The 142556-nt window shown below is 48.8% G+C and overlaps 2 protein-coding genes, 2 long non-coding RNA genes and 1 pseudogene across 7 annotated transcripts; 2 read left to right on the top strand and 3 right to left on the bottom strand.

The window, feature by feature from the left end:
* Positions 1-280: 280 nt before the first annotated feature.
* Positions 281-30390, bottom strand: LOC129023226 (uncharacterized). Of its 2 annotated transcripts, none has more exons than XR_008496723.2 (3): positions 30189-30390; positions 5508-5600; positions 281-1322 (listed from the first exon to the last, which is right to left on the bottom strand). It is a non-coding gene; the product is annotated as an uncharacterized LOC129023226 (long non-coding RNA). The 2 variants fall into 2 exon arrangements; XR_008496722.2 differs by lacking the exon at positions 30189-30390 and adding an exon at positions 19377-19552.
* On the top strand, positions 29652-51457 carry NUP50 (nucleoporin 50). Of its 2 annotated transcripts, none has more exons than XM_054469796.2 (8): positions 29652-30905; positions 34715-34793; positions 38150-38233; positions 42445-42631; positions 44777-45439; positions 47831-47912; positions 49918-50036; positions 50976-51457. In XM_054469796.2, exons 2-8 carry the CDS (start codon positions 34725-34727, stop codon positions 51176-51178), a joined length of 1407 nt encoding a protein of 468 aa, XP_054325771.2. In that variant the 5' UTR covers positions 29652-30905; positions 34715-34724; the 3' UTR covers positions 51179-51457. The 2 variants fall into 2 exon arrangements, with proteins under 2 accessions (XP_054325771.2, XP_054325772.2); XM_054469797.2 differs by lacking the exon at positions 29652-30905 and adding an exon at positions 31176-31328 and having other exon boundaries at positions 50976-51346.
* Positions 51023-54867, bottom strand: LOC134739306 (uncharacterized). Its single transcript, XR_010125931.1, has 2 exons — positions 52985-54867; positions 51023-52780 (listed from the first exon to the last, which is right to left on the bottom strand). It is a non-coding gene; the product is annotated as an uncharacterized LOC134739306 (long non-coding RNA).
* Positions 54868-62506: 7639 nt separating this feature from the next.
* Positions 62507-107376, bottom strand: KIAA0930 (KIAA0930 ortholog). Of its 2 annotated transcripts, none has more exons than XM_054469801.2 (10): positions 106980-107376; positions 78310-78461; positions 72511-72630; positions 72348-72425; positions 71913-72014; positions 70542-70682; positions 69700-69894; positions 66573-66735; positions 64476-64634; positions 62507-63893 (listed from the first exon to the last, which is right to left on the bottom strand). In XM_054469801.2, the coding sequence occupies exons 1-10, from the start codon at positions 107185-107187 to the stop codon at positions 63853-63855; spliced, it is 1359 nt and encodes a 452-aa protein (XP_054325776.1). In that variant the 5' UTR covers positions 107188-107376; the 3' UTR covers positions 62507-63852. The 2 variants fall into 2 exon arrangements, with proteins under 2 accessions (XP_054325776.1, XP_054325778.2); XM_054469803.2 differs by lacking the exon at positions 106980-107376 and adding an exon at positions 78619-78994.
* Positions 107377-134855: 27479 nt separating this feature from the next.
* LOC134739284 (small ribosomal subunit protein eS10-like) lies at positions 134856-135400 on the top strand (annotated as a pseudogene).
* The last annotated feature ends 7156 nt before the right edge of the window (positions 135401-142556 follow it).

The raw sequence follows: 142556 nt of genomic DNA on the forward strand, positions 1-142556 counted from the left end.
GGCGGATCACATGAGATCAGGAGTTCGAGACCAGCCTGGCCAATATAGTGAAACCCCGTCTCTACTAAAAATACAGAAATTAGCCGGGCACAGTGGTGGGCACCTGTAATCCCAGCTACTCAGGAGGCTGAGGCAGGAGAATCGTTTGAACCCAGCAGGCGGAGGTTGCAGTGAGCTGAGATTGCACCACTGCACTCCAGCCTGGGTGACAGAGCAAGACTCTGTCTCCAAATAAATAAATACATAAATAAAGTAATAAAGTAATTCAGGCAGAATTTTAAAATAAAGGCTTCTCCATTTTTTTCTGAGCAAGGAAAAAGAAGGAAATAAATCAGTATTTGCTGGGGGTATACAAAATGCCCAGAACTGCGCTAGCCCCACCTTCTGTCTCAGTGGTGTGTGATCTTCCCAGCAACGCTTAGACAGAGAGAGCAGTGTCCTCGTTTCACAGATGGGGAAATAATAAGGGCTCAGGAAGGTGACATACCTCTAATAAAACTGGAATCTGAGCTGAGCTTGGTCTGACTTTTACAAGTGCATTGGACTTTTTCCACTCTAGGAAAACTTCCTCAGCTCTAACTTCCAGGTAGACTCGGGTTAATAAATGTCATGTCACAGAAAGTTCTAGCAAAGCCCATGACTTCACAAAGCAGATGGTTTGATATGAGCTTAATGTTTTTGTCTAGAATTATTCTTCATGAATGTAGGAAAGGCAAAGACAGCCCTTCACCTTCTGGTAAAACACAGGCCTCAATTTTTCCTGCTCCCTCCATCTTAACCTCTTCATTGAGGAAAAAATAATGCTAAGTGACTCTTGTCCAACATGAGTTTAGTGGTCAAAGGCAGAGTAGAAATTACTTAGATGAGGCTCATAGTTAACACTATACTCATGATAACAGCCATATTATTCAGGATAAAGTCCAGGCAGCTAAAACAGAGAGACTCTAAAAGACAGTGACTCACAGAAAGTCCTTATCATATAACAGTCCCAAGGTCCAGGACAGTGAGAGGGCTCATGATGTCACTCAAGGACCCAGGCCCTTTCCACCTTGTTGCTCTGCCAGACTGCAGAGCACTATCTTCTCCCCATGGTCAAAGCTGGGTGGGAGGACATTCACATTCCAGCTTGTGAGAAGAGGAAAGAGCACCGCTGCAGGACCAGGTCTCATCTTCCATGCCCAGGGCTCATCTTCCATGCTGGGGACGACCTAGAAGTTGCACCATCATCACTGGACACGTTCTGCGCTTGGCCACAAGGCCACACTAGCAACAAAGCAGACAAGAAGTGTAATCTCTCCCTGAGCCCAATGGCAATTCTGTTCCTGTGGAAGAAGGGGAGACCAGATTTTAGTGTCCAACTATTAATTGCAACTTCTGCCACAATAACAACCATAGTTTACGTCTGTACTTTGCTTTACAGTTAATCAAATACTTTCATACCCTCCAAGCCACCTAATCTAACAACAAACCTTTGAGTAGGCAACGTTTCTCTCATGTTATACATGAGAAAACAGTACCAAACGCATTAAGGAAATAGGGTAAGGCATAGGTTGGAGTTTTAAATGCTCAGTGGGAATGAACCCCCTGTGGTGACTAAATATTGGTAGAACCCAAAAGAAAAGCTTGTTCAATTTGTTCCAGACAATATTTATTAAGCAAGTACTAAGAACCGAGGAACTGAGAAAACAGAATGACAAGACAGGGTCCTTGCCCCTAAAGATTGCACAACAGTTGAGGAGAGCAAAACAGTGCTTGTAGTATATAGGCATGCCTTGGAGATATTGTGAGCATTGCAGGTTCAGTTCTAGAATAAAGCGAGTATCTCGATAAAGCAAGTCACACAAACTGTTTGGTTTCCCAGTACATGTAAAATTTATGTTTACACTATACAGTAGTCTATTAAGTGTGCAATAGCATTATGTCTAAAACAATGTACATACTTTAAGATTAGATTTTTTTTGTTTGTTTGAGACAGAGTCTCACTCTGTCGCCCAGGCTAGAGTGCAATGGCCTGGTCTCGGCTCACTGCAACCTCCGCCTCCCGGGTTCAAGCGATTCTCCTGCCTCAGCCTCCCAAGTAGCTGGGATTACAGGTGCCCATCACCATGCCTGGCTATTTTTTTGTATTTTTAGTAGAGATGGGGTTTCTCCATGTTGGCCAGGCTGGTCTCAAACTCCTGACCTCAAGTAATCCACCTGCCTCGGCCTCCCAAAGTGCTGGGATTACAGGCATGAGCCACCATGCCTGGCCAACAATATTCATTTGTATCTCTTCCTCCTGCATTGCTTAGCATGTGGGAAGTTTGCAAAAATGCTTGCTGAACCAAACTGAATATTGTATTTTAAAATTTGCCCACGTGTTGTCATGATGTAGATACATTGTAGACTTTGTTATTGTTCAAATGTTATCTTATTTGATAAATACAAATACAAAGGGTTTGGCTGAGAACTTGAGCTCTGGTATCAGGTAGGCCTGGGTCTGAGCCTCAGATTCTCCACTAACTAACTGTGGCACAATGTAATCTCTCTAAAAAGCAATATAATTAGATTTGCATGCTCAGGTAAGATAAATGCCCACCTGGAATTCCCTGCCCAGCTATATGTCAATAAAAGAACAAGGGAGAGAAGAGTTTGTTTTTCTTAATAGGACTAAAAGAATACCACTGTAAAGATTCTCATTGAAAGAAATTCTATAGTATTTATTTCAGAAAGAAAACATTTAAAAGAGAAAAAATGTAGGAAACAATGGTGAACAATAATGGGTAACTACGTAGGCAAATCTAAATAAGTATTGACTGTATAAAAACAACAGCAAATTGTAACTAATTTGAATATAAAAATGAGTTGGAAGTAAAATAATGAATAATAATAACATAATTCTTACTCTGAGCAGGGCAACAGGGGAAAAATGACATATAAGACATAAAATGATATATTGAGTCCAAACAGGTGTTTGGATTATAGCATTTTAAACTCTTGGCATTATCCAAGACTACAGTAGAGACATTGATTAATTTCAGATAAGTCAAAAATGAATGTTAAATATGCAAATTTTAAGAACTTCTACCAGTGGGATGGGGTAGTTGAGAAGTGGGTATAATGAAAACTCAGTCAAAACAGAAAACAAGAAGAGTCCTTTTTAATCAAATAAAAAAATAACAAACATGAAAATTAGAAAGTACAATGTTAGACAGTATCTATAGTCACAATGATAGCAAACAAAGTTTCCACCACAAAACACAGAATCACAGAGGAGACATAGACAAGAACAATTAATCTATATAATACTAAAAGAAACACACCCAAAGCTGAAGCATCTAGAAAGATTGAAACTGAAGGAAGCAGTGGGTAGGGGGAGAAATAGGTTTAGCTAGTTCTATTTTACCAGAAAAATATGAACCAAAAGAAAGCTTGTATAGTTATTTTATTCTCAGAAAAAAATGGAAAGACAGAAAGTATTATCAGAAATAAGAGGCTATAATAAAAGGAACATTTCCCCACAAAAGTATAAAAATTCTGAACCTGTTTTCAACTTAACAACATAATCTCAAAACATAAACCAAAAATGGACAGAATTACAAGGAGAAATTTGCAAATCCACAACAAAGTCGAAGAACGTATCATTTTCCCAAGAACATTTACAAAAATTGGTCACATACTAAGCTATAATGTCAAACTCAACAAATACCAAAAATTGATATAATAAAAACCAGTTTCTCAAATCCAATTTAATAAAAATAGAAATCATTAACAGAAAATAAGTCCAACATGTCCATACGACTGGAAAGTTAAAAAATAAACTCCAATATAACTCATGGGTCAAAGAAAAACTCAGCAACTATCATTTAGGATGAAATAATATTTTTGAATATCCCCTCAGTGGTGCCACTCTACCCACTCCTGATCAATGCTGTTAGACAACACACACAAACACACATTCACACACACACTCACACACACACACACACACACATGCACACACACATTCACAGACACACACACACACAAACACACATTCACAGACACTCTCACACACATTCACACACACACACACTCACACACATTCACACACACACACATTCACAGACACACACACACACAAACACACATTCACAGACACTATACTGGGAATAGAGAAACAAAATTGTCATTATCTGCAGAAGACTCCAACAAAAAAAAAAAAAAGAAAGAAAGAAGATCAAAGACAAGGCATAGGAAGAAAATAATTTAATTAGGCTGCAGGATATAAGATGAATATACAAAAATCAATTGTATGCCTACACGCCCACAACAAATGGCTGAAAACTGTCATTTTTAAAGAACTACAAAGTATTTAAGGTACCTGGGAATGCATCAAACAAAAGATGTATAAAATCTTTGTGTTGAAAATTATAACACTTCTTGAATAACATAAATGGATGAGAAAACCTCGCATTTAGAGGAGAATTCTCTCAAAACTAATATTAAATATTAAGTGCAGTTTCACACAAAATCTTAACAGGGTTTTTTTGAAGAACTTGTAAACTGATTCCAAAATGTATATGAAAGAGCAAAAAGTCAAGTACAACTAAGAACATTTTAAACAATGTGAGACTTCCTTTGCCAGTTATCAAAACTTACTATGAAGCTATTAAATTTAAGATATTGATACTGAGATAAATATATGGTGAATGAGAATAGAGAGCACTGGGGAGGAATGGGAGTCGATTTTTTAAGGGATACAAAATTACAACTAGCAACTAGACAGGAGGAAGAAGTTCTAGAGTTCTATGTCAGTGTAGCATAACTGTAGTTAACAATAAGATATTACATAGTCTCAAATAGCTAGAAGGAGAATATTGAATGTTCCCAACACAAAGAAATAATCGATGTTGGAGATAATGAATGTGCTGATAACTCTGATCATTATACATTACACATCTCAAAACATGACTCTGTGCCCCATAAATATGTACATTATATGTCAATTAAAAATTAAATTTGAAAAGAAGAGACAGTAGCACACAAACTCATGCATATATGAAAACACAATATATGATAATATGTGATAGCTGTTATTACAAAAGGAAAAGGATTTAATAAATGGGGCTCCACACAGTTGGTTTTCTATATGAAAAAAATTGAATTGCTTCCTAATACTATTCACAAAAATAAATAATAGGTGGATTAAAGACCTAAAAGCAAAACTTGAAATCAAAGGAAACAGAAAGACAAGAAAAATAGCAAAACTTGAAATAGAAGAATACAACGAAAACAGAATATTCTTATGCTCTCAAGCATAAGAAAGGCTGAACAGGCAAAACACATCAACTATAAGAGAAAGGTTGGTAAGTTTGAGTATATAAAAAAAATGAAAATTTTGTTACAACCAAAGTCACTGTTGCTGGGATAAAAGTCAGCCTATAGAGCAGGAGACATTCACAATACATATAACTGACTAAGGATTCATTTCCAAAACATATAAAGAATGTCTATAAGGAATAAAGGCCAGGCGTGGTGGCTCATACCTGTAATCCTAGCGCTTTGGGAGGCCCAGACTGGAGAACTGCTTGTGGCCAGGAATTCGAGACCAACCTGGCCAACATAGTGAGACCTCGTCTCTATTAAAAAAAAAAAAATCTTTAAAAAAATTGTACATACATACCATATATACGATATATATCATATATGTATATATAATATATGATGTTATATAATTATATACCATATAACTAATACATAATATATGTATATATAATAATCCATATATGTCTATATAATAAGGACCAAAAACTCCAGTAGAAAAATTGGGGAAAATATAAATAAGCATTTGACAGAAGAAGGAACAAAAGACCAAGAAAATCAACCTCCTTGGTAATCAAGGAAATGCAAATGAAAATGATGAGGTTCTCTTTTATACCTAGGAGAAAGGAAAAACTTAAATTGAACACAATCAAGTTTCCAGGGAGGCTGGGCAGCACAGTGGCTCACGCCTGTAACCCCAGCACTTTGGGAGGCTGAGGTGGGCAGATCACTTGAGGTCAGGAGTTCGAGACCAGCCTGGACAACATGGTGAAACCTTGTCTCTACTAAAAAATAAAAATATTCGCTGGGTGTGGTGGCATGCACCTGTAATCCCAGCTACTCGGGAGGCTGAGGCGGGAGAATCGCTTGAACCCAGCAGGCGGAGGTTGCAGTGAGCCGAGAATGCACCACTGCACTTTAGCCTGGGCGACAGAGCCAGACTCTGTCTCAAAAAAAAAAAAAAAAAAAAAGTTTGGGAGGAAATGTGGAGTAACAAACCCTCGCACATACTGACAGGGTCATACAAACACTTGGGGTAACCATTTGGACAGAGTTGGTAGATGAAGATGCTGGTACCACATAACCAAGCAACTCTACTGTAGGTATATACCCAAACACTTCCGCAAGGATATACACGTACAAGAAAACACGCGCTGCAACATTAGCAGTGATGGCAAAGATTTAAAAATAGATAAACTGTGTTGCACTTATTTGATGGACCACGATTCATAGCTGTGATGAGGAGTGCCTGGCATATCAAGTACTATATAAGTGTTTGATGACATCATCATTGTCATTGTCATCATCAGCATAAATAAACCTCAAGAGCTCAAGTTCAGTGTGAAAAAAAAAAACAACAGAAAGTTGTGCAGGGTGTGTTATTACTGGTATAAAGTTTATGTAGTTTAAAATCATTTTGCCAATGCTGTAAGGCATACTTACGGATAGCCACATGTGTAATAATATAAACTACGAAAACCTGCCTGGGAATAAAAATCATGAAACTCGGGATGACGTTCATCGGTGAGGGCAAAGGAGGGAAATGAAGTCAGGGAGTGCAGAAAGGGCTCCATTTGTATTTGCAGTTTTATTTCTAAAGCTGGATAGATGGTATGTGGAAACTCCTTACCTTACTCCCCATGTGTCATTTATTTTCTTTTTTTTTTTGCAGGCAGGATCTTGCTTTGTCATCCAGGCTGGAGTGCAGTGGCACAATCTCAGCTCTCCGCAGCCTCGACCTTCCCAGACTCAGGTGATCCTTCCACCCTGGCCTCCCAAGTAGCTGGGACTACAGGCGTGTGCCACCATACCCAGCTAATTTTTGTATTTTTGTTTTTTGTAGAGGTTTATGTTGCCCAGGTTGGTCTCGAATTCCTGGGCTCAAAAGATCTGCCTGCCTCAGCCTCCCAAAATGCAGGGATTACAGGGGAAAGCCACCACGCTCAGCCCTCCATGTCTTTATGTACTCAATATTTCATATTTTAAAAAAAAGTCTGGTAATGCCATGTGCCAGTGAGGATTTTCAGAAAAAGAAACTCATACTGCTGCTGGGAATATAAATTGGAATAGCCATTTTGGGAGCGAAGTTTGAATGTCTGTCCTGCGACCCAGCAATCCGACTTACAGAAGTCTATGCTAGAGAGGTCTCCTGCATGTGGCACAAAGACATTGATAAGGATGGTTAACCAACCACTGTTTATAAAAACAAATAGAAACAATTGTTTCTAAATGTCCATCAATAACAGCTGACATTTAGTAAGTGCTTGCCACACACCAGTGGTTGTATGGGGGGATGAACACATAGAAATGAAACGGATAAGCAGATTAGCCTACTACTACTATTAAAACAATAAAGAGGACCTGAATATATCAAATATGATAAACCTCCAAAAATGTGTTAAAATGGTGAAAAACAGGTACACGCAGTATAAATTTTAAAATCATAAAATGGTATCAAATAATGCCACTCAAAAAAACATAGAGGGCCAGGTGCTGTGGCTCACGCCTGTAATCCTAGCACTTTGGGAGGCTGAGGCAGGTGGATCACTGGAGGTCAGTCATTTGAGACCAGCCTGGCCAACATGGTGAAACCCCGTCTCTACTAAAAATACAAAAATTCGCCGGGCTTGGTAGCAGCTACCTATAATCCCAGCTACTTGGGAGGCTGAAGCACAAGAATCCCTTGAACCCAGGAGGCAGAAGTTGCAGTGAGCCGAGATTGCACCACTGCACTCCAGGCTGGGTGACAGAGCGAGACTCTGTCTCAAACAAACAAACAAACAAATAAATAAATAAATAAATGGGGGAAGAAGTTTTGAGAGTCTCTGACCTATGAGGCTGCAAGCATCCTGGGGTATACATTTACTTGACAGCAGTTACCTCTGAGGAAGGAAGGAGAAGAGGAGAGAGAGGGCTGTACACTGCAATGTTATGTTTCTTAAAAAAAAAAAAAAAATCTGGGCCGGGTGCAGTGGCTGATACCTGTGATCCTACCACTTTGGGAGCCCCAGGAGTTCCTGAGGTCAGGAGTTCAAGACCAGCCTGGGCAACATGGCGAAACCTGTCTCTACTAAAAATACAAAAATGACCTGGGTGTGGTGGTGGGCACCTGTCATCCCGGCTACTTGGGAATCTGAGGCAGGAGAATTGCTTGAAACTGGGAGGCAGAGGTTGCAGTGAGCTGAGATTGCACCACTGCACTTCAGCCTGGGTGGCAGAGCAAGACTTCGTCTCAAAAATAAAAAATAAAAAATAAAAAACCTGAAGCAAATATGGTAAAATATTAACATTTGTTCAATCTGAATGATGAATACACAGGTGCATTAAATTCTTTCGTATTTTTCTACATGCTTGAGATATTTTATGTCTGATTTAAAGAAAAAAGAAATGTCACCTCCTTTGAGAATGTAAAAAAAGAAAAAAGAATGAAAACCCCCCAACTCTAAATCGTTCTTTGATTCAAAGGGAATCAAGTTGCTCATCTCCAGTAATGACAGGCAAGCTAGGACTGACCCAACCACTGAAAACATCTAAAAATCTGGATTAAACAAAAATCCTATCAGTATTCTATGTGTTAGAAGCAAGTCACAGATCCTGGAGTTACACAGGGCATGAGTAACAGGGGACAGGAATCAGAGCAACCATTGTAGCTGGCTGTCCCCACACAACCGCTAAGAACATTGAGACTAAAAAGAAGCTTTACCCAGAGAGGTAGGGAGAGTGTCTCAGAGCACAAGCCATTTGTGCAATGAGGATGTTTTCTAATACACTGGACTTGTGGTCCTGTTCCATGGCCCTCAGGCCAGAATGACAGAGATCAGAACCCAGGACCCACCTGTCTGGGTGGGTATCACATGGAAGATGCTGCCCATATTGGTCTGGGGCAGCAGGACAAATACAAAAATACAAACCAGATTTTCACACACACACACACACACACACACGCTACTGGGAATGCAGCAGGACAAACACAAAACTACAAACCAGATTTTCACACACACACACACACACACGCGCGCTACTGGGAATGCAGGGGGGAAGCCTTGAGACTAAGGAATGAAACTGAAGCTCAAAAAAGAAAATAAGCAGCCTTTGGGAGAATATGGCCACGGGCCAGCCCTCAGGTGGACTGGCATCCAGGGCACTTGTAGCATTTTTGGGCCAAGGACTCCTGAAACTTTAACTTGGCTAGAGTTATCACCAGATGGTGCCCCTAAGAGTCTAGCAGAAGAAGAGACGGGAAGGTCCTTCCCAGGCCTCAGGGAACCCACACAAATAATTCCTCCAGGGTAACGGCAAAACGCCAAAGATATTAGGCACTTAAAAGAATATGATAACATGCCGGGTGTGGTGCCTCACACCTGTAATCCCAGCACTTTGGGAGGCTAAAGTGGGCAAATCACGAGGTCAGGAGTTTTAGACCAGCCTGGCCAACATGGTGAAACCCCGTCTCCACTAAAAAATGGAAAAATTAGCTGGGCGTGGTGGCGGGCGCCTATAATCCTAGCTACTCAGGAGGCTGAGGCAGGAGAATCGTTTGAACCTGGGAGGCAGGGGTTGTAGTGAGCCGAGATCGCGCCATTGCACACCAGCCTGGGTGACAGGGCGAGACTTTGTCTCAAAAAAAAAAGGGACTATGACAACATGAAGAAAGGCCAAGAAAAACCACAAATAAGAGAAATAGAGCTGCACAGGCTTTAGAAACTGGAATTATCAAGCCTACTTTTAAAAATAATTATAAGCTGGGCATGGTGGCTCACGCCTGTAATCCTGACACTTTGGGAGGCCAAGGCTGGCGGCATGCTTGAGCTTGGGAGTTCAAGACCAGCCTAAATGACATGGCAAGACCCTGTCTCAGTATTTTTGAAAATTAGCTGGGTGTGGTGTAGTCCCAGCAACTTGGGAGGCTAAACTGGGAAGACTGTATGAGCCCAGGAGGTTGAGGCTGCAGTGAGCCATGTTCATGCCACCGCAGTCCATCCTGGGCAACAGAGCAAGAACCCTATCTCAAATAAATAAATAAATAAAAACAATTATGCTTACCATGTTAAATGAAACAAATGACAAACTTAAAAATATTTTCAGGGAGCATGAAACTAAAATGTGAAAAAAACAGATTTGAAAAAGAGCCAAACAGCATTCCTAAAAATGAAAAATAGGATATCTCAAATTTCAAATTCTATGGACTATTAGTGGCAGACTGGACACAGCCAAGGAGAGAATTAATGAACTGAAAGTCAATGCAGAAGAAATTATCCAGAATGCAGGTTGGAGAAGATAGAAAATACTGAGGAAAGGGTAAGAGATGTGTGGGACACAGTAAGGAGGTCTAACGTATTTGCTCAAAGTCCCGGAAAGAGAGAAGTGGGAAAACCAAGCAGAGGAAACAACAGAAGAGATAACGCTGTGAGTTTCACCAATCTGACCACTTATCCACAGATTTGAGAGCCCAGTACATCTCAAACAAGATAAATAAAAAGAAACTGTCATCTAACATATCATAGTGAAATTGCAAAAAAAAAAAATCAAATAAAAAAGTTGTAAAACTGTGTATGGAGGGGATGCCCTTCAAAGAAGCATTGACTGCTTTTCCATAGATTGATTTTCCACAGCAGTGAGAGAAATCAGAAGACAGTGTAAGAAAGCATCTCAAAGAAAATAACTGCCAAGAAAATTTTCAAGAATTAAAATAAGAATAGTTTCAACAAACAAAATTGAGAGTCTGTATCAGTAGATCCTCACTGAATGCAATACTACAAATTGTGCTTCAGGCATTAGAAAAGAGTTCCCAGTTAGAAGTTCTAAGATGAAAAACAGAAGTAATAAATGTGTGGGCAACTATAAATAAACATTGATCATATAAAGAATAATCATGTCTACTAAGGTTATAAAAAATGATAATACCAGACAATAGTAACATACGATTAAGAGATGATATAAGGAATAGTAGGTAGAATTTTAACAGGTAGAGATGACAGAGAGAAACATTCTGAGTAGAAACAGAAGTTTGAACAAAGAAATAGTGGTAACAACAACATAGAGAATAAGCAGTCCAGTCTGACTGAAACAGGGCAAATGAAAAGAACCTGGTGAGCAGCGCTGTATTAGGAAGGATGTGAGGACTTGGTCTTTAATGACTTGTGCATCTGGGGCTCATGGGGTAATTGCAGACTCTTGGTTAATGTCACAGGACTCCCAAAGTCTTAGAAAACAGAGATAAAACTAATGTGGTTCCTGTCCTCAATAAGCTTTTAGAAGCACAAATGAAGGAACACCAGAGATCTTCACAGTTTATCCCTCCAACACAACTAGTAGTTCTGAAATGAACCCCTACTAACAAACAACATGTTGCAAAATTACAAAGAATACATATTTCCTTAATCTGCTTTCAAGTCCCATGGTATCTTTTTCTTAATAACAGCTTTGTTGAGATATAATTCACAAACCATAAAATTCATCCTTTAAAGTGCACAATTTAGTGGATTTTAATGCATTCACAGAACTGTGCAATCATCAACCACTATCAAGTGTTATATTTTTATCACTCCAAAGAGAAATCCATATTCATTAACAGTTGCTTCCCATTCCCCCCTCCCTGCAGCCCTTAGCAACCACTACTCTACTTCCTATCTCCATGCATTTCTGTATAATGGCTATTTCACATAAACAAAGTCATACTATATGTGGTCTTCTGTGACTGGTCTTCTGTTCTTTCACTTAGCATGTTTTCAAGGTAGATCCAAGTTGCAGGATGTATTAATGCTTCATTCTACTTATTGCAAATAATATTCCATTGTATTAACATGCCATATTTTATGTATCCACTCATTCATTTATGGATATTTTGGTATTTCTACTTTCTGGTAATTATGAATAATGCTATAAACATTTGTGTAAAAGTTTTTCTATAGGCATGTTTTCAACTTTTTTGGGTGTATACCTAGGCATGGCATTCCTGGGTGATATGATAACTCTGTTTTTTAACATTTTGAGGAGCTACCAAACTGTCTCCCAAAGTTGCTATGCCATTTTTTATTCCCCCCAACAATGTATGAGGGTTCTAATTTCTCTACATCATCAACACTTGTTGTCTGTTTTATTATATCCGTATAGTGGGTGTGAAATGATATCTCTCTGCAGTCTTGTTTTGCATTTCCCTGCTAATGAAGTTGAACATCTTTCATATGCTTATTGGCCATTTGTATATCTTCTTTAAAGAAGTGTCTATTCAGGTAGTTTGCCCATTTTTACTGGGCTTTTTGTCTTTTTTATTGTTGAGTTATACACTTTTTTTTTTTTGAAAGAGACAGGGTCTCAATTGGTCACCTAGGCTGGAGTGCAGTGGCACAATCATAGCTCATTGCAGCCCCGAACTCCTGGGCTCAAGTGATCCTCCCGCCTCAGCCTCCCAAGTAGCTGGGCTGACTTTTCATATTTTGTAGAGAGGGGGTCTCATTACGTTGTCCAGCCTGGTTTCAAACTCCCGGCCTCAAGTAATCCTCCCACCTCAGCCTCCCAAAGTGTTGGGACTAGAGGTGTGAGCCACCACTCCTGGTCCCAACATGTCCTTTATATATATCCCTTATCAGATATATGATTTGCAAATATTTTCTCTCAGTCTTTCGGTTATCTTTTCACTTTCTTGAATGGTATCTTAAGAAGTACAAAAGTTTTGAGTTTTGATGAAGTCTAATTCATTTTTTCTTTTATTGCTTGTGCTTCTAGTGTTATAAATATGTAAGAGATCATAACCTAATTCAAGGCAATGAAGATCTAGTCCTATGTTTTCTTCTAAGATGTCTATGATTCTAGCTCTTACATTTAATTGATTCATTTGAGTTAATTTTTGTATATGGTGGGGGCTCAACTTCATTGTTTCTCCTGTGGATATCCAGTTGTCCCAGCATCATTTGTTGAAAAGTCTATTCTTTCCCATTGAAATCTTGCCTTTTATTTCTTTTTCTTGTGTAATTGTCCTGGCTACAAATTCCAGTACAGTGTTGCAGAGAAGTAACAAGAGTGCCCTTCCTTGTCTTGTTCTTGATCTTAGGGTGAAAACACTCAGTATACTGTTCTTTGTGAGTTTTTCATACCTTTTATCAGGTTGACAAAATTCCCTTCTATTATTAGTTTGCTGTCTGTTTTTATCATGAAAAGCGGTTAGTTTTTTTAATCAAATGCTTTTTCTGCATCAAGATAATCATATAGTTTTTTCCCTTTATTCTATTAATGTGGTGTATGACATTGATTTTTATATGTTGAAGTACGCTTGCAATCCCAAGACAAATCTCACTTGGTCAGGGTATATACAGTCATGTGCTGCATAACAGCGTTATATATGATGGTGCTCACTTGAGATTATAATACCTTACTTTTACTGTACCTTCTCTATGTTTAAATACACAGATAATTACCGCTGTATTACAGTTGCCTGCAGTATTCAATGCAGTAACATGTACAGGTTTGTAGCCTAGGAGCATAGGCTATACCACACAGACTAGGTGTGTAATAGGCTATACCAGCTAGGTTTGTGTAAGTATACTCTATGATGTCTGCACAACAACAAAATTGCCTAATGATGCATTTCTCAGAAAGTTTCCTCCTCATAAGTGACAAATATCTGCAATTCTTTTAATATGCTGCTGAATTCGGTTTGCTAGTATTTTCTCAAGAATTTTTACATCTATGTCCATAAGGAATATTGGTGTACAGTTTTCTTGCAGTGCCTTTGTCTGGCTTTGGTATCATGGTAATGCTAGTCTCATAGAATGAGTTAGGAAGCGTTTTCTTCTCGTTTTTTGGAAGTTTGAGAAGGTTGGTATTAATTCTTTAAATGCTAGGTAGAATTCACCAGTGACACCATCTGGTCCTCAACTTTTCTTTGTTGGGAGGGTTTTGGGGTTTTTTTACATTACTAATCCAATCTCCTTACTTGTTAAAAATCTATTCAGATTTTCTAATTCTTCTCAAGTTTTGGTAATTTTATCTTTCTAGGAATTTGCCCATTTCATCTAGGTTACATAATTTGTTGGCATATAATTATTCATAATATTCCCTTATAGCCCTTCTTAATCTTAAGGGCATTTGTGATGCCCTCTCTTTCATTTCTGACTTTAGTAACTTGAGTCTTTTTTTCTTGGTCAGTCTAACTAAAAAGCTTGAAAAGAACAAAGGAGTAACTTTTCATTTTTCTCTATTCTATTTCTATTCTCTATTGCCACTAAAATCCGTGTTACTTTTTCTCTTCTGCTTGCTTTGGCTTTAGCTTGCTTTACTCCCCGCTGCCCCTCGCCATCCCCCCACCCCCTTTTTTTTTACTTTCTTAAAAGGTAAAATATTTTAGATTTGGTTATTGGCCTGAGCCCTCACTGTTTTTTTTTTTTTTTTTTTGTCTCACTCTGTGGCCCAGACTGGAGTGCAATGGTGTGACCACAGCTCATGGCAGCTTCCAACTCCTGAGCTCAAGTGATCCTCCTGCCTCAGCCTTGCAAGTCCCTGGGATTATAGGCACAAGCCATTGTGACTGAGATCTCTTATTAATATAAATTTCCTTCTAACCACTGCATTTATTGCTTCCCGTAAGTTTTGGTTTTATGTCTTCATTTTAATTCATTCCAAATATTTTCTAATTTCCCTTGTGATTTTCTTTAACTATTCATTATTTATGAGTATGCTGTTTAATTTCCATATCTGTGAATTTCTCAACTTTCCTTCTGTTAATAATCTCTCATTTAATTCCCTTGTGAGGGGAGAGCATACTTTGTATGATTTCAGTCCTTTCAACTTTATAAGGCTTGTTTTATGGCCTAATACGTGGCCTATCTTTGAAATTTTTTTTTTTTTTTTTTTTTTTTTTGAGATGGAGTCTTGCTGTCACCCGGGCTGGAGTGCAGTGGTATAATCTCAGCTCACCGCAAGCTCTGCCTCCCAGGTTCAGGCCATTCTCCTGCCTCAGCCTCCCGAGTTGCTGGGAATACAGGCGCCCGCCACCATGCCCAGCTAATTTTTTGTATTTTTAGTAGAGGCGGGGTTTCACCACGTTAGCAAGGATGGTCTGGATCTCCTGACCTCGTGATCCGCCCGCCTCAGCCTCCCAAAGTGCTGGGATTACAGGCATGAGCCACCGTGCCCGGCCTGAAAATGTTTTATGGGCATTTGTGAAGAGTATGTATTCTGATGTTCTTGGGTGAAATGTTCTCTAGGTGTCTATGAGGTCTAGTTGCTTTATAGTGTTAAGTCTTCTATTTCCTTGTTGATCATCTGCCTGGTAGTTTTATCTATTATTGAAAAGGGGGTATTGCATTTCTCCCTTTAATTGTCACTTTTTATTTCATGTATCTTGGTCTTGTTGCTTTTATGGAATTGTTGATTTTCTCAGGTCTTTATCCACCATTCCAGAAGTGCTCCTACCCCCGACATCTGATTTGGAGCTTAGAGAATGTGTAAGCTTTTCAGTTAGAATCAATCTTGTTTTATAATATCTTCTAGGTCACAATATCGAGGTTCATACACTGTACAATGATCATATTCATTTTCTCCAGAATTGTCATTTAACGGATCTTAGCATCAGTGACATGTATGAAGAGTAAGGTAAACTTGAAGATAAAAACTAATATACCAACCTTAATGCCCTCTTCATTTTTTTTGTGTAGTAATTATAGGCACCATATCTCCGATATCCTCAAACATTACATTTCTCCCAGGCTGTATATTTCACCTGAAAATCATAATCATGAAACTATACAGCTGTCAGGATTTTATCTCCACCTAGAATCTATGTAGATGCCAACTCAGTGTACCCTAATGTACTCAAGGTCTCTAAATTATTGGTAGAAATGGTCCCTGACTTACAATGAATTGACTTAAGATTTTTCAACTTTACAAGGATGCAAAAGCAGTACCCATTCAGTAGACGCCATACCTTGAGTAATTATACAACTATTCTGTGTTTCCCTTTCAGTGCAGTATTCAATAAACTGCATGAGATATTCAGCATTTTAATATAAGCTGTGTGTTAGATGATTTTGCCCAACTGTATGCCAACGTAAATGTTCTGAGCAAGTTTTAGGTAGGCTAGGCTAAGCTATGAAGTTCAGTAGGTTAGGTGTAGTAAATGCATTTTAGGTTTATAATAGTTTCAATTTATGATGAGGGACATAACCTCATTGTAAGCTGGGGAGCATCTATACATGGCCTTCTATATTAGATGTTTCACTTAGATTATTTCGGTTTCTTAACTGCACACCCGAACATTACTCATTTAAGGTTGGTTTTTTACTACAAAACAAACCTAAAATAAAATCTAAATTGGGATTTCATTAGTCTCTATGATATAGAACTTTACCCAGTAGCTTATCCTCTAGTCTGTATTTACAAAAAAGCTCTAAGTTGTTCTTTTGATGTCAAGTTTATCCAATTGTAAATACTAAAAATTTGTTTTGTATTCAGCAGTCTGTGTTTGTCAAGTGTGAGTTTTGCTGGCAAAAAATTCTGAGCCTAAAGCTCAAAACAATTATGAAAATAGTTAAGCTGAGTCAGAGACTGAGTGGCTTATTGCTATTATAAACATCCGAAATGTAGTATGTTCTTCTGGAAGATTCCAGTGAGAGTGATTGTAATATCCTTGCCTAATACAACTTGGTGCAAGGATTCTGCATATATAATTATGTAGATATATAATCCTAATTATCTTATTCCACTTGTGTTCATGGTTGTCAATATTTGATTCTACCTTTTATTCAAAATATTCTTTGTATTCAAATAGAATTATTTGCCAATAGCTCATATCAAGATAGAGACTGGTGTTCACTAACAATTGAGACTTATTTTTTTCCAAATCAGCTTACATCATGATTGACCATGTGTTACAGGCTGACCTGTGTCCTCCCAAAATTCATATATTGAAGCCCTAATCCCCAGTGTGACTTTATTTGGAGATAGAACCAATAAGGAAGTAATTAAGGTTAAATTAGATCATAAGGGTAGGGCCTTGACCACACGTGGGATTACTGTCCTTATAAGAAGAGACACCAGAGAGCCCTCTCTCCCTCCCTCTGGCCCAACCTCTGTCTTCATATATGCATTGAGGAAAGATCACGTGAGAACATAGCTAGAAGGCAGCTCTCCACAAGCCAGGAACAGAGTCCTCACTAGAAACCAACCCCGCTGGGCTTTGATCTGGAACTTCCAGCATCCAGAACTGTAAGAAAATAAATGTTTGTTGTTTAAACTACTCGGCCTGTGATACTGTATTAATAATGGCAGTCTGAGCAAACTAATACACCATGTTTGGCTCTAGAGGTACAAAAATGAATCAGACCTAAGTCCTACACTTTAGGAGCATATTGTCTAATGAGGAGAGACTTTCATGAAAATACAATGCCATAAAAAACTTCTAACTCAGCCTGGGAGCCCTGGAAGGCTCCCCAGAGCACACATTTGACTAAGGTTTTCAAAGAAGTCCAACTAGGAGAAGAAACAGCAATCCTGGCAGAGAATCCTCAGGAAGGACTCGGAGGCATTCAAAGGCAGGATGTATTCGGTGAACACTGAGAGGCCAGCGGGCATAGAAGGCGTGAGGGACTGTCAGGACAGAAGGCTGAGTAAATGGACCAGGGCAAGATGTCTATGAAGGGCCCTGAGAGCCAATATATAAGAAAACGGTTATTAAACAATGTGTTAGTACTAGGGCTGTCATAGCAAACTACCATAGACCTAGTGGCTAAATAACAGAAATTTCTTTTCTCACAGTTCTGGTGGCCAGAAGTCCAAGATCAAAGTGTCAGCAGGGTGGTTCCTTCTAAGGCCTCCCTCCTTGGCTTGCAGATGCCTCTTCACATGCTCTTTTCTGTCCACGCATCTACATCCAAATTTGCTCCTCTTAAGAAGACAGGATTCATACCGGATGAGAGCCCACCCTAATGACTTTCTTTTAATGTAATTACCTTTTTAAGGACCCTGTCTGCAAATGCCATCCCATTCTGAGGTACAGGGATTGGGACTTCAAAAGATGAATTTTGGGGGGACACAACCCAGACTCTAGCAAACAACTACCACATGCATAACACAAGTTAAGTTTAAAACATTGACCTCTAGAGAAGTGATTCCTTTTGGACAACTTTTATACTTTACCCAATGAACTCCCAGGCTTTTAAAGATTTCGTCTGCCAAACTGCATTTATTAGCTTACAACTTCATCATTTTTTAAATTTTTTTAAATCAAAGACAAAATGTCAATCAAATTTCATCAGCAGGAAACATCTAGAATGATCATACTGAGTTGAAAAAAATCCCAACCAAGAGAAAAAGCTGACATTCTAATTAAAACGTGACAACCCGTTGTGGGATAAACATGTGACCAGTGATAAACTTTCTGAAGTAGACTTCCTGAAGCGTACACACCTACAGCTGCGTCCTGTGCGTGTCTGTATTACAGCTCTCAGCATACTGTATTGAAATCCTGTTTCCATGACTGGAGCCCGTCCCACACTCTCAATTTCCTATAAATAGGGACCATGTCTCATTTTTACATCTCTAGCAGTGTCCCTGTGGTAAGCTGTAATGAAGCCATTACTACCTTTTCATAATCCCCAGAGACCAGAGGAGCCCAAAGCTGAAAAACACTGCTCGAGGATCTTAAATGTAAATGGGAAGATCACACGTATGTACATATACTCATGTGTTCACATACACACAAACTCCTACTTTAAATGCCAAGACAACGCACATGAAGAGGCCCCAGAAGAATGATACCGGTGGTGCCAGAGGATTCTGAGGAGGAGTTGATCAAAAGCTGGAGCACTCAGGGAAGACTTACTGGAGAAGGTGAGATGGGCTTTGAAAGATAAAGTAGAATTTGGATAAACAACAAAGAGGGAGAGGGCATTCCAGTGGAAAAAAAATGACATGAGAAAACTCAGGGATGGAAAGGAAACATTTCATGCTTTTCAGCAATTAAAGATTTTTTTTTTTTGAGACAGAGTCTCGCTTTATCACTCAGGCTGGCATGGCCCAGGGAAAGGCCCATTGTAGTGGGTTAAATAATGACCACCCAAAGATATCAAGTCCTAATCCCAGGAATTTGGAAATGTTACCTTATTTGAAATAGAGGTCTCTGCACATGTGACTTGATCAAGGATCTGGAGATGAGAACACACTGAATTAGCTGGGTGGGTCCTAAATGCCATCAGTGTCTTTTCAAGACAGAGGCAAAGGAAGGTAAGGAGACACGGAAAAGGTTATGCGAAGGTGGGGGCAGAGACTGGAGTTTTGCAGCCACACGCTCAGGAATGCTGGGGCAGCCACCAGAAGCTGGAAGAGGCAAGGAAACTACTACAGGGCAAAGCATAAAAAAACACCAATTTATTATTTGAATCTTATTAGTTTGGCTTTTTTTTTTTTTTTTTTTTTTTTTTTGGAGACAAAGTCTTGCTCTGTTGCCCAAGCTGGAATGCACGATCTCAGCTTGGTTTTTTTTTGGAGACAAAGTCTTGCTCTGTTGCCCAAGCTGGAAGGCACGATCTCAGCTCACTGCAACCTCCACCTCCTGGGTTCAAGTGATTCTCCTGCTTCAGCATCCCAAGTAGCTGGGATTATAGGCGCCCGCCACCACACCCAGCTAATTTTTGTATTTTTAGTAGAGATGGGGTTTCACCATGTTGGCCAGGCTGGTCTCGAACTCCTGACCTCAGGTGATCTGCCCGCCTCGGCCTCCCAAACTGCTGGGATTACAGGCTTGAGCCACCGCACTCAGCCTTTATTGTCTTGAATTTCTTAACCAGGGCATTCTCTTTCCCCAAATCAGGATACTTGGGAAAGGTAATTATTAATGTTTCTAATGTGGTATTATTTTGCTATATAAAGGTCCTGGGTTCAAATACATTTGTGAAAACATTAAATAGTTTGAACAGCTTTATGTCGTAACTTCTTGGCTCCTATGATGATGTGCTTGTGAAGCTCTAAGACTGGGGAGATACGACATCCCAAGCCTATTTAACCATGGAATACTTTTACTTCAGAGCATTTCTCAGCACTGCCATTCCATTGGCTATTTTTTGATAGATGCTGAACTGCAGCAAAGAAAGGAATCGTCTTGAAGAGATTTCACTCAGACCAGGAAGCAGCCTAATAATGAAACGTCCATGACCCACTGAACGGGACACTTCAGTAGTAACCAAAATGTTTCGTCTCTAGGTTCCTCATCTCTTTCACCTGGACAGGGATGGATTCATATGGCAAAATATTCTTTTCCAAATCCAGTTTATCTGGTTTTTATTAACAACACCTTCTTCTGATGACTTTTTTTTTTTTTTTTTGAGCAAAAGAGTCTCGCTCTATTGCCCAAGCTGGAGTCAGTGGTGCGATCATAGCTCACTGCAGCCTCCAACTCCTGGGCTCAGACAATCTTCCCACATTAGCCTCCCTAGTAGCTAGGACTACAGGCATGTGCTACCATGTGCAGCTATTTTTTTAAATTTTTGAAGAGATGGGGTTTTGCTTAGTTGCCTAAGCTGGTCTCAAACGCCTAGCCTCAAGCAATCCTGCTGCCTTGGCCTCCCAAAGGAATTATTTTCTTAAATTTGTATTTATCATTTGTTAAGCCAGATAGATTTCCCTAATCAACTGGACTTTATCTAGTGGCTACTGAGGCTGCTCTAACAAATTACCACAAACTTGGTGGCTTAAAACAAGAGAAATTTATTCTCTCACAGCTCTGGAGGCTAAAAGTTGAAAATCCAGCAGGGCCACACTCCCTCCAAAGGCTCTAGGGGAGAATCTTTCCTAGCTTCTTCCAGTGTCTGGTGACTGCACGTGTTCCTTGGCTTATGGCTGCATACCTCCATTCTCTTGCGTCTTCCCATGGCTGCCTGCCCCTCCTCCCTTAAGAACACCTGCCCCTGCATTTAGTGTCCACCCGGAAAATCCAGGATCATCTCATCTCAAGTTCCTTAATTACATCTATAAAGACCCTTTTTCCAAATAAGGTTACATTCACCAGTTGAGTGGGTTAGGATGCTGACATATCTTTTGAGGGCCACTAACTATTCAACCCACTACAACCCTGAAAGAGGTATTAGTGTCGGTCTGCCACCGAGCTCATCTCTGGGTAATTACAAAAGTTTAGACCTGCAAAGTTGAGGGACAGATCGCAGCCAGTAAACTCACCTGGTAGTACCTTTCTGCTTCACCACGCACCATCCCCATCACCTCGCTCAACCAAACAGCAGTAGAAGTCATTATTTCCATTTTACAGACAGACAAACTGAGGTTACATGAATGTGAGTAAAACCTCCAAGGGCACAGAACTAATCAGTGACAGAACTGGAATTCAGACTTGGGTCTTTATGACTGTGAAACCACACTCTCAACTCCATCTCACCGTCTTCCGCATTCCTTCTAGGACTATTCGTCTTATCTACTTCTGAGTCATACAAAACATACATCAACAGACAACAAACAATATGAGACTTTTCCAGATGTGTCAAATGTTTTATATCCTGTTTTCCCATTTCTGGTCTTAACATCCCTGGCTCCTTCAGCTTTCACTTAGATGACATGCTTGTCCCCTTCCCTTTTCAGTCACATTCTCTAAATCTGTGGCACTTAGTCTGTATGCTTCTTGAAAGAATGTTTCCCAGAGCAGACTAATTATAAACACCAATTTTTATTCAGTATTTATGTGCCAGGCTCTGTTTAAAGCATTTCAATTGTATTACTTGAATCTTCAGTAATCCCATTAGATAGGTTACTATTATTATTCTCCATTTTGGAGATGAGGAGACACAGAAGTATCTTGCTCAAAGTCACAATGCTAGGATGTGAAAGACAGTATTAAAATGCAAGCAGCCAATCTCCAGGGCCCTGCATGCTTAGCCTCTACCCTCTATGCTGCCTCTCCTTGTGCCTACTACAAGTTTGGTCTCAACTGCTGGGAGTAGAAAAAGGCCAGTTCCCTCCTTCTAAATAGTATACAATTAATGCCACCTAAGATCATATCATCGTCATATCACATATGGGCATCTGGACATTGCTAAATGTGTGCCCAGCATACCTTCCTCTTCCTTTTCAAAAGGATCTCAATTTTGTTCATGTATCTATCCTTCCCCCTCCTGAATTAGGGGATGGCAAATTAGTGGAACCATCCTCAGTGTCAGGGGTACAGCTTGACTGGCCTAAGACCTATTCTTAGCCCAGGGATGAACTCGTACTGAAGTTGACCCAAAGAGAACTGAAGGAACACTGACAATTTTCAGAGGGACTCGTACCCCGGTGTATTAGTTAGCTTGGACTGCTTTAACAAAATACCATAGACCGATGGCTTAAGCAACAGTTTATTTTCTCACAGTCCTGGAGGCTGGCAAGTCAGCTCCTGGTGGTATGCAGATGGCCAGCTTCTGGCTGTGTTTTCACATACCGTATGACATCATTTAACCTTAATTACTTTCTTACTCCAAATTCAATCACACTGGGAGTTAGGGTTTCAACATATGAATTCATGGGGGACACAATTCAGTCCATAGCATCCTGTAATGTTCTAGGACGTAAGCAAGAAGTCAGATGTGTTTGCCTTCTACTCCTCATTCTCTGAGAAGGAATCCCAGTCCCAGACTCTTGCTCTCTAATTTCACTCAATAGAAGCAATTAACTAGGCTCTGAGGCAGAGGAAGAAAGAGGACCTGGGATGAAGACTGAAAAGTCACTGATGGCTGGGGAGAGGGAAGAAAGTTTGAAAGGAGAGGCTCAGGCAAGGCAGATTCAATTCCGATAGGCAACTTAGAGAAAAATCTTGCCCCTGACCCAAGAAGCCGATGCATCTAACACTAAGACCTCTTTCCCAGTGAAAGTCTGTACTGTTCATCCTTTCAACCATTAATGGCAAACCTGGGGCAGTATGCCTTTTTAAACTGTACCCTCAATGTCAGAAATATACTGATTTCAGAAATGTCAAAGATAACTTTTTTAATCACAGAAATGGGGTATTTCCAATCCCGGCTTTAACTTGGTAAAGCCTTTCCTATTACCCTGCTATGGGCTCAGTTTTATTTCCCTCAAATTCTTATGTTGAAGACCTAACCCCCAGTACCTCAAAATGTGACTACATTTGGAGAAAGGGCCTCAGAAGTAACTAAATTAAAATGAGGCAGTTAGAAATCCAGGGACTGGTGTTTTTTGTTTGTCTGTCTTTGAGATGGAGTTTCGCTCTCGTCGCCCAGGCTGGAATGCAATGGCGCAATCTCGGCTCACTGCAACCTCTGCCTCCTGGGTTCAGGCGACTCTCCTGCCTCAGCCTTCCAAGTAGCTGGGACTACAGACGTGCACCACCATGCCCAGCTAATTTTTGTATTTTTAGTAGAGATGAGGTTTCACTGTGTTGGCCAGGCTGGTCTCGAACTCCTAACCTCAAGTGCTCTGCCTGCCTTGGCCTCCCAAAGTGTTGGGATTACAGGCGTGAGCCACTGCGCCTGGCCTTGTTTTTGAGATGGAGTCTTGCTCTGTTGCCCAGGCTGGAGTGCAGTGGTGTGATCTCAGCTCACCACAACCTTGCCCTCCCCAGGTTCAAGCAATTCTCCTGCCTTTGCCTCCTAAGTAGCTGGGACCACAGGCGCGAGCTACCACTCCTGGCTAATTTTTGTATTTTCAGCAGAGACAGGGCTTTAACATATTGGTCCAGCTGGTCTCAAACTCCTGACCTCAAGTGATCCTCCTGTCTCAACCTCCCAAAGTGTGGGGATTACAGGTGTGAGCCACCATGCCCAGCCTGACTGGCATTCGTATAAGGGATTAGAGACACAGACAAAATAGAGCGGGAAGACCATGAAGACACAGGGAGAAAGTGACCATCTAAAAGCCAAGGAGAGTCCTCAGAAGAAATTAACCCTGCTGACACCTTGATCTTGGATATCCAGACTCCAGGATGGTGAGGAAATCAATCTTTTGTTTAAACCACTCAGTCTGTGCTACATTGCTACAACAGCACAAGCAGACTAACACAGGCCCCCGTCTGAAATGGTCTCTCCCCTCCCTTCTCTCAGCTACCACTGCAACTTCATTTGGCATTTAATCAAGCACTGCTTCAATGTTATCTAGCCCACTAATATCTCACACAGTAAAACTGCTTACTACTTTTTTCCCATCCATTTTCTCTCCTGTTTCCCCAACTAGGTCCTTCACAAAGTCTATGAGTACAGGCTTTGCCTTACAAAATATACATCTTGAAATCTTTCGATGGCTCAGCCCTCCAGGCAGAAACCACCTGCTGCCAGGCCATGGGATGTGCTGGGAGCCAGCCGAAAAGGTCTGCTAAAGTCACAAACTGAGAAAAAGTATGTGAAAGAGGGTGGAGATGGACAGGAGGAAAGAAGGCTAAGTATAAGAGAGGGTCAGACACAAAGGGTAAAGCAGCAAGCAGGTCAACACAGTGAAAGCAATGACGGAGCAAGTACAGGCAGACTGAGACCTGGTTTGGTACAAATCTCAAAAGACAGGGTCTTCCAGTTGTCACTGGTAAACTCAGCTCTTTCCCCACTTTGTATTGATTGACACAGAGGACATCCAACTGCAAACAGTAACCAGGTTTTAGTCGCTGGCCAGGGAAGGAGCTCTTATTCTAAATGCCCCTTCTCCCCAAACACCAGAAGGCATGGAGTTTTTAGGACTAGGTGTGGGACAGGAGAGGAATGTTAGCATGTGCAAAGTGAGACTCTAATTGTGCACGCACAATTCATAAACATGTCTTCATACATCACATGTACACAAAATGGTGGAGACTTTCTTTTAGGAGAGGGAATTTTAGCATTATAACGACATGATAATGATCTGAAGGCAACCAGGGGTTGCCTATCCTGTTCCACTCTGCAGTCTTATCTTCCTCTGGTATCTGATAAGGGGACAAGAAGCTCTGGCACCATCCTGGGGCCATCTGGTTTCTTTAAGCAGTTGTGCCTATAAAGGGACTGAAGAAAAATAGTTAAGAAAAAGATTTTCCAGTTATTTCATCCAGCACCCTCCCCCCACCTCTCCACCTCTATAAAACCCATCCATCCTAGGAGGTCACTTAGCTCCAAGATATGAATGTTTAATCACTTCTCCTTGCACCGATTTCTCCCTCCTCGGAATGCAGAACAATGTTTGCCCCGTCATCGTTGACTGGTGATGTCTCTTGATGGTTTTATTATTTAATTGGCTAATTTTGTTCTCAGAAGAAAGATATGCTTTTATAAGCCACAGTATCTTTAAGTTTTTTTACGTACTATATATTGTTACTTTTTTGGTGACCATAAAGCCTCAAGAAAAAATAAATAACAGCATTAGAAAACTTAGCCATTAGTTTTAATCCTTCTGCACTGAAGTCTAAAATATGAAAAAATATGAAAAATACAAGTTGCGAAAGTTTCTGAGTGTCCAGCAGATTGGAGTCTCTAGGACAAAATAAGTCATGTGCTCTGCCCAAAGTCTCGAGGCAATCCAGTTGAATCCCAGTTTAATAAGTCTTTCTTACACAGCCAAATTTGTTCATATCGAAAGAGATTCGGTCTAGAATCTATGAATGGGGACAGGGAGTCCCTGACCTCTGGGCAACATTTCAAAAAGCCTACTGCAAATCATAAATCTAATTCATAATAAAACTGCTCTGGCTAAAACACAGCTCTTTGCTTTTAGCCAGAATTACAGGAACTCAGTTCAACATTAGTGGTGGTCTAGAAGCCAAAACCTCTGAATATCAGCTACACTTTTTTGTTTTTGTTCTTTTAAGCCTCAGTGGGGGTGAAAGTTATATTTTTGATCAGTTAAAAAAAAATGAAACTGAATTACCATTTCACAAATATTTTACTTATGTTGAGACAAGGTCTTGCTCTGTCGCCCAGGCTGGAGTGCAGTGGTGCAATCACAGCTCAGTACAACCTCGACCTCTCGGGGTTAAGCAATCCTCCCACGTCAGCCCTCCCAAGTAGCTCGAACTACCACGTGCCACCATGCCCAGCTAATTTTTATAGTTTTTGTAGGGATGGGGTTTTGCCATGTTGCCAAGGCTGGTCTCAAACTCCTGGGGTCAAGCGATCTGCCTACGTTGGCCTCCCAAAGTGCTGGGATTACAGGCGTGAGCCACCGTGCACGGCCTGTTTTTAAAAATTTCCCATTTTTGTTTTTTGATGAGACGAGGTCTCATTATGTTGCTCAGGCTGGTCTCCAACTCCTCGGCTCAAGCAATCCTCCTGCCTTGGTCTCCCAAAGTGTTGGGATTACAGGTGTGAGCCACTACACCTGGCCAAAATATTTTACAGTAAAATACTTTAAAACAAGAATTAGAAAAATATTAGCATTAGAAAAAAATGAAAATCTTTTGAGCTGTTAAGGGGAGAAAGCTCCAAGGAACTTAAAAACAAGTGATACTGTCTTATTTAACAGTCCATTTACTCAGCCCCATACTGTATGCTTTACCTAAGTGTTCGCATTTAATCTGTACAACAAAATGAAGGTATATAATATACCCTCAATTTACAGATGAGGAAACTGAGCTCAAAGAGTTGTTTGTCCAAGGCTGCCAAGCTGGTAAGTGATACGGCCAGGAGAGTAACTCCAAAGCCCCACTGCCGGGCAGATAACAGAACATTTCCTGTTTTCATTCCTTAACATTAGGAGCAAAGTGTAGTTCTGTAGGCTTTCTGTTGGGTGTTTTCTGGTAAATCGTAACAGGAATGACTCCAGGTCAAGCTTTAAGCCTACCTAAAATAGAGGCCAGAACACAGCTAGAATACAGCAATATTATCTTGCAATTTTCTTTACTAGGTTAAACTGAGCTTGAATGATCTGAGACATTTATGACTTGATCACTGTGGCAAAACTGATACAAAGCTGGCTCCTGGCATGGACCTGTAACAGCAGAAAGAAAGGCAGGATCACATCACCATGGACTCATTTGGAATCAGGTAAAGCAGGTAAGCTGACATGCCTAGATATTTATTTACTGAAAATGATGACAATGACCCAGCCTAACAACCATCACAGTCCTCTGGCTCTCAGGGGTTAAGCAAATTGAAACGGATTTTTGAAAGGCAGAGTATAGGAAAAAAGTGGCTAACACCTTTGGAGGAGTATTTCATAACATGAGACTTGAGATTCATTAAAAGGAAGTAACAAAATTCAATGGAGGTAGATGTCTGTGTGCAAAGTGCCTCCATTCTCCTGAGTTATAGCCAGTTTAAAGTTGTCATTTTAGCCAGCAATGAAATCCATCCAGTAAGGCACAAGTCAGCTACAGTGCTATTATATACATAAATCTTTTTTATTTGCATAAGAAAGGCATCAGTTATTTCAATGCTACAATATGTAATTAAGAAGTAAATGTGTTAATCATTTTGCTTACCCTTACAATATTGTATTACTGCAAGAATAAAAGTTCTGATTTTAACTAAGCCACAATTCAATGTTGAGTACAAGAAAGTCTACCTCCACCTAAGCTGCCTCTATCCCTGACACGGTCACAACCTAGAGATCAAGCAGCAAGTTTGTCCGAGGCATTGGAACCAGAGCAATTCCATTTTGAATAGGCAGTAGGTAAAATCAGGCAGAGACCTGTTGGCTGCATTCTTAGTAGTTACAAGATGTTTAGGGTTACAGGAACAGATTAATAATGTTAACTAAACAAACCCAGGACTTAACAGACCCAGGAAACATTTTGATGTCACTGTATCTTCTGTTAGTCCAAACTGCACCATTTTCTTTTCTTTTTTTTTTTTTTGAGACGGAGTCTCGCTCTGTCGCTCAGGCTGGAGTGCAGTGGCGCAATCTCGGCTCACTGCAAGCTCCGCCTCCCGGGTTCACGCCATTCTCCTGCCTCAGCCTCCTGAGTAGCTGGGACTACAGGCACCTGCTACCACGCCCGGCTAATTTTTTGTATTTTTAGTAGAGACGGGGTTTCACCATGTTGGCCAGGATGGTCTCGATCTCTTGACCTCGTGATCCACCCGCCTCGGTCTCACAAAATGCTGGGATTACAGGCGTGAGCCACCGCGCCCGGCCAAACTGCACCATTTTCTAAGCCCCCCGCCATTTCACAGACACTGGTCAAAGTGAAACATTCCATGGGGGTTCAGGCCGTGAGAAATTTCCTGCCCAACTGCCTGACTTTCTTACCAAACCCTGTTGGGTAAAGGCCCAATTGAAGGAACATCCCTATCAAACCTTGCTCGGCAAAGGTGCAAGGAACATCACTATCACATTCTGAGGGGACAAGGGCCAAACTGCCTGATCATAGAACGTTTTATGGATATACTGGCAAGTATATTCACATGGAGAGCCATACTGCCCATTTCCCTCCTGCCCTATAAGTACCCCAGCCTGTAAGCAGCAGTGGGCTCTGGCACTAAGCTGATCCCCCATTTCTGTAGGTTTTTGCCATATATCTGTGTTGCTGTTGAGCTGCCCTCTGTCTTTTTTTTTTTTTTTTTTTGAGACGCAGTCTCACTGTATTACCCAGGCTGGAGTGCAATGGCGTGATTTTGGCTCGCTGCAACCTCCGCCTCGCAGGTTCAAGTGATTCTCCTGCCTCAGCCTCCCAAGTAGCTGAGATTACAGGCATGTGCCACCATGCCCGGCTAATTTTTGTATTTTTAGTAGAGATGGGGTTTCACCATGTTGGTCGGGCTGGTGTTGCACTCCTGACGTCAGGTGATGCACCCGCCTCGGCCTCCCAAAGTGCTGGGATTACAGGCGTGAGCCACAGCGCCCGACCTGTGTGTCATTCTTTAACTCTCGTCTTCCCTTCAAAACCTAACAATATCTTAAGATCAAAAGCATTCTTCGTTTAGGTTTCGCTTTAAAAATAATATAGATCTTTGCCAAAGTCAGTAAACAAAGATGAACGATCCTTGGTTATGGGCCCTCGTGGTAGACCCCATGTCCCCTAAGATTTTTTTGGCTGTGTTACCTTAGATTTGAACAAGCACTTTACCTAAGGCGGGTGCCTTCCTTCTCCCGCTTTCAGGAATGCCCTGCTCTGCCATTCTTTTGCTTTCTCACTTCTCTAATACACTTGCTTTCACTTTACTCCGTGGACTCGCCCCGAATTCTTTCCTGGGCGAGATCCAAGAAGCCTCTCTCTGGGTCTGAGTGGAGACCTCTTTCCGGTAATAAACGGACTATGGAGATCCGACTTTGAAGGTGAAAACAAAAACCACCATCCAGTTTATAAGAAGGCGCTCGAGGCCGGGAACGGTGGCTCAGGCCTGTAATCCCAGCACTTTGGGAGGCTGAGGTGGGGAGGGGGGGGGAAATCACCTGAGGTCACGAGTTCGAGATCAGCCTGACCAACATGGTGAAAACCCGTCTCTACTAAAAATATAAACATTAGCCGGGCGTGGTGGCGCACGACTGTAATCCCAACTACTCGGGAGGCTGAGGCAGGAGAATCGCTTGAACCCGGGAGGCAGAGGTTGCAGTAAGCCAAGATCGTGCCACTTCACTCCAGCCTGGGCGAAAAAGTTAAACTCTCCGTCTCAAAAAAAAAAAAAAAAAAAAAAGGCGGCACTGGAAACAGCTGGGAATGTCAGGGCCAGGGATGAGGGATCGCAAGCTGCTGGTTAGAAAGGAGCTCAGAGGCTGCCTGGCCTACGGGCCAGGAGTCCTCAGCGCAGAAAGCGCAGGACTCGTTCCCCTGCTCTACAGCTGAGTGCCCAGGACGCACTAAGGGATCTCAGTGGCTGAAAAAAACAGAAGAGAAGGCACCCGACGCAAAATCTAATGTCAGCGAACGAGGGGTCCTTTAACAGGCGGCCCACACGGCCCCTCCTGGCGCCCAGACCCAGCCCCTCTGGGCCACCCCGGCCGGGTACGGCCAGCCAGGGCCACCTGCGCGCGTCCCGCGGGACGGGGCCTCCTGACGTGAAGCGACCCCAGTGGCACCTCACACGATTCCCGAGGGTCGCGGGCGGCCTCTCAGCCTTGCAGCTCCCACACGCGGAAACCGCAGGCCTCGGCCACGTCCACTGACCAACCCTCCTCGCCGGAACTCCTCGCGCATCGCCGGCCCCTCAGCGGCGACTAGCGCGCGAACAGCCTGGAAGACGCGCAGCCGGCCCCACGTGAGCCGACGCCCCAAACCGCGGCTGCTGGCGCCGGCTCCGAGATCAAGGTCGGCGCGTGCGCGCTTGCGCGAGACCGGCAGTCTCAGCCCCGCGCCGGTTTCCAGGGAGCTGGGCGCATGCGCCGCGTAAGGGGCCCGGTCGGCGGAAGGAGGTGCTACTGCCGGAAGCGCCGGCGCGCTTGCGCGTTAGCTGAACGCGGGCGTTTCTTTCCTCCCTTTTTTTCGAATTGGTTTTGGGGGTAGATTCGAGTTACAAAATGGCCGCCAGGAGCGTGTTCAGCGCGGTTCCCCCAGCGGTCTCCGGCTGAACCCGCGCTCTCGCCTCCCTGCCGAACACAGCGTGAGGAGACCCCCCGGGGACATGGTGTTTGAGTCTCTGGGCTTGCCGAGCACCAAGTCCTCTGAAGCCCGCAGCGCAGCACCGGAAGCGGCCGAGCGCGCTCAGCCCGGCGACCACCAGCCGCTCCAGACCCCTGAGCCGCTGCGCCCCGGGTTTCGCCGCACCCAAGACCCAGCGAGTGCAGCGGCGGACGCCGAGGAGGTGAGGGGCGGCGGCTGGCGCGAGAGGGGAAGGGGCTGAGGGCGGGAGCCTGGGGCTGAGAGCCCAGGGCCGGGAGGGCGGGAGCGGGCTCGGGCCTGGGAGGGGGGTGCGGGTTCAGCGCCGGGGGACGGGCCCTTGGGGAGGGGTGCGGGGCCGGGGGACCATACCCTGGGGAGGGGCTTACGGGGCTGGAGGACGGGACCCTGGGGAGTGGGGTACAGGGCTTGAGGTCGGGACCCTAGGGAGGGAGCCTGGGTCGGGCGCGCGGGCCGGGCGGGGCGCGCGGGTGGGCAGCGACGGGTGGAGGGTGGGGTGGGATGACAGCGGCGACGCAGCCCGGGCTGTTTGTGAAGCGGGGCCCGGGCCTCACCGGGCTGCGGCGTCCGACTCGAGTGAGACTCGCCCCTTGTGGCCCCGCCGGAGGTAGGGGGCTGGCAGGGCTGTTCTGGCGTGGTCTTCTCTGTTTCGTTCCTAGCGATTCCTCTCGAGCCTCCTCTCCCCCTGGCCGCCCCTCTTCTCTCTTCTTCTGGGCCCATTACCTCTCTGGCCTAGCTTCACTTTCTTACTGCGTTCCTGGGTCATTCATCACCCATTTGCTCGGTTCCATTAAGAACCAGCTTGGAGATTAGGTATTTCTGTCTCCTTAATTGGCCCGCTTGTTCTTTTCCTCCAACAAGGCACTTCACTAGTAAGTGTAGCCAAATCTGTGTTTTCGTTTTAAACTGATGTTGACAAATTGAGCTTTCCAAGGGCAGAGCTACACCAGATGCCAGAGACCACATAACTATATCAGACACAAATAATATTTTTTTCCAGTTTACCTAGACTTTCACTCTCCTACCACGTTGCTTCATACCTAGAAATCATGTCTAATTTGGTGGTTTTTTACCCACAGACGCAAACGTTTTTTAAATTCCCTTTTATTGTTTGATTGAGATTGGGTCTTGCTTTGTCACCAGGCCTGAGTGTATTGGTAGCTCACTGTAGCCTGAAGCTCCTGGGCTCAAGTGATTCTCCTGCCTCAGCCTTCCAAGTAGCTGGGACCACAGGTGTGCGCCACTACGCTTGGCTAATTTTTTATTTCTATTTATTCATCTAATCTATGTCCATCTTTATTTTTGTAGAGACCAAGTTGGTTTCTAACTTCAGGAGATCCTTCCGCTTCCCTTAAGTTCTTCGTAACAGTAGCTAGACGTAAGACTCCAGCTGCCAGGCCTTGTTCTGAATATTTTAGAGGGTTTTTTTTTCCCCCTACTTCTAGCATAAAAGTAAAATGTATTGTCTGAAGTGTCATGCTTTGAAATAAAATAGGGATTTGGTAAAATATTTGTAAAAGTCTGGTTTGTAATCCAAGTTATTCTTTTTCCATGCTACAACTTTTACGTTTTGGAGGAAAAATGGTAGTTTATAGCCTTTGCTTCTAATAAAACTTGTTTCTTTAATAATTTAAGCCCTTCCTCTGCTCTAGGCACTGTTCTAAGCCAGTCTTTGTTTATCTTAACTTTATTAATACTCCCTGTTCCACAGATGAAGAAACTGAGGCACAAAAATTAAATATAACTTGCCCAAGTTCTCACAGCTAGAAAATGGCAAAAGTGGGATGCCAGCATGTTTTAGTATTTTTTGAAATACTTTATGCGATACCCCAGCTCACTGATCTAATGACAGACAGGACGCCTGCTGTTTGAGCTAGGCACTGTTGGGGCATTTGGAGTATATCTGTAAACAAAACAAAGATCCCTGCGTTTTGGTTATATACTGATTTGGTGAGTATGTTAGGACGTAGAAGCCCCTACATTTATTTAGACTATTTTACTGTGCCACCTGTCTCTTCATTGTGGATATGAGTTAGAAGTTAAAATTTTACTATTACAGTTTTTGTGCATTCAGCTCCATCCCTTTTTTCTCCACAGCTAATTTTTTTTTTTTCTTTTCCTTTTTTTTTTTGAGACGGAGTCTCGCTCTGTCACATAGGCTGGAGTGCATTGGTGCGATCTCAGCTCACTGCAACCTCCGCCTCCTGGGTTCAAGAGATTCTCCTGCCTCAGCCTCCAGAGTAGCTGCGATTACAGGTGCCACCACCATGCCCAGCTAATTTTTTTATTTTTAGTAGAGACGGGGTTTCACCATGTTGGCCAGGCTGGTCTCAAACTCCTGACCTCAAGTGATCTGCCCACCTTGGCCTCCCAAAGTGCTGGGATTACAGGCGTGAGGCACTTCGCCGGCCCCACAGTTAATCTTAAATAGCAAACATGACCATTGGTGACTTCTTACTTCTCTGATCCTCTGGTGGAGACATTAGTTGATGAGTGGGAAAATGCCAAAAAGAATCTGTACAGAGACCTGGTTTCTGCACAGTAAAGAATTATGTCTATTCCTGTATTTGTTTTTGTTTGTATGACAAAGATTAATGGCAAAACTTAACCAAGTGTTTTTGGGTAGACATTAAAAAGAGAGTGTTCCCAGCGAATGGAAAGTGTATTTATTTCTCATACTTTATATTTTAGAATCTTGGACTTTAATATCATTTGTAATCAGAAAAATAGCACAAACTTACAAAATTTAAAAATCAGTAAAATGTATTAAAAGCTGACAGCCCCTATGTAATTACTCCACTGGCCATCAAATTGTAGAGGCCTTCGGAATGCCAGCATTTGCATTTTACTTTTAGATACTAAAGAGTGATATGTCACCTTGTATCTTAGCGACCACTTTGTAAGGTTGTAATATACTCTATGTATTACACAGTACACCAGAGTAAGGAAGCTTACTCTGGTGTATCGTGGTGTTGAGGGCAAACAAGAGTGTGGAGAGTATCACGAAGGAGTTCAGGCAGGTTTAACAAGACCTGGCAGGTCCCTAAAACTAATCAGTAAGTTCCTGGGCAAGGTGGGTAGCGGGGGAAATGGAAAGGTTTTTTGTCCAGCTGGAGAGTTAGTGAAGAAGCCAGTACAACACTCATAGCGGAGCTCTGGGTTGTGGGTTTTTTTGTTTTGTTGTTGTTGTTGTTGTTACGATATTAGGATCAGAAAACAAATTGTAAATTTTAAGGGTTGGACAGGAGCACTCTCTTTGGTTAGGCGCTGGAATCCACTGCAGAGTTCACGCTGTTCCCCAACTCCTGCCCCTTCCACTAATGCCATGGTATTGAAGAGTTAAGCCAATGATTTATTTTTGAAAGGTTATAAGTTCCCAGAATACTAACACATCCATGTTGATCATTTTGAACTTTTAATTGTCTTGGCAATATACAATTTGAGGCAGTGAAATGTTCAGTCTTGGGAACCATGTATCTCTGTCGGCTGTAGCCTAAAGAACAGTATTCATGTTGTGAAGGCGTTTCCAGCCCGTTATTCGTATTCTTACTGAAAGATACAGTTCTTTAATGGGTCATCTTTAAGAGAATTTTAAATATTAAAATTATTTTCCTTATGACAAGACTTTCAGTATATGCAGAGAATAAGTTAAGGACTTTTTGATTATATATACAGTACTTCAGATTCCAGATTTTTAAAAAATCAATTGATATTTCATTTCAATTTTTGCAAATGGAGTTGGTTTAGTGTTGTTCAGGAGTGCTGGTGTGTTCCCTAGGAATCTTCTGCCTCCTGGAAAAAGCCTTTATTGATTTGTAACACTGGGAGCCTAACAGCACCATTGTAAAGTTCTCATTAAAGCAGTTTCCAGATCCTTTTTTTTTCTGATAAAAAAGTCAGATGTTTTTATCTCACTTCATGCTAAATTTTTAAAATTCTTTATAAGAATTCATTCTTCTAGAAAAATAAACTCTTCTGTTTTCTATAACTTAGGTTCGAAAACATGGCCAAAAGAAATGCCGAGAAGGAACTGACAGATAGGAATTGGGATCAAGAAGATGAAGCTGAAGAGGTAAAAAGCAGCTTCCCTAAGAATGATTTCCTGTTTCTCCTGCCTTTTGCATTCGTTTTGGGGTTCCTCATGAAGACTTGTGACAGAACTAAAAGACCTTTCTAAGAACATCATGAATGGGAGATGACAAGAAATTATATGACCTGTACTTAGTGTAGATATTTATTAATTACATTTCTGTGACCTCTAGTGTAGAAATGTATTAATTACATTTAGATGTGCTTTTCCACTAGTGCCTGCTCCTTAAATATTCTCCTTAGTAGAAGCACTTTCCTCCTGAGTTTCGTATACTTGAAGCATTCTAAACCCGTGGTTTGCAGTAAGCCATTTTAGTCATGACTGAAGGCTGAGTTAAGTGATCTAGTCATGAACTTAGCACACTGCTCAGATGTGAAAGTAGTACACCATCACCATCTCGGTCTGCAGTACTCTGTTTCCCTAATGCTTCTTGGAGGCCTGTTTTATTTCCTTTTCCTAATGTTAGACCTGAGACCCTAACAATTGCATTTATAGGAATAGAATTGAGATTGGCCTAGTTCCTTTTCCAGCAAAATAAAAATGGTCTCCCCTGTGGAAATCTGATCATTTTTCCCTTATAAACAATAGGACTGGGCAGCATAGAGAGACCCCGGTCTCTATAAAAAATTTTATTTATTTATTTATTTTTTTTTTAATTTTTAATTTTTTTTTTTTTGAGACAGAGTCTCACTCTGTCACCCAGGCTGGAGTGCGGTGGCACAACCTCGGCTCACTGCAGCTTTTATCTCCTGGGTTCAAGTGATTCTCCTGCCTCAGCCTCCCAAGTAGCTGGGATTATAGGTGTGCACCACCACACGCAGCTAATTTTTGTATTTTTAGTAGAGACAGGGTTTCACCATGTTGGCCAGACTGGTCTCAAACTCCGGACCTCAAGTGATCCACCCGCCTCGGCCTCCTAAAGTGCTGGGATTACAGGCGCAAGCCACCGCACCCGACCCCCCCCAAAATTTTTTTAATTAGCTGAACATGGTGGCATGAGCCTGTAGTCACGGCAATTTGGGAAGCTGAGGCGGGAGGTTTGCTTGAGCCCAGGAGTTGAAGGCTGCTGTGACCTATGCTTGCACCACTGCACTCCAGCCTGAACAACAGGGTGAGACCCTGTCTAAAAAACAAAGAATAAAACACAGCTGTACTTAGAAGATGTGGGCGAAGGATTACCCAGGTGCTGAGGCAAGAGACTGAGGGCACAAACTGTTTCAGTATAATATATAAAAGTTAGAATAAGAATAGTCATAATACAAATTAGATACAGAGATGATCATGGGCATTATCAACCATTAGTATAAACATTACTAGTCATTAGCTTTTAATATTACTCTTTGTTGTGCTACTGATATAACCGAGGAATAACCGGCAGATATAGGGTCAGGTGCTGAAGGGACATTGTGAGAAGTGACCTAGAAGGCAAGAGGTGAGCCCTCTGTCACGCCCGCATAAGGGCCACTTGAGGGCTCCTTGGTCCCAGTGCCTGGGAAGGCACCCGTTACTTAGTAGACCGTGAAAGGGAGTCTCCTTTACTTGGAGGAGTCAGGGAACGCTCTGCTCCACCACCTTCTTGTGGGAGATTGGATATTGTCCAGGCCGGCCCGCAGTCATCCAGAGGCTTGAACCCCTCCCTGTGGTGGTGTGCTTCAGTGGTTATGCTCCTCATCCACATCCATGCTCCTCCCGTACTCCTGGTTCCTCTTTGAAGTTCTTAGTAGATAGCAGTAGAAGAAATAGTGAAAGTCTTAAAGTCTTTGATCTTTCTGATAAGTGCATAGAAGAAAACGCTGACATACGCCGCCTTCCGTCTCTGGCTACCTAAAAGGGAAGGGCACCCTGTCCCATGATCACGTGACTTGCTTGGCCTTATCAATCCCCTGGATGACTCATCCTCCGTACCCTGCTCCCTTGTCTTGTATGCAATAAGTATCAGCATGCCCAGCCATTCGGGGCCACTACTGGTCTCGGGTCTTGGTGGTAGTAGTCCCCCAGGCCCAGCTGTTTTCTCTTTATCTCTTTGTCTTGTGTCTTTATTTCTTACAATCTCTGTTTCTCCCTTTGGGGAGAACACCCTCAAAGCCCCGTAGGGCTGGACTCTACAGTCCTACCTTATCAGCAGTGTGTTACCCCCAGGCCAGATGACTAAGGAAATCTGTAACCAAGTTAGCCTTTCAGGTTAATAGCATAGTGCTAGGTAAAAAAAAAAAAAAAATTTAAAACTTGCAAGTGTTTCCAAGCTTATTCTTAGAAGGCCATTTTCCTTCTTTCGGAATCTTTGTGGTACTAGTACTTTTTTTCTCTACAAGTATATCTCCTCACATATGTTTAGGGAAACCAGAATCACAGGGATGTGAATGTTTTGACAGGGTCGAAACTGACTTGGTGCTTTTTAACTAAAATCTTTGGTTATGGGGGTTTTTGGTTTTTTGTTGTTGTTGGTTTAAGATCTTAACCACAGTTACATTCTGGGCTATAGTAACATCTAGATTACCATGTAACTATTTGCTTAGACATTAAAATATTCAGGAATGAAAGAACTCGCATTCAAACATATGCTAATGAAATGTATGGAAAGATTACATTTAGTTAAGTACATTTAACTTGGGGCAAGTGCAGCCAGATGGTCCCCTCTATGAGTGAAGGATCCCATTAAGTTTAATATGATCTGAAACAACTATGGGTGAGAATTTTTGCATGGGAAATATTTTATTCCGACCCTACAGGGCAAAAGAAGGGTTATAAACTAAAGCCGAAGATATTCAGCAGATTTCTGACGTGGACATCAGAAGTGTGGACATGAGTGCGCTTTGAGCGCACTGTGGAAGAGCAGTGGTTTTCCAGCAAGGTCCTAGGTGCCTCTGTGGCCTTTTGTACAGTGGGCAAGTTGGGCAGGACTCATCTTAAAAATCATGTGTATGTTATAAATAACAATATTTATTTATTTATTTATTTGAGACAGAGTCTTGCTCTGTTGCCCAGGCTGGAGTGCAGTGGCGCTATCTCGGCTCACTGCAACCTCCACCTCCCGGGTTCAAGTGATTCTCCTGCCTCAGCCTCCCGAGTGGCTGGGATTACAGGTGCCCGCCACCATGCCCAGCTAGTTTTTCATTTTTAGTAGCGACAGAGTTTCACCATGTTGGCCAGACTGGTCTCAAACTCCTGACCTTTGGCCTCCCAAAGCGCTAGTATTACAGGCGCGAGCCATTGTGCCTGGCCAAAATTTATTTTTGAGAGGCCCGGCACCGTGGCTCAGTTCTAGCTTGTTGTTGTTGAGCATTTTGTTATCTGTTTGGCTTTATCTTAACTGCTGCTTAATTTGTATTGTGTTGCAGGTGGGAACATTCTCCCTGGCCAGTGAGGAAGTCTTGAAGAATAGAGCCATAAAGAAAGCAAAGCGCAGAAATGTTGGATTCGAAGTGAGTGCCCCCTTACAGCTCTTGCTATTAAACACTCATTTGATTTCTGGGTTGCACAGCAGCCCCTCCGCTGGGAGCAATGATGTCAACAAATGCTTTCGTAAAATACTTATTCTTCGATGTAGGTCATGGGAGATAGAAAAAAATAGGAAACATAAGGTCTGGACCTTAAAGAGAGCTTATCCAGTTGAGGAAATAAGATAAATATAGACAAATTCAAGTTGAGTGACAATATGAGAAGAAAAACGAGCAAAGCAATACAGAGGTGGGCTAAGTGGCATCAGATTGGAGGAAGAAAGGAAAACACAAGGATCTTCTGAGAGTCTTGTCTGCTCCCTGGGATCGAGGCCTGGGTAGGGGGGAGCCTTTTCACTATACTAGAGGCATTTTAGGTGTGGATTTTCTTGCTAGTATAGTATATTAAAATGATTCATTCCTGTGCTAAGAAAGATGAAAGATGAGTTGTAACTCTTAAATTGAAATAATGTATTGATTATTAAGCAGTCACTCCGCATCTAAGAACTCGTCCCCAGTACATCCTCTCCCTTCAGATACATTCTAGATCCAAGAGAGTGTGGTCTTGGTGGCCTGGACATCTGGTGTTAGGCAGGAGAAGCCGCTTTGAATATCCTGGGTGGCAGCTTTGAAATAAACCTACCCTACCCCACGTTTTGCAGTGTTTAAAACATCAAGAATAGACTGTATTCTTGGGTGTCTCTAATCTGAAAATCCAAAATGCTCCAAGATCTGAAGCTTTTTGAGCACCAACATGATGCTCAAGGAAATGGTCATTGGAGGATCTCAAATGGTCAGGTTAGAGGTGCCGCGCCAGTAAGCATAACGCAGACTTCCTGGGAGCGGAAATATTTCCTTTCCTGAGCGTTCTCCTTAAGGGACATGCAAGCTTATTTCCCTTTTATTTCCAAATAAAAAGGATAGGAAAGGTATATCATTCACACTTTGAGAAGCAATGAAAAGAAATTGTTATTATAAAAATATTCATTACATTGCCAAAGTTTTGATCATGAAATTTATTAAGTTTGAAAACATGTAAGGAAGGGAGCCAGGTAGGTGGCAGTGGTGGGGAGGCAGTCAGTAAGACGTTTACAATAGCCGGTCACTCAGAGCGTGTCATAAATGGTGGTATGTGTTAATGGGAAAACAATTCCAATTATAAAAATAAAGTATTAGCAATTTTCCTAAAATATATTACTATATATACCAATATAGTGTAATTCGAGGCGGAGATACGTAATCCTACATGAAATCGATTCTCAGGGGGTTCTGGGTAGTCTTGAACGTCTTTAGAATGCCATGGCTAATGTCATAAGTGTGTGCTCTTTCTCTGCTCCATTGCATGCTTCAGACGCATGAGAGGAGCTTCATTTCCTGACGTTGTAAAAGCTCTTTCATGTAGAATTCAGGTTCACGGGTTGCACTGCCAAGAAAGGAAGTAGGTACAGAGGAAGCATATCTCAGATGCAAGCTAGAGATTAGGTCTTGTGTTTTGTAATTAATTAATTATATTTTGCTTAAAAATTGTATTTCTTATTTGACAAAAATTATATGCTTATGGTGTACAACATGGTGTTATTTTCAGGTGTATAATACATTTCTACCTGCCTGTTGTATAGTAAACCTCTTGAGCGTCAGGTGTTTTTTTTTTTTTTTTTTCTGGTCTGATTTTATGAATTGCCTTGACTGGTAACTAGGTGGTAGATGTAGGTGTTGAGATGAGTGATGTTTGATGGCTCTTTCACTGAGAAGATACATGGGGGGAGGGACAGCTTAATTAAGGAGGAAATAGTTGGTCTTGGAAGTGCTGTATTTGAAAGGCCGTTGTGCACTCAAGTGGAGTGCCCTAGAAGACCACTCGGTATACAACAGGAATTAGGGCAGGGATGGGCACAGCTCCGGGAGCTTTCGTCGTGGGGGATTGAGGCCATGGGAGTGGACGAGAGGAGGCATGCAGGCGGAGGGTCCTACGAGGAATGAGAAACAAAGCTCACTGCAGGAGCCGAGGGAAGCCATTGTGAAGGAGTGGCCGTGGCCTGTGCATCCGAAGGAAGGTCAACAGGTACAAACAGTACAGACCATAATCTACAACTTAAGCTGAAGGGACAAGGGAGGGAGAGGGCAGGAGCCCTTGGGCAACTAAGGGAAATTCAATGTAGGTGGATAATAGAAATCCACAGGTAATTTTAGCTGTAACTCTTAGCCTGAAGTTTTCATCAGAACTTGTATATTAGGACAATTAAATGTCATGTCACCCACCAGAATGCTGACATGTGGCTTTTCCTAAATAGTGGATTCAGTAGATCTGCTAAGCACTGGAGATATATTGGTGAGTAAAAAAGACCAAAATCTCCTTGCCCTATGGAAGAGAACAAATACATAGTATTAATTTTTCCTCTGTAAGTGCCGTGGGGAACAGTAAAACCAATGAGGGAAATTGAGGGATGTGGGGCTGTGTCAGTACCCATGGAGGAGCCCACATGGGTATTTTCCCTTTTTTTTTTGGAGACAGGGTCTTTGTCGCCCAGGCTGGAGTGCAGTGGCACAATCTTGACTCTCTGCAACCGCCGCCTCCTGAGCTGAAGCAATCCTCCTGCCTCAGCCTCCTGAGTAGCTGGGACTACAGGCATGCACCACCACACCCAGCTAATTTTTGCATTTTTGTAGAGATGGGGTCTCACTCTGTTGCCAAGGGTGGTCTCAAACTCCTGGGCTCAAGTGACCTGAATGTCTCGGCCTCCCAAAGTGCTGGTATTATAGGCATGAGCCACCACACCCGGCCCCTTGATGAATATCTCAATCAACTTTTACTCTCATTTTTCTGAATATCTTTTTTTTGTTTAACATGTGGTTCTTGAATTTTTGTTGTGATTCTAGAGCCAATTTACTATCAGCAATTTCTAAAATCCCTATAAAAACCAAGTGGCTTTTAAATTTGTGCAAAATCGAAGGCTCTGAAAAGCCACTTAATGGCTTTACAGTTTGTCCATGAATCATTGTTTTAAAATGACAGCTATCAGTTTGGTGTATTTGGAATTTTAAATGATGAAAAATCAAATTTAGAGCAACAGAATCTAAGCTATATTTATTATGTGCATTAAAACTCATACAAATTAAAATTTTCCATTCTTTGCCTAATTTTATTGCCATAAATATATCAGTGGTCAGTAAACATCTGAAATTCTGTAGATGAGATTGAAACTTTGGTTTTGGAAAAACATGCAGTAATATTTAGGCTAACTGGCCCATTTAGTAAATGAAGGGGTTCCAGTTTAATTTTTTTTTTTTTTTTTTTTTTTTTTTGGTGAAATCATGGTTATAATTCACTCATGTGGAAACTTAAGATTTGTGAACTGTCTCTTAGATGTTCGGTCTAAGAAGCAGATCACTTCCTATAATGTAATCACTTCTTTGAACAACAACAAAAAAGGGCTTCTAAAAATTGTGGTGAGTTTATTTAGCAAAGCACTATAAACTGAGGAACCTTTCTCCAAAAGTTCCAGGGGCAGAGAGGAGCTTTAGAATTCATAAGGAATGCCAAACATTTCCAGAGCATTTTAGGTCAGAGATGTGAGCAGGCTAGCACAAAGGGAAAAGGCCTACTAGAAAAACCTTGTTAAAACAATCGAGTTTAAGGAAGCAGTGAGGAAAAGGAGAGTAAGAAGTTGTCCCGGGTTGCTCAGCTAACAGGAACTTGTAGATTTGAGACTCGATCATCTAAGTTTTTGTAGGCTGAAAGCAGTTGCAAGCTACAGATGTTAAGAAATTAGGCAAATGGATATTTTTAGTTAACCTAACTTGATGTTTTTATAATTTCTTTAGGCAGTAAATGGTCTTTGAGTAGTACATGAAGTATCTTTCATTTGGGGTTTAGTTTTATTGAGACACTTCAGCAATTCTGAGGCTGGGTGGTGGGTACATAGGTTTATTGCATTAGTCTTTCTTACCTTTTATGTCCTAAAAATACCCATAATATATTTTTTAAATGTCCTTCCTGCCTGTTTCAGGAAAGCAGCTTTGGGTTGTAAAGCTGTTCTTATGAATAAAATCTTCCCATCTCATTTCTTACTTCTGCTTGTGTCAGCAGTTTGCCTTATAATGCTGACTGCATATGGAGTCTAGGTGCTATTTAGCCAAGATGCTATTGTCACTCAGTTGCTTATTTGGTAATAGTGTGCTCCTCCTTCATATTTCAGTCTGACAGTGGAGGAGCCTTTAAAGGTTTTAAAGGTTTGGTGGTACCTTCTGGAGGAGGACGGTTTCCTGGATTTGGTAGTGGCGCTGGAGGGAAGCCTTTGGAAGGACTGTCGAATGGAAACAACATAACCAGTGCCCCTCCCTTCACCAGTGCAAAGGCAGCGGCAGAGCCCAAGGTAGCCTTTGGTAAGTAGCTCCCATCCCCCAGCCGCCTGTGTAAGTATAATCTATGGAAAATAGCTTTGCAAAGACGTTTTTCTTATAGCCACCCTGTGTCTTGGAACTATGCGAGCAAAACCAGGGTAATAATGAAAGAGATGGGACTTAGGGGGGTGTTGGTTATTTACAGAGTAAGTGGGTAGAGCACAGGCTTTTGATCCAAAACATCTCAATTTTGTTCTCAGTTCTGCCAGTTACCAGTTGTGTGACCCTGGCCTCTAAGCCTCAGAATGTTCCATTTTGAAAGGAGAATGACCCTCAGAATTGACTAGAGTCCAAAGAGAAAAGAAAATGCTATGTAGACCCTTTGTGTGCCAAGGGCTTTCTGTGTGCCTCGCACCAAACTGGCTACTGGGAACTCAGATGAGGTTCTCCGTGGCCAGGGTGCCTCCCACGCTAGGTTTGTTTGGGTATGGGATGTGTTGATTGCCTGATCCTGTTTTGAGGGAATTAGTCAAAAACTCTTGGAATTAGCAACAGAGAATGGGATCATGGGTTAAAAGCTTGGAAATGATCCTGACTGGTTGGGTTGTATTTAGGTGATTCTGAAAGTGTATACTGTTTGATTTTAATTTGGCAGAATGTTCATTGTGATTTAAAATAAGTGCTCTCTGTTAAGGTGTTTTTTTTTTTTTTCCTGAGTTAGAGTCTTGCTCTGTCGCCAGGATGGAATGCAGTGGCGCGACCTCTGCTCACTGCAACCTCCGCCTCTGGGTTTAAGCGATTCTCCTGCCTCAGCCTCCCGAGTAGCTGGGACTACAGGCACGTGCCACCATGCCCAGCTAATTTTTGTAATTTTAGTAGAGACAGGGTTTCACCATGTTGGCCAGGATGGTCTCGATCTCTTGACCTCGTGATCCACCTGCCTCGGCCTCCCAAAGTGCTGGGATTACAGCCGTGAGCCACTGTGCCCGGCCTCTGTTAAGGTTTTTAACTACAGCCATCCCCTAGTATCCTGGGGATTGGTTTCAGCACCCCCTCGGATGTTCAAGTCCCATAGTCAGACCAGCATAACTCTTAGATAGGAAAAGTGAGTGTTCGTATCCACTGGTTTCTCATCCCCGGAGTACTGCATTGAGACAGGGTCTCGCTCTGTCACCTAGGCTGGAGTGTATTGGTGTGATCTTGGCTCACTGTAGCCACAGCCTCCCGAGCTCAAGTGATCCTCCCCCATCAGCCTCCCCAGTAGCTGGGATTATAGGTACACACCACCACACTCAGCTAATTTTTACATTTTTTGTAGAGATGGGGTTTTGCCATGTTGTCCAGGCTGGTCTCAAACTCCTGAGCTCAAGCGATTTGCCCACCTTAGCCTCCCAAAGTGTTGGGATTACATGCATGAGCCACTGCACCTGGCTGAGGACTGCATTTCACAGGTGTGGAACCTGCAGGTACAGAGGGGCGACTGTACTTTAATACTGTTCATCCCAACAACCTTGGGGATTAAGTGTTAATGCTGACCTGCTGTTGTAACAGTGCTGTTTGAAATAGGCATCCTTTTGTCTACGGCCACACCACCCTGGACGCGCCCGATCATATCTCAGGCATCCTTTTGAAGGAAAAGATTATTTTTAAAATGTGTAGAGCAAGTGTATGGTGGTTAGTGTTCTTGTATAAACTTTGACTTGATCTTTATTAATCGGCTTTATTGATAACTGGTTACTAAATACTATTCCTTGAACACATACTTTTTGAGCTGTCACAAAAATAGGATACAGTAGGTCAGGCGCAGTGGCTCATGCTTGTAATCCCAGCACTTTGAGAGGCGGAGGCGGGTGGATCATGAGGTCGGGAGTTAAAGACCAGCCTGGCCAACATGGTGAAACCCCCATCTCTACTAAAATACAAAAATTAGCCGGGTGTGGTGGCGGGTGCCCGTAATCCCAGCTGCTCGGGAGGTTGAGGCAGGAGAATCGCTTGAACCCGGGAGGCAGAGGTTGCAGTGAGCCAAGATCGTGCCACGGCACTCCAGCCTGGGTGACAGAGTAACACTGTCTTGGTGTAGGGGGAGATACAGTAAAAGCAGAAAGTATGAAGGCAGAGTGGCATAAAAATCTAGATGATTTAATCAAATTAGGCTATATAAATGGTTTAATTATTAACTTTCTATAGGTTCTCTTCCTGCAAATGGCCCTACCGCCTTGGTTGATAAAGTTTCAAATCCCAAAACTAATGGGGACAGTCAGCAGCCCTCCTCCTCTGGCCTTGCTTCCAGTAAAGCTTGTGTCGGAAGTGCCTATCACAAGCAGTTGGCCGCCTTGAACTGCTCCGTGCGGGATTGGATAGTGAAGCACGTGAATACAAACCCCCTCTGTGATCTGACACCTATCTTTAAAGACTATGAGAAATATTTAGCAAACATTGAACAGCAACACGGGAACAGTGGCAGGAATTCTGAAAGTGAACCTAACAAAGTGGCGGCTGAAACACAGTCTCCTTCCCTTTTTGGCTCAACAAAATTACAGCAAGAGTCAATGTTTTTGTTTCATGGCAACAAAACTGAAGATACACCTGACAAGAAGGTGGAGGTGGCATCTGAAAAGAAAACGGACCCATCATCACTAGGAGCGACAAGTGCCTCATTTAATTTCGGCAAGAAAGTTGATAGCTCTGTTTTGGGCTCATTAAGCTCCGTCCCCCTGACTGGATTTTCTTTCTCCCCTGGAAACTCCAGTGTATTTGGCAAAGATATTACCCAGAGTAAACCAGTCTCTTCACCATTTCCCACTAAACCATTGGAGGGCCAAGCGGAGGGTTACAGTGGTGAATGCAAAGGTAAGTACCAGCTTTGTCGTTGGCTCGAGGTTTGCATAAGATTCGTGTTTCTTGGGAAACACAGGGACTTTGATTCCAAATATGGGTCTGGATTCACATTGAGACGTTGTTGTCCTCTCCATGTGTGATCTCAGACAGAGCTACATCAGCTTCTCTGAGTTTCAGATTCCTGCTTTATAATAAAGAGTAAGACTTACTTTGTAAGGTTGTTGATAAGGATTAAAAATAAAATGAATTTGAAAACACCTGACTTTGAAAAGTCTCAAACACACATGGCTTAGCATATAAAAAACAAGTGAATTAAAGACGTTTTTTGAAAATTGTGTTTTTGGAAAAGTTCATCAAGTTCATCATAAATGTCCCCTGAATTGATTTGTACTTAGGAGATTTGACTGTAAATAAAGTCATGTGGCAAAACAGTACTTGACTATACATTAAAAATGTAGACTTCTCATAGCCATAGAGAAGAAATCAACATTGTTTTCCTCCTGTGGGTTTGGAGGCGCCTCCTTTCCAGAGGGCGGCAATGGTGTCTAAGTGATGTCTCCTGTATGTATCGTCAGTGCCCCAGACCAGGCGCAAGGTCTGGGCCCTCCACACCTCTGTTGTTAGCTTAAAAAGTGGGGTGATGTCATAATGCTGCTTCCTCACATCGTGGTTGTGAACAAATGATGTCTGTGAAGATACCTGCTTGTAAGCAGTTAAAAGTGAGGCCAGGTGAGGTGGCCCACACCTGTAATCCCAGCACTTTGGGAGGCCAAAGTGGAAGGCTCACCTGAGGCCAGGAGTTTGAGACCAGCCTGGGCAACATAGCAAGACCCCATCTCTACAAAAATTTTTAAAAATTAGCCAGGCCAGGTGGTGGGTGCCTGTAGTCACAGCTACTGTAGAGGCTGAGGTGGGAGTATCTCGAGCTCAGAAGTTCAAGGCTGCAGTGAGCCATGGTTGCATCACTGCACTCCAGCCTGGGCAACACAGACCTTGCCTCAACAAAAGAAAAAGTGTACTTCTCAGACATATGAACATGCTGATCCTTGAGGAAGAAAACTGCATTTGCCAATTTGCCACTGAAATATTATGGTTTTCTAGCAGGAGGCTAGGCTTCCATTACTGTTTTGCCTTGCCCTGCTTTCAAGTATATCCTCAGGCACAGGCCCTCTGGGCACAGGGTGAAATAAGGGTCTCCCCTTTTATTTCTTCTCTGCTTCCCATAAATAAAATAAATGGGGAGTCTTCCCTGAAGCAGGCACTGGGGATTGGAATCGAGTTCCAGTGGAGGCAGGACACCCCTCAGTGAGCGCCTGTTCCTTGTCCCTTGGTTATCACAGTTTCAGCATCAGAAGACTCGGGAGATTGGAGTGAGAAGACGGACAGTCGTGTGACCTAATCATTTGAGCATCACAGTTGTTTGTCTTAGAATTGCTTTTTAGTGAGTTTTTATGCAACTGCCGTTCTCTTTAAGAGGATCCTTTTATATATGTGTGTTTTTTTATTTTTTTGAGACAAGGTCTTGCTCTGTCACCCAGGCTAGAGTGCAGTGACGCAATCATAGCTCACTACAGCCTCTACCTCCTGGGGTGAAGCGATCTTCCCACTTCAGTCTGCCAAGTAGCTGGGTCCACAGGCACGTACCGCTACACCTGTTTAACTTTATTTTTTGTAGAGATGGGGGGCGTCTCACCATGTTGACCAGACTGGTGTCAAACTCCTGGGCTCAGGCGATCTTCCTGCCTTGGCCCTGCAGCGTGCTGGGATTACAGGCGTGAGCCACTGTACACAGCCTAATACATGTGTTTAAATAGTGTCTTGTTTAAATAATGGCCTAGGTCTCCCGTGTTTGGGAGACCCCATTAGTGGGGATACCTTTGGTACCAGAGCAGTGACCCATGTGGCAATTCAGACAAAGCTTAAATTACTTACACTCGGGCTTTGGAATGATTTCTCTGACAACTTGCCCTCTGTAAAAAAAAACGTATTTTTCTATCTTTGGCCATTACTGATACTTGTGGATATACTCACAGGAATATTCAGGGGTGAAGGTGTTAAAAACTCATCCGAGATGTAATTTTCCAGTGGGTAATTTGAATATAGAGTGTTGATTATTTTTCTGTCATAAGCATGGAGATTTTTCCATTTTAAGGTTTTCTATATTGGAAGTTATTTTAGAATTAAGAGGTATGTTCCAATTAAAAAGGATTCTTATTTTTCACAAAATAGTTAAAATCCTGCAGGTACTCCCTTCTGGCATCCCCCCCATTAAGTGTGCATTTTAGTCTGTCAGTTTACATGGAGTGCTCAGGTGGAAGTTTAGGGTGTTACATAACAAAACTTCTGTCACTTTTTTAAGCTCTGGATTGGAATCTTACTGAATTATTGTCATTTTTATAAAAGGTGGAGATGAAGAAGAGAATGAAGAGCCACCCAAAGTAGTAGTTACCGAAGTAAAAGAAGAAGATGCTTTTTACTCCAAAAAGTAAGAATCACCAGAACCTGCTGGTGCATGTGTTTTATAGACATGGTGGCATGCTTCAGGCTGGAGAATGTCCTCACGGCACCTGGCTGAGCTTCCGGTCTCAGGGTCAAGCTTTGCCTGCTCTCAAGTGGAACAGGAAAGAATTCTTGGCCAGTTTATTTAAAAATCCAGTTCTAGAAATGTCCTGGTGGGCACTTTAGCTCTGTCACTTTAGCTCTTTTAAAGTGCTTTAGAGACAGGCTCTTCCATGATCTTCCCAACCCCATCCCATCCCATCCCATCCCATCCCACCCCACCTTCTCTCCCTGTGTCTTTCTCCCTCCGCTTCCTCCTCCCGCCACAAAGAAATCGCAGAGTCAGTCACTGATTTCAGGTTTGGCTTCAGGAGGCATCTCTCATCCCTTCCTGGAGACTTGGTTGGCCTTTCTGGATTTTCTCATAGTCAAAAAGTTAAGCACAATAACCGTCCCTTCCTGTTTAGGACTTATAAAAACTTTCATCTTCCTTTCAATTAAATGAGATTAGTTTTTACAAAGATATTTGCTGAAAAAACATTTGTGCCATTTCAGAAGCTTTCAAAGATGTGTTTTTGTAATGCAAAAATCTCAGAATAATGAGCCAGCAGTTTCCATTAACAGATCACCACATCCTGTGGGATTCCCAGGTGTGAGTTTCAAGAACTTTTAAAAGAGGCCAACAATTTCTTCTGTGTTTAAATTTCATTACTCACATGACATAAAGGAGTGACCCAACTTTAAGATTTTTTTTTTAAATTAGAATCAAATGAGGCCAGGCATGGTGGCTCATGCGTGTAATCCTAGCACTTTGGGAGGCTGAGACAGGCAGATCACCTGAGGTCAGGAGTTCCAGACGAACCTGGCCAACATGGTGAAATCCTGTCTCTACTAAAAATATGAAAATTAGCCAAATGTGGTGGCACACGCCTGTAATCCCAGCTGTTTGGGAGGCTGAGGCATGAGAATTGCTTGAACCCTAAGAAGCAGAGGTTGCAGTGAGCCAAGATCATGCCACTGCACTCCAGCCTGGGCCACAGAGTAAGACTCTGTCTCAAAATAAATGCATAAATCAATAAATGAGCCATGGTTTTGTATTATTAATAACCTCAGGAGATGTATAACACAGGAGGCTAGGAAGATATTTGATTACTTTGTTATTAGACCCTACCCAAGAATGTTTTCCAAATTTATTTCAAAATGTTGTACAATCAAAAACTGAAGGAGCCTTGAGGAGATTTTTTTTTTTTTTTTTTTTTGAGATGGAGTCTCCTCCTGTCATCCAGGCTGGAGTGCAGTGGTGCGATCTTGGCTCACTGCAAGCTCCGCCTCCTGGGTTCATGCCATTCTCCTGCCTCAGCCTCCCTAGTAGCTGGGACTACAGGTGCCCGCCACCACGCTCGGCTAATTTTTTGTATTTTTAGTAGAGATGGGGTTTCACCGTGTTAGCCAGGATGGTCTCAATCTCCTGATCTCATGATCTGCCCGCTTCGGTCTCCCAAAATGCTGGAATGACCAGCGTGAGCCACCGCGCCTGGTCGAGGAGAATTTTTAAAATAAGAAATAGGCCAAAAAAAAGGAGAGAGAGGTGGGCAAGATAGGACAGGGTTTTTGTCCTTTATTTGTGCCTGTCTTAAGAGGACCAGATCAGCGATCTTGAGCTAAGGGCCAAAGGAGCAGAACAGGGAGGGAGGGGTGTTGAGCCCTGATTTTGACTGACTTGAGAACACAGTTTCAGAAAGTGTTATAAAAAGTTTCATGGGGCCCATTGTTTAATTTGAAAAAATGGGGAGGAGTTTTAAAATCTCTAAGCAGATTTTCTTATTCTGGTTTTCGCTCAGGCTCTGTTTGGATCAATTAAAGATTTATCCTGAAGCTTCCTGTACTCTCATTTAATACAGATTTTCCACACGTGAAGAGTGGTTGTTAGAAAACTGTGTGACTTGATTCGTCCTTGAATGCTTGATGGTACCTATTGTTTTTCTCCATAGGTGTAAACTATTTTACAAGAAAGATAATGAGTTTAAAGAGAAAGGCATAGGTACTCTGCATTTAAAACCTACAGCAAATCAGAAGACACAGCTTTTGGTGCGGGCAGACACCAATTTAGGTGGGTACCTTTTTTTCGGTTGGCACAAAATCATCATCATCACATAGTATATAAAAGCCTTTACCCTGCTGACTCAAGGTTATTAATGTTTTTAAACAGTGCATTCAGGCCAAATTCATCCTATGTTTACTTATAGTTTTGAGTCCCAGGATAATAGTGTGTAAGGAAACATAAATGTGTTAGAAGCTGTAAACAAAATGATTTTTCATTTTCCTTTGTGTTAGAAATGTGACTAAGAAGCTAGAGATTATACCGTTTAATAAACACCCAAGGGAAATTAACCTTTTAAAGGAATCCTTTTTATATAGCAAATAATCACTAACTGATCGCTGTCCATCCTCAGTTTTAACCTGAAAAGAGTCCACTGCAAGGAGCCTAGTGCCCGGACGAGGAGGAAGACGGGCAGGCCCGCGGTGGAGCGGGCAGTAGTGGTAGAGAACAGGGGGCTGTGTTGCAGAAAGAAACTCCAGGGAGGCGTTTTTCTTTCCTGTGGGCTTGACTAGTGAGTAATAACATTATGGTCGTGTCACTCTTGCCCAGGGAGCTGTGCCGGCCTCTGTGACAGAGGTATCCTTTGTTCATGTGGTGCAGTGAAGACACTGGGTTGTGCCACCGTGTTCTTCCTTCAGTGCAAAAACGGACAGTGTTGAGAGGGCTGACGGTACTGAGCGAGGCTGTTTGCTCTGTGAGAAACGCTGTGTGGGTGCAGAGACCTGGGCTGGAGGGAGGACGGAAGGCCACTTCTCCCAGTGAGGGCAAGTCCTCCCCAAGGCCTCCCAGTTCTCAGGGAACCAGTCCTGATTTTGTGCCATTCCTGTTGGCTCCCCGTGTTAGATCCATTAAGTATAAGTTATTTCAGTGTTTAATGTTTCGCATGTTACAGACTCCTTTGGTGGAGCTATAGCTTCTATAATTTTGATGGGTTTTGTTTGAATGCAGGCAACATATTGCTGAATGTTCTGATTCCACCCAATATGCCATGTACGCGAACAGGGAAGAATAACGTTCTTATCGTCTGTGTTCCAAATCCACCAATTGACGAGAAGAATGCCACCATGCCAGTCACCATGTTGATTCGGGTGAAAACCAGCGAGGATGCAGACGAGTTGCACAAAATTTTACTGGAGAAAAAGGATGCCTGAACACGCGAAGTTGGCTGCGGAATTATTGCCAAGTTGCTGCTTCTTCCACCGCCCCTTAAACTTAGTTTTTCTTCTCTTTGACATTCTAAGAACTTACAGATAACTTAAAACTTTTGTGAGGAAGATTAATGTGGCCAATAAAACCTTTAAATGTTAAGTGTCAAGAAACCGCACTCTCCCTTCTTAAGAACTGCCTAAAGTGTAAAATACATTTGAATGCAATTTTTGGAAGATTTTTTAATGTTCGTTTATTAAACTAACCCTAAGTGATTTCTTCAAGGACTGCAATCAGGGTATCAATTCGCTTTCCCAAAGGCTCTTCCAACCCGTGGGTTTTGGGGTCCACCACCACCACCAGAGAGGTTTTTGAGCAGGTGCCCGGCTGTGTTCAGAAGGAAGCTGGCCTGTGTGCTTCTCTCCGGTGGGCTCAGCCGACGTGTGAGACTTGTTCTGTTACCAAATGAACCGGGCTGCCACGCTGTGACAGGCATTCGTCCTCTGCTTTATTTTTATTTTGAAGCTAAAATGTGAGTACTAAGTGTTCACCTCAGCGTTCGAATCATTGGCCTGTAACCCTGTGGGCTGCTTCACGAGAATTCAGGAACTGCATTTTCATTCTAAAAAGAAATGAACAGCTTGTGAAGTTTTTTGGCTTTGTAGTTTCTATTCATGAGGTAGTGTTACTTCTTTATCCCCCTAAAGACAAAATGAAGATAAAGGGGGATTGCCAGGAATGGGTTTAAAAGCACAAATTTGGTAGCTTATCATCTACACCATGGAGAGTGAACCCTTACGAAATGAAAGTCAAATGAGACGATCGTAGAAAAAGAAGATGCTCATAGGCATTTGTACCATGATCAACCCCATGCATATGAAAACTATGACCAAGTGACGTGCCTGGGAGCTTTGACACGAGCCATGTGAATTCACTAGGAAACATGTAATAAGGTAATGGAAGAGAAAATCGTGTGTAAATTTTGCCTTTAACTTTAGACAGCAGTATATTATACATTTGATATCTGAAATGTCTTTACTTTTTTAAGAGTAAGATTCCACATGTCTGTTTGGGAGGGAGCCATGGTTATGCACACAAATATCCATGTCACTTCTCCAGAGCTGTCAGGTAACTAACACGAGCATTCTTTGAAGACTCTGGGCACATGAATGAGATACAGAATTGAATGTTTAAATTTCCACTTTGATTCCTCATGAATCATTTGAGACTAGTACCAGCTGATCTTGTGTACAGGCTCAGGGTCAGTGCTCAAGGGCTCACGTGTGTGTGTTGTTCTTCAGTGCGTAGCGCGTTCTCATTTAGAAAAGAGTAGTCAGAGTAATTGTGGACGGTACAGTGGCTTTTTTAAAACTACAGTCTTTAGGTGTAAGGTTTGGCGCCGGGAGCAATTTTATGATCAAATATGATGAACTCCTGAGTACCTGAGGTGTGAATTGGCCAATGTTGTCATGAGGCTCTTGCTCTACTTCCAGTGTTTTGATTCCACTGGGAGAATTTGGCCTAGTGTGTGGCTTTGGATGAATCCGTGCAGAGAGAGGTGTGCTTGTACTGTTACAGATGCTGTCAGACATAGCTATAGTAGGCACCTAGGGAGGAAGTGGTCATTATTGCTTGTACTGTTACAGATGCTGTCAGACATAGCTATAGTAGGCACCTAGGGAGGAAGTGGCCATTATTGCTTGTACTGTTACAGATGCTGTCAGACATAGCTATAGTAGGCACCTAGGGAGGAAGTGGCCATTATTGCTTGTACTGTTACAGATGCTGTCAGACATAGCTATAGTAGGCACCTAGGGAGGAAGTGGCCATTATTTTTACATGAGTTTTTAGAATTGAGAATGCACGTGAGTTTTTGTTGCAGATAATTTATAGTAAGCAAGTGGTTGATGCTGTTAATACCGGCTCTGCCCGATTGACATTAAGTGTATTCAGCTTTTAAAAAGATGAACCAAGGGGAACAAATTTAAGTTTGTTGCAACTTAGCCACACATGCTTCCCTGGTACCAGCTGGAATCAGCAGCTCACAGGCATCTTTAGGACACTTGAGTGTATATAACACAGTACTTTGTTAGCGTCTGCGTGTGTATGGAAAGTTTACAAAAAATGGCATGAAAAGATCATGATTGGATTTTCTTTTAAACCTGCCCTTCTGTAAAAAATAGTTTATATATTTTTAAATTAGTGGGTATGTGTGGCTTCCTTTTTTCCTAACATTCCCAGCAAATTTTTGCTGCTAAGACTATCACTGTTAAAGTGAAAATTACAGGGAAAAATGTGATGAATATACCATAACTCAAAATGTGATATTTTCTTAAAATCACTCTTTTATGCTTTAGGAACTGGTTGGTCTCCACTTTATTAGTGTAAAGAGCCTGAGTATACGTGGATTTCATTGTAAAATTTAACTCCTTGTCTTTTACTTGGGGCACGGGGCCCCCGGAGGGCTTACCTACTTTCCCCACTATGTTAACAGGTAATTCTGATTTATGCGTTATTTTAGTTTGACTTATTTTTAACAAAATATTAGAAGTTATGCTTTAAAATGTTTAATGTGGACTGAAATTTTCATCTTTGAGAATCTATGAAGTGTATCATATATGTGGCCTAAAGCAAGGTGTGTATTTTGTTATTCTGAAATTGTTTTGCATCTGGACAAATACTAAGTATCCCAGTGGCCTTTTTTTTTTTTTTTAAACCTGTGTATCCATCTCATCCTTTTGCGCATTCCTAGTAAGCAAAAAAATTTGTTATGCCATCTTCATTATTCGAATTACAGACTGAAAAAATATGGCCAGTTTTTAAAGAAGTTTAGATTATGTTTTCCATGGAAGGACAAGTCTGACTGTTCATGGGCTGATTTTCTTTAAGAGGATTATTCTATTTTACAATTTCAATTCTAGATCACATTTTATATATGCTGCATGCCAAAAAAAAAAAAAGAAAAAACTACCTTTTCTGGTGTGGAAGGGAAGAAAAACTAATATTCTACCTTACTAGTAGAGTTCAAAACAAGTTTTCACTGAGAGCCTTTTCAGTAAAAGTTCAACAAGTTTGTTTTCTGAGCATTTGTCAGTTATTCTATTTCAGAAGAGTCAAAATTCAAGCACGATGCATTTTGAAGGCTTTGCAAACTCCTAAACCCCTGATGAGTCCTCTCATTCTGGAAGTGAGAATTTGAGTAGACACTGATTTGTCCCCTAGTATGGCAGATGACAGGGGGGTCTTTTCCAATCAGGCACTCAGAACACAGGCCACTGTATGTTCTCAACCAGTAACAATCATACTGAGGACGAAGGACTGTCCGTTTGATGCAGACACAATTGAAATGGAGATGTAAAACTTCTTAGCAATCAGATGGATAAATTGTTTGCTTTTTACTTTAAATAGGAAATTGTTTTCTAAAACTAAAATACTTGAATTGTCAGACAATATAATCTCAGCTTGTATTAGTTTTTGAACGCTCCCATCGAGGAAGTGTAACAATCCATGAAATGTGAATAAATGAAAAGGAAACAAAATCCCAGTGTGTGACAGGCTTACGTTCCTCTGTGGTGCGCTTGGCATTCATACAAGTCAGACAGACCTGAGGAAGAAGAATCACGCAGAAGCTGCAACCAGAAACTTCCCTGAACAACAGGAAGGTTGGCTTGGAGGTGAGTGGGAGACCAGTTTATCATCAGACTCCTTGTTGGGGGACGAGACTACTTTTAAACCATTCAGACCAAGGGTTTCTGTTGGATTAAAATCTTAACAGATTGAAATGGGAACAATTGATCCTTAATGGGCTAGTGTGCAAAGCATTGGCTAGGTGCTTTATATGTATTACCTTGGTTAGTCTTCAAAGCAAACCTTTGAGACTTATTTTTTTAACCTTTCCTACGTTACTCAGCATTTATTTGGTTTATAAGGGGTATTTTCTGGTTTAAAAAAATAATATTGCAAAGATTTAACTTATCCATCAAAGTATTTTCCTGAACTGTTAACATCTAATCGAAACTAAATGACACTAAGAGAATGTTATCTGAAGAGGAAGATTGCACCTAAACCGCAGCAGCCCTATTTAGATCAGCTGCATGGCTGGGCTAGAACCTGGGTTCTCAAAGTGGTCCTGGGACTGACACATAACTTGATGGAAATGCAAGCCCGGCCGGGCGCAGTGGCCCACGCCGGTAATCCTAACACTTTGGGAGGCCGAGGCGGGTGGATTGCTTGAGCCCAGGAGTTTGAGACCAGCTTGTGCAACTGTTGGGAAAAGGGCTTGTGGGGTGCCTATATAAACTGGCCATAAAAATACAGGACACTAAGTTGTGGAAAGCCACAAGAGGTCTCTGAGGAGGAAAGCCTCCTGATTGCCATCATGTTCCCATGCTCAGAGCGAGACCTGCTCTCTTACCTGTAAACACTGTGTTCAAGGAGAAAGACACTCCTTTGAAACACTGGAATGTGGACAGACGTGCAGGCTCCTGGTAAGTCCGCTCCCACCAGCTACTCTCTGATAAGTTAAAGATATGCTGTTTGAGCACAAAGGAGATTCATTTAAACTGCTATTACTATAGATGATGCCTGTGACGCACTGTCACCGTTTCACTGTTTGGCCCTGAACATCTACTTCTTAGATCTAAGTGATTGTACTCAATAGTGTGGAGACCAGAGCTCTGAGCCTTTTGCAGCCTCCACATTTTGCAACTGGCCCCCTGGCTCCCACCTTTACTCTTAACCTGTCTCTTCTCAACCCTTTGCCGCCACCAGACTTCGGGTACCCTATGGGTGGTGTTGAGGCTGGTCCCCAACATGCAACATAGCAAAACCCTGGCTCTACAAAGAATACAAAATTTAGCCAGGCATGATGGCATGCATCTGTAGTCCCAGCTACTTGGGAGGCTGAGGTGGGAGGATGGCTTGATCCCAGGAGGTGGAGGCTCCAGGGAGTGAGCAGTGATCATGTCACTGCACTCCAGCCTGGGTGACAAAGCAAGACCCTATCTCAAAAAACCAAAAAAAGGCAAACCCGGCTGGGCACGGTAGCTCATGCCTGTAATTGCAGCACTTTGGGAGGCTGAGGTGGGAAGATGGCTGAGCCCAGGAGTTAGAGACCAGCCTGGGCAACACAGCAAGACCCTGTCTCTACAAAAAAATAATTTTTTTTTTTTTAATTAGCTAGGCATGGTGGTGGAAGGAGTCCTTAAGCCCAGGAGATCCACGCTGTAGTAAGCTGTGGTTGCACCACTGTACTCTAGTCTGGGTGACAGCAAGACCCTGTCCATTCCCATCCCCGCCCCCCGCCAAAAACGCAAACCCATGGGCCCCAACGAGGCTACTGAATCAATGCCTCAGGTTGGAGCCCATTTTTTAAAATTGAGATAGAATTCATGTAAAATGCTCCCCTTTAAAGTATATGATTCAGTGGCTTTTAGCATACTCACAGAGTTGTGCGGCCGTCATCACTGATTCCAAAGTATTTTCCTCACCAGTCTTCTGGGTTTGAACGTTGGGTTAGAGTGTGCATTAGGTGATCCTGAGGCACGCTCACATTTGGGAACCGCTGGCACATGCACTCCCGATGACTCCAAAGATGGCCCATGAAATACCCCTTGGACACACCGGGAAGAAATGGCAGTAGTTATCAGCATTGCCAGCAACTACGGCAGCCTTTGGACGTAACCTTGTCTCACTTCAACATCGTCGCATCCCAGGAAGGAAAGTGGTGATTCTACTTGAGAAAACCCAGGCCCAGGGTTGAGTGTGTCTGAGGTGGTGCAGCTTGAGGTCCCAGCCCCACACACCTCTCCCCAGCATGCCACGTTAAGTGAGATGTACGTGCCCACTAAATTACTCAACTGCACTGGCTTCTGGAAGTGGCTAAAATCTTTTAAGCAAAATTGTTTATTCAGAGTAGCATAAAATTTGGCTAAAAGCCATGGTTATTTTTAAATGAGCAACCTAATTGTTTTATTAAAGTCAGATTCCAAGAGGAAAGACCCCAGTCCACACAGGAAAGAAATCTCTTTAACCTGTTGGCTGATGGAGAGGCTAAGTCAGGGGCAATTCAGTGACGCTGTAAGGAAAGAAAAGACATGATCCTTTCTTTATCCCCAGAAACAAGTATTTTCCCTTCCTCATGTAAATTTTCCAGCTGTTCTTGTCATTTTAACAATCAGGCACAAAGTACAGCATGTTACCACAGTCAACATGTCTATTTACAATGAACTGTGTTATTATATGGATTGAGTTACATTCCCCTCTCCTCCCAGTATAAGATTCCCAAAGGTTTTCCTTTCCAGTTAACTTTTTTCCTTCTAAGCTAGGGCATGACAGTAGTTCCTAAAAGCTCATCTAAGGATAAAGGAACCGAAATAGCAAATTAGCCTTCCAAGAGGAGGCAATGAATAGGAATGAGGTTCCTGCAGGCAGCTTCCAAGATAGAGACTCTCCCCAAATATCTATTAAACATTTTTCAGGTGACTGCTTTAAAAGGACTTCCCACTGTTCAACAAGAAGGGGGTTGACCTGGATGGCAAGGAAGTCTTCACCGGCTAGACCGCCTCCTTCCTAACCACCATCTTCATGGGCTGCCTTTGGGGTTGTCAGAAAATTCTCCTGGTCTGGTGTTTCTAAGGCAGTGACTGTTCCCAAGAAGTGTCATTGATGGGATGTCCCTTACTGTATTCCGGAATGCTTGCATTCCTCTCAGACCCTCTTTTCTCTGCCCCTCATTTTCCATTATGTAACTTTCTGCAGTGTCTTAGGTCTTACACCCATCGCTGGTAACTCACTAAGTCCATCTGACCGTGGAAAGGAAAAGCTCACGGTGTGAAAGGCGACGATGAGGCTGCTCCCACCTACGAGGGCCTTGCAGTAGCAGGCTCAGAAGGATCAGCCGGAAAATGCGAGAGCCTGCTCGAGGTCCCCTCACCTGCTGAGCTGCAAGACAGCCGCCTGCTGCAAACACCTCATCTTCCGTTAGACCAGCCAGCTTACCTGGAGCCTGCAAAACCTGAACTTGGGACTCCTGGCCTCTATTCCATTGTTTTCCCACTTCTGGGAGGGTTAAGAGGTTCTCTGAAAAAGCTTGGGAAATTTTATAGTACAACTGAAAGGGTGTGCACTACTTTGTGGAGGCTGAAAGCTAAACTTGAAATGCATTTTCTTTTTTTTTTTTTTTTTTTTTTTTTTTGAGATGGAGTCTCTGTCACCCAGGCTGGAGCGCAGTGGTGCGAGCTCGGCTCACTGCAACCTCTGCCTCCCGGGTTGAAGCGATTCTCCTGCCTCAGCCTCCCAAGTAGCTGAGACTACAGGTGCACATCACCACGCCCGGTTAATTTTTGTATTTTTAGAAGAGATGGGATTTCACCATATGTTGGCCAGGCTGGTCTCAAACTCCTGACCTCAAGTGATCTGCCCGCCTCAGCCTCCCAAAGTGCTGGGATTACAGGCGTGAGCCACCATGCCAGACCTTGAAATGCATCTTGAAATGATTTAATTCTGCAAATATGGCATCTCTGGCCAAACCCCAGTCACTGACCCACCCACCTCTTCTCGGACTCCTCACTGGCTCACAACAGGCAAAGCCAGCACACAGGGTGATTTTTCTCTGCTTCCAGCACACTCCAGTTCAAAAAAGTAGCTTGTGTGAAAGCTCCAAAAAAAGTTTCAGGAATCACTGGGGGCAAATTAAGGTTCAATCATTAAATTATCGCTTTGCTATAATATCTGTATTTACCCTGAAATTCCCATTACAGAAAAAAATAAAGATTAGAGAAAGACACAGAAAAAAAAATTTAATATTCAACATGCAAAACAACCTTTAAAAGAAACATGAAATCAAAAGCAAAGCTAACAGCCAACCAACAAATACCGCCTAGAAATGATTTCTACTGGATGTGGAAGATGGTTAATAAAGATGCTGTTGGTAATGCTTATGTAACTATCACTGGCAGTTAGCATACCGAGCTATCCAGTGGAGGCCAGCATGGTGTTTTTGCTAAAATACATGTTGTAGAAATTATAATACATAGTGAAGAATCGCAACAGATTTTCTTACAGATTTAATTACTCTCACACAAATAATTCATTTGGAAACCATAAAAGATACCTATCTACACCTAAACCACCTGGCCTTCCAGAGCGGGGACTAAAGGGGCAGGGCAGGGAAGAAAGCGAGCTCTGTGGGGTTGCAGGGTCACTGTTACTTTGATCTGCTGAGCTCAAGGACTGGAAGCGGAATAAAAATGCCTACTTGCCTTAGGCAGGATAAGAAGTTGTCAACTCACCTATCAGCAGCTGCCTCCACTTCTGAGGCTCCCCGTGCGGGAGGAGCTCCGAACCCAGCCCTGAGGCCACTCGGTGTCCTGAGGAGTGCTCCAGGGCTCGGAGAAAGGGCTCAGGGGTCCTTTTGCCACTGAGGATCAAGCCAGCCAGTGAAAAAGAAAAAACAAAAGCCCCAGCAGGTGCCCATCACCCGGCTCCCAGGGGTTTTGTCTGCCGAGTCACGTGGCACTCTGGCCACCTGCTGAAGAGCTGCTCTCCCTCGAAGGGCAGTGGCTGCCCCCTCCAGAGGCTGCTTCTATTCAAGCTCAAGGGCACGTGCCTTTCCTTATCTCGTGGAGTGTCCGTCCTATCAGGTGGTTATTTGTAAAACAGAAGTACAGTCATTCTGCTTTCTGATAGAGACTTAGAGCAAGAGGACAGGAAGAACCAATGGGCTGTCAAGAGACACTTGGTTTTTGAAACAGGACATGAAAGCAAATCCCACCTAAATTCGAAAATTGAGAAAAACGTCAGCGAAACCTGTTAAGTTCACTAAAAGTTGGCAGATGTTTCATATGTCTTTAAAGGATCTTGGCCAACAACTTAAAACCACCATATTAGGACGTGATCAAAGCAGTCATTAGAATATACCGGCTGCACAGGGCCTTTCCTCTGGGACGTCTTTCAATGAAAAAAAAAGTTTTACTTTGTTCTTCAAAAGTCTTCTACTAACTAGTCTATTTGTGATTAAAACAGCAAAAACAGATCCTGGTTTGAGTGCGGGTAGATTCTTTGGGGGAGGGCACCTCAGGAACGTGCCTTTATACCCTTCCCATGAGTCCGTGTAGAGGGAAGACTAACTCACAGTCCGTAAGAATCCAAAAGTGAGCGGCGACTTCACTCAGCAACCCATCCTGCCTCCAGGCTGACTTGGCTATAGAGCATCTTGCGTCCTTTTGTTCTCTTCTGACTACCTGTCACTCGTGTTTTAAATAATCTTCTTTTGAAATAATGAGCCTTAGCTGTCTTTGCAGGCAACTAGGCACTTCCAGCAGGACATGAGAATGTAAGATGGCCACTACCTGAACTTTCAGGTGCTGAAAGAAGAAAAGGTGTAAACGGAGACCATCTATCACCCATCAGAACCTGGGATCATCACATTCCTTTAAATGGAAAAGCCCACCCCACAACTTTCTTCTTAATGTTCTAAAAAGTGACACCTAGGTTTCCTCATCAGAAAACTGTGCTTCAATCCCAAATCCCCTTAAGACCAACATGCCTTAAAGGGGATTTGGGTTTAAAGACCAATATATCTTTTTTTTTTTCGAGACAGAGTTTTGCTCTTGGTGCCCAGGCTAGAATGCAAGGGTGTGATCTCGGCTCACTGCAACCTCCGCCTACCGGGTTCAAGTGATTCTCCTTCCTCAGCCTTCCAAGTAGCTGGGATTACAGGTGCCTGCCGCCATGTCCGGCTAATTTTTCTATCTTTAGTAGAGATGGGATTTCACTATGTTGGTCAGGCTGGTCTTGAACTCCTGACCTCAGGTGATCCGCCCATCTCGGCCTCCCAAAGTGCTGGGATTACAGGCGTGGGCCACCGGGCCCAGCCCCAATATGTCTTAAAGGGGGTTTGGGATTAAAGTACAGTTTTCCGTTGACGAAACCTAAGGTCTTAAAGGGGTTTTGGGATCAAGTGTTCTGTTGAGGAAACCTAGGTGTCACCATGCATTAGTCTTCCCTGCATTACACAAAAAGCAGGTGTGTTTCCAGAAAAATTCAAGATGGTCTTAGAAGAAGTACAAATGTGCCAACACCAGGACTTTGGGGGCCCTGGTTCTGGCCCTGCTACTTGTTACTCTATTACTTTATTCCACATGTCATTTGTTACTTTGGAAAAACCAACCTGGGAATAACACCTTACTGTCTAGTTCTCAAGTGGCTAGGTGGCTCTGAGCAAGTTTTAAATCCGGCATCGCAAGTACCCTTTGGAGAAGGATTTAGGGACTGAGAAAGGTAGACTCCACCGAGTGTCTGTCCATCTGTCCGGGCAGCACCGTGTGGCTCAGCATGCAGGCCAGGCTGCATGCCTGGGTTTGACTCCCATCGTCGGCCCCTGCTGTTTGTTCCGGACAGTTCCTTGGTGCCTGTGTGCTAGTTTCCTCGTCTGTAAGATGGGGTCGGACAGTCAGCTGCACATGGTAGACGCTGTGTGTCGGCTATGAAACCGCCAGCCCACCGTGTGCCCTGTTCACATGCCTTACAAATTGAGGGCTGATCTCTGAAATAGCATGATTTGCACACGTTTCTGTGACCAGCGAGCCCTTTCACACATCACTGTGACTGGTCCTCATGGTCACCCTGTGAGGCGGGCAGCATTTTCGCCATCTTACAGACGGGGAGCCCAGCTTGCTCTGAGCCATCCAGGAGTGCTGGCCGAGCCTCCAAGCTTGGCCAAATGCTGGCCCCAGAGGAGACAACCTTCTCCTGCCCCTCACCTCTAAGAACAGAGGGCAGGGCCGCTGTGCTGCTCACGACCTGGACTGCCTCATCTTCCCACGGACGAGCTGTCAGGGCTGTGTTTCTCCCAAGATCCCCAGAACAACCAGGGGAAGAGTTCCTGAAGAAATGGGTGTATTTTAGCCACATGGATACAAACTTGGAAGCAGCATTTTGGCATCCCCGGAGAGCACTCAAATGGGGCTGGGCCACGCTCAGGGCTCCCTGAGGCTCTGTCCCCACACTTTGGGGCATGACATGATCTGGCTCTGTGCTGCCCTGAGACATGGGTTTGGAACATGAAATCGTGCAGAGCTGAGCTATCAGGCCTGAGCGGACACTGCTGGAGGAGAGAGAAAGTTCACATCCCCCACCAAGCACGGTCTCGGACTAGGTTATTACAAAGGGCGAGGGGGAGGAGGGCATCCCAAGAGTCTTAACATCCGACCCGACCTATGCAGAATGACGGGTGACCGCACCCTGACCCAGCCACACACTTGAACCCTGGAGACCTTCAGTGAGGTAGGTGGTATCAGCCCCATTTTACAGGTGGGCAAACTGAGGCAGAATGAAATGCAATAGCTCGCTTTTAATAATAACATACAAAAGTCTGGAGAAAGCCCCAAAGTAGTCCCCTGTTCCCGGAGCCCAAAGAATAAACAGATGGGAGAACAAGCCCCTCCTCTTCCTTTCCCCCCACAGAGAAGATCCCTAAACACATCACTGGAACCCCTCAGATATTCCTGGGAACTTCAAACAAAAAAACATAGCAACAAAGAGATCCAGCTTCCAGTTTATTCCCAGTCGGGAAGGGGACAGGCCTGCTCTCGGGGAGGGTACCGTGCATCCTTGCAGATGGAAACGCCTTCGTGCTGGACCAAGCCGAGCGCAGGCCTGGGGCTGGGCAGCTGCTCACACAAACCGATGGGGGTGCCCATGTGAGCCTCTGAGCAACTCCTCTGCCTCAGTGAGCTGGTCTGAGATGGGACCAGCACACGCCGTCAAAGGAAGTGAGCTCTAGGAAACCAAGGAAGATGAAAAGACACCCCCGTCCCCAGAAGATGGGGTCCCACCTAGAACCTTCCTGGGAGGATGCCAGCCCCACCCCACATCAGACACCCTTTGGCAGATATCCTGTTCTGCCTGGCTACCGAGGCCTCCCGACTACCCTCAGAATCCAAATTCTGCAGGTTCCTCCGTCCGAGGCCCAGCATGGGATGTCCCAGGTTGGAGGTGTGTGTGTTGGCGGTGTTCTTTGGCTGGAAGCAAAAGGCCGTTCTGGCGGGATCGGGGCCGTCTGCTCAGCTGGAGGCCTTTCTGGAACTGGGCGTGGGTGAGGTATTCCCAGCCCAGGGCAAAGCCATCAAACTTCTTGTGTTCCCATCTCCTATTAGAACAAAGTGGTAAACTGGGGAGGATGAGCTGGGACTGACTCAGGTGCTGAAGTTCATCCGCATGGCATTCCAAAATCTTCCACCGGCTTTCCTCAAGAAGGTGTGGACAGTCTGATGCGCTGAGTGCCCTGGCTGGGTGGTTCCGCCTGCTGCTGGGGGGACGTGAACATAGATGCGCCGGTCTGGCCCCGCTCTGGGCATCAGCTGCTCCTCCCGCTCTCTCTCATGGCCGCTCAGCATCTCTAGTTCTCTTTGGGTGCAGAGGGCTCTCCAGAGATGGGTGGGGGGCGATGGGCGGGGGGCACAGGGCGGAGCAGAGCCAGCAGGGGAGGGAAGAGGCACTTCAGTTTGGGCTGGTGTTCGTGGAGTCGGCCCTGGCCCCGGGAGTCGAGTGGCCTCGCCTGGCTGCGGCTCCAGCACTGGCGTGTCACAGAAGACCCCGGTGGCGGTGGACAGGTAGGCACTTGGCAGCACTCCCAGGGCTGGGCCCGGCCGGGGCTCTGCGCAGGCTCCGCACGTGGCTAGGTCATCAGGATGGGCTTCTGCCGAACTTCCAGGATGTCTAGGGCCGGCAGGAGGGAAGCAGGTGAAACAGTGACCCTGAACAGCGGTGAGTGCTATGGCCACGGCAGTGCCACTTCTGAAGGAAGCCCGCCTCAGCCACTCATGCATCTCCTCTCCAGGCCTCACAGACTGCAGAGGAGACATGTCTCCACCATCCCCATCCTGCAGACTGGGAAATGGGCTCGCAGCAATGGCACACCCTGCAGGGCCTCAGGTACAAGCTGGTGTGGGGGCCAGAGCCACTGCCTGTCACAGCTGCTGCAGGCCTGGGTTGGCGAGATGGCCTGAGAGCCTCCCCTCACCCATGAGTAACACACACCCGGGCATCTGTGGCCACTCAAGAGGGGACAGCAGGTGCGCCAGAAAGGTGAACAAAGGGAGGACTTCCACTCTGGGAAAGCTATGGCTCCACCCAAAGTCTGAGACAAAGAGACAAAGAGGCCAAGAGTCCTGCAAAGAAACCCAACCAACCAACAGGACAGGGCAGGATGACTCCGGGGTGCCTCACAAGTACCAAGGCCCTGGAGGCAGAGATGGCTGTGAGGAGGTGCGGCTGCTTCCCCACATCAGCCAGCATTACCTGTTAAAATCCGATGCAGCGGCAAAGTGACGTAGGTTAAGTGTGCATAGAGAAGGAAGTTTCCATCTGCTCTGTTCAACTTCAGCCAGGACCCGACCAGGGACCGTCCTGTGCCCGACAGGGACCGAGACCGCAGGTTGGTTGCATTGTGCAGATCGGCTGGAGGAAAGAAGGCCAGGTCAAGGCCCACAACATGGGACGTGGGGGGGAGCAGCAGGCGGCCAGCTCCCAGTCCAGGCTGAGGCCACACTCTGCTGAGGCCGGGACGCTCCTTACCAACACCCCCACACCAGCACCCACGCACTCCAGAGCTGCTGCCTCCTCGCCTATGACACCCCTCCCCGCTTCCTCTGGCCCAGACCCAGGCCTCCACCTCCAGGAAGACTTCTTTGGTCACCCCCCCTCATCTCTCCCTTCTCTGTCTCAAGCTCAGTCTCCTCCAGGGGGTCTGGCACACACAGTGTGTAATTCTCTGCTTCTGTAGGCCCTGTCCCTGGAACTAGGCACTGCTACCTGCAGAGCATGGGAGCAGCAAGGCTGAGCCGACCTGCACCGTTACCCAGTCCTGCGGTCCAGGCTGGGGGAACCTGCCCCAGAGAGGCAGACTAGGGCAGTGATCAGTACTTCTTACTGATTCAGGAACGGGCCCAGGTGGGGAAAGGGCTTGCCCAAGTTCACACAAGAGCAGGTCGAGGCCAGTGCTGGAGTCCCTGACCCGGGCCAGGGCCTTGAGCAGGTGGGACCCCTGCTTCTTGGTCCCAGTGGTCAGGACAAAGACTGCCACCTCTTCTGATCAATGCTGCAGCCCTACCTCTCTGCTGGGGGAGGTGCTCAGTGGGAGTTGTCAGCGAATCCGTCAAGTCCTTTTTTTTTTTTTTTTTTTTTGAGATGGAATCTCACTCTTGCCCAGGCTCGAGTGCAGTGGCTCGATCTCGGCTCACCACAACCTCTGCCTCCTAGGTTCAAGAGATTCTCCTGCCTCAGCCTCCCGAGTAGCTGGAATTACAGGTGCCCGCCACCATGCCTGGCTAATTTTTTTGCATTTTTAGTATAGACGGGGTTTCACCATGTTGGCCAGGCTGGTCTCGAACTCCTGACCTTTAGGTGATCCACCTGCCTTGGCCTCGCTAAGTGCTGGGACTACAGGCATGAGCCATTGCCCCTGGCCAATCCTTCACTTCCATACACTCAACAGACACGCACACAGTGCAGAGCCAGGTGCCCGCTGGGTCCTGAGGATGACAGTGAGGAAGGCACGTGGTCCATGCCAGCAGAGCATGGCAGAACCTCCCAACCTGTCTGAGATGGCCACCCCTGTCCCCAGGAGCCATTTCCCACAGGGACTGCTGAGTGGCATTTTAAATATGCTAATCTGATTGTGTCACTCCCTTGCTTAAAAACCCCTCAGAGGGGTTTTTAACCTCCTGGGGGCTCTGGGAACGACTCCTGTATTCTGGAAGGTCACTGAGCGAGGACAGGGAACAGGCGCGGGTGCTGAGGAGAGAGTGCAGACTGTGCCTGGGCAGGACTAAGGGGCATGGGAACACCCAGATACAGACACCCGGAGTCCAGGGGACAGGGGCACAGGGAGGCCAGGGGTAGGCTGCACGAGGTGGCGACTCTGTCACCAAAGAGCATGTGGTTCTGGGAGGCTGCACAGAGCCAGGAGGGCCAGGCCTCACTCTGAGGGCGAGCTGGCCCAAGGCAGCACAAGGGAGGGGAGCCCTCCTCTCTCCCTCCACACCCCGTGTGTGCGGAGCCATCAGATCACCCATCCGCTTTCTTCCCTAAGCAGGCTGAAAGGCCTTAGAAAGGTGGGAAATCCCCTGAAACTGACCAACTGCTGCACATCTGGGCTACAAGCACTCTGCCAAGGAGACGTCTGGGCCCACCAGGACAGGACCCCCGGAGGCAGCCATTTCTGTCTGTCCCCAGCTCTACCCTCAGCTCCTGGAGGGCTGCCTGGCACATGGCACCCACTCTCTTAAGTGTTGCTGAATGAACAAATGAATGAATGAATGAATGAATGAATGAATGGTCTGGATCAAGAGGAGACTGAAGGGCGTGGGGGCCCTAGGGCACGAAGTAGGGGGTCACCTCCACCGTCGTCCTCCCGGAAGAACTCCTCGCTGTCGTTGGCCGAGTGCGACTTCTTCATCTCAGCGATCCGGTTCCGGGGCACCTTCCTCTTGAGAGATGGGGAGAAGAAGGCAGGCCGGTTGTTCCGTTCTGGGGTGGGGGGCGTGCTGAAGGAGGTCACCTGGGAACAAGCAGCCAAAGTCACCAGAGTAGCAGAACAGCCCCCTACCCGGGGGTCCCAACGCCCCTCCTCTCCTGCCCTCAAACAACCCGACACAGCTCCCAGGGAAGAGGCTGCTCGGCCAGGAGGACCCAGCCCCAGCCGGCCTGTGCTAGGTGGGGCCTAGAGACTGGAAGATGCGTTCCAGCCCAGGGGCCAGCAGGATACCTGGCCACCAGTGCTGCCCGAGGAGGGGCCAGGCTGCTGCCACAAATGGCAGAAAGACCCCCCCCATCCTCTGGGCCTCAAAAAGTGGGTAGGGGGTGTTCAAGCACAAAGTAACAAACAGCTGCTGATGCTGAGTGAGCATCGGCCCCACACACAGACCCACTGAGCCTCCAGCTCTGTGAGACGGGGGCTAGCATCAGCCCATCTGACAGATGGGGAAACTAAGGCAGGGATTGAGACCCTGGCTTGCCTGTGGTCACCAAGCAGGACGGCAGCAGCCCCGTCTTCTGTCCCCCAGGGCCACGCTCCTCATCCTACTTCTCAGGGCTGATGTGACCCCATCCCTCTCATTCCCAGCACCCTTCACAGGAAATACTGTGCTAAGTGGCTCTATGCCTCTGTCTTCTCCCCACTTCTAATCACATTTGGTTCTGTTCACCAAACATTCACACCCACTCAGGGCCAGGCAGGCACAGCACTAAGGACAGACAGGCACATTGCAGGTCCCTGCCCTCAAGGAGCTCACAGTCTGCTGGGGTGACAGACTCAGAGTGTGACAACCATAGACAGCATGCTGGCTGTGGAGACAGAGAAAAAGAAGCACAGGATACACGAAGCACAGAGGCAAAAGGGATCCACAGCCTGGGAAATCAGGGAAGGCTTCCTGGAGGAGACGCCGCTGGAGCTGGGTCTTGAAGGACGAGTAGGAGTTCGCCAGGTGAAGAAGGGGGGGAAGGGCGTTCCAGCCAGAGGGAACTTGGCCCATCTCCTCCCTCCTCCCCATGCCAACAATAATCTGAGGAGCAGGATGAGCTGGGACTGAGACTTCGGGAGCCCCGTCAGCCTCCTCGTCACGGCTCCGACATCCACCAAAGTCCTGGCAGCTGCTGGGCTCCAGACGGTGTTCCCACAAGCCGGGGAAGGTTTTTAAAAGATAAAAGAAACAAACAGCAGCAACCACAATACACAGAGTCGGCATGTGTCACGCACTGGCTCCAGATGACCCCGCCAGAGAAGGAGACAGGTAATAGCAGGCGCACAGGTGGCAGTCCCCAGGGGCCAGCCCTCCTGCTGACCCTGTGTGAACTAGCACGTCCCTCCCCCTGAACCCCAGGGCTGCCCAGCTGCTAAGGCACCAGGGACTTTCACACCCCTCACAGCCACTCCCACTGGACAGATGGGAAAACCAAGGCTCAGGCAGGTCTAGTGACCTGTGGTCACTCAGCCCTCAGGCTGTGGCTGGAGGTGGCACCCGGGTTTGTCCAGCCCAAAGCTTGGGTCACATCTTCGTAAGGAGTTTCACACACACATTTTATCAGAGTCCCAGGGGATAATTTAGGACCAGGGAGAAGAACAAGGCCCTTTATCTCGGAAACAAACTCAGAAATATAAACCACCTCATTCCAAAGACAAGAGAGGCCCCTGCCCAGAATTCTCACCCATCTTTGCAAAAAATAGCATTTGCTGTCTTTGGCTTGCAAAACACATTCATTGCAGAAGATACCTCCCCCCAAAAAAAGATATACAGAAGAGAAAGAAAACCAACATCTGACCACCTGGAGATATGCATGGTTCAGATCTTCCTCGAACTAAAAGTATAACAAACGCACACTCCCTCATCTTAGGCATGCCTGCGGTAATGCATTGTTTACATTCCCACGCCTCTGCTTTCCAAGTAGGTCAACAGCAACTACGGCAGCTGCCACCTGGGAATCCTCCTGAGGGCCAAGCCCCAGATTCCTCAGAGCCCCCCAAATACTGAAGGGGCAGGTATCCTTGTGCCCTGTTTCTAGATGAGAAAACTGAGGCTTGGAGAGGAAAAGAGACACACCCAAGGTTATGAGAGCAGCAGAGCAGGATTCTGGCCGTGGGTGGCGTCTCTCCTGGACAACAGCTGGGCAAGACTGCCCCTGGACGTGTGCCAAGGACGCCCCCCTGCCCAGCACACCTGTCCTCTTCCAAGAGCTACAGCTCTGGGCAGCCCCTCTGGAAGAACCAGGCAAAGCAAAGCAGCCAGTGGGCTGGAGACCTTCTCCTGTCTGTGCCCCACCAAAGGCTTCTGGGAGCAAAGCTGCTGCTGACCTCAGCCTCCCGCCCTGGGGAAGGAGAGTGGCCTAGACAGAGCAGGGCCCCAAGCCCAGTGCTATCCCAAGAGACCTTGTGACCTGGGGCAAGCTGGCAAGTCTGGTTTCCAGGTGTGCGAGGCAGGAACGCCTCTCCTGCAGCAGTGCCTCGTACAAACCGCAGGGCAAAGAGCTGGGTGGTCTAGGGCCTCTGCGTGCTCTCTGGCTGACCCTCAGTCACCATCATCCCCATCTGACTCACCGGGGAAGGCCGGCCACGTGCCCACGCTCACCCAGCAGGTCCACCCAGGCAGGCGCCAGGGCCGGGCCTGGGTCCCCAGCCAGTCTCTTCTGCCCACTGGCCCTGTGGACTCAGCCTGGTTTTGTGGCATCTCAGGGAGGCAGAAAGAGCTCTGGCCCAGCACCAGCCTGCGGTGTGACCTTGGCCAGGCACAGCCCTCCAGGTCTGCAAGGCAGGAATGCCTCCCCTGCGGCAGCGCCTCCTACAAACCGCTGGGCAAACAGAAGGGCTGGGTGGTCCGGGCCTCTGCACGCTGGGCACCTTGGCTTACGCACCGCGCTGGTCGTTGGGGATGACAACACCTACGTCCCCAGGGGGCCGTGAGCACGGGGGAGACGGTGGAAAGTGAACCCGAGGGACAGGAGCCCCCGCCCCCAGCCGTGCAGCCCTTACCCGCTCGTGCATGGGCGAAGCTGGGCTGGAGTCCTCTTCAGTCCCACAGGGGGACGTGTCACCTGTGGACACTCGGCTGACCGCCATCTCGGCGTGGCCCTTGCCCTGGGGGCCCTTCATGCGCACAAACTCCATGTTGCTGTACTTGTAGAAGCCAAACGACATCTTCTGTGCCATGCGGGCGGCCATGCTCACCTGGGGGCCGGCACGGGGCAGCCTGAGTCAGGGAGGTGGCGATGGCTCCATGGGGCCCCCTCCCCAGGACATGAACAGCCAGGGCGACCATCCCTCAAGGAGAGGGGGCTGCCCGGGAGGGAGGGTCTGAGCCAGCAAGCGGGGCAGCTGGAATGGACCCACATCCCTGCCTGGTGCCCCCCGCCACCGGCCCATGAACCACGGACCAGGCTGAGGACAGGGCCCCAGGCTGGCAGCGAGGCTGGCTGCGGATGGTGCCCGCTGAGGCAGAGCGGCCTGCCCACATCTGCTTGCTTAGTTGGGGGCGACTCGGAGTGCTCCCAGGGCCAGTAGCAGGAAGCAAGTGGCAGTGAGGGGGTGACAGCGACACCATCAGCCGTCACTTCCCAGGGAACTAGAGACTGAGGAGGAAGTCCCCGCTCACATTTCAGATGAAGGCAAGTGGCCCGCATGGGCTGAGGCCGACCATGAAGAATGACGTTAAGAGGGCCAGGGAGCGCCTAGAAGGAGCCCGGAGGGGCTGCAGGTACCCCTGGCGGCCGCTACCACGCACGAGCAGGCTGGGAGGCCCCATGGTATGGACCAAGGTGGGCTGTGGAGCCGCCGTCTCCGGGCCCAGAACACCCGTGAGGCCGCCCCGCACTCACCCGGTTGTCGTACACCTTCTTGAGCGCCTCGTAGCGGATGGAGCCCTGAAAGATGACCCCCTGGAACGTGTTGGTTTTGTCACTGGCCACCAGCTCCACACAGACCATCTCTCCTTCCCCCACGGTCATGTCGCTGAACACCTGGGCCAGGGCACAAAGAGACAGGGACGTGACCATCAGCTCCCACTGCCCACACCACAGCCTGGCCCAACTGGCAGGGAGGGCTGCTCGGAAAATACCATTTTGCAGGGGACAACTGGCTGTCACACACTCCTGTGGCCCCATGCCCTCCGAGCCCCACGGGACAGGAACAGCCTCACACTGGGGCAGGGGCTGAGCAGCAGGGGAGGACAGGGACCCTTACGGAGACTCTGGGACTGGCAGAAGACGCACGCCCTCATCACGGTTCACCAGGACCGTCGGCCACCGTCTGGGCCCCTCCACACCGCCTAGGGGTGCCCGGCCCTGCCTGCCACATCTTCGAGGCTCCTGTGTGGCCAAAGGCTCAGTGTGGCGGCAGGGTGACTGCCCACCTGGGGTGACAACACCAGACTAAGGTGCCACAGGCCCCATCCTGCCGCCTTCCCGAATCATTGCTCCCAGGGCCTGGTGCACAGACTGTGAGCTCCAAGGTCACAAAGACTTAGATGCAAATCTCAGCTCTGCCACGCAGGAGCTACGTGTGCCTGGGGAGGGGACATGACCTCCCTGAGCCTGGGATCTTCCTGCAGATGCACACGCCTCCCTCCTAAGTCCTCAGGGCCCTGAGCACCTTGGATGCACACAAGGACCCCGACCAGGGCCTCAACAGAGGAGAGACACGAGTGGGCAGAGCAGGGAGTGAGCTGCGACCGGCTCCCTCCCCACCCTCCCAGTGCCCTGTGTTTCTCGGTGAGTCTCCTTCTGCCCAAGCCCATTTCCCAAACCTTAAAACAAAGGCTTGGCCCAGATAACTCCGGAAACCCCATCCCTCTCTGACATCCTAGGATTCCAAGTCAGTGCAGGTGTGGAGCTGCTTCTTTATCATTTACTAGCGTTAATAATGGCTCCTCCCGCCCGGGCAGTGCTTCTTGCGAGAGTTTACGAGGCATCCTCCCACTCAGGAGCCTTTTGGTCTTCAGCCCTGACAGTAAGTAGGACAGATGATCATGACACTGATTTTACAGAGGAGGAAACGGAGGCTGCGCCGGGGGGAATTCACCTGCCCACAAGCAAACACTGGGAAGAGAGAGCCACGTCTGCCTCAGCCAGACTCTTCCCGGCTCCAAGCCACCCATGCCTTTCTGCAAGGCTAAGGCCCCGGGGAGAAGTGCCTAACACCCATCTCACGAGAAGGGGAAGCTAAGGAGAGAGGCCCTGCGTGGAGCTCACCTCCTCGAAGCTGTCAATCATGAAGAAGATGTTGGGGTAGCTGATCTTGGACTCCTCCCCCTTGCTGTCCATGGGGTGTTTACTGGGGGACGCGAACACTTGCTGGAAGAAAGCAGATTTGGAGGACAAGTGAGGCCCCACCCGGCACACAGGCCCAGAGCCAGTCCAAGCCAGTATAGGGAGGCCACCCGGCCCAGAGCCAGTCCAAAGCCAGAGACCTACCCAGAGATGTGGGGGATAAGCTGGTTCTGTGCTCCTCGAATGGGATACAGGATCCCAGGAGCTGAGCGGATTTCTGGAGTCAGACCCCTCACCTCCGGGGCAGAGAAGTAAGCAGGAGGACTTGTCTCTCTCAAATGCTGGGCAGCCAGAGGTCTGCCACGCCCAGGCTGCACTGGCAGTTAGGAGGCTGGGGGCTCTCGCGCCAGGGCTCACCTGAGATTTCTTCTTATGGATGTGAATGTCCCCGCCATCAGCACGTGTGCACACCGCACAGGTCACCATGTAGTCCAGCTGGAAGAGAGCACGGGTCAGCGTGCAGGGACGGGTCGGCCGTCCCTCGGGGCCAATCCGCAGCCCCACCCTTGCCACCCCATACCTTCTGCAGGATGAGATTCAGGCAGACGCTCTCTTCCCAGTCGATGTCAGGGTCTCCCAGGCCTGGCAGCTTCTTGGAGTCCCGCCGGTACACCTCCACCTCCACCTCGGGCTCAGCTGCCTGCGAGGCCCAGAGCAGAAGTAAGTGCCCAGGGCCCACTGTGACGCTCTTCTTGCCTGACTACTATGCAGGCATTACGACGGACAAGGACTCCAATTCTTTTTTATTATTATTTTTTGAGACAGGGTCTCGCACTGCTGCCCAGGCTAGAGGGCAGCGGTGCAATCACAGCTCACTGTAGCCTCAACCTCCTGGGCTCAAATGATCCTCCCACCTCAGCCTCCCAAACAACAGGGACCACAGGCACATGCTACCACACCCGGCTAATTTTTAAAAATTTTTGTAGATGTGGCGTTTTGCCATGTTGTCCAGGCTGGTCTCGAACTCCTGGGCTCAGGTGATCCTCCTGCCTCAGCCTCCCAAAGTGTTGGGATTACAGGTGTGAGCCACCGTGCCCGGTCAGAACTCCAATTCTTGCTCCTCGGTTCTCTAGCGACGGGAGATGGGACCCAGGGGCCATCCATTCTCCTCACTGAGCCTCAGTGTCTTCATCTGTACAATGGACTGAGGGCATCTTCCCTCAAAGTTGTCATAATGATTTAAAGAGCTAATATTTACTAAGTGGCATCAATGATAACAGTGACACCTACTGAGCTCTTAGTGGACGGTGGGGTCTGGGCTACACATGTTACAAATTATTAATCCTTTTAAAGCAACGCTGCAATGCAGGTATCATTAGCCCCATTTTAACAGATCAGAGTCAAATTTACTGAAGATCAATAATAAATACATATCAGAGAGAAACCAAAGCATGTCTACACCTCTCCTGGGAGACTGGCTTTCAATTTTTTTTTTTTTTTTTTTTTTTGAGACAGAATCTCACTCCATCTGTCACCCAGGCTACAGTGCAACACGTCTTGGCTCACTGCAATCTCCGCCTCCTGGATTCAAGTGATTCTCCTGCCTCAGCCTCCTGAGTAGCTGGGATTACAGGCACGTGCCACCACACCTGTCTACTTTTTGTATTTTTGGTAGAGACGGGGTTTCACCGTGTTGGCCAGGCTGGTCTTGAACTCCTGACCTCAAGTGATCTGCCCGCCTCGGCCTCCCAAAGTGCTAGGATTACAAGCATGGGCCACTGTGCCCGGCCTCAATTTATTTCTTATTTATTTTTTTGAGACGGAGTCTCGCTCTGTCACCCGGGCTGGAGTACAGTGGCACAATCTTGGCTCACTGCAACCTCTACCTCCTGGGTTCACGTGATTCTCCTGCCCCAGCCTCCCAAGTAGCTGGGATTACAGGTGTCTGCCACCACAACTGACTAATTTTTTTTTTGGATTTTTAATAGAGACAGGGTTTCACCATGTTGGCCAGGCTGATCTCGAACTCCTGACCTCAAGTGATCTACCCACCTCGGCCTCCCAAAGTGCAGGGATTACAGGCGTGAGCCACCGCGCCCGGCCTGGCTTTCAATTTTGAAGCAGCTGTGCTGACTGGGGGCCTCTGGTCCTGGTCCTGGGTGCTCTCACTGACTCGGGCTCTGAGGGGCTGGGCACTGCTGGGCCCTCTTGCAGGTGCACAGGCCTGCGCCCCCCAGGGACAGAGCTGGGATCTATGGAAAGAGGTGCAGGAGGCCAACCTTGCCTAGGAGTGAGAAACAGATGTCCCGGGGTCGGGCGGCCTCCCACTTCCACCGCCTGTATGGCTCTGCAGTCACCCCGAGCCCCTGAGCTGAGAGTCCTGGGGTTCACAAGACTCTGCTGTTCCTCCTGGTCTCACTTCATTGACCTGTTCATTTGCTTTTGCTCAGCAAAGCGCTGTGGACTCAGTGAATGAAAGGCTCGGGGGCACGATCACACGGCTGTTGAGGGCAGCACCACAGCACAGGCAGGCGAAAAGAGCAGGTTCCCCATCAGAAAGGTGCCCATGTGTGCACCAAAGCCAGGCCCAAGAGGACACTGGGAGCTGCCTGGTACCCACTGAGAGGAGGGTGGCCAGGCCCCCATGGTACACTCTGCAGGCATTACACAGCAGTGAGACCAGATTACAACCACCTGTGTCAACAGGCATGACTCACAAACATGACACGGGGAGAAAGAAGCTTGAAACAACATATACTGCCCGATTCCAATGTACAAGCTGTGAGAACAGGCAGAACCCGCCAACTCCACACACATGAGCTGTGATAACAGGCAGAACCACTGACTCCACATGCAGGAGCTGTGAGAACAGGCAGAACCACTGACTCCACACGCAGGAGCTGTGAGAACAGGCAGAACCACCGACTCCACACACAGGAGCTGTGAGAACAGGCAGAACCACCGACTCCACACACAGGAGCTGTGAGAACAGGCAGAACCACCGACTCCACATGCAGGAGCTGTGAGAACAGGCAGAACCCGCCTGGGAAGTGTGAGGAGGCAGAGCAGCAGCTGCCCAGGGGGAGGGTGAGCCCTGGGGTGGGGTGAAGGGGCCTCGGTGTTCTCATCACACTCTGTATCTGGGGGCTGGTGAAACCAGGTGTTCAGTCTAAGAAAAATCAAGCTGTGTACACGTCTTTGTTTTTCTGTATAGATGTTATATTGAAAACAATCTACCAAAAAGGAAAAAGTGAGACTGGGGACAGGGCTTCGCCGCTGGCAAGCTGTGTGACCCCAGGAAACTTCCTGTTTCTGAGCTTTGGTTTTCTGAGTGGGTGTGAAGATGATCTGCACCTTAGGATCCTGAGGTGTCACGTGACCGTGAGACACATGGCTCGGGCCACCAGCGCAGAGCCAGCAGCACACAGAGCCAGGTCCCCCCTCCTGCCAAAGGCACACAATGGCCTGCCCAGGAACACGGAGCGTGTTGTCCAGGGCTGGAGGAAACTAGAGGGCAGGGAATCCAGGACATCCCTCCCTAGGAAAGGCTGGACTGGGATGTCCCTCGGGCCCTGGAGCACTGCGGGGTTCCCGGCATCCTGTCCCCCTGACACTGCAGCTCCTGCCCATCCACCCTCCCCTGCTAGGTGCAGGAGGCCCGGCTGGTTGCTATGGCAACCGGGTGCCAGCGGGATGGGCATGGGGAGGGGGCGGGAAGCAGCCAGGCTGCCGCAGAGGACTTGCAGTGCGCAGGCGCCTCTGCGGGGCCCCCACCTCCACCCAGGGCTCAGGGCTTTTGCCAGCGGGGGGTCTCCCGGTCTCCCCATCAGCACCTCCAGCCTGCCCCCTTGCAGGCCACTCTCAGCATTGCAGCCCGGCAAGCTGGGAAAAATGCCAAGTTGGGGCGGCCCCAGGACCCACCCACCAGGCCCCGCAATCTCCGTCGGCCCACTCTGGCAGGTCCCATGTGGCACTCGTCACACACCCTCCTGCTCCGCACTTGCTGGTCCCTCCACAGGGCGTGTCCTCAGCCCGCTGCTGCCCGCTCTCTCTGTCCTACAACCCGCCCGCCAGATGTCACCTTCTGCACTCCCGTCCCCACCATCACAGCACTGATGGCTCCGTAGCACTGGCTATACCGTCCATCTGTCCAAACAGACTGAGGCCAGATATGAGTCATTTCTGTGCTCCCGGCACTGAGTGTAGGGGGGCATCTGTACATGGCTCACAGTGGGTGTTCAATGGAACATTCTAGCATGTGAATAGCTGGACTGCCACCTGCTCCCGTGGGACTCAGGCTTCCCTCAGACCTCGACACCTCCAAATTTTCAGCAGATCTTGGATGTGGCCCCATCCCCTCTGCTCCAAATTCCTCAGGCCTGGATCCAGGGCTGCACTTTCTCAGTGGAGGGCTCTCACCTTTAAACTTCTCCTCCACCCAAGATGGACCCCTCATCTGCCGTTCCTTTCTCCTCCCCCTAGCCCGGCCTATCCAGGGTGCACACAACCCGTCCTCCCACCTCCCTGTCTGCCCTCTTGACCAGAGTCGTGACCTCTCTGGAATCAAAATTCAAAGTACAGCTGAGAGTGTCTCAAATGCGCCAAGTCCTCATTAGAGCCCCTGCTTGCAACAGACTCTGCCTTGGGGAAAAGACCAACATTTGGGGGTGGGGGAAAGGTTCTCTGCAACCTGAACTCCAGCAGAAGCTGAGAGGCCGGAGTGGACGGAGGCAGGGGCGGGGTCCACAGCCCTAGGACGACAGAGGGCCTGAGCCTCCGAGTTCTGGCTCCCATGGGTGAGAGGAGTGCCTCCCCAAGAACTGTGCTGAGGTTACAGGAGCCTGTGCCCGCCATGAGGGTCACGGACAGTGAGGATCCTGAGGCACCAGCCACCTCTCTGCCAAGCACACTCATATGGTCACGCCAACCCCAAACCTCCCAGCCTCCCAGGTGTCCACAATGGGAGGGCCCTCACCTTTCGGGGCACCTGCCCTGATCCCCTTTTACCCCAGAGAGGAGATGACCTGGCAATGTCATATGGTAAACCAGGGGGAAACAAGACTGGCCTTGAAAGCTGGTCTCTCAACTGCACACCCAGACAGGGCGGGCATGGCAGCAGATTCTGAGGAGCCCTGAGCCAGCTCCAGAAGGTTCTTACTCAGGGATCCCATCACCAGTCAGGCCTCCTCTTCGTCCCTCCCGGAAAGCATTCCTTGCCTCCCTGAGTGTGGCTCTAGTCCCTGCACACCTGCCACTGAAGCTGCTGCACCAAGACCGCCACCCCTCCCTGGCACCAAATCCAACAGGCCCTTCAGACACTGCACCCCACTGGCTGCACCGTCTCCAGACCTCCCCTCCTGGGGTGCCCTCCCCTCTCCTGGCTGTTCCCCCACCTCTCTGGCCAGTTGTTCATGGTTTCCTGCTGGTCCCTCCAAAGTGGGGCTGGCTCAGGGCTCGGGGCCAGCATGCAGGCATCCAGGCCCGTCCACTTGCAGAAAATCCATCCCGCGTGTGTTCAGGCTCAGAAAATGGGCCCAAGGGAAGGCCAGGCTCCAAGTAATCCCTGCATGAGCCTCTGCCAGCAAACCATGGCCCCACAGTCACAGAGCCAGGCAGGTTGCAAGTTCCAGACCTGGCTCCACGGCCCTCTCATTTCTTGTTTTTAAAGGAAAACAAAAGCATTTCCATATCTGGCATATGGGGTTGCTTAAACATTTTACAAACTGCAAAAGCCTGTGAAAAACAGAGAAGGAAGCATGCAAAATGTATTTTATTAGCTCCTCCCACACTTCGATTTAGTGGATGAAATACGTTAGGCGAATCACTTCATCTCCGAGCCCTCCGTTTCCTCATGTGTAAAAGGGATAAGAACACCCACCCTGTCGAGTTGTTGGGACTTCACAATGGGGCTAAGAAGAAGAGAGCTCAGCACTGTGTCTGGATGATGGCGACGGCTCAGTAAGTGGAAGGCACCATCATCATCACCACCACCGAGTCAGGTCACCCTGCCATGGCCAAGGGAGGGCCCTGGGCTCTGGAGTGCGACCTTTGCTCTACCATCTATTGACTAATCCTAAGAGGCCAGCCAAGTCAGCTGTCTGTGAACCTGTTTCCTCAAAGCTACAATGGTGACGGCAATCACTGCCCTTCAGGGTCACAGTGAAGATGAATGACAGACAATGTGTACAGACACCCAGCACATCCAGATTTGCACATGAGACTGTCTACACAGTTCCTGGAATACAGTAGGTGCTCAATAAATATCACTCACCCTCTGATATGCATGAGCACTGTAGGAAAGCCCACATGCACGCCGACAGCAGACACCACAGGGATGCTTGGGGCACGGACACAGGGGCAGGGGCCGGGGGTCACTCACCTTCCTCCCGTCTGCACCGCTTTCGCTGCTGGAGTAAGCCAGCTTCCGGCGCACATAGAAAAGCATGTCGTCCTGCCGGGGAGCCCATTTCTCCATGAAGTAGGTGGAGAACATCCAAGTCCAGAAGACGATGCGGTCATCCTTGAAGCACCCTGCAGAGGGAGGCCAGACAGGAGTGAGGAAGGACGGCCACTCTGGCCCTTGCAGCATGGCCTTGGGCAAGCTGTGCCCATACCCCCACATTTCTGGCCAGAAATTTGCGAGGGCTCTGAGATGCGCTGCCCCTCCCTCACCACTTCCGACCCCCACCCATGGAGCATCCAGAGAGGCTGGAGGACACCTCCCAGGAGGCCCAGTTCCTCCGCCCAGCAGCAGCCTGAGAGCCCATGCTCCCAGCCCCACAGCTGAGCCGGACTCCAGCCTGGGGATGAATCAGCAGCTTCGGAGGAAAAGGAAAATCCCGAGGAGCCAGGAACGCCACTGGCTGGCTGCTGTCTGGGCTGGAAGCCGGGAAGGCTTGGCTGGAGGGGAGCCTTTGGAGAGGCAGGGCTCTCACTAACATCTCTCACCCCCACCCACTCCCCCTGGCTGCGGCAGTCCCAACGGGAACCCGACTTAAAGGGACAGCCGCCCTCCAGCCAGCCAAGGCTGCAGGCGGGAACCGCGGGGAGACAGCACCCGCCCCACCCCTGCCCCACGTCTGCGCAGCTTCGTGCTCATCTGATCCTCACGGGGACTTCTCCTTCTATTACAAATGGTATTTCTTTATGATAAATATTTGTAATATTTTCCTGCAAAACAGAAAAAGCCCACAGGCTTTGGTAGGGAAGATCTGGGTTTCCGTTCCAGCGCTGCCGCTGGTGATGGGACAATGGGCGGGGGCTCTGAGCCACAGGTTCCTCGGGGCACATGCAGACAAACCGAGACCACGGGCACACAGCAGGATCAACATAGGTGGGTCTGTCCCCTCTCTAGACAGATTTAACACTTCAAACTATGCGGCCAACTCTCTCTTATCAACTCAGTAGATTAAACTGGGTCTGCTTTTGTTTTCTGTCTTCCTCACTGACCAGTGCGATCTAGTGCTGGTACTCGGGCTGGAAGGAACTAATACCGACACTTAGAGATGGGGAACCTGAGGGCCAGTGGTGCCAGGACCCTCTCTCGCCCTCACAGGCAGGCCAGTGGGCCGACCAGGACTCGGCCATCAGCTGAGTCAAATGCAGAACACCCCAGCCTTGGTTGACGTCAGCCACACTACTAACCAAAGAACCAGGACTTGTAGCCAGCCCCAGCCCTCGGCCCTCAGCCCTCAGCCCAACAGTGTGTTGCTCACACACTCCCATGCCCTGCCTGGCTCCTGGACTCTAGGGCAGTGAGAGGGAGGAAAAGAGAAGGAGGCTTCATCGGTGAGGGTCTGGGTCAGCGAGCCCTGTCAGCCTCCAGGGGTGAGGGCCAGGAGAGCCCACGGGACTGGCAAGACCTCCCAGGAGAGCCCACGGGACTGGCAAGACCTCCCAGGCTCACAGGACCCGGGAGAACGAAACACGCGTACTGTCTGCAGAGTTGCTTTGAAGTTCCTGCCGCGTTTTTGCAACAGGCAAAGCCCAAGTCACGCTACTACAGACCCTTGCAAAATTAAGCAAAGCGCTATGATTATTCCTGGATAAACTTCAATTCTTTTTTACTTCCTCTTAACATTGCTTCACTTTTGGTTCCCTCTTAGAGCCCAACAGAATAACAGAATAAATTTGGTCTTTAAAAACCAGCCCTTGGCTGGGTGCGGTGGCTCATGCCTGTCATCCCAGTACTTTGGGAGGCTGAGGTGGGTGGATCACCTGAGATCAGGAGTTCAAGACCAGCCTGGCCAATATGGTGAAACCCTGTATCTAGTAAAAACACAAAAATTAGGCGGGCATGGTGGCAGGTGCCTGTAATCCCAGCTACTCGAGAGGCTGAGGTGGGAAGATCGCTTGAACCTGGGAGGCAAGAGGTTGCAGTGAGCCAAGATCGCGCCATTGCACTCCAGCCTGGGCGACAGAGCAAGACTCCATCTCAGAAAAAAATAAATAAATAAATAAGCCGGGCGTGGTGATGGGTGCCTGTAGTCCCAGCTACTCTAGAGGCTGAGGCAGGAGAATCACATGAACCCGGGAGGCAGAGGTTGCAGTGAACCGAGATCGTGCCACTGCACTCCAGCCTGGGCAACAGAACGAGACTCTGTCTCAACAAACAAACAAACAAACTAGTCCTTAGGAAAACTGCCAGATTCTCACAGAGTTAAACATATACTTACAAAACCAGCCACTAGCCACTCCTAGGTACCTGCCCAAGAGAAATGAAGCACATGTCCACAGAGACTGGCACACAAATGTTCACAGCATCTTTATTCATAACAGCCACAAACTGGAAACCAGGACAATGCACACATGTCACAATAAAAACAAACTAGTGATCCACACACGACACCGTGGATAAACCTCAAACTTGTCCTGCAGAGCAAAAGAAGTCAGGCGCAAAAAGCTATTTACTGTATGATCCCATTCACACGATATTTCGCAAAAGGCGGAACCGTAGTGACTTAAAGCAGGAAGGTGGTTGCCCTGAAAGATTCTAGATCTTGATTGTGACGCTGGTTTCACAGGTGCATATGGCCATCAAAACTCATCAAACTTAGCCGGGCGAGGTAGCTCATACCTGTAATCCCAGCACTTTGGGAGACCAAGGCGGAAAGATCGCTTTAGGCCAGGAGTTCAAGGTCAGCCTGGGCAACATAGTGAGACCTGGTCTCTACAAAATAAAAATAAAAATTAGCTGGGCATGATGGCACGTGGCTATGGCTCCAGCCACTAGGGAGGCTGAGGTGGGAGGATCACTTGAGCCCAGGAGTTCGAGGCTGTAGTGAGCTATGATCGAACCACTGCACTCCTGCCTGGGGGACAAAGTGAGACCCTGTCTCTAAAAGGGTATACAAAAATAAAATTTAGGCCAGGTGCGGTGGCTCACACCTGTAATCCCAGCACTTTGGGAGCCTGTGGCGGGCGGATCACTGGAGGTCAGTCAGGAGTTCAAGACCAGCCTGAGCAACATGGTGAAACCCCACCTCTACTAAAAATACAAAACTTAGGTGGGCGTGGTGGTGCTCACCTGTAGTCCCAGCTACTTGGGAGGCTGAGGCACGAGAATCACTTGAACCCGGGAGGCAGAGGCTGCAGTGAGTCGAGATTGTGCCACTGCACTCTGGCCTGGGAGACAGCAAGACCCTGTCTCAAAAAATTAATTAATTTAAAAAACGTAAAACTTATCAAACTGTTTAGTCTACATATGTGCAGTTTATTTTACATAAATTATACTCCAATAAAATTGTTAAGTTGTAGCTGATGCTGGCAAGGGTGCACTGAACTGGAACTCTCCAATATGCTAGAGAACAAAACGTGTGAGATGCTAATGAGCATTTTCTCACTCCTATGCATCTACCTTATGGCAGAGTACAAAATTAAAGGCCTTTTGCACAAAAACATTTCATGTGTTACTAATGAGAAAAAATAATATAACAGCAATAACCACAATGAAGATGACGAAAGGAAAGGACACAATATCCTGCAATTTCTGACATTTCCCCGAGGTAAAGCACGCCATACAGATTCAACCAAATCACCACCAGTCTTTTTAAAGGATGGCTATAAAGACTACACACAGATGCATGGGAATACGTGTAATATGATGTTTGGTGGAAAAGCGGAACCCCAAGTTGTAGACACACTGATGACAACTACGTAAATCACATGGAAACACCAGAGGTAAACAGACCAGAATGCCAGGAGTGGATGAAATGAACACAGCATATGTTTTTGTTTTTTTTTGACTTAATATTTTCAGTCATAAGATTGTACTACTTTTTCCCATGAATGTACAACTTTTAATATCATAGGACTCACTAAGAAAGGGAGCGGGGAGGCGGGCGCCTGTAGTCCCAGCTACTCGGGAGGCTGAGGCAGGAGAATGGTGTGAACCCGGGAGGCAGAGCTTCAAGTGAGCCGAGATGGCGCCATTGCACTCCAGCATGGGCGACACAGCGAGACTCCCTCTCACAAAAAAAAAAAAAAAAAAGAAAGAAAAGGAGCGGGGAGAGTGAGAGAGGAGAGTCTCTCTTCAGAGGGAGGAAGGGAGGCAAACACAAACACACTCCACATCCAAGAGCCAGGAAAGGTCAGGACTGGAGGGATATCTCTGATTCCCGGAAGCACAGTACAATGATAGGAGTTGCAGTCAAACATATGTGAGCTCAGGTCCTGACGCTACTCTTCCCTACTCAGATGGCCAATTCATTCAGCCAACCTCTCTGACCCTCAGTGATTCTATCTGTCAGATGGGTCTCTAACCTGCCACCCTCCCAGAATCCAAGGTGAGGACTTGGCTGAAAGTGAAAGTGCTCTGCTGGCTGCACAGCTCCAGCTGCTGCAATGTGGGCTGCTGGTGACCCTCTGCTCTGCTGCCCTGCATGTCAGAAACACTGACAACGAGCACGTCAGTGGATCCCAAACCTTCCAGTGTCCTTTGGCCTCATGGTGCAGTAACTGGCTGTGAATAAACACACGAGGTACAGCTGGCCTGTGAAGTCACTGCTGACTTTCTCCCACAAGCAAACCCCTTCTCCCTTCACCCTTTCCCAGGGCCTGCCGAGCAAGAAATCCCCTGGGTCACAAGCCCTGGGAGCTGCTAGTCTAGCACAGAGCCTCCTCGTCTCCAGACTTCTCTCTGTCCCTTCTCCCTACCGTCTTGCCAGTCAGGGCTGCAGGTTCTCCCCACCCTCAAGCCCAGTGGAAACTTACGGAAGCAGATGTGGCCCCTGAAAGCTGAGCCAGGCTTAAGGTGGTGGCACCTCGGACAGCTCTGTGCCCCCGGCCCTGCCTTCCCTCCCGGGGTCCTATGGAGCCAGATTACCATCCATTCTCCTGATCTGAGGCAGCGGTGAACACCAAATTAGTCAATACCGACCCGCTGGCTCCTAAGGGAAATACAAGGTTAGGGTCCTCTGATCACATTTTCAGCAACTGATCAATTCATAACCTTACTTTATGTATGTTTCTCTTTCAAGACACCTTACTTAAGGCCAGATGCGGCGGCTCATGCCTGTAATCCCAGCACTTTGGAAGGCTAAGGCGGGTGGATTACTTGAGGTCAGGCGTTCAAGACCAGCCTGGCCAACATCGCAAAACCCCATCTCTACTAAAAATACAAAAATTAGCCGGGCGTGGCGGCGGATGCCTGTAATCCCGGCTATTTGGGAGGTTAAGGCAGGAGAATTGCTTGAACCCGGGAGGTGGAAGTTGCAGTGAGCTAAAATCACGCCACTGCACTCTAGCCTGGGAGACAGAGCAAGACTCCATCTCAAAAAAAAAAAAGACACCGTATTTAACATATAGTCCATTCGCTAACATTGAACTCATGGCCAACAACGATCAATGTTGAACGAAGCTTCTCTAACACATGTATTTTCTCCATAAAGTACATCACAGCCATCTTGTGCCTGGGACTAGATAGCACCTCAGCCCAGGGCCATTTTAAAGCACTGACAAAAAGCACAAAAAATGCAAAATACATGGCACTAACTAGACTGCAAAAAGGACACTTCTTTACAGTGTGAGGCGGAGCACTGCCTCATCTGACCTCAGCTGGGAACGTGTGTCAGTTAAGGAATTTTTCGACACTATTTTTCGACACTCCGTGAATGTCAGTCATTAACCCGAAAGTACCATCAGTACTGATTTTGGGGTTACAAATAAATTTCAGTGAGTGGGTGAATCCGCAAATAATGACAATGGCCTGGACCAGGCAAACCGATATTTGCTAGGAGTTCTGGCGATCTGGCTGCCTCCCCTGCCTCAAGCAAGTGACCTGCTTCTGTAAGTCACTCTCTTCAAACTCCAGAACTGGAAGAGCCCTTTCCAGGTGAGTGACTCCAGGGACGAGCAGGGGAGAGGGCGCATGGGAAGTGAGCACTAAGCCTGGGCCGTCCACACCCCAGTGTGGTGTCTGCCACCTCTGAATTGCCACTAACTCTCCTCCTGCTTCTGCACGACCCTGGACTGGTGACATGACAGTACCAAGAGCTCAACAGTGCTGGTTTCAGGAGCGAGGAATGTGATGACAGCTCGTGTGTGCCCTGCACCCTACAGTTTATTCATTTACTTTTGAGACAGAGTTTCGCTCCTGTCGCTCAGGCTGGAGTGCAATGGCGTGATCTCGGCTCAATGCAACCTCAGCCTCCCAGGTTCAGGTGATTCTCCCGCCTCAGCCTCCCAAGTAGGTGTGATTACAGGCATGCACCATCACACCCAGCTAATTTTTTTGATTTTTTTTTTTTTTTTTTTTTTTTAGTAGAGATGGGGTTTCACCATGTTGGCCAGGCTGGTCTCAAACTCCTGACCTCAGGTGATCCGCCTGCCTCAGCCTCCCAAAGTGCTGGGATTACAGGCGTGAGCCACCATGCTCGGCCCACCCTATAGTTTATAAAGCCCTTTCACCCATTGTCTTTTCAGATCCTCATGGCAACTTTATGAGGTGGGGACAACCTCAGCTTAGTTTCAAACCTCAGTCTTCATTTTCAACCAAAACTTGAGACTCTAGCGGCTAGATGGCGTGTGCAGGAGCTGAGACTCAAACCCAGCCCCTCCAACAGAGCCCATATCCTTCTCCTGGATAAGCCCACATCCTTATCCTTAGCCTGGCCCTGCACGAGGATTCTCCCAGCTATGTTACAAATGCAGAAACTGAGAGAACCCGGGGGTCACCCGGTGAACAGCTAGGAAAGCAACTCAGGCTTTCAAACCTTCCCCCTCCCCCAACTTCTGAGTCCCCAGCGGGCTGGGCTCACAGGGGCCACTCTGAGCCCTGAAGCACCCTCAGGGCTTCCTGGGATAGCCTAAGAACCCCTGGAAGAACTTCAGACAAGAGCTTCATGCACAGGGGCTGTGGGATCCACTTCCCAGCCGAGTGCCAATTTAACATAATTTAATTATTTTCCATGGGGATGGTTCTTCAGATGCACACTGAAAAGGAAGGGAAACTTTTACCTTTCGAGGCATTTCACGCGAATCCAATCACAATACGGGATGGGGGAAGACTTTGTCAGACTGCAGTTCAAGAGCAGATTTGATTCCCATTCGTGATACACTGCCCACGTGGGTAAGTGACTGAACCTCTCCTGCCTTCAGTTTCGTCATCAGTAAAATCAGAACAACTGCCTCCTACGGTTACCATGGAGACCAAATGAGCTCCTACACAGTGCTCAGCAGTGCAACACGCACTTAGAAACGATGAATGACAACTGCCACTGTGGTTACTATGATAACTTGGAACATTTTCCACTAACCAGACCCTGGGAATAATCACGAATTAGACTTTAGGAGGCATTCCTTGAAACCCACCCCAATCCTTTTTTAGAAAAGGATTAAACCATTAAACCACACAAGTAAGTTACGGTAAAGCCCTAATTAAAATAGTTTATAGCCATTAAAAATGATGGTTCTGTATTAAATAAAGAAAAATGTCCAAGAACTACCCCCCAAAAAAGTACATTAACACAGCAGGCCAAGAGGTGATTTTTTTTTTTTTTTTTTTTGAGATGGAGTCTCAGTGTCACCCAGGCTGGAATAACGTTGCATGATCTCGGCTCACTGCAACCTCCATTTCCTGGGCTCAAGCCATCCTCCTGTTTCAGCCTCCTGAGTAGCTGGAACCACAGACATGCACCACCAGACCCAGCTAATTTTTGTATTTTTGGTAGAGACAGGTTTCACCATGTTGCCCAGGCTGGTCTCGAGCGCCTGAGCTCAAGCGATCCGCCTGCCTCGGCCTCCTAAAGTGCTGGGATTACAGGTGTGAACCACTGCACCCAGCCCAAGAAGTGATTTTGGGAAGGCAATCCTATCAGATTTTCAGGAAACAGACAGCTAGCTTCAGGGCTACTCACACAACTTCAGAGCCTAAGAAACATGCCAATTCTTTTTCACAAGGAGGCACAGTATTGATTTCAAAGACCACACACACAGAAAATTACAGGCTAATCTCACTTACAGATGTCAAGACAAAAATCTTAAATATAGTATTTAAAAGAATCCAGCAACTTATTAAAAATATATGCCATTGGCCAAGCAGGATTTAACTGGGAATAAAGAATGGTTTAGGCTAAGCTCGGTGGCTCACGTCTGTAATCCTAGCACTTTGGGAGGCCGAGGCAGGCGGATTACCTGAGGTCAGGAGTTCGAGACCAGCCTGGCAAACATGGTGAAACCCCGTCTCTACTAAAAATACAAAAAAATTAGCCGGGTGTGGTGGCGGGTGCCTATAATCCCAGCTACTCGGGAGGTTAAAGCAGGAGAATTGCTTGAATCCAGGAGGCGGAGGTTGCAGTGATCGAGATCGGGGCACTCCAGCCTGGGCGACAGAGACTCGGTCTCGGGAAAAAAAAGGTTCAATATTAGAAAATCTATTAATATATTCATATCTATTTAGAGCTCAAAAGAGAAATAACACAGGATTATCTCCACAGATGCTGGAAGAGCATTCAATCAAATTCAACACCCATTCTTGATTTCTATTTATTATTTTATTTTGGGACAGGGTCTATGTTGCCCAGGCTGGAACACAGTGCTATGATCATGACACACTGCAGCCTCGACCTCCAGCCTCAAGCGATCCTCCCACCTTACTTTCCCAAGTAGCTGGGACTACAGGCATGCAATACCACACCCAGCTCTGTTTTGTATTCTTTGTAGAGGCAGGGTTTTGCCATGTTGCCCAGGCTGGTCTTGAACTCCTGGACTCAAGCGATCCTCCCACCTAGGCCTTCCTAAGTGCTGGGATTATATGTGTGAGCCACTGTGCCCGGCTCCCCCAACCCCATCCACTTCTCACAAAACACTGCTTCCACCCTGTGCTAAGCGTCACCATCCCGGTCCATATCACCATCACTGCCTGCTCACTGGTCTCCGCATTTCCACCCTGCTCACTGTTAGAACACAAATCAGTTCTCATCACTTCTCGGCTCAAATTCTTCCACCAAGCTTATTTCCTGACTTGCCCCCAGGCTCTTTACTGAAATATCACCTTCTCAGAGAGGCCTTCTCAAACCACCTGATTTAAAATTGCAAATCCCACCCCCAACATGCCCTATCCCACTTCCAGCTTGATTTTTCTCCACAGCACTTGTCACTATCGAATATATATTTTGCCTATTTGTTCTGTTTACTTTCAGTCTTTCACTAGTAAAGGAGTCAGCAAATTCCATGAAAGTCCAGAGAGAAAATATCTTCAGCTTTGCAGACCATAGCTGCAAATGGCATGGCAGTACATCAAGAAATGGCATGCCATGGCAATACGTAAGGAAATGGACATGGCTATGTTCCAATAAAAGTTTCTTTACAAAAACAGGAAACAGTCTAGATTTGGGGTTATAGTTTGCCAACACCTGCCCTACCAAAGCTGATGTATGTTTTCACACAGATGCCCTACCAGAACTTAAGCTCCATGAAGACATGATTATTTTTGCTCTATGATCATTTTGTTCAATGCTATACGTTTAGTTTCCAGAATGGCTTCTGGCATATACGACGTAATAAATATTTGCTAATTGAATAAATGAATTAAATGATTAATGAAAGCAAGGTGGTATCAGTACATGACTGGACAGATCAATGGAACAGAATAGAAAGCAAAAACACAAAACTCAAACACACAATAACTGGGTTTTTCTTGTTGTTGTTGTTTTTTGAGACGGAGGCTCACTCTTGTTGCCCAGGCTGGAGTACGGTAGCACGATCTTGGCTCACAATAATCTTTGCCTCCCAGGTTCAAGCGATTCTCCTGCCTCAGCCTCCTGAGCAGCTGGGACTACAGGCACGCGCAACCACGCCCAGCTAATTTTTCTATTTTAGTAGAGACGGGGTATCACCATGGTGACCAGACTGGTCTCAAACTCCTGACCTCAGGTTATCTGCCCGCCTCGGCCTCCCAAAGTGCTGGGATTACAGGCATGAGCCACTGTGCCTGGCCAAGAGTTTTTATGAAGACAGCACTTCAAATCAGTAGGATGCAGATTATTCTTCCACAATTGGTCTTGGTACAAGTGGCCTGCTGAGGAAAAAGAATAAGCTTGGGTCCCTGTTCCAGCCAAAATAAATTCCAAAAAGATTAAAACTTTTAATGTTAAAAGTAAAACTATAAAAAAGGAAAACCATGAGAGGATTTTTTATTCCCTCAGAGAGGGAGAAGGCTTTCTAAGGAGAACATAAAAGCTATTAACGAAAAGAATGATCAATCAAACTACATAAACACTTAACATTTCTCTTTTTTTATTTGAGACAGGGTCCCACTCTGTCACCTAGGCTGGAGTCCAGTGGCACAATCACTGCAGCCTTGACCTCACCAGGCTCAAGTGATCCTCCCACCTCAGCCTCCTAAGTGGCTGGGACTATAGGCGCACGCCACCACACGTGGCTAATTTTTGTATTTTTTGTAGAGATGAGGTCTCACTATGTTGCCCAGGCTGGTCTCAAACTCCTGAGCTCAAGCAATCCGCTTGCCTTAGCCTCCCAAAGTGCTGGGATTACAAGCATGAGCCACTGGGCCTGGCCAAAAATTAAAAATTTCTATAGGGAAATAAAACCACTCCCGTGCCCCACCACCACACACATATGCCACAAACAAAGCAAAAAACAAATACCACACTGGAAACATAGACAGAACTCTTAAATGAGGGCAATTTCCTTAACAAATACTAAGTCGTATACAATGCATAAGAAAATAAAATGGCAAGGAAAGCAGAAGGCAATTAAGTGGTTTTAGAACACAAAAACATGCTCAGCTTGACACAATTAGAGATATGTAAATTAAAGCCTCAAAATTCTACTTTCCACCTATCAGATTTGCAAAGATCAAAACACCTGACAACACTTCAGGTCAAAGAGGATGTGGAGAAACAGGGACTTTATATCCTGCAGTAGGAACGTAAACTGCCAAAAATACCAGATGGTCAAAATCACAAACGCATTTTACCTCTGACCCAGTGATCCCACAGATGAATTTTTCCCTGTGGTCTCACTATCTGCCTCCTACATAAAATTATTACAGCATTACAGCACTGTTGGCAAAATGCTGAAGTTGTCCTATCAATAGGGATAGTAGTTAAATAAACTAACTATAAGACATTCACAGAACAGAATACTACGCAGCAATTAAAAAAGATTGAAGCAACTCTATCTGTTCCAAGGAGGAAAGTTCTCTAGGATAAACGAAGCGAAAAATGGAGAGCAGACCAATATTAGAGGTTTTTCCTATTAAAGCCAATCGTTTAACATGACTCCAATGCTTGCTGGAGCCTGCGGAAGAGAAGGGAGGTGAGAAAGCCAGATCGTCAGGGTCCATCCTGGCTCCAGCAGTTCTGGTCATGTGACAGACAAATCCAAAACTCTTGGTGCCTGTTTCCTGACTTGTAAAATGGCAGTAACAATGGTATCTACCTCCTGGGTTGCTGAAAGTTAGTCCATCCACGTGAAGCCTTTAAAATTGTGCTGGCACCAAGCCAGCACCTAGGATTAGCACCAGATAAGCACCCAGAGTCAGCACCGAGCCAGCAACTAGGATCAGCACCAGATAAGCACCCAGGGTCAGCACAGAGCCAGCACCCAGGAACAGCACCAGATAAGCACCCAGGGTCACCACCAAGCCAGCACCCAGGGTGAGTAAGTATTATTACATCATGACTAGTGTCCTCATGGCCTCTGGGGAGAAAAACTATGAAGGAGAAAGACTCAGTGTTTTCATTAAGAACCCTCTCATAACTTTTGTATTTTGTACCCTGAGCACGTTTACCTATCCAAAAAGTAACCAAAACATTTCTAACAATGCAGTTACTTGGAAAAATGCTCATGGTAGAGGAAAAAAGCCAGGACACAAAATTATATCTGAATACTTAAATGAAGGAAACTGTCTCTTTTAAAAAATGCCTAGGAGGAAAGACTGAAGGAATTACACGCACATGTCCACAGTGAAGGGTTAAGAGTGGTGCAGTGCACAGACCCTCATCCTGCAAACAAAACAAAGACAAAAAAAAGTGAGGCCAGAATAACTTTGTCCTGTTTTACAAATATTCTACAGCATGTTTACAAATACACCCAGGGCTTCCTGTGTGCCAGGCATGGTGCTAAACACTGGGGCCTGATGCTCTTGATCTCACAACTGAAGCAGTTTATTTTACAAATGAGGACGCAGCAGGAGGGAGAGACTGCCCGGCTCCCGCAGTTGGAGCTGGTGCTTGAACCCACTCGTCCTCACATCAGTTAGTTTGGTCTCATGCGGTCCCTTCTCCCCCCGCCATCCCCAGCTTCAGTGGAAGCAGGCTGTATTTATAAGTAACAAAGACAGAAGTGAGATGGTAGCCGTGGCAGGGGCCAGTAGGGGAAGGTGATGGCTGGACAGGGAATTCCAGTCAGCTGGGGACTCAAGGAAAACTAGGAATCAAGCAGGCAAAGGTGGACAGCATTCAACGCTCCCCTGGGGGGAAGATGAGTGAAGCCAGGATGGTGGATCAGCCCTGAGGCTGAGGAAGTGGAGTGGGAAGAAGAGCTGGAGGGGCCGGGCCCTCTTCCCTGGGTCAGGGGTTCTGTGTTATCCCCAGAGGGCTGGGGACCCCTGAAGTGTTTGGTGGGGAGGGGGCTGAGAAGGCGTCTCTGCCGTGGGGTGGCCTGCAGATGCTGGGTGCCTGTCCCGGGACTGTCTGGGTCAAGGGCCTTGAGAGCGTCCTCTCCAGAGAACACCGGGCTCAGCAACAGACTCCACTTGGCCCTGGCCACGGTCCAAAGGTGGGGGTCAACTGGCCCCTTTGGGGAGAGTCCAGGTGGCCCTTGGCCCTCTGGAAGCCTCCGCACCCAGGCAGCCAGGGCTGGCTGAATGGGCTTCTGTGGCCCCTCAATAGGCCTTTCATCCACTCGTGCCTCGCAGAGCCTCTCCCAGAGCCTCTCCAGCTGAGGGCCTCCCTCCCTCGGGGCACAGAAAACAAAGGCACTGTCCAGGGAGGCCCCTGGCTGCTCTGACGAGGCACTTGGAGGAGGGGAGCTGGACCATTGAGTCCCCACGTGAGCAGTGCCATGCCCTCTCCTCTGACCAAAGGGAAACGTGGGGTCTCCACGTTGCGTGCCTAAAACCCCTGCCTGGTTCCACATCTTCCTTTGGAAGAAGTCCAGGCTCCCTTACCAGGCAAGCCAGGCTCTCCAGGCAGCCCCCGACATCTGCCATGTGGTCCCCGATGTTCCAGCCAGCCTCGGCCCTTCTTCCCTGACCAAACGCCCCGCATCCCCTGGAGGGCCTCGACCACACCACAGGGCACAGGACACGGGCACAGCGCCCATTCCAACTTGGCCTGTGCAAGTCAGCTCAGTGGCCACCTCCACCTCCGCAGTCACCCCCTCGGGGTGCCTTCCTTACCACCCCACCCCAGCACCGGCCTTCCCTGACCCAGCTGGGGCCCTGCAAGACATCCCGAGTGCTGCCCGTGCCCACGTTGCCTCACTTGGTCTTCACAAAGATCCTGAGAGGTAAGAACAATTCCCTTCATTCACCTGATGAGGAACTTGGGGCTCAAGGCCCAGGCGCCTGCTCTGCAGTCACTCCGCTGGCATGGGTCAGGGCCAGGCCACAGCCCCACCTGCCTGCAGAGCCACGCTCCTGGCTCCACGCTGCAGGCTTGTCACCCTGGCTCCTAACCACCTGTCCCGAGGGCCCCTCCCCACCCAGACAAGGCCCTTTGCTGGCAGGGCGTCCGGGGCCCAGCGCAGGGCAGTATCCACCACAGGGAGCCAGTGAACGACAACACAGGATGTGCCGAGCCTCAGTGCGCTCAGAGAGCACGCGGCAGCCTCTCCACTCACCCCCAGCTGCTGGCAGGCAGAACTTTATTCATGGGCCTGGCTTAGACTTGCACAACGTTGTGAAATCCTCGAAGTGCTTTCACAATCCCTAGGCCACATCTGTGACCGCCTAATAGCCATTTTACAGTTAAGGAAACCGAGGCCTTCAAGTCCGGGCACCTGGCAAGCTGGTGGGAGCTGGGCTTCGCATCCAGTTCTGCGGGCCTGCTCTGCCCCAGGCGCTGCATGAGGTCCTGGGGGACAAAGGGGAATAAACCCTGACCTCAAGGTGCCTTGCATGGGGGGGAGGCTCCTGCTGGATTGGGGCTCCCATAAAGCGTCCTTTATCCTCCTCTAAGCAACAGTTCCCACAAACCCCTCACCTCCTGTGACCACCGCACCTGCCGCCCCCCACCCCACAGCTGTTTCCGGACAGTTTCAGTATCTCCTAAGCACAATCATCAAGCTGAAACAGTGGCTCCAGATTCAAATTCCCGTTTTCTGTGAGATCATCCTCATGGGGGCCTTATCCAAGCTCCTAACTCACTGCTCTGCTCAGACACAGAAAATGGCCTCCTATGCGACCAGCTGACCGACCACTTCCTGAGTAATTTCTCAGGCTTCTCCTGACACTCACGCAAAGGTGCCCCATCTCAGCCAGGAGCCAGCACCACCAGCTTCCCCCCCACTTTCCTCCACTGCCTGGGCTTGAGGCCACCCGGTCACTGCCCAGTCATCATTCCACCTCCTCCTGCCTCCTCCTCTGCAACACGAGGAAGTCACAGAACCCTTGAACCCTGAGGCCCACCCATGCCCCCAGCTCACGATATCTGCAGAGATGCCAAACCCTGGCGGAGGAACCCAGACCACGTGCTTCACCTCCTCCCTCACTCCTCCACTCCCTGCCCAGGCCCTGAGCCGGGAGCCAGGCACACAACTGGACCCATCCGCCAATGCCACCCACCCGTGCCCAGCACCCGGCCCACGGCAGGTGCTCAGTGTGCAGGCCCACGTGTACTAGGTGCAAGGCAACGACACACCACACAGGACAAGGATGCAAGGCCCCTTCTGGGCGCTTCTGCGGCTCTGCCTTCCCAGGGGTCTCAGTCCCCTGCTCCATCTCATGCTCTCCGCAGGCAGCGTCCTCGGAAATGCCCACTCCCGCACCAACCCTCATTCCTAGCCCTCCTCTACTCTGACTTCTGAGACCCACTCATTGTGAAAACCAGGGGGCTGGGCCCTGCCTCGTACACTATGCCAGGACAGGCCCACCCAGGAAAAAAAAGGCATCAAACATCCTTCCCTGGAGAAAGGGATATGTTTGAGCATGAGAAGGGCAGCGCCAGCCTCGAATCCAGGAGAATTAGGTCCAGCATCCCCTGCTGCTATGGGACCCTGCACAAGTGCTTTAGCATAAGTCCCACTGTCTCCCTCTGCCAACAGGCACCACACCCCTCTCGTCACTGGGCTGTCACTGGAATGAAATGCTGCCGATACAATACTGGAGGAAATGAAATCCCCTCCGTAAAGGGGATGGCAGTTACTCTGGCTCCAACTGTCCCTGGGAGAGAACAGGCCCCGCTGAACTTCAGGGAAGGATCCTGGACGCAGAGCCTTCTTCTTGTCGCAGCCTCTGATACAGATGACCTCATCCCTGTACCCTAAAGCAGTAGTAGCTCTGGCTGGGGTGGATCCATCGGGGTTTGCTACAGGGAGAAGGCTCCCAGGAGCTGAGCAGCAGCTAACGAGCTCCCACTGTGTGCGGGGGCAGCTCCCTCCTCCCTGGATCAGGAGAAACCTGGAATCCTAGACCCCCACACCCCTGGTAGGCATGGTCTCAGGGATGGCCCAGGTCAGCACCGGCCAACGCAGACAACCCGTGGGCTGGCAGGAGGGACCTGCAGATAAGAGCTGGGGGTTTGGGGCAGGCAATCTACAGCCCAAAGGGTGAAGGTTGTGGGATGACAGGGTTCGATTTCTATTTTGTGGGGCCAGAGTGGGGTGTGATTCTTGTCGCGTGTCTTGCTTCCTTCACTTCTGATGTCCCCGAACCCCAGCAGACACAGCATCAACCTCCCTGAGCAGCTGGTTTCTGACTGCCCATAGTGCTTTTTACAAGTGGCTTGGTTTCAAGTGGTTAAGAGTGTGGACCAGTGAACATGTGTCCCAGAACCTTGGCTGTGAGCAGTGACCAGGTCAACCTTCTTCTCCCTAATTCATAAAAGGAAACTGAGGCACAGCTCTGCCACCTGTCACAGGCAGCCTCCATGACACACTCTGAGACTCTAGGTCCGACCCTCGCTCCCTCCGCAGGTAGAGATAGAGCAGCAAGCAGTCCTACTCTGCAAAGGGGAACGGAGCCCAGAGGGCTACAGTGACTTCTCGGAAGCGACTTAGCAAATTACAGTGTGAACCTTCATTGCCCTTTTCCTGCCGCCTCTGCTCAGGCAGGGCCCTGTATGGGCAATGCCTCGCTCAAGGGCCAGTTCCCCAACAAATGATCACCTCTTCACCGGAAAGATCCCTCTCCACCCACCACCACCAAACAGTCACCCGAAAGATCCCTCTCCACCCCTCCACTACCACTCACCTGAAAGATCCCTCTCCACCCCACCACCAAACACTCACCCGAAAGATCCCTCTCCACCCCTCCACCACCACTCACTCACCCGAAAGATCCCTCTCCACATCCCAACCACCACTCATCTGAAAGATCCCTCTCCACCCCACCACCACCACTCACCCGAAAGATCCCTCTCCACCCCATCACCACCAAACATTCACCCGAAAGATCCCTCTCCACACCCCTACCACCACTCACCCGAAAGATCCCTCTCCACACCCCCACCACCACTCACCCAAAAGATCCCTCTCCACCCCTCCACCACCACTCACCCGAAAGATCCCTCTCCACCCCCCAACCACCACTCACTCACCCGAAAGATCCCTCTCCACACCCCCACCACCACTCACCCCAAAGATCCCTCTCCACCCCCCAACCACCACTCACTCACCCGAAAGATCCCTCTCCACACCCCCACCACCACTCACTCACCCGAAAGATCCCTCTCCACACCCCCACCACCACTCACTCACCCGAAAGATCCCTCCCCACCCCCCAACCAACACTCACCCGAAAGATCCCTCTCCACCCCCCCACCACCAAACACTCACCCGAAAGATCCCTCTCCACCCCGCCACCACCACTCACCCAAAAGATCCCTCTCCACCCCTCCACCACCACTCACCTGAAAGATCCCTCTCCACACCCCCACCACCACTCACTCACCCCAAAGATCCCTCCCCACCCCCCACTCACCCGAAAGATCCCTCCCCACCCCACAACCAACAAACACTCACCCAAAAGATCCCTCTCCACCCCCCAGCCACCACTCACCCGAAAGATCCCTCTCCACCCCGCAACCACCAAACACTCACCCGAAAGATCCCTCTCCACCCACCACCACCAAACACCCAAAAGATCCCTCTCCACCCCCCAACCACCAAACACTCACCCGAAAGATCCCTCTCCACACCCCCACCACCAAACACGCCCCTAGGCAGCTCCCCTGTCACTCCCAGGGGCCTGCGCCCAGGCATCCGTCTACTCTGAGCTGGTGCGAGGGATGAAAAGCCAGAGCCGTGGAGGGAAGCTCAGGTGGGACAGGGACAGGAGCCACACACGGGGGACTACACAGTGTCACAGCACAGGGGCAGGAATTGACAGGTGGCACCAAGAACAAGGGGAGTGGTGGCTGATTCCACCAGGGTCAGGAAGAGGACACAGAAGGGCCCTAGAGCCAAGGGCCCCCCTCTCCGCCAACAACGGGTTGAGGAGGGTGATTCCAGCCTGAGTGTGGAGGGGCCCTCGGGAAACCCCCTCTAACAAGTCTTACGGCTGGGGCTCAGGGGGTCAGCTGGGGCAGGTCACCAAGGGTCTTGGACTATATGCCTGGCAGACATCAAGAGGTTCTTAAAGGTGTGAACATGGGCCAGGAGCAGTGGCTCACGCCTGTAATCCCAACACTTTGGGAGGCCAAGGCGGGTGGATCACCTGAGGTCAGGAGTTCAAGACCAGCCCGGCCAACATGGCAAAACCCTGTCTCTACTAAAAATACAAAAAATGAGCCAGGCATGGTGGCAGGCACCTGTAATCTCAGCTACTCAGGAGGCTGAGGCAGGAGAATCACTTGAACCCAGTGGGCAGAGGGCGCAGTGAGCTGAGATTGTGCCACTGCACTCCAGCCTGGGTGACAATGACAGTCAGGAACGGCCACATGGGGACATATGGGACAATGCAGGTGGGGAGAGGAGACAGCCCAGCACAGCCTGGACCTCAGCTGGCTGAGGGGCAAGGGAGGGCTGACTCTTGGCCTGCGGCCGAGGAGAGCAGACACGGGGCGGGCAGCGAGTCACGTCTTGGTCAGGCTGAGCTGGAGGCACCTGGGACACATACAGGTGGGAGCAGATGTCCCAGGGGCAGTTGGTGATAGGGTTCAGGCCACGTTACCCCAAAATACGACACGCTAGCATTTGAGAAAATAGCAGAAGCAGGAAGGTCTCTCTCACCCTCCCCCTGCCCTTCTCCGTGAAGCAGGTCATAAGACCCTCATGTGAAAGGCACCCTCTCTATGTCTGGAGGAAAAGAGCATCCTCATTTCTGAAGACACAGGGATTAGTTGAGAGAAGAATCTCAACAAACAGGCCTTGCTAAGTGCCCCCAGTTTATTACCACCAGATCACGTTCTTTTTTTTTTTTTTTTTTTTTGAGACAATGTCTTGCTCTGTCACTCAAGCTAGAGTGCAGTGGAGCAATCTTGGCTCACTGCAACCTCCGCCTCCCGGGTTCAAGCGATTCTCCTGCCTCAGCCTCTCGAGTAGCTGGGATTACAGGCACCTGCCACCACGCCCGGCTAATTTTTAGATTTTTAGTAGAGATGGGATTTCACAATGTTGGCCAGGCTGGTCTCGAACTCCTGGCCTTGTGATCCACCCACCTTGGCCTCCCAAAGTGCTGGGATTACAGGAGTGAGCCACCTCTCCCAGCCCAGATCACACTTCTTTATCCAATCAGACTCCTCCACAATTACCAGCTTCTTTATCAAACCTAGCATAGAAAATAAACAGGTTGAGGCTGGGCACGGTGCCTCAACATGCCTGTAATCCCAGCACTTTGGGAGACTGAGGCAGGTGGATCACCTGAGGTCAAGAGTTCGAGACCAGCCTGACCAACATGGTGAAATCCCATCTCTCTACTAAAAATACATAAAAATTAGCCAGGCATGGTTGTGGCCGCCTATAATTCCCGCTATTCAGGAAGCTGAGGCAGGAGAATCGCTTGAACCCAGGAGGCAGAGGTTGCAGTGAGCCAAGATCTGAGACTCCGTCTCAGGAAAAAAAAAAAAAAAAAAGAAAATACACAGGTTGAGACCATTTCTTTGGATTTTCATTTCCTTATGAAGGCTCCTGTATCATGTAAAACTTACACGAAATTATACTTTTCTCTTTTCTGCCTTTTGTTATAGGAACCTCAGCCATGAACCTAAGGTGAGAAGAAAGGCAGTTTTCACCTCCTACATTGGCGGTGGGGCCTGAAGATCCGAGGGATGTCTGGGCTTGTCCCAGCGATGTGTGTGAACAGGATACAGAGGCAGGGGCGGGAAGCCAGAGGCATGAATGATCAGCCTGTACCTGCCTGCCACCACCCCCTCCCCAGGGAGTGCCAAGCTCCCGGGAGTCAGATCAACCTTAATTCAGCACTGCATTTCCAGGGCTCAATAAATATGACCTCCACGAATGACACAATGGTGACTACAAATACATAAAAATGTATACTCAGACAGGGGCAAAAACAGCAGAGAAGTTAAGAAATTAACAGGCACGCCAGGCGTGGTGGCTCACGCCTGTAATCCCAGCACTTTGGGAGGCCGAGGCAGGCGGATCACGAGGTCAGGAGATCAAGACCATCCTGGCTAACACGGTGAAACCCCGTCTCTACTAAAAATACAAAAAATTAGCCAGGCATGGTGGCGGGTGCCTGTAGTCCCAGCTACTCGGGAGGCTGAGGCAGGAGAATGGCGTGAAACCGGGAGGCGGAGCTTGCAGTGAGCCAAGATCACACCACTGCACTCCAGCCTGGGTGACAGAGCGAAACTCCGTCTTGACAAAAAAAAGAAAAAAAAAAACATAAGAAATTAACAGGCACAAGGATCTTGAATGGCTGTTGTTGCTGGAAAGGTGCGTATGAAGCAAGGTTTCAGAAAGAACCAGAAGGCAGAAGCCTAGTCCAGGGCCACCTCACCCCAGGTCCACCTATCACTCTGAGGCCCGGTCCGCCTCTGTAAACGGGATGACACCCCTCCTGCCTTCTGCTCAGCAGTGCTGTGAGGACACACCAGGGTGTGCAGGGCAGCATTTCTCTATCATAATTACATGGATAATCCACACGCTTCATAACGTGGATTTGTACTCTGCTTTTCTCCCTTTCTCTGCCATAAGTGTTGCTGCAAGTGTGAAAAGCATTTTTCAAGATTCAAAGCACATCCCAATACAAAGCCTTTTTACATTAAAGATGATGGACACGTGGAGTAAGGGAACTCTGCCTGTCGTTCGCGGGCCTCGGTCTCCTCACCTGCACCATGGGGCAACAGGCAGCACTGGTGAGATCAGGCAGCCAGCCCTCCTGATTTGTCACTGTTTGAGTCAGTCGGGGTCGACTCTGAGTCTCGCCTGTCTGTGTCAGTGATAGGGCTAGGCTGGTTGAATTCTGGGACTCTCTCCATCCCAGCTCCCCCAGGACAGGCTGTGACCCAGAGGGCATTCTGCTGCCTCAACCGAAACTGGGACACTGGGAGCAAACTGCCCCCCTACCTTGGGAGGGTAGAGCTCATCAGGCACAGGAAGCCTGGAGTCACATCTTCTCCCAGGAGAACGCGCATCCTGCAGAGTGGGCCGGGCGGGGACCGGCTCCAGGGAAGGCTGGCCCACCGCCTCTCCATGTGGTGGGGCTGAGCCAGGCTCTGTACTTGACCTCAGCCTCCTTCTCCCTGATGTGCAGAGTTTGGCTTTGACTCAGGGGCACAGGTATCTCTGGGGGTGAGGAAGGGACCCCGTGGAGCGTTTATTTTCCCATCCACCCCCTGCCAGGTATAAATGTCAATGACATTAAGGTTCATGCTGTTGGGGCTCAGGTGGGTCCAATGACAGGCGGCTAGGAGCAGGCCAGATCAGGAAGGTGGAGGAAGGCATCACAGCCAGTCCCTCCTACCTCTGAGCCTCGGTGGCCCCATCTATCACATGGGGGCAGGGGTGGTAAACAGTCCAGTGGCCACCAACCCAGGCTGACACACCCAGGCACAGGGAATGAATTACACCACAGGCTCCAGGACCCCCCAGGAGGACTTTCACTCAGATGCCCAGGTCGGGGGAAGGAGTGGGCATTTTGTTTTAAAGCTCCCCAGGGTTCTGTGTTCTGGACACGGTGTGGTACACAGTGGGTAGACTGAGGCAGGTGGGGTGTTCCAAGGAGTGGAGGCTGAGGTTCAAGTGGAACGAGTAAGCAGAGGTGCTGGGCCGAGTTCCCCAGCACAGGCCATGCAGGGCATGCAGCCCCACTTCCAAGGAGTCGGTAGGCCTGGGTGAGAAAGGTCCCCTCAGCACAGGAGCCGCAGCCATAAAGGCCCAGAGGCGGACATCACCTGGAACGTCTGGGAAATCACATCCAGTCAAAACACGCTTTTAAGTCAGCTGCAGAACAGCCCTGGTGCCCACCTGGGTGGCAGGACCTTCACTAGGTGGCAGGGGACCTGGTGGCTGCTCTCAGGATGCTGGGAAGGTGGGCAGGACAGCCGGGTTTGGGTGATGGGTAGTGAGCTCTGCCCTCTCAGGAAGCTGAATGCACCAGACCCAAGCTGCTGGAAATGATCGAGGGAAGGTCTACCCAACCCTCTGAGCCTCTGCTTCGTCCCTGTAAGACATGGGCTAACTCCCACCTGACGGGGGTTATGAGATTAGATGATGTATTGTTTACAAGTCCCACTTGGCCCTGCCTCACCCAGCACTGCATGCAGGAGGGATCGGAGGCCCAGAGGGACACAGGCTTCCAGACGACAGAAGAGTGGGGCTGGGGCTGCAGCTATGCACCAGGGCTTCCCCAACCCCACAGAACCCTTAGCGGGGAGAGCCTGGACTGGGGCTTGCAGAGCTCCTGTCTATAGCAGTGACAGGGAGACGCTGGTTGAACTCTGAGACCCGGGGGCCTTGGCAGAGGCGGGGCACATGTACTGACCCTGAGGGGCAAACGTCTCTGTTGTCTCCGAGGTCCCGGCAAGCTGGGGCGGCCTGCAGTGAGGGGTGACCAGGAGTGGAAGGTCAGTGTGTGTGGGTGCAGTTGGGGAGCTGGCCTGGCCTGTGCTCAGGGCTCAGCTCCCAGGCCTCACAGTCCTCCGATGGGGATGAGGGGGCCTCTGCTTCCTGCTCTGGGAAGACAAGCCTGAAACGCAAGGGGGAGAGCTCTCAAGTAAGAAGACAAGGTTGGAGGATCACAGACTTGCAAGGCATGGGCCCAAAGTCTAGTCTGAGACTGGATCCTTTCTCAGCTCCCTGCATGCCCTCGGCGGGGACGCCCATCACTACCTTCTGCAGCTCACCTTCCTTCCTCGTCCACACAAGCTATCTAAAAGGGTTCTCCTTCAGCCCCATGAACACCCGTCTACCACCTACGGTCCTACCCCTGCCCTTGGGGGTCACACAGCAGCCTCCAAGAAATGGCCTCCCAGGTTGCCAGCTTAAAGACATACTCCAAATACAGACACCTTTGCACGTATAAAAAGCTTTGCTGCAAGTTATTTGTAACAGTGAAAACTGGATCTGAGCTATGTTTCCAACCACATGAGACCAATTAAGTAAATCATGGCATGCCCACCCAACTCTCGAGCAGTCATTTAATGTTTAGAGTCTGAGAAACATGGGAAATGTTTTAGGAACTTTAAATGAAAAAGCGTGATTAAGAAACCTGTATAGAGAAGATCAAGTACTCTTTTAAAAACCTCTGGAAAGATCAGAGGGCAAGACTTTGCAAAGTTAATAGTGTGTCTCTGGGTAATTGGAACTAGGAATAATTGTTTCCTATTTTCTAGTTTCCGTAACGTGCATATAACTTTTTTTAATTAGAAAAAAATTTGTTTGGGAAATCCAAGGATTAACAAGTCTCCTGCTTGGGGCTTCTTTACAGCAGCCTAGTGGTGTGGCTGATACGAGCCTCCCTAGCTCGATGAAGGAGGCAAGGAGACCCAGGACAGTGAGGGGACAGCTCATGCCATGGAAGTTCCTCTGCAGAAGGCGGGAAGCCGGAGGCGGAAATGACTCCCCAAGGCCCCTGAGCAGGGCAGCACAGCATTCTTACCCAGGCCAGTGGTGCCTACGCAGCCGCTGCAAAGACATCTGTGCAGCTGTGGTCCTCGGCCTCTTTAAAGTGTAAGGTCCAGCGTCCTCAGGTTCCCCCGGAAGGACACAGTCTCAGCTTCAGGAGAGGGCCTCCTCGGCTGCTCCAGCCCCAGGAAGGGGCAGAGTCCGGAACCCACAACCCTTAAAATAGGCCCAGGAACCGAAAGAGGCTCTTCCACCATGCCACAGGGCCACACTTCCTCCCCGCTGCGCTGGCCCACAACCAGCTCTGACTGCCCTGGGGTTGGAGGGCCCCAAGGAGCGCAGGGAGAGCTTCCGCATTGACTCAAAGCAGCCCGAGCGTCACGGCGCAAATACAACCCTGATTCCACGTGCAGGCACTGGGCCAGGTGCTTTGCATCCTGGATAATAACAGCAGACTAGACCGCACCCGACTCCACACCAGGGGTTTGTGCTGAGCCTGTACCTGCCACGTCTCATTTACTCCCTGTCACTTCTCTCATACAATTCCCCAAGTCCCTAGAGAGTTTGTGGTCTCCAGTCTACAGATGAGGACACTGAGGCCCGAGGGCTGGAGTGCTTAGCCAGGGCTCACAGTCTTCCTTTCCAGCGGCACCTCCCACTAAAGCCCCCCCAGCCCCCATCACTTATGCCCAGCTACACCTAGCCTAGCAAAGTGATTGGGGGTTGGGGGAGGCGAAGGGTGCACAGCGCTCTTCCCCATTCGCAGGCCTAGCACACACAGGTGTTCAGCACAGAGGCAAGGCCGTCTCCCTCACTCCTCTGGCCCATTCCACAAACCCTTCCGGGTTGGCTATTTGCACATGATGGGCCTCAGCTGGAATGGCAGCTCTGCCACCTGCCAGCTATGTGGCTGTGGGTACATCCCTCCCCGCTCTGAAGCTCAGCTTCCTCACCTGCAGAATGAGGTCAAGACAGAACCCACCTCTCCGGGAGTGGGCCTGAAGGAAATGCGGCAGGTGTCAGGCACCAGCTCGCGGCAGGCACGCAGCATCCTCTGCACTGACGGCCCCTCCCGTGCAGCTGCCCCACAAATCACACCTGCAGGGCTTCCCGAGGCCAGGGCTGGGAAATACCAAGTTCTCAGCCAGGGATTACTCCAGCCTCGACTTCCATAGCCCCGCTTAGAGCAAAGTGAGCTTCTGCTCCTCCATCCACACAAGCCCATCCAGCCTCAGCCCTGCTTGAAGACTACGCTGTCCACAAACCCCTCCCGTGGGCCACGCTGGTGGCTCCGTTCTCTGTGGCCTCTGGCTAAGTGCTCACAGCTCCACTGGGGCCCTGCCTCCATCCACTGTGGCCAGGCTGCCACACAACCTGAAACACCAGACCCTCAGCACCCTGAGGACAGGTCTAGGTGGGCCTCACCTCTGTGCAGGGTCAAGCAATTAAGAGCTTGGGCTCAGCAAGATTCGGCCACTTTCTAGCCTTGCAGCTGGGGCACATTACTTCCCCCCAACCTGTGTTCCCTCATCAGGACAAAGAGAAGAATAGAACACATATCTAGCCCACAGGATTACTCCAAAGACAAAAGGAAAGAATGAACATAAAATGCCCCTTCTCTGCAGCACTCCAGACACGGAGAATCCCTTAGCCCCAAATGCCAGGCACAAATTGCTCCAAGAATGCTCAGCTGAGGCAGGGCACAGAGACAAGCAGCCAGATGTGGGCCCCACCTGCTCATGGCACCTCTCAGGACTCACACCAGGTCTTGGGCCCAGGTCGCGTCCACGTCACCTGACCAACTGTCGGGTGGGCTGCCCCTGTTGAAAGGGGGCCTGCGTGCTTGGGCTGAGGTCCAGGACCCAGGAGAAGGCCCAAGCACCGGGAAGAAGTAGCAGGGTTTGTCCCCCTTCGGTCCAAAGGTCTGCATCGCACACCTGGGTCCTGAATCACCTAGTTCATCTGTGACCTGGAGTCACGAGCAGTGTCCTGTGGATGTAACACCAAAATCTTGCTCTGGGCAGCCGCAGCCCCGCTGCTTCCAACAGGGTTTGTACTTCAGCTAACAGTGACCTGTGCTCCTGGCTGTCTCCCCCAAGGACTGTGCCCTCCCACAAGGCAGGGATCAGGGCCCAACACTCCTGCTCCCTCTCAGTACAGAGCAAGTGCTCAAGTCCCCTTCTACTGCAGAGGCTGCCACAGACAAGCCTCGAAAGCCAGGTGTGAAATCTACAAGGTGCCTTTCATCACGAGAGCTGAGCGATGACCCCTGAGTGGGGAGGGCCAGGAGCTTAGTCCCATCTCACAGACACTGACTCAGAGAATGACAACCACTCAACCAAAGCCCAGCGCCTCCACCTGAGGCTCCCCTGACACCTTCAAAACAACCTCAGAGGACACAGCAGGGTTCTGAGTGACCCAAGCTTTCGCTAAACAACAACAAAAATCTGGGAGATTTAAATTCATTCATAAATCTAACAGGCTGTCACAGAGGTGAAGTAGAGATGATCAAACACAACCCTGCCCCCATAGCTTGAGAGTGTTGATGAGTCAGTGGACGCAGAAGTGCTCCAGGGCTGGTGTTCTGGCTCCTCTCAGGACTCACACCTGAGAGGTGAGAGGTGCGCTCCACTCTGGGCATCAAGTTCCTAGTAAGCTCACCCCTCGCTGAACATCAAATCTCTCATCTGAAAAACGAGCCCTTCTTTTTTTTTTTTGAGACAGAGTCTCACTCTGTAGCCCAGGCTGGAGTGCAGTGGTGCGATCTCGGCTCACAGCAACCTCCGCCTCCCAGGTTCACACCATTCTCTTGCCTCAGCCTCCTGAGTAGCTGGGACTATAGGCGCCCGCCACCATGCCCAGCTAATTTTCTTTTTTTTGTATTTTTAGTAGAGACGGGGGTTTCATCCTGTTAGCCAGGCTGGTCTCGAACTCCTGACCTCATGATCTGCCCACCTCAGCCTCCCAAAGTGTTGGGATTACACTTTGTGATCCACTGCGTGAGCCACCACACCCAGCCAAAAATGAGCCCTTCTAAGAAGTTAAGATTCTCATCTCCGTGGCCCTCCACGCCCTTCATCTGCCAGTCCAGATAATAATTTTCTCACTTGTTCACTAAATGTTTACTGGGCACCTGCTCCGTGTGTGCCCCATGCTGGGCACCAGATGAATCAGACTGGGTGATGCCTTTGAAGGCCTCACCTGCTAACTGGGGAGACAGCACACAGACCATGACAAGGCCACAGTCGTCCTGATTGTCCCAACAAACATGTGCCTAGCACAAAGAGAACACAGGCAGAACAGGACTGTGTGCCTGGGAGCTGGAAAGAGTTCCCAGAGAGGCAGCATTGGAGCTGAGACTTAAAGGAAAACTTGGAGATGCTTGTGGGGCACATGACTAGGGGCGGCTTTCCAGGCAGAGAAAACAGCAGGTTTTCTCTGCTTCAGAGCCCTGCAGGGACTGAGTTCAGCAGCAGGGGAAGAGGGGAGACCTGGCAGGTGTGGGAGGCCTGGAGGCCTGGAGAGGAGACAAGGAAACAGCGTGAGTATTGTAGGCACAGAAAGAGCTGGCTGGGGATATTCCGGGAGTGGAGGGCAGGCTCTGAGGTCAGGCTGGCAGGGGGTCAGTCCCAGCTATGCTGCTTCCTCATTGGTTGTCCCTGGGCAGGCCTCCTCTCTCTCTCTCTCTAACCCTCAGGCTCTTCATCGCTGATATGGAGATAATACTGCTCCCTGGCAAAGTCAGTATTGTGTCAGGATTAAATTTGCAGCATGAGTAAAGCACCCAGCACACAGTAAGTGCTTAGTAAATGCTAGGTGCCATTTTCACTGTTCACTGTTCTTCTGGGAATGGCCCTGCAGCCTCCTTGTGGGAGGGGCTGCCTAAAAGAGGAGAGAAGGTGCTCACAGGTAAAGGTGGTCAGAGGACAGTAGCTGTGTGTGGACAGGGGAGTGGGGAGGGACTGCTTGAAGCTACTGAGCAAACAGGGCCAAGTGACCTGCAGCAGATGGTCCTTCAGATGCATCCCAGCTCAGATATTCGGTGCCAGGTGACAGGTGGGCCTGCCAGGGTGGCACACAGTAGGTGCTCAATGAATGTTTGCAGAATGAATGAATGAGCATGCTCCAATTTCTGCTCAAAAGTAAATCTTGACACCTTTTCAGAAAGAAACCATTGAAACCTTGTCAGCCATTGAAGTTCTTGTCCATTTCACTTCATAAGCACCCCCCACCCCACCCCTGCATGAGAAAAGGCTCACCCGGGCAGGCTAGGCTGGGGCCTGCTCACTGGGAAGCCTCCCATGCCAAGCCTGCCTCCTACAAAAGGGATTCAAATTTACTTCCTCTCCCCACTCCAGCCTCCAGGGTGTGGCCTGCTGAGGGGCCCTGAATGCCTGGGACTGCCATATCCCTGCGGCTGTGTGACCTTAGGGGGATGCATTTGTTCTCTGGGACTCAGTTTCCCCAACGGTGAATGAAGGGGTGAATCTGGAAGGCTGACATTCCCTACTCAGCAATGCTGTCACCGCCTCAGAAATCCCCAGTCTAGCCTGGGGGTGGGGTGGGGGGTGGCTGACAATGTGGTATGAAGTCATTCCCTGCACGGAGGAGGGAGGGGTCTTTTCCATGGAGAAAATGAAGAACCTGAGACCACAAAAGAGGGGGCTTCTCCTGGGCTTGAGTCTGGGCACGATCCATCAGTAATGGATTACCTCACTGGCTGGGAGACCCCACCCACACCTGCAGTCCCAGGCCCTTCCAAACAATACGAGGCACCCCCATCCCACGCCCCCTAGTAGATCCATGACTTAAAGCCCAGAATCACACCGAGAGGCAGCAGGCCCTGCCCCTCAGCCAAGCGGGCGGGTTCTGGGGGCCACTGCCCAACAGGTCCCTGGATACAGCTAAGGGATGAGAGGGGCCGGTGGGTGCGGAAAGACAAAGGCTTCGGGTAGCAGGAGACAGTGGCCAGGGCACGCTCGCAGCAAGGTCCACCCAGAGCCCAACGAGGGCCCGACCCTGCCGCGCTGGGCTAAGGGTGTACCCAGATCCCACGCCCACACTCCCTGCCGCCGTGCTGAGGGCCCGGAGCGGCTTCCTGGAGAAGGAAGAAGACCCGCAGAGGCACGAAGAGGAAGGAGGTAGGTGAGACAGACACCCGGACGGACTGACAGGGGAAGACTCTGAATGAGACCCGGGCACAGGGGTGCGGGGCGCTCGTAGGACGAAAAGCAGAGACAGACCCAGATGCAGGGGCGGGGGAGGTATGGAGGAAGACAGGGTACCCAGGTAGACCCAGAGACCACGACACCCGCGCAGAGACACGGACGCGCAGAGGCGGCCCCGGAGACGCTCACCTCCCCCGGCCCGGCCTCGCCCCCGGGTCCCACTCACCGAGGCCGCAGACCTCGCGGCGCAGGCTAAGGCGGCCGCGCTCCTCCGCTATGGCACGCAGCATGTGCTGCAGCGAGCGCTCCTCGGCCTCGGCGCCGCCAGCAGGCTCGGGGGCGGCGGCGGCGGGGAGGGCGGGCGGCCCGGCCCGGAGCCCCGCAGGCGCGGACGCCGAGGCGCAGGCCTGGCCCGGCGGCCGCGCGGAGGCCATGCCGGGCCCCGGCTCATCGCCTGCGCCGCGCCCGCAGGGGCCCCTGGCGCGCCCCGCCGCCCCCGCCCCGACGCAGCCCGCCGCGAGCACCAAGGAAGCCACAGTCCGCCTCTGTGCGCGTCGCCGTCGCCGCCGCCGCCGCCACCACCCGCCAAGCCCAGCACCGGCGAGCACACCTCCGCGCCGCCGCCACCCGCGCGCCCCCAGCTCCGCTCGCCCCGCCCCGGCCCGGCCCCGCCCCGGTTAGGCCCCGCCCCTTCCCCGCCCCTGTCTCCTCCCGCCCCGCCTCTGAACGGCCCGGACCCACCCCCGGCCCCCTGGTCCCGCCCCCTGACCTCCGTGGCCCCGCCCACTTCCAAACGGTCAGTCTCCGCCAATCTTCGGATGCCCAGGACTCCCTCCCTCAAACCGCTCGCGGGGTCCCTCCTCCACCCACGGTCCTAAACGCCCTGCCAGCAGGATCATGCCTCTGAGCCCCTCCCGCCGCCCCTTCAGGGCCCCCTCCCCTCCCCCGCTGCTGCCCCACGGGATGTGTACTTTGTCACCCGCCCTGTGCGTTGCCACCTCCACCAAGTCTCCTCGGCTGACTTCTGGGAACTTCCTCTGCAGAACCCCTGAAGAGGTCACCTGCCCCCAGAAGGTGGTCTCCTGGGGGACACCGTGGCTAAGCCCTTCCGGCCCCCCTCCTTTGCACCTGGCACAGTGCGGAGTGTTGCGCCTCCATTTCCTCAGCTGCACCATGGGGGAACCTTTCCCTGCCTCGCCTCCCCAACATGGGGGAGTGTTGATGAAGCGGGAGGTATGAAGTTAGCTGGGCGTGTCATCCTGATGAAGCCAGGTCTGGCCAGCATCCCTCCGTGTGCTGGTTGTGGCTGATACAGGAAGACCCTGAAGAAGCAGCCAGTGGCCTCCCCAAACCTCACGCCTGGTGGTCCATTTCCAAGAACAGGGGGAGATGGAGAGACCAGCATTGATTTCCAGGTCTCCCCAAAGCTAAATCTACATCACTCCCTGCATTCATAGCCTCCGTGTGGACCCCCAGACCCATCAAGGCCCCCCTTTCGCCTGTCTAGAGTCCTCTTTTCCCCATTCCTGTGTAACTTGTTTCCTTTGTGTCCCGAGTGTCACCTCCTCAAAGAACCTCCCCTGACCGCCTTCCCTCCCTCTCTCTTCCCTTAGTCTGTTTCTCTTTCACAGGGTGACACTTGCCTCCTCCTGACACATCGGATACCTATGGGTTTGCTTATTGTCTTTTCCACCAAGGGAGGGGCCTGTCTTACTACACAGCTGTTGTCTCAGTACCCAGAACATTGCCTGGCACACATTAGATGCCCAATAAATAAATATGGGCTGCAGGCTGGGCACGGTGGCTCATGCCTGTAATCCCAACACTTTGGCAGGCCGAGGTAGGTGGACTGCCTGAGGTCAGGAGTTCCAGAACAGCCTGGCTAAAATGGTGAAACCCCATCTCTACTAAAAATACAAAAATTAGCCCGGCATGGTAGCACACATTTGTAATCCCAGCTACTCTGGAGGCTGAGGCAGGAGAATTGCTTGAACCGGGGAGGTGGAGGCTGCAGTGAGCCGAGATCTCACCACTGCACTCCAAGCTGGGAGACACAGCAAGACCCCGTCTCGAAAAAAAAAAAAAAAGAAAGAAAGAAAGAAAAAAAATGTAGGCTGCACAAACGAAGAATGATGGAGAGGTCTGACAGGGACGTAGGGGTCTTCCTGGGAGGCACGGCGAGAAGGAGCCGTGGTGTTGGGCAGAGCCCCAGAAGGGAAAGGGGATCTGAATCCTGCTTCAGGCCTCTGCCCCAGTTTTGTGCCACTGGCCCCTGAACTCTTCAGAGCAGAGCCACGTCTGACGCCTCTGTGTCCCCAGCGCCAGGCCCAGGAGGGCTCTGTAGAAAGGTGAGCAGTGAGGGAATGAATGAAGTGCGCGACCAGCCTCGGGTGTATTTCTCTTCCCCAGTGGGCCTGCATCCCTGTCTGTAAAATGAGGACACTGGCATGAGGGCTGAGGCCTCTGGTTCTGCATCTGGAGAGCTGGGGTTTGGGCTGGTGGACATGAGAACTGGGGATGGTGGATCAGACAGCATGAGCGAGTCCTCCAAGGCTGTCAAGTCCAATAGTCACATCCCTCTTTGCCTCCCCAAACCCCACAGCACCCCCTGCCTGTTCCCACTGCCATGCCTTTGCCCACAGTGTTCCCTTGGCCTGAAATCCTTTCTGTTCCACAACTGTAGTTGCCTTTGGGACCCGCATTGCCTGGTTACGCTTGGCCAATGCATCGTGTTCTTATTTGCTTCGCAAACCCCCTTTCCCCACCCCACCCTCCTGCACACAGTTGCCTCCGTGGATTCTGTGTCATATGACCAGCATTGAACCGATTCATCCCACTTCCCCTGGCACCCAGCCCAGGACTGGTGCCAGAAAAATATCTGTTGAATGAATAAACAAACATCGCTTGGGCTCTCTCCTTTGTACTTCAATAGTACTCCAGGTATTACCTATACACAGAATTTTCTTTTTTTTTTTTTTTTTTTTGAGGCGGAGTTTCGCTCTTGTTGCCCAGGCTGGAGTACAATGGCGCAATCTCGCCTCACCGCAACCTCCACCTCCCAGGTTCAAGCGATTCTCTTGCCTCAGCCTCCCAAGTAGCTGGGATTACAGGCATGCGCCACCACGCCCGGCTAATTTCATGGAGATGGGGTTTCTCCATGTTGGTCAGGCTGGTCTCGAACTCCTGACCTCACATATACACAGAATTTTCTAATGTCAACAAATGCTAAATTACACTGTGCACGGGAAGAGGGCAGGAGCAGGACTTCTGGGGCTACAGAGCATGTTCTGTTTCTTGATCTGGGGGCTGGTTACACGGGTGTGGTCAGTTTATGAAAATTAAAAGGCTGCACAGCTGGGCGTGGTGGCTCACGCCTGTAATCCGAGCACTTTGCGGGGCTGAGGCGGGCAGATCACCTGAGGTCGGGAGTTCGAGACCAGCCTGGCCAACATGGCAAAACCCCATCTCTACTAAAAATACAAAAATTAGCTGGGCGTAATGGCGCACACCTCTAGTCCCAGCTATTCCGGAGGCTGATGCAGGAGAATCGCTCGAACCTGGGAGGCAGAGGTTGCAGTGAGCCGAGATTGTGCCACTACACTCCAGCCTGGGCAACAGAGCGAGACTCCATCTCAAAAAAAAAAAAAAAAAAAAAGTTAGAAAATCAAAAGGCCGTGTGCTGTGGTTCAAACCTGTAACCGCAGCACTTTGGGAGGCCAAGGCAGGAGGGAGACTGGCTTAGGCCCAGGAGTTTGAGACCAGCCTGGCCAACATAGCAAGACCTCATCTTTACAAAAAAAAAAAAATTAGCCAGGTGTGATGACACACACCTGTGGTCCCAGCTACTCAGGAGGCTGAGGTGTGAGGATTGCTTGAGGTGGGGAAGTCGAGGCTGCAGTGAGCCGCGATCACACCACTGCACTCCAGCCTAGGCAACAGAGTGAGACCTGGTCTCAAAACAAAATATATATATATACATATATATATAACATATATATGTAATATATGTTTATATGTAATAGATATGTTATATATATGTAATATATGTATGGAATATATATATATATAGCTGGCATTTTGTAATTATTTATGCACTTTTCTGTATACAAATATTCAGAATATAAAATAGAATTGAAAGTACATAGGCAGAATAATGGCCCCAAAAATGCCCACACCCTAATTCCTGTGAATATGTTGCCTTACCTGGCAAAATGGACTTTGCCGATGTGATTTTTTGTTTGTTTGTTTGTTTGTTTTTGAGACAGGGTCTCACTCAGTTGCCCAGGCTGGAGTGCAGTGGCACGATCTTAGCTCACTGCAACCTCCACCTCCCCAGCTCAATCCATCCTTCCACCTCAGCCTCCTGAGTAGCTGGGACTAAGGGTGCGCGCCACCACACCCAGCTATTTTTTGTATTTTTTGGTAGAGACAGGGTTTCACTATGTTGGCCAGGCTGGTCTTGAACTCCTGACCTCAAGTGATCTGCCCACCTTGGGCTCCCAAAGTGCCGGGATGACAGGCATGAGCTGCCACACAGGGCCTAAGAGTACAGACATTGAGATAGGGAGACTATCTTGGGTTATCCAAGTGGGCCCAATCTCATCACATAAATTCTTAAAATCGGGGAACATTTCCTGGCTGTGGTCAAAAAGAGATGGGACAACACAAGAATGGTCAGGTAAATGCAATGTTGCTGGCACTGAAGAGGGAGGAAGGGGCCAGAAGATAAGGCATGCAGGCAGCTTCTGGAAGCTGGAAGAGGCAAAGAAACAGATTCTCCTACAGATGCCCCCAGACACGACACAGCCCTGCCTGCACCTTGACTTTAGCTCTGCAAGACCCCAGTTGGACTTCTGACCTGCAGAACTGGAAATGCATGAAGGCAATAACATTGTGGTAACTATTACAGCAGCGATACCAATACATGGGCAAGCCTGAGATGAGGGCATTGTGTCAGCTCTCCACCTAAGCGCTTCTATCCCTGAGGTTTATTTTGCAAACACTTAGAACAACAATCAAGCAAAGTTTAGCAGAAAGAAAAAACAACCACAATCCAATTGCTTTAATAGGTCAGTTGCTTCATTTTTTCAGAGTTCCTGCCTGGGGTTTGCCTAATGCCATCCCTCTACACTATTGTAACAGCGGTGTCCGACAGCACACCTTTTTATCTCCAAATGCTTTGGGCTGATCTTATTCAAAGAGCCAGACAGTGTTAAGAACAAAAACTTCTTTTTTTTTTTTTTTTGAGACAGAGTCTTGCTCTGTCACCCAGGCTGGAGTACAGTAACGCAATCTCGGCTCACTGCAACCTCCGCCTCCCAGGTTCAAGCAATTCCCCTGCCTTAGCCTCCCGAGTAGCTGGGATTACAGGTGCCCGCCACAATGTGGGGCTAATTTTTGTATTTTTAGTAGAGATGGGGTTTCACCATGTTGGCCAGGCTGGTCTTGAACTCCTAGCCTTAAGCGATATACCTGCCTCGGTCTCCCAAAGTGCTGGGATTACAAGTGTGAGCCATCGCGCCCTGCCACAAAAGCTTCTTTAGAATTCCCCCGCCATGTTTTAAGTGACTGACAGGCCCAGAGACTTGCCAGTTGAGCTTCGAGGCCCTGGCCACCACCCTCTCCTGTCTAGGCCTCAGTTCACGTCACAGTCTGTATAGGAGGTGGTGGGACTGGCTGATTCTGAGATAGCTCCTGGCTTTAACGTTCTGCAAGACTGTTATTAAACTCCAGTTGTTCATCTTTTCTCCTTGGTCCCCAAGGAGAAAAGATAACTAATTCCCAGTCGCGTTAGGTATAAACAGCTCCAATCTCAGGTCCATGAGCTCATGTTCCGAAGGCCAGGTTCCAGGGCTCTCCCATCCACCCTTGGAAATCGTTAACATACTTGCCGTGGTCCTGTGATAATGTGTGTCAGCAGCTTCCGGCCAGACTTTTCCCCGTGACTCATGGTTCTCCTTTGCTGGGAATCCCTGCTTCTCACCTGGAAAACAGATGAAACCCAGCTATCATCCCCAGACCTAGACTGCAGCAGCCCCCTCCAACACGGGCCTTTTCTCACCTGCTACAAAGATAGAGGCGCTACTTGAAAAGGTTCAGTTGCTTCCCTTCCTCCCTTCCACACCATTGCACCACCCCAACACCCCCACCTAACCTAACTCCACACAAAATATTTTCTCATTCTCAGATGTTGTCAGAAATTCTACCATAAGTGATCTGCTTTTTTTTTTTTTTTTTAACAGATCCCTGCTAAAATTCCCCTGGAGAGAGTAGCCTTAAAATTATTATTAGGTTGGCCGGGCACAGTGGCTCACGCCTGTAATCCCAGCACTTTGGGAGGCTGAAGTGGGTGGATCATGATGTTAGGAGTTCGAGACCAGCCTGGCCAATATGGTGAAACCCCATCTCTACTAAAAATACAAAAATTAGCCGGGCATGGTGACACGTGCTTGTAGTCCCAGCTACTCGAGAGGCTGAGGCAGAAGAATCGCTTGAACTCGGGAGGCAGAGGTTGTGGTGGGCTGAGATCGTGCCACTGGACTCCAGCCTGGGTGACAGAGAGAGATTCTGTCTTAAAAAAAAAAAAAAAAAATTATTAGGCATGACACCTTGGTGAGAATAAAAGATTCAGAAGACACTTTGAAAGAGGAAGCACCTGATGGGATTAGGGGTCGGGAGATACATACTAATATTTCCTGAGGCCCTGCCGTATGCCCAGAGCTTCATGGATGTGGGCAACTAGAACCGCTGAGCCCCGGAAGGCAGCCAGTGTTTTTTCTTCATGTGTTAGCGGGGGCAAGCAAAACCCAGAGAGGTTGAGTCATGTTCAAAATCACACAGCAGGCCGGGCGTGGTGGCACACGCCCATAATTCCAGCACTTTGGGAGTCTGAGGCAGGCAGATCACCTGAGGTCAGGAATTCAAGACCAGCCTGGCCAACATGGTGAAACCCCGTCTCTGGGCTGGGCACGGTGGCTCATGCCTGTAATCCCAGCACTTTAGGAAGCTAAGGTGGGTGGATCACCTGAGGTCAGGAGTTCAAGACCAGCCTGGCCAACAAGATGAAACCCTGTCTCTACTAAAAATACAAAAAAAATTAGTCCAACGTGGTAGCGGGCACCTGTAATCCTAGCTACTTGGGAGGCTGAGGGAGGAGAATCGCTGGAACCCAGGAGGTGGAGGTTGCAGTGAGCTGAGATCACACCATTGCACCAGCCTGGGCAACAGAGCAAGACTCCATCTCAAAAAAAAAAAAAAAGAAAAGAAAAGAAACAAAACTCTGTCTCTACTAGAAGTACAAAAATTAGCTGGGTGTGGTGGCACACGCCTGTAATCCCAGTTGCTCAGGAGGCTGAGGCAGGAGAAACACTTGAACCCAGGAGGCAGAGGTTGCAGTGAGCCGAGATCACACCACTGCACTTTAAATGGGCGACAGAGGGAAACTCCATCAAAAAAAAAAAAAAAAATCACACAGCAAATCAGAACTGAGCCAGGATTCCAACCCTCCCGTAGCCACGAAGGAAGAGATATCAGTGTACACTCTGGTATTAACTCATCTGTTTTCTGGCTTAAGGTGGGAAGGTCCACTGGAAAGCAGAGTGTGGAATGCTAAGTTGTTGTTGTTTTGAAACAGAGTCTCACTGTGTCACCCAGGCTGCAGCGCAGTGGCGTGATCACAGCTCACCACAGCCTCCATCTTCCCGGCTCAGGTTATCCCCCTGCCTCAGCCTCCCAGGTAGCTGGGAGTACAGGCATGTGACACCATGCCTGGCTAATTTTTTTTGTATTTTTGTAGAGATGGGGGTTCTGCCATGTTACCCAGGCTGGTCTCGAACTCCTGACCTCAAGTTATCTGTCCACCTCCATCTCCCAAAGTGCTAGGATTGATTACAGACACCCAGCCCTGGAATGCTGTGTTTTTTTCTTTTGTTTTGTTTTGTTTTGAGATGGAGTTTTGCTCTTGTCGCTGAGGCTGGAGGGCAATGGCGCGATCTCGGCTCACTGCAACCTCCGCCTCCCAGGTTCAAGCGATTCTCCTGCCTCAGCCTCCCAAGTAGCTGGGATTACAGACGTGTGCCACCACACTCGGCTAATTTTTTTGTGTGTGTTTTTAGTAGAGACGGGGTTTTACCATGTTGGCCAGGCTGGTATCGAACTCCTGACCTCAAGTGATCCACCCACCTCCGTCTCCCAAAGTGCTGGGATTAATTACAGGCATAAGCCACTGCGCCCAGCCCTGGAATGCTGTTTTGAAGGAAGAAAACCTATGTCATGCAACACAGGACAGCTTCATTGCTGGGAAGTGGAGTGGAGATGCAGGGTGCTCCAGGGCAGGGGCACCTGAGACCAGTGCAGCCTGAACCAGGCAGATCCCTTCTGCTCCAGAGCCCTGCTCCATCTGTCAATGAGAAGGAGGCTAAACTAGATATTCCCTTGGGCCTCTCCAGACCCGACATCATGGGAGAACAGGTAGGGTGGGCCAGGGCAGGGAGAGCTGGAGAGCCTGTTCCCCTTTTCCTGCCCCCTGAGGCTCCAGTTCAGAAGATGTTCCCCTTGTCCATGAACACACAGCCTTGGCACCCTCTGCCTCCTGCCTGGTCATGGCTGTGATCCAGGTGAACCTGACCTACCTGTCTCTGGACAGAACCTTTTGACTTCTGCTAACACAGCTCCCTGGCATCTCCCCACCCCCACAGCTTTGGTGCGCAGAGCCAGGTGGGACTGCGCAATAGGTCTGGTCATTGCCTCCATTTGGTCATCTCAGAATCAGCCCCCTTGGAGGCATCTGTGTGACCTCTGCCCCTGCTGATGCTACATTATTGGTTAGGCTCACAGGGCTGGAGCTCACAGAATTTTGAGGGGCGATGAATACTGTGTTAATAATTAACATTGTGTACTACTGTAAAATGCAAAAATAAAATGGCAAAATTAAAATTAATAGACATTTCATTAAATACCTACAAGATGGAAGGTTATGTCATCTTTTCGATTTGATATTTATAAAGTTTTACTACATTTGAAAACTCTTTGTGGGTTAGATTTTCTCACGTAGCAAGAATTCTGAGAGTGCCAGATGGTCGATGAGAAATCAGAAACTGAAAGTTACTGGTATTTTAGTTTATTTGGCAAACATGTATTCAGGACTTACCTCTGCTGGGCATGGTGTTATGAATTTACATATGTCAACACACTGAATTCTATGACTTAAGAGCCATCATTATTCCTGTTTTATGCATGAGGAAACCGAGGCATACAGAGGTTATGTATTTTCTCCAAGACTAGCAAAGGCAGAGTCACGTAGCCAAGAAAATTCAAAGGCAAAATTATAGAAATCTTTTCAGAATTTTTTTTTTTTTTTTTTTTTTTTGAGACGGAGTCTCGCTGTGTCACCCAGGCTGGAGTGCAGTGGCGCGATCTCGACTCACTGCAAGCTCCGCCTCCCAGGTTCACGCCATTCTCCTTCCTCAGCCTCCCTAGTAGACTACAGGTGCCTGCCACCACGCCCGGGTATTTTTTTTTTTTTTTTTTTTTTTTGTATTTTTAGTAGAGACGGGGTTTCACTGTGTTAGGATGGTCTCGATCTCCTGACCGTGTGATCCACCCGCCTCGGACTCCCAAAGTGCTGGGATTACAGGCATGAGCCACTGTGCCTGGGCTGAAATCTTTTCAGAATTTTTTAGGGGATAAATTTTGATAAGGGTGCATTCATGTTGGAGATGATATAGGCTGAGCCTCTAAAAGCTAGAGTGACTCAGGCCAACAAATGCCTGGAAATGGCTCTGTCCTCCAGCCCACATGGGGCCTACACGTGGAAGGTAACTGTTGAAGAAAGAAGAAAATTAGGCCAGGTGCAGTGACTCACGCCTGTAATCCCAGCTCTTTGGGAGGCTGAGGGGGAGTGGATCACCTGAGGTCAGGAGTTCAAGACCAGCCTGGCCAACACGGTGAAACCCTGTCACTACTAAAAATACAAAAATTTTCCAGGCGTGGTGGTGGGCGCTTGTAATCCCAGCTACTTGGAAGGCTGAAGCACGGGAATCGCCTGAACCTGGAAGGCAGAGGTTGCAGTGAGCCAAGATGGTGCCATTGCACTCCAGCCTGGGGCGACAGAGCGAGATTCCGTCAAAAAAAAAAAAAAAAGAAAGAAAAAGAAAGAAGAAAAATTAACAAATCATTGCTCACTTGGAGGGATAGCGTCTCCGGAGAAGGGAAAAGACAGCACTTCTTAATAACACTCAGTGCTATGCCAAGGTCTCTGTATCCCCCTTTAATCCCCCTAAATTAACTGCAGGATTGTACTGGGTATTTTTGGGTTTTGTTTTTGTTTGAGACGGCGTCTCACTCTGTCGCCCAGGCTGGAGTGCAGTGGCGAAATCTCGGCTCACTGCAACCTCTGCCTCCCAGGTTCAAGCGATTCTCCTGCCTCAGCCTCCCAAGTAGCTGGGACTACAGGCACTTGCCATCATGCCAGGCTAATTTTTTGTATTTTTAGTACAGATGGGGTTTCACCACGTTAGCCAGGATGGTCTCGATCTCCTGACCTCGTGATCCACCCACCTCCCAAAGTGCTGGGATTACAGGTGTGAGCCACCGCGACCAGCCTTGTTTTTATTTTTGAGACAGTGTCTCACTTTGTCGCCCATGCTGGAGTGCAGTCTACAGCTCTCTGCCCCCCAGGCTCAAGTGATCCTCCCACCTCAGTCCCCCTGAGGAGCTGGGACAACGGGATCACACCCCTGCACTGGGCAGATTTTTGTATTTTTAGCAGAGACGGGGTCATGCCATATTGCCCAGGCTGGTCTCAAACTCCTGGGCTCAAGCAATCTGCCTGCATCCACCTCCAAAGTGCTGGGATGACAGGCGTGAGCCACTGCACGTGGCCTCGATTGTACTGTTATCATCCCCACTTTATAGGTAAGAACATTGAGGCTCACCTTTTGACAACATTTTGCAGGGAGCGGAGATGCCGAGTGGCTTACTCAAGGCCACGAAGCCAGGGGGTTGTGCCCGTGGTAAGCGCTGAGAAGAAGGCAGTGACTGTACTTGTATATCTGGCCTCACTTCAGTTATATTGATGTGTTTAGCACCTACTTAGTGAAGAGCCCACAGCTGTTCCCGCCCAGTGCTGCCCTTTCCTATATGGGCGATGGGGCAGTGGTGCATCATGGGAGCGGCAGAATAAGGGCTGGATGGGAAAGTTTGGGCACATTTGGAAGCCTCAGGCCCTTGTATAGACCTCCAATCCTGGGAGTCATGACCAAGGAGTATTTATGGTGCTTCAGAAACATGAGCTGAGTCTGGGCACAGTGGCTCACATTTATAATCCCAGCACTTTGGGAGGCTGAGGCATGCGGATCACCTGAGGTCAGGAGTTCAAGACCAGCCTGGCCAACATAGTGAAACCCCGTCTCTACTAAAAATACAAAAATTGGCCGGGTGTAGGGGTGCACACCCGTAGTCCCAGCTACTCAGGAAGCTGAGGCAGGAGAATCACTTGAACCTGGGAGGCGGAGGTTGCAGTGAGCCCAGATGGCTCCACTGCACTCCAGCCTGGGCAACAGAGGGAGATTCCGCCTCAAAAAAAAAAAAAAATTAGAAACGTGAGCTGGGTGAGTGTCAGTTTCCCGTGGCTGCCGTAACCAGTCACTACAAACTACTGGCTTAAGCCAACAGACATTTATTCTCTCACAGTTCTAGAAGGCAGAAGTCAGAAACCAAGGCATCCATGGGGCTGCGCTGCCTCCAGAGTCTCCAGGGGAGGAGGCTTCCTGCCTCTTGCAACTTCTGGTGGATCCAGGCACTCCTTGGCTTGGGGCTGCACCACTCCAATTTCTGCCTCCATCTCTTCACATGGCCTCTTCCTCCGTGTCCCTGCGACTCAGTCTCCCCTGCTGCTCTTAAAAGTTCACACTCGGCCAGGTGCGGTGGCTCACGCCTGTAATCCTAACACTTTGGGAGACCAAGGCAGTGGATCACTTGAGGTCAGGAGTTCAAAACCAGCTTGGCCATGATGGTGAAACCCCGTCTCTACTAAAAATACAAAAAATTAGCTGGGTATGGTGGTGCGTGCCTGTAATCCCAGCTACTCAGGAGGCTGAGGCAGAAGAATCGCTTGATCCTGGGAGACAGAGGTTGCAGTGAGACGAGATCGTGCCGCCGCACTCCAGCCTGGGTGACAGAGTGAGACTCCTTCTCAAAAAAAAAAAAAAAGTTCAGGCTAACACCTATACAGGCTCACAGCTGTAATTCCAGCACTTTGGGAGGCCACAGCCGGCAGATCACCTGAGGTGAGGGGTTCGAGACTGGCTTGGCCAACATGGTGAAACACTGTCTCTACTAAAAATACAAAAATTAGCCGGGTGTGGTGGCAGGTGCCTGTAATCCCAGCTGTTCGGGAGGCTGAGGCAGGAGAATTGTTTGAACCCAGGAGGCGGGGCTTACAGTGAACCGAGATTGTGCCACTGCACTCCAGGCTGGGCGACAAAGCAAGACTGTTCCCCCCCCAAAAAAAAGTTCACTTGACATTGAAGTGAACCACCCTGAATCCAGGATGCTGTCACCTCAAGAGACTGAACTTAATCACATCTGCAAAGATTTTCTTTCCAAATAAGGTCACTCGCATTCACAGGTAGATATCCCATTTTGCAGGAAGTGGGGGACAAACTTCAACTCACTGCTGCAGCCTTCCACCACTTTTGCTAGTATAGCATCTGTTCTATCCTCTTCTCATGATGGGGTTTTTCCTCTGGGACCCACCCTGTCCCCATTTCAGTTCATGAGAGATGAGCCAGGTCTGGCCCATTAAAACAGAGCATCTCCCTCGCCATAGTGATAGTCCAGGGATGGTCCAGTAAGGGCCAATCCCAGGACTCTGGATGTCTTTGCAGTAGGGCCACTAAGAGGACAGCTGCCAGCCGCCATCTTGCCAGCAGCCATCTTGGTAGGGCGACCCTGGCTGAGAATGGAGCCCACACAGAGGAGAACAGAGCCGAGAGATGGAAAGGGAAGGCCAGTCTTTCAGTTGCAGAGCCAATACACCCCCTTTCCTGCTGAAGCCAGCTGAGAGGGGTTTCTGGCCCTTACTCATTGTTAGATTTTGAAGAAAAGGCAAGGGTTAAAGGAAGACACGCGCACACACACCACACACACACACACACACACACAGAGAGAGAGAGAGAGAGACAGAGAGAGAGAGAGGTGGGGGGTGGGGGCACGGCTCTACAGCAAACACAGGCATTTATGTCCAGCATCAGCCCTGTGGAGGTGGGAACCAGCTTGATGCCAGTGGCCACTGCCACTTACAGGCTGGAGTAAGTATAGGCCTGGGCAGGAGGGGTCTCAGGGGCATGGCCTGCTGCCTGGAAAAATGTTCATAACAGGCCAGGCGCGGTGGCTCACACCTGTAATCCCAGCACTTTAGGAGGCAGAGGTGGGTGGATCACAAGGTCAGGAGTTCGAGACCAGCCTGGCCAACATAGTGAAACCCTGTCTCTACTAAAAATACAAAAATTAGCCGGGCATGGTGGCGGGCATCTGTAATCCTAGCTACTCGAGAGGGTGACGCAGGAGAATCACTTGAACTTGGGAGGTAGAGGTTGCAGTGAGCCGAGATCGTGCCACTGAGCTCTATCCTGGGCAACAAAGCAAGACTCTGTCTCAAAAAAAAAAAAAAGTTGATAACATGCCATGATGAGGCAGTTTGGCCGTTGTTTCCACAGAATGTGACAGTGATGCTTCTTCAGCTGGGTCTTTGCCCAGCAGGGTCTTATAAGAAAGTCAGGCAGTCGGGGAGGATGTTTCTCACCACCTGAACCCTTGTGGAATATTTCACTTTGATCAAGACCTGTGAAATGGCGGGGGGCTTACAAAATGGTGCAGTTTGGGCCGGGCACTGTGGCTCACACCTGTAATCCCACCACTTTGGGAGGCCGAGGCGAGCAGATCACCTGAGGTGAGTTTGGGACCAGCCTGGCCAACGTGGTGAAACCCCATCTATACTAAAATACAAAAATTAGCCAGGCATGGTGGCACGTGCCTGTAATCCCAACTACTCAGGAGGCTGAGGCAGGAGAATCGCTTGAACCCAGGAGGTGGAGGTTGCAGTGAGCAGAGATCGCGCCATTGCACTCCAGCCTAAGTGACAGAGTGAGACTCCGTGTTAAAATAATAATAATAGTAATAATAAAATGATACAGTTAACACTCATCAGTGGGTTATGACTGAAAGAGACTACCATGAGCCCTCACTTAACCAACGGGTGAGTCCCAATGGTACGTTGGCTGCTGGGCCCTCCCTACCAGAGATGAAAGTGGGACGGGCAGTAGAGGGTGAGCCCTGGTAGGGCCTTAGGAGGCCTCTGGTCCAGCCTGTCCATTTCACATCGAAGGGACAGAAGCCAGAGAGGCAGGGACCAGCCTGAGGTCATATGTGTGCTGCCCTCGGCCTAGGATACCCATTCACCCTCACTCTCAGCTCAGGCCTCTCACGTGGGCTCTCTCTGAGGGTGGCTGGCTGTCAGCAGGCACAGTCTTCCTGCTGAAGCCCAATATGTCCTGTCTGCACCCCCCATAACAGCCCTGCTGATTCTGCTGCTGCTGCTTGCTGACATTTTCTTCCCGTCTGGCCATGCTGTTCTGTTCACGAAGTGCACCAATCCATGCCTCATCGTGGCATAGAGCTTGGGCTCTTCATCCTGACTAGAAGTCTGTAGACAGAATTCAGGAGATCTGTGAACTTGGGTAGGAAGAAAATAACACCTTTATTTTTACTAATGTTGAACAGAAATTTGTCATGCCTTTCATTATGACTGTAGGCTACAGACCACAGATATACTGGTAATATCTGTGACTTTGTCACCAGTGTCCACACAGGGCCTGACAAGAGGGTGAGTCAGATGCAGTTCCTGCCTTCCCAGAGCTGCCCTGAGTTTGCAGGGGTTTGCAGGAGGGGCCAGGAGACCCGGACTGGAGTGTTGCTGTGAGAGTGAAGTAGGGGAGGAGACCAAATCTAGAGATAATGAAGCAGTCACAGTGGCAGGCCTTGGTGGCCTGTGTGACACGCAGCGAGCACTGCACTGCTTCTCACCCTGAGCCCTCTCCCTCCCTGGTGTTTTAGTCTGTTTTGTGCTGCTATAACAGAATACTGGGTAATTTATAAAGAAGAGAAATGTGTTTCTTGCAGTCCTACAGGCTGGGAAGTCCAAAACCAAGGTGCCAGCATCTGGTGGGGGCCTTCTTGCTGCGTCCTCACATGGCAGAAGGTAGAAGGGCAAAAGAGCACTCGTGTGCAAGAGAAAGGAGGCCAAGTTTATCCTTTATAAGGATGCCACTCCAACAGTAACAAACCCACTCCCACTCCATAATAATGACATTAATACATTTGCGAGGGAAGAGCCACCATGACCCAATCACCTCTTAAAGGCCCCACCTCTCAACACTGTTGCACTGGGGAATAAGTGTCCAGCACAAGACACATTCAAATCATAACACCCAGCTTTTAGGACCCAGGAATCCATCCCTCCAGGCTTCTTCAGAGTCAGGTCCTTGGGGGTCCATCCTGGGCCCAGCTCCTCCCTCCCATGGCACCAAACTCCATCACACAGCAACCACTCCCACATCTGCTTGACCTTCAGCCCTTACCTTTTCCTGTGCCCAGCTGAAAGTTCAAGAAGTTCATAGAAATGCCTGAAGGGACACCTCAATGTGTCTCCCAGATCTCATCATCCTGCAGGCTCTCCCTCTCGATTTCTTTCCAGACGCCCCCTCCTTTGCTCTCAGCTCTCATCCATCTGGCAATTTCATCTTCTAAGTACTCTCAGGTCCATCTGCTTCACATCATCCCCACTGTCACGAGTTCTTGTGCTTGAACTCTTTTAACAGCGTATTTGTTTTCTATTCCTGCATGACAAATTATCACAAACTAAGTGCTTTGTCAGCTCACGGTGTTATTGGTTGGTAGTTCAGGCTAACTGTAACCGGGTTCTCTGCTCAGGGCATCCCAAGGCTAAAATCCTGGTATTGGCCAAGGCTGAGGTCTTACCTGAGACTTGGAGCACTTTTCCCAGATCATGTAGTTGTTGGCAGAACTCATTTCCTTGCAGCTAGAGAACTCACGGAGGCTTCCTTGACTTTTTTTTTTTTTTTAGACAAGATCTCGCTCTGTTGTCCAGGCTGGAGTACAGTGGTATGATCTCAGCTCACTGTAGCCTCAGCCTCCTGGGCTCAAGCGATCCTCAGCCTTCCAACTAGCTGGGACCACAGGTGCACACCACCATGCCCAGCTAATTTTTGTATTTTTTTTGGTAAAGACGGTGGCTTGCTATGTTGGTGAGGCTGGTCTTGAACTCCTGGGCTCAAGAGATCCATGCACCTCGGCCTCCCAAAGTGCTAGGATTACAGGTGTGAGCCACTGTGCTTGGCCTTTATTTTTATTTATTTATTTGTTATTTTTTAAAAACAGAAACAAGGTCTCACTATGTTGCCCAGGCTGATCTCAAACTCCTTGGTTCAAGTGATCCTCTTGGCTCTGCCTCCTCAAGTTTTGGGATTACAGGCATGAGACACTGTGCCCAGCCCCTTGGGGGGGGTGTGTGTGTGTGTGTGTGTGTGTGTGTGTTTGAGATGGAGTCCCTTTCTGTCACCCAGGCTAGAGTGCAATGGCATGATCTCGGCTTACTGCAACCTCTACCTCCCGGGTTCAAGCAATTCTCCTGCCTCAGCCTCCCAAGTAGCTGGGATTACAGGCGCCCGCCACCACACCTGGCTAATTTTTGTATTTTTAGTAGAGACAGGGTTTCACCATGTTGGCCAAGCTGGTCTTGAACTTCTGACCTCAAGTGATCCACCTGCCTTGGCCTCCCAAAGTGCTGGGATTACAGGCGTGAGCCACTGTGCCTGACCAAATTAACTGATTTTTGACCAAAGTGATGAAGCAATTCGGTGGGGAAAGGAAAGTGTTTCCACAAAGTGTTGGATCAACTGGACGTCCATATATATAAAAAAAAATGAACTTCCACACTTACCTCATACTACATACAAAAATTAATTTGGGGCTGGGTGCAGTGGCTCACGCCTGTAATCCCAACACTTTGGGAGGCTGAGGCAGGTGGATCACAAGGTCAGGAGTTTGAGACTAGCCTAACCAACATGGTGAAACCCCGTCTCTACTAAACATAGAAAAATTAGCCGGGTGTGGTGGCACTTACCTGTAATCCAGCTACTCAGGAGGCTGAGGCAGGAGAATGGCTTGAACCCAGGAGGTAGAAGCTTGCAGTGAGCCAAGATCACACCACTACACTCCAGCCTGAGTGACAGAGCAAGACTCAAAATAAATAAATAAATAAATTTGGGAGAGTCTGTAAAATTGATCACAGACCTAAATGGAAGAGTTAAAACTGTGAAACTTTTGCATGAAAACAGCAGAAAATCTTAGTAACCTTGAGTTAGACAGAGGCTTCTGAAATAGCACACAAAAAGCACAAACTATAAAAGGAATAATTGATAAATTGGACTTTATCCAAATTAAAATTTTTTAGTTTTTGCAAAGCATACATCCAACAAAGGACTTGTATCTAGAACACTTTCTCAGCCTTTTTCCATTCCCTTCCTCATCCAAGGAATATTTTTAGACAATCCTTGCTAATCACCCCCATGAAAATTTAATACACAGGTACCCGTTTATGTATTGTGCGTTTATTGTGCTTTGTACGTAAAGAGCACAATTTTTTCATTCCACAAGAACCAATTTTTTCCCATTGGGGGCAATTTTGCCTCCATTGAAAATGCATGATCAGGCCAGACGCAGTGGTACACACCCGTTGTAATCCTAGCACTTTCGGAGGCAGAGGCAGGCAGATCACTTGAGTTTAGGAGTTTGAGACCAATCTGGATAACATGGTGAAATCCCATATCTACAAAAAAGTACAAAAACTAGCCAGGTGTGGTGGTGCATGCCTGTGGTCCCAGCTACCCAGGAGGCTGTGGTGGGAAGATCACCCGAGCCCTGGAGGTCAAGGCTGCAATGAGCCACTGCACTCCAGCCTGGGCAACAGAATTAGACCCTGTCAAAAAAAAAAAAGAAGAAGAAGAAGAAGAAAATACATGATCTAGAATATATATTAAAAAAAAACTCTTACTAGTAAACAATAACAACCCATTTTTTTTTTATTTTTAATGGGCAAAAAATTTGAATAAACTTTTCACCAAATAAGGTATACAGATGACGAACATGAAAAGAAGTTCAAAACCATGAGTTCTGGCCGGGCGCGTTGGCTCACACCTGTAATCCCAGCACTTTGGGAGGCCGACGCGGGAGGATCACGAGGTCAGGAGTTTGAGACCAGCACATCCAACATGGTGAAATCCTATCTCTACTAAAAATACAAAAATTGGCTGGGCGAGGTGGCTCACGCCTGTAACCCCAGAACTTTGGGAGGCTGAGGCAGGTGGATCACGAGGTCAGGAGTTCAAGACCAGCCTGGCCAAGATGGTGAAACCCCGTCTCTACTAAAAATACAAAAATTAGGTGGGTGCAGTGGCGGGTGCCTGTAATCCCAGCTACTTGGGAGGCTGAGGCAGGAAAATCGCTTGAACCCATGAGGCAGAGGTTGCAGTGAGCCGAGATTGTGCCACTGCGCTCTAACCTGGGTAACAGACTGAGACTCCAACTCAAAATAATAATAATAACAATAATAATAATAATAATACAGAAATTAGCCTGGTGTGATGGTGCATGCCTATAATCCCAGCTACTTGGGAGGTTGAGGCAGGAGAATCACCTGAACCCAGGAGGCAGAGGTTGCTGTGAGTCAAGATCATGCCACTGCACTCCAGCCTGGGTGACAGAACAAGACTGTTTTGAAAACAACAACAACAACCATGAGTCCCAGCTGGGCACGGTGGCTCATGCCTGTAATCCCAGCACTTTGGGAAGGTGAGGCAGGCGGATCATCTGAGGTCGGGAGTTCAAGACCAGCCTTGCCAACATGCAGAAATCCCGTGTCTACTAAAAATACAAAATTAGCCGGGCATGGTGGTGCATGCCTGTAATCCCAGCTACTCGGGAGGCTGAGGCAGGAGAATCACTTGAACCTGGGAGGCAGAGGTTGCGGTGAGCCAAGATCGCGCCATTGCACTCCAGCCAGGGCAACAAGAACAAAACTCTGTCTCAAAAAAAAAAAAAAAAAAAAAAGATTCCCTAGGGAATGAGATGTTACAGTGAGACACCACTATACACATACCAGAATGGCCAAAATGAAGAAGACTGAACACACTCAGTGTTGGTGAGGATGTGGAGGAACCGGAATTCTCATGCACTGCTGGTGGGAATGTAAATGGACATCCACTGAAAGACAATTTGACAGTTTCTTAAAAAGCTGAACACATGCCTGCCACATGGCCCAGCCATTGTACTCTTAGGTATTTATCCAACTGAAATGAGAGCACATGTCCACACGGAGACTTGAACAGGAAGGTTCATAGTAGCTTTAGAGCTAAAATTTTAAAAGTGCCTATCAACAGGTGAACGGATCAGCTAACTGCATATCCAGTTGCATATCCTACAATTGGATACTACTTGGCAATAAAAAGGAATGAACTATTAATGTCATCTAAGAAAATGGATGAACCCCAAAATAGTTATGCTGAGTGAAAGAAGTCAGACCAAAAAAGAACACGTTATGATTCCACTTACATGAAATTCTGAAAATTTCAGTCTCATCTATACTGACAGAAGCAGACCAGTGGTTGCTTGGGGGTGGGATGGGGGTGGGGTGGAAGAGAGGGGAGGGGGGATGAAGAGGGAATGGATTACAAAGGGACAAGGACATACTTTTTCTTTTTCTTTTCTTTTCTTTTTTTTTTTTTTTGAGATGGAGTCTCGCTCTGTCACCCAGGCTGGAGTGCAGTGGCGCAATCTCGGCTCACTGCAACCTCTGCCTCCTGGGTTCAAGCAATTCTCCTACCTCAGTCTCCCAAGTAGCTGGGATTACAGGCACATGCTACCACACCAGCTAATTTTTGTATCTTTAGTAGAGATGGGTTTTCACCATGTTGGCTAGGCTTGTTTCAAACTCCTGACCTCAGGTGATCCACCTGCCTCGACCTCCCAAAGTGCTGGGATTACAGGCGTGAGCCACCACGCCTGGCCAGAGGCACACTTTTGGGAGTGATGGAAATGGTCATTATCTTACCGTGGTGATGGATTCACAGAATATACATCTATATATCAAAACTCATCAAATTCTATACTTCAAATATGTGTGATTTATTTTATTTCATTATTTTATTTTGAGACAGGGTCCTGCTTTGCCACCCAGACTGGAGTGCAGTGGCACTATCATAGCTCACTGTAGCCTTGAACCTCTGGGCTCAAGCAATCTTCCTGCCTCAGCCTCCCGAGTAGCTGGGATTACAGGCATGCGCCACCACACCCAGCTAATCTTTTATTTTTGTGGAGATGAGGTCTCACTATGTTGCCCAGGCTGGTCTTGAACTCCTGGGCTCAAACTATCTTTCCGCCCATGTCCACGCATGGTCCTTTCGTCTGCCACACACAGAGGAAGGACGAGGGGCAAGAGGATCTGTGGGAGCTGAATGGGGGAGCCTAGGAGAGAGGGGGTCCGAGGGAGGGAGTGGAGGGGAGGGGGTGCATGCCCCGCCACTGCTGGGCTTCCTGTCCCCATCTCCTTCCCCGCCAGCCTGCAGCCTTCCAACCTCTGCCCCCGCCCCTCCGCTCAGGCCCCCCCCCCCAGCTCCAAAACCGTCCTGGGCTGCCAGGCCCCGCCCCGTCGCCCCCCATCCTCCACCCCCTGCCCCTTGCTGACCTCATCACCCAGCCCTCTCCCCTCCCTCCTCCTGACAGCCGCCAGTGAGGTTCCCTCTGCCTGGAAGATCTTCCCAGTCTCCCCAACCTCCCTCTGTCCCCTCCTCCAGGTCCCCGCACAGTCCCTTCTGGTGAGGCCACCGACGCAAGCCCCGCCTCCACCCGCTCACCCCTCACTCGCCCCCAACCCCCTCACCTGCTCCACTCCCTTCACTCGCTCCCCTCATCCCTCACCCTCCTCCATCTCCCTGGCCCGCCCCCACCCTCCTCACCTCTCACCCGCCCCCACCCCCCTCACTCCTCACCCGCCCCCATCCCCCTCGCCCGCCCCCATCCCTCCTGCCCCTCGCCCGCCCCATCTCCTGCTGTCGTCTCTCCCAGCACAAGAGAGGGCCGCGGGTTTGCTGGCCACGTCCCCGCTGAAAGGCGACTCCGGGAGCACAGACTTCTGCCCTGTCCTGATGTCCCTAGCAGCGCCGGGCACGCAGCAGTGCTCGCTGGGTTTTTGTTGTACCTTTGAGAGGAAAAGGAGCTCGGTGTACCCTGCATCCCCTGGAAGTGAGGCGAAGGAGGCCAGGATGGAGTTGGGTGGGCACCCATCATGTGTTCGTCCCCGGATCGTGGAGGCCGCGGGCCCTGAGCGTTAGACCCTGGGGGGGACCCTCCCTCCATTATAAAAAAATAATAATAAATTAAAGCAAAAGCATCTCGCGACTGCGCTGCTGTAATGGCAAATGCGTCGAAATTATACGCGAAAACAATTGCTTCCCCTGAGAGGGCATTCTTCTGATGCTAATAGAAATTGGGGGGGTCAGCCTTGCTGTGGTCGCGGCACCGCCCCCTCCCCGACCGAACCGCCCGCGTTGCGCCGCCAGGGGGCGCCCGACACCAACGCGAGGCTCCACGCGCCAGCGGGGCGGGGCTGAGAGGAGGTGGGGGCGGAGCTTTGGTAGGTGGGGGCGGAGCCTGGGGGGCGGGGGCGGGGGCGGGGGCGGGCTCGTGGGGGAAGGCCCCGGGGGGCGAAGCCGCGCTCCACAGCCAGGACCCTGCTCTCCCGGCCCCGGCCCACCCTTGCGGTCCCGACTGCACCCAAACCCGACCCCCTGCACTTCTCACCTCCCGGCGTAGTGCATACTGTTCCTTCTACCGGGAACACGCGGCATACCTTCCCCGTTCAAGACCCAGTCGAGGCACCACCGCCTCCAGCAAGCCTTCCCGAGCCTCAGGCTGAACCAGGCACCTCCCTTGGGCTCCTACAGGTCCCCTGGCCACACTGTCACTCTGTATTCTTCTCCTGGGACTGTGGACAGTGAGTCCCCCGGCCAGGATGGGGCTGGGTCACCCACGATCCTAGCACGTGGTGAGTGGGTTTCAGGTGAGTAAATCTGGGAGCCGGGAGCCCCACGCAGCTTACTCAGATAATCGATGGTGGAAGTCCTGTCCCCCCACCCACCTTTGCTTAGAGCCTGGGACCACGGACGCTCAGTAAGTAACTGGGTTCCCTGGCTCCTGCCCCAGCCTGTCAGCCCCCATCTATAACTTGTGAGGGCTGAATCTTCCTCCTGCAGAATCTTCCTCCTGCAGAACCTCAGGCTCTGAAGGTGATCCTTAGCAGGCCAGCTTCCAGCCCAGCCTTTGCATCTAACAGCGTCCCCCCTTTTCACAGTCTCTCCCTGTTCCCTTGTTCAGTTGGGGTGGGGGATCGTTTGTGAGACTTGTCTTCAAATTGTGAGCAATAATAAAGTACTTAAAGATATTTGAAAACTATTTCCTTACGAATAATAGAGAAGATTCCAGTTATCCCTGTAGCAATCTGTTTCACTCATTTGCAACCTTGCAGACTTAGTGGTTTCAGAAAGTCTTGCAAATACTCAGCCTCTCATTCCCCGGGGTCCCATGCTGGCATCAGGCTCACACATGCACCACGTGACTGGTTCAGGCACAGAAGGAAGCAGACTGCCTGGGTTTAAATTCCAGCTCCACTCTCCATGGCTGTGTGACCATAGGTAAACTACTCAGCCTCTCTGTGCCTCAATTTCTACATGTGTAAAGTGGGATGGTGATGTCAGAGCCACCCCTGGGTTTCTCAGGATGATTCAGGAAACTGCCTGTGGTGCTCTCAGGAGGGTGTGGGCCGCAGAGGAAGTGCTCAGTAGGGTTAGTAGTGAGCAGTGCTATTAGGCCTTCAGGGTCACTGTCATGTGCTCAAGGAAGCGGGAGAGAAAGGAGCGAAGCTTGCCTGGCCCCAGGACGGCGCTGCGTGAAGTCCCTGAGACCGTCTTTTCTCACACTCCTCTCATGTAACCCTGAGGTGGGGATGCACCTGTGTTTGTCCTCCCCCCCATCCTCCTGACCGAGAACTCTTGGAGGGAGGACAGGGCTAAATTGTTGGGGGCAAAGGAGAACATGGCTGCCCTCCTCTCCTGGGTGAGAACTCTTCATTCTGTGGTGGGAGTCAAGGTCCTGACTTGAGGAAGCAGGAGCTCCGCATGTCGACTGAGTGAATGAGTGAACAAATGAATGAATGAATGAATGAATGGATGGATGAATGGATGAATGAATGAATGTATATGCCAGGGGCAGTGTCACACAGTGGCTAAGGATGGGGGCGTTGGCTTCCAACAGCCTCAGATTCAAATTCTGGCTCACCTGCCTGCCAGTCATGGGGACCCTGCTCCCTGACTGCTCTGAGCCCCGGCATCCTCCTCTGCACTGCCCACTCCGTGCCTAACCTCTGGCTGTTTATGTCTGCCTTAAATGTGTCCACTGAAGCCCCAAGCGCCTGTATTTGGAGATAGAACCTATAAGGAGGTAGTTAAAGTTCAATGAGGTCACAAGGGTGGGGCCATAATGAGGGGATTAGTGCCCTCATTAGGGAGAGCTTGCGCTCTCTCACTCACTGTCTCTCTCTCTTTTTTTTTTTTTTTTTGAGACAGAGTCTCACAGTGTCACCCAGGCTGGACTGCAGTGGTGCAATCTCGGCTCACCACAACCTCTGCTTCCTGGGTTCAAGCAATTCTCCTGCCTCAGCCTCCCAAGTAGCTGGGATTACAGGCGTGTGCCACCACGCCCAGCTAATTTTTTTTGAATTTTTAGTAGAGAAGGGGTCTTACTATGTTGCCCAGGCTGGTCTTGAACTACTGAGCTCAAGTGATCCTCCCACCTCAGCCTCCCAAAGTGCTGGGATTACAGGCATGAGCCACCAAACCCAGCCAAAAACTGAATTTTGAAATTTAATTTTAATTAATGTTAAACAGGCATGTGTGTCTAGCGGCTACAGTATGAGACAGTGCAGTTCTAGAGAAAAGAGAAGCTTGGCCACACAGACTGATTCGAGGGGCAGTGAGAGATCAGCTTCTTCCCAAAAGGCACCCTCTGTCCCGCCCCTTGGTGTGCTTCATCCATCAGTGCAGGTTGTCTGAAGCAAGGGTCCACTAAACAAGCAAAGGCCCAGCATTCAGTCACCAAGCACTTGTGATGTTCACCGCCCCATTTAATCTTCACAATTGGGTATTGTTGTGTGCATTATCTTATTTAATCCTAAGAGCCAATCCACAAGGGAGAGAGTGTTATCATTTTCATGTGGTCTTAGCCAAAAGGCTGAGAAGCGATGGTTATCATTTTCGAATGTGAATACAGTGCAGAGAGGCAAAGCGCCCTGCCCAAGACCACAGAGGCGAGTCCTTTAGGTTTAACTTTCATGTCTCCCAGCCTCCCCAGGAAACCGCCAGGGACAGCTGGAGGCATTCACAGCCCATGTGAGCAAGTTTGTTAGGACTTAAAGTCTGGCGGCTGTTAAGGGTTGAGTGGGGACAGGGACATGGAACTAGTTCTGGAGCTGGGGTTTCTGGCAGAATGTTCCAAAAATAGGAACTAGCAGCCAAAGGACAATGTCAGAAATGACCAAGTCAGGAGTGGTCTGTGTCTGAGCTGGGAGAGGCAGCAGAGAGGATTGTGGTTTGATACACATTTGTGTAAATAAGCACGCCTGTTTTGTAGATAGGGAAGCTGGGGCAGAAATAGGGCAAAAACACAATTTTTAAGCCAATCCTGGACAGACATGGTGGCTCATGCTTATAATCCCAAAACTTTGGGAGGCTAAGGTGGGAAGCTTGCTTGAAGCTAGGAGTTCGAGACCAGCATGGGCAATAAAGCAAGACCCCCATGGTATGCACCCGTAGTCCCAGCTATGCAGGAGACTGAGGCTGGAGGATCACTTGAGCCCAGGAGGTCGAGGCCGGAGTGAGCTATGTTTGGGCCACTGCACCCCAGCCTGGGTGACAGAGCAAGACCCTGCCTCTAAAAAAATAAAGTAAAATAGGCCAGCCCTGCTGGGGCCATGCTGGTGGCTGGACTCTGAGCTTCCCTCTGAGCCTTGGTCTCCTCACCAAAACCACTTGGGGGTGGATCTGACTCACATAGAGGCCCCTGCCGCTGGTCGGGCAGTGCCTGGGATGGACCACGCAGGATGGGGGTGAGCAACAGTAAAAATACACCAAGGCCCAGAGTCCAGGCTCCTAGTGTCCAGCTATCACTAGGGCCTAGGAGTGCCCACCCCAACCCTCCATCCACAAGAACTCCTGAAACTGGACTCAGGGGATCACAGCATCCATTCAGTTTTTGTCTGGGTCCAGTGGCTCATGCCTGTAATCCCAGCACTTCAGGAGGCCCAGGTGGGAGGATCACTTGAGCTCAGGAGTTCCAGACCAGCCAGGGCAACATAGTGAGACCTCTTCTCTTCTAAAAGAATATATCTGGGCCGGGTGCTGTGGCTCACGCCTGTAATCCCAGCACTTTAGGAGGCCAAGGCAGGCAGATCACAAGGTCAGGAGATCGAGACTATCCTGGCAAACATGGTGAAACTCCGTCTCTACTAAAAAATACAAAAAAATTAGCTAGGCGTGGTGACGGGTGCCTGTACTCCCAGCTAGTTGGGAGGCTGAGGCAGGAGAATGGCGTGAACCTGGGAGGCGGAGCTTGCAGTGAGCTGAGATCGCACCACTGCACTCCAGGCTGGGCAACAGAGCGAGACTCCATATCAAAAAAAAAAAGTGTATCCAGAGATCCGGCAGGAGACTCAGGGAAAATCACTGCAGCATTGTAACCCCATTTTTCTCCTCTGTAAAGTGGGGGTGGCATGGACAGTCTCCTCGAGTTGCTACAGGGTTGAAGGGGCACTGTTTGGGAGCTGTGAGGTGCTCCTGCTTCCACCCAGGGCCTGCACGAGTCCTCCTGGCTCTGACCCCCTACCCAGGACTGGCTCAGGGTGAGGGGTCAGTGGTCCGCATGGCGGAGAGAGAGAAATTCTGAGCCAACAGACTCTGTTCAGGGGACAGGAAAGGCCCTCATCCCCACTGGCTTCCAGATCTCCCAGATAAGGAGAAATTAATGTTTGATCTGAGCTTCATTCCAGAGACAGACGAACCAGTTTACTGCTGCTGACTGAGAGGACACCCCACCCCTGCTATCGCACCTCACCGCCCTTTGGACTTGACACAGGACTTCTCCTGGGCCCCAAGGGTCCAATTGTCCTCAGGCCCCTGTGCTTAGCATGGACCAGGCAGTCGGTGGGCCTGGGGGATGTTTGCTAAAATCAGGTTGCAAATCCAGCCCACCACCTTCCACCACTTCTTAGTGGGAGAAGCTGCCTCCGAAGCCAGGGCTGGAACCCTCATCAGGAAATCAGCCTCATGGATCCCAACGTGGACGCTGCCAGGAGGAGAAGAACACAGAGATCTGACTGCCTCACTGAGCAGCTGTTGGCCTTGGCCGAGCCACCTCCTCTCTCTGGGCTCCAGACCCTCAGCTGTAGAAAGGAGTCTTAATCCCTTCTCCCCTCCAAACCTGCTCTTCCCCATCTCATCTCAGGAGTTCCCCAACTCCATCCTTTTGGCTCCTCAGGCTACAACTAGGGTCCCCCTTGATTCCTCCCTCACTCTTACCCCACCTCCAGTCCATCAGCAAAGTCCTGTGGGCTCAACCTTCAAAATATGTCCACCACGAGAACTTTCCTCCTGCCTGCACCGGTGCCAGCCTGCACCACGCCATGCTGCTCCCTCCTCTACCTGTCTGGTGTGATCCAAGATGAACTTAGCACCTAGAAAGAGCCTTCCGTCTTCCACACATGTTAATTAGAAAATTTACCTGTTCGGCCTGGCATGGTGGCTCATGCCTGTAATCCTAGCACTTTGGGAGGCCGAGGCAGGTGGATCACCTGAACTTGGGAGTTCGAGACCAGCCTGACCAACATGGAGAAACCCCGTCTCTGCTAAAAATACAAAATTAGCCAGGTGTGGTGGCACATACCTGTAATCCCAGCTACTCGGGAGGCTGAGGCAGGAGAATCGCTTGAACCCAGGAGGTGGAGGTTGCGGTGAGCCGAGATCACGCCATTGGACTCCAGCCTGGGCAACAAGAGTGAAACTCTATCTCAAAAAAAAAAAAAAAAAAAAACAAAGAAAGAAAATTTACTCTTTCATTCATTCGTCAAACATTGCCGAGAATGTGCTCTATGCAGGACACAGGAGGAGGAGGATTTGGGCCAGGCCTTGGAGAATGGGGGGCTTCCATGGTGGAAAGTGGAGCACGGGCACCCCAGGCAGTGGGCACAGCAAGTATAAAAAGAGCTTCAAGGCAGGGGTGGGGGGCTTCGACTGTTGATGTCAGAGTTGGAAGGCACTGCAAAAGTCCTCATCCTTGGAGCCACCAAAGGGCAAGAGAGAGCTGGGTGAGCTTGGGGACCTGTCAGTGTTCAGTGGGGCTGGTGCCGGGGAATGAGGTAAAACAGGAAGGAGGGGAGGTGGAGAGGTTGGTGGGAGCTGACTGGCCACCAGGGCCTTGCACACCGGGGTAGGAAGCGTGGGCTTTATTTTTTTTTTTTTTTTTTTTTTTTTTTTGAGATGGAGTCTTGCTCTGTCACCCAGGCTGGAGTGCAGTGGTGCAATCTTGGCTCACTGCAGCCTCCGTCTTCCAGGTTCAAGCAATCCTCCTGCCTCAGCCTCCTGAGTAGCTGGGACTACAGGTGCATGCCACCACGCCTGGCTAATTTTTGTATTTTTAGTAGAGACGGGGATTTCACCATGTTGGCCAGGATGGTCTCAATCACCCGACCTCGTGATCTGCCCTCCTCGGCCTCCCAAAGTGCTGGGATTACAGGCGTGAGCCACTGCGGCCGGCCGGAAGCGTGGGCTTTATTCGGAGGACAGTGGGCAGCCTTGACGGGCTTTACATGAGGAAAGTGACAACCAGACTTGCACTTTAGAAATGTCGCTCTGGGGCCCGGATGAGACGCAGCACCACGCTTGCCCCTTCCTTTCCAGCCGCGGCCCCGGACCTTGCAGCCACATTGACGTTGATGCCTAAGAAGAACCAGATTGCCGTTTATGAACTTTTTAAGCAGGGAGTCATGGTGGCTAAGGAGGGTGTCCACCTGCCTAGGCACCCGGAGCTGGCAGACAAGAATGTGCCCAACCTTCATGTCATGAAGGTCATGCAGTCTCTCAAGTCCCAAGGCCAGAGGGAGGAACAGTTTGCCTGGAGACATTTCTACTGGCACCTTACCCATGAGGGTATCCAGAGTTTCCGTGATGACCTCCATCTACCACACTGTGCCAGGCACCCCACACTGCAGCCACCCAGAGACTGGCAGGCCTCGGCTAGGTCTGGAGGGCAGTCGACCTGCAAGACTCACAAGAGGGGAAGCTGACAGAGACCCACAGATGGGGCACTGTGCCTCCTGGTGCAGACCAGAAAGCTGAGGCTGGGGCTGGGTCAGCCTCCAAGTTTAGAGGCAGATTTGGTCATGGACATGGTCAGCCATGTCAGTAAAACTGGAGAGGATTATTTTGCATTGAATAAACTTATAGCCAGAAAAACTTTTATTTTATTTATTTTTTATTTTTTTACTGAGACAGAGTCTCACTCTGTTGCCCAGGCTGGAGGGCAGCAATGTGATCCCAGCTCACAGCAACCTCCACCTCCCGAGTTCAAGTGATTCTCCTGCCTCAGCCTCCCAAGTAGCTGGGATTACAGGCACCCGCCACCATGCCCCACTAATTTTTTTTGTATTTTTAGTAGAGATGGGGTTTCACCATGTTGGTCAGGCTGGTCTCGAAGTTCTGACCTCAGGTGATCCGCCCTCCTCGGCCTCTCAAAGTGTTGGGATTACAGGCGTGAGCCACAGCACCCGACCCAGAGAAACTTTTAAAAAAGAAATATTACCCTGGCTTCTGGGTGGGGATGCATCAGAGGAGTGACGCATGAACAGGGAGACCCAGTAGGAGGTCAGTCTCTGTAGAGGACAAGGTGTGGACACCAGGGTCCCATGGCCTGGGTTTAAAACCCATCTACCTACTCCCTGTGTCTTACCTGGAGAACGCTGGGTCTGTCTACCTGTCCATCCCAGCAGGGTCAGGCACTGTGCGGGTGCCGCGGTTAGAGTTCGCGTTTTAGTGGGCAGTTATTCAACTGCCTTGAGCCTCACTTCATCTGAAGGTAATGGAGGTAATAGTACCCGCCTGCCAGACCAGATGTGACAAATAAGTTGAAATGTGTAAAACCCTTAGCACAGTCCCTTACACGTGGGGTCAATTGTTATTATGTTATTAGTCCAGGCATGAAAGTGTGGAGGGGGCCAGTTACATGTGTGAGGACTCAACCACACCCCCCAGAACTCATCTGTCAAAGTCCTAAGCTTTAGTACCTCAGTAAGTGCCTGTATTTGGAGACAGGTCTTTAAAAGGGTAATTAAGGTAACATGAGGTCATTAGGGTGGGCCTTAATCCAATATGACGGGTATTCTTATAACAAGAGGAGGTTAAGGCTGGTCACGGTGGCTCATGCCTGTAATCCCAGCAGTTTGGGAGGCTGAGGCGGGCGGATCACCTGAGGTCAGGAGTTTGAGACCAGCCTGGCCAACATGGAGAAACCCCGTCTCTACTAAAAGTAAAAAAATTAGCCGGGCATGGTGGCACACACCTATAATCCCAGCTACTCAGGAGGCTGAGGCAGGATAATTACTTGAACCCAGGAGGCAGAGGTTTGGAGTGAGCCAACATCGCACCATTGCACTCTAGCCTGGACAACTGAGCCCGACTCCGTCTCAAACAAACAAAATAAATAAATAAAAAATAAATAACAAGAGGTCAGTGGGCTGGGCGTGGTAGCCCACACCTGTAATCCCAGCACTTTGGGAGGCTGAGGTGGGAGGATTGCTTGAGGTCAGAAGTTCAAGACCAGCCTGGGCAACAAAGTGAGCTCTTGTCTCTACAAAAATTTAAAAATAAGCCAGGTGGCGGCAGGTGCAGTGGCTCACACCTGTAATCCCAGCACTCTGGGAGGCCGGGGCGGGTGGACCATGAGGTCAGGAGTTCAAGACCAGCCTGGCCAAGTGGTAAAACCCTGTCTCTACTGAAAAAAAAAATACAGCCTCTCCCTCTCCCTCTCCGTCTCCCTTTTCGGTCTCCCTCTCCCTTTTCGGTCTCCCTCTCCCTTTTCGGTCTCCCTCTGTTGCCGAAGCTGGACTGTACTGCCGTGATCTCGGCTCGCTGCAACCTCCCTGCCTCAGGCTCCTGTGACTCTCCTGCCTCGGCCTGCCGGGTGCCTGGGATTGCAGGCGCGCGCCGCCACACCTGAATGGTTTTTGTATTTTTGGTGGAGACGGGGTTCCCCCGTGTTGACCGGGCTGGTCTCCAGCTCCTGGCCTCGAGTGATCTGCCTGCCTCGGCCTCCCGAGGTGCTGGGATTGCAGACGGAGTCTCGCTCACTCAATGCTCAATGGTGCTCAGGCTGGAGTGCAGTGGCGTGATCTCCGCTCGCTACAACCTCCACCTCCCAACCGCCTGCCTTGGCCTCTTAAAGTGCTAAGATTACAGCCTCTGCCCCGCCGCCACCCCGTCTAGGAAGTGAGGAGCGTCTCTGCCTGGCCGCCCATCGTCTGGGATGTGAGGAGCCCATCTGCCCGGCCGCCCCATCTGGGAAGTGAGGAGCGCCTCTGCCCGGCCGCCATCCCGTATAGGAAGTGAGGAGCGCCTCTGCCCGGCCGCCCCATCTGGGAGGTGAGGAGCGCCTCTGCCCGGCCGCCCCGTCTGGAAGGTGAGGAGCGCCTCTGCCCGGCCGCCCTGTCTGGGAGGTGAGGAGCGCCTCTGCCCGGCCGCCCTGTCTGGGAGGTGAGGAGCGCCTCTGCCCGGCCGCCCTGTCTGGGAGGTGAGGAGCGCCTCTGCCCGGCCGCCCCGTCTGGGAGGTGAGGAGCGCCTCTGCCCGGCTGCCACCCCGTCTGGGAGGAAGTGAGGAGCGCCTCTGCCCGGTTGCCCCATCTGGGAAGTGAGGAGCGCCTCTGCCCGGCCACCCCGTCTGGGAAGTGAGGAGTGCCTCTGCCTGGCCGCCACCCCGTCTGGGAGGAAGTGAGGAGCGCCTCTGCCTGGCTGCCCCATCTGGGAAGTAAGGAGCGCCTCTGCCCAGCTGCCACCCCGTCTGGGAGGTGAGGAGCGCCTCTGCCCGGCCGCCCAGTCTGGGAAGTGAGGAGCGCCTCTGCCCGGCCGCCCCCTCTGGGAAGTGAGGAGCGCCTCTGCCCGGCCGCCCTGTCTGGGAGGTGAGGAGCGCCTCTGCCCGGCCGCCCTGTCTGGGAGGTGTACCCAACAGCTCCGAAGGGACAGCGACCATCGGGAGCGGGCCATGAGGACGATGGCGGTTTTGTTGAAAAGAAGAGGGGGAAGTGTGGGGAAAGGAAGGAGAGATCAGATTGTTGCTGTGTCTGTGTAGAAAGAGGTGGGCATAGGAGACTCCATTTTGTTCTGACTAGGAGAAATTCTTCTGCCTCGGGATGCTGTTGATCTATGGCCTTTCCCCCAGCCCCGTGCTCTCTGAAACATGTGTTGTGTCAACTCAGGGTTAAATGGATTAAGGGCGGTGCAAGATGTGCTTTGTTAAACAGATGCTTGAAGGCAGCATGCTCTTTAAGAGTCATCACCACTCCCTAATCTCCAGTACCCAGGGGCACAAACACGGCAGAAGGCCGCAGGGTCCTCTGCCTAGGAAACCAGAGACCTTTGTTCATGTGTTTATCTGCTGACCTTCTCTCCACTATTATCCTATGACCCTGCCATATCCCCCTCTCCGAGAAACACCCAAGAATGATCAATAAATACTTCATTAAAAAAAAAAAAAAGTTTTAACGGTAAACACTCAATACATTTTAGCTATAATGAATAAACTGAAAATACGTAATACAGAAATGACATGAACTGTATGTAGCATAAGATGATCCCCAACATTGTCTTAATTCCTTCTTGATTCCTTCCCTTTAAAACAAAAATTTGAAAGATATTTAAAGGGCATGTTTTAAGTGAAAACCAGACATCCAAAAAATAAAAAAGAAATGACTGCTTCTTACTTAACCTGGTTAGATGTTCAGCTGGAGAAGGAGAGTAAATTTCTGAATCTGATGTAAATTGTTTTCCTAGCGCTGTAACCTCCATAAATTGATATTATTGTGCACCCTGATCAATTCTGAGGATATGTATTGACATCGTCCCCATTTCACCAATAAAGGATTCATTTGAAAAAAAAAAAAAAAACAAAAATTAGCTGGGCATGGTGGCGGGCACCTGTAATTCCAGGTACTCAGGAGGCTGAGGCAGAGAATTGCTTGAACCTGGGAGGCAGAGGTTACAGTGAGCCGAGATCGCGCTGCTGCACATCAGCCTGGGGACAGAGTGAGACTGTCTAAAAAATAAATTAAAAAAAATAAGCCACGTGTGGTGGCACATGCTTGTGATCCAAGCTATCTGGGAGGCTGAGAGAGGAGGATCGCTTGAGCCCAGGAGCGGGAGGCTGCAGTGAGCTATGATCGTGCCACTGGACTCCAGCCTGGGCAACAGAAAGAGACCTTGTCTCTTAAAAAAAAAAAAAAAAAAAACGGAGATTAGGACACACAAACACAGAGGAAAGTCCATGCGAGGACACAGGGAGAAGACTGCCATCTGCAAGCCAGGAAGAGAGGGCTCGGGAAGAACCTTTGATCTTGATTAGCCAGCACCCTGATCTTGGACTTCCAGTCTCCGGAACTGTGAGAACGTGAATTTCTGTGTAAGCCACCCGGTCTGCCTTACTCATTACAGCAACCCTGGAACACGAATGCACCGTGCCAGGCAGCGGTGGCAGCATCAGAATGGAAGAGGTGGGTTCCAGAGTCACTGGGAAGAGCCGTGTGCCCAGCACGCAGTAGGCACTCAACAAACACCTGTTGAGTAAGTTTGGATTCTACGTGAGTGGGGCCTGAAAGGAAAGAGGTGGCCCAGAGGAGACAGGACTAGCCCAACAGAGCCCAGGGCGGTGGTGACACCTGGGGACTGTGGGGGACCCTGCCGCTGCCCACCACCGCAGTCACAGGGCACATTCACACCCACGACTGCACTTCATCCCACCCCTCTGCAAGAGGACCGCTTGAGCATCCCCATCTTCCTGAAAAAGAAAGCAAGGGTAAAGACCACCACAATGAGAATCAGAGCCAGGGCTGAACGCGGCTCTTCAGAGAGTCCTGTCATGCGCGGCCCCTTGGGGTCGCCAAGGAGGGCATGTTCTGCAGGACGGGCAGCTGGAAATGTGGGTCTGGAGCTTGGGAGACAGGTGGGGGCCCCTTAGAGCAAAGTGGGCGTCCTCATCACAGAGCGAGGATAGACGGGTGAGCACCAGGCGGGGTTTTGGTTTCTTGTTGTTTTAAAGTGACTGACTCTCTGGTTGGGCGCAATGGCTCACACCTGTAATCCCAGCACTTTGGGAGGCTGAGGCAGGTGGATCACCTGAGGTCAGGAGTTCGAGACCAGTCTGGCCAACATGGTGAAACCCCATCTCTACTAAAAAAAAAAAAATACAAAAATCAGCTGGGTGTGGTGGCACGCACCTGTAATCCCAGCTACACGGGGGGCTGAGGCAGAAGAATCGCTTGAACCCAAAAGACAGAGGTTGCAGTGAGTTGAGATTGCCCCACTGTGCTTCAGCCTGGGCAACAGAGCAAGACTCCATCTCTAAATAAATAAATAAATAAAGTAGCTGAATCTGAAAGCACTGAAAAGCTTGGCTTCCAGAGTCCTGGGACAGAGCCCCCACACTGAAAGCCAGAACTTGCTGTGGTGGGATTCCTGCAACTTCTCTGACTTCTAAAGAGAGGAGTCATGGAAACCGACTGGACCCGGCCTCTTCAGTGTTTGGAGAGACATTTCTGGGTCAAGAATTCCAGCCCATAAATTCCCCATGCTTCAGATTCAAAGGAGGTCTGTGAAGGGCTGGGCTTTGCTTAACCTTTCACGTCGCAAAACTTCCTGCTTCTCCAGCCTCGGACAAACACGTCCTCCAGGCCAGGGTTCAGAAGGACGGTCAGATAGATCTAGATATATAAATGACCTCAAGTCAGACTGAAGCTGAGTGCTCTAGAAGTGGCCTGATCAAAAAGGAAACAGTAAAAAAAATTTTTTTTTTAACTTTGGGCTGGGCACAGTGGCTCATGCCTGTAATTCTAGCACTTTGGAGGCCGATGCAGGAGGATCAATTGAGCCTAGGAGTTTTAGACTAGTCTAGGAAACATGGTGAAATCCCACCTCTATAAAAATACAAAAATTAGCTGGGTGTGGTCGCCCCTGCCCGTAGTCCCAGCTACTAGAAAGGCTGAGGTGGGAGGATCGCTTGAGCTCAGAGACGTCGAGGCTGTAGTGACCAGGGATCAGGCCAGTGCACTCCAGCCTGGGCGACGCAGAGAGACCTTGTCTCAAAAATAAAAAAGAAAGAAAGAAAGAAAAAGAAAAAAGAAATAAACAAATAAACTTAGGAAAGTGCACGTGGAGCATCAAGGGACGCTGGCAGGTGTCAAGCCCCCTTTTTCTCCTGTTTGCCCTCCACTGACACCAAAATGGTCTCTCCCAAGTGAATTTCCCACAATGATTCATTTCTCCTGTAATTCCCCCTCTTCAGAATGAGCCAAACAAAAGTCAGCAATCTTTGAAGTGGACATTTGTTTATAAATCTAAGATTTTTTTCTTTCCAGAACATGTTTTGGGCCTTTGCAGATTATTGTTTTAACATTTTCCTTCAAATGTTCTCTCCATATTTGGGCAAGGCAAGAGACAAGAGGACTTTTTGGGGTTTTTTTGTTTGTTTTTTTTTTAAAAGAAACTGCAGCGTCTTGGAGAAAACAATTTCCTGGGCCTACTTCCTCTCACAGGTGGTTCTGGGCTGGGCCTTTAAGATCAACTCTGCTGAGGCCGGGCGTGGTGGCTCACACCTGTAATCCTTGTACTTTGGGAGGCTGAGGCTGGTGGATCTTGAGGTTAGAAGTTCGAGACCAGCCTGGACAACACGGTGAAACCCTGTCTCTACTAAAAATACAAAAATTAGCCAGGTGTGGTGGTGCACACCTATAGTCCCAGCTACTTGGGAGGCTGAGGCAGGAGAATGGCTTGAACCTGGGAGGTGAAGGGTGCAGTGAGCCAAGATTGCCCTACTGGACTCCAGCCTGGGTGAAAGAGCAAGACTCCATCTCAAAAAAAAAAAAAAATCAACCCTGCTGGCCTCTGATAAACTGCAAGTTCACAACCAGGTTCACAAACAATTGTTGAACAGGAAATGTCAGTCTATAAAAATTCTTGGAAGAAAACCGCAGCCCTGTTCAAGAGTTCCTTACCTCTGGGACATTTTCTGTGTGCTGAAGATAAGGATCTGATCATCCGCTCTCTGCATGTCAGGGCTGAGAGGTGATCAAACTCCCTCCCCATTTTCTAGAAGGTAAACTGACACCCAAAGAGGGGAACAGTGCATTTTTGTGGCAGACAACAGACTCTGTCCCCCAACATTTTCACTTTGAAAAATGTCAAACCTACAGAAACATTTCAAGAACACTACAGTAAATACTCATACTTATTTACCAATTGCTAACATTACACTAAATTTACTTTCTCTTTTTCTCTCGAATCTCATATATGTGTTAGTTTCAGGT

Source organism: Pongo pygmaeus, chromosome 23, assembly GCF_028885625.2.
Source record: "Pongo pygmaeus isolate AG05252 chromosome 23, NHGRI_mPonPyg2-v2.0_pri, whole genome shotgun sequence".
Taxonomy (NCBI): domain Eukaryota; kingdom Metazoa; phylum Chordata; class Mammalia; order Primates; family Hominidae; genus Pongo; species Pongo pygmaeus.

Coding starts and splice junctions, on each gene's coding strand:
- NUP50 (XM_054469796.2), top strand. CDS start 34,725: ATGGCCAAAAGAAATGCCGAGAAGGAACTGACAGATAGGAATTGGGAT. Junction 47,913..49,917: donor GATGCTTTTTACTCCAAAAA/GTAAGAATCACC, acceptor TTTTCTCCATAG/GTGTAAACTATTTTACAAGA. Junction 50,037..50,975: donor GCGGGCAGACACCAATTTAG/GTGGGTACCTTT, acceptor GTTTGAATGCAG/GCAACATATTGCTGAATGTT.
- KIAA0930 (XM_054469803.2), bottom strand. CDS start 78,871: ATGTTAGTGAGAGCCCTGCCTCTCCAAAGGCTCCCCTCCAGCCAAGCC. Junction 69,895..70,541: donor AGAAGGTGTACGACAACCGG/GTGAGTGCGGGG, acceptor GCCGGCCCCCAG/GTGAGCATGGCCGCCCGCAT. Junction 66,736..69,699: donor CTTCGCCCATGCACGAGCGG/GTAAGGGCTGCA, acceptor GCTTGTTCCCAG/GTGACCTCCTTCAGCACGCC.